Raw genomic sequence first — 121,896 nt, 5'->3', positions numbered from 1 at the left:
TAGCACTTGGAGATGAACAGCCAGCAGTGATGGAAGTTAGGAGTGAGTAGTCAGCAGTAATGGAGGTTAGAGGATAATAATTAGCAGTGTTGGAGGTTTGCAGTATTAGCACAAGTGGACAACGGAATCTCTGTTATCACTCCTTTGCTCTAAAAATTCAATATTATTTTGGGCATCTGAGAGCTGATCCTTTACAAGTTTACACTCCTTTACTGCAAATTCTCACAAACTATCTACATCAATACAAATTTCACTAATATGTTATTGAACGCTCATGTTTCTCATAAAATCAAGCAAACCTGCCATCATTACTATTAAGTACCTCCTCCTTCGATGACTGTATTTTAGTATTACATGGTGTACAACTTTGCTTCTACCGTTTTTTCCCCAAGATTTGAGGCTTTAATGAAACAAATTGGTTACACATGTATCATTCAAAGTATTTTCCATTGCTGGCCACTACTTTCTCCATCTTTCGGGCAGTGTAGGAATACTGTGTCAAAAAAATTGTTCACCTGTTGAAGCGATCCACGAATTGATTCAGTTTGTGACTTCTTCACGAGACCGGAAGTGCTGGTCAGTCAGGTCATGCGCCATTGTTTAGACATGTGATAGAGGGAGCAATGTCTGGAGAATATGGTGGGTGGGGTAGGACTTCCCATTTTAATGGTTCCAAGTACATTTTGACCTCATTTGCAATGTGGGGTCGAGTGGTGGTGTGCTGCAAAATCACTTTATCATACCTCTCACTGTATTGCAGCCATTTGTCTTTCAATGGTCTGCCCAAATGCATTAATTGCATTCAATAACGAGCACCTGTGATTGTTTCATTCGGTTTTAACACCTCATAGTACACAATGCCGAGCTGGTCCCACCAAATGCAGAGCATGATCTTGGAATATTCGGTTTGGCCATCGACGTGGAAGCATGACCGGGATATCCCAATGATTTTTTGCATTTAGGGTTATTGTAATGAACCCATTTTTTGTCCCCAGTCACAATGCGATGCAGAAATCCCTTCCGTTTTTGCCTCTGAAGCAACTGTTCACAAATACACAAATGCCATTCAAGGTCTCTTGGTTTCAGCTCTCATGGGATACTAAGTTCCTTCTTTCTGAATCATGCTCATAGCCTTGAGGCATTTTGAAATGGTTTGCTATGTCACTGCCGCTAATCGTGCCAATTCTGCTTGAGTTTGACGCGAGCCTTCACTCAGCAGTGTCTCAAATTCTGCATCTTCGAAAACATTCTCTCTTCCACCACTATGCCGTTCTTGAAGCATTTAAACCACTCACGACATGTTATTTCACTAATAGCATCCTTACCATATGTACCTGAGAACATTCAATGAGACTCAGCCACTGTTTTCTTCATATTGAAACAAAATGGTAACACTTTCTGCAAATGACGAGAAATAGGCTCATAAACTGACATTTTCAATCAAGAACAACTTTATGATGGACACAAATTGACTAATGTGTGAGTGAGGTTACGTTGACCAAGGTCCAAGTTAACTGCCTGACGTCTGCGATTTGTTTCTTTCAACCACTACTTACCATTGTCGCCACCTATCAGCAAACGGCGGAAGCAAAGTTGTACACCTTGTAATATCTTTAAACTAATTTTGTATCTTATTATTTTCTTCATTAAGAGTTTGTATCTGCTTAGTAAATTCATCAAATTTTTCCAAAATTATATCTAAATTCATTTCTCCCAGTGTGATCATCTTTCTTGTGATCACAGGCATAAATAAATAATCCATTTCTTATCACAACAGGCTTATCGTTTATATTTATGTATTTCATTTTAAAAGTAATTGTATTCAACACTTCTCTTACTGTATCACTCACAACACATACAACTTTTTAAATTAATCGCAAGCACAGCTCACCATTAACTTTATAGTGCATGCTGCCGATGGACTGCATGTCAACTGCTAGTTGTTCACAGCTGCACACTGCTGATAAGTTGCATGTGATCTGCAATCTGTGGATAACTGTGTGCTGCCAACGAACTGTGTGTACGCTGCAATGAGTCGACACCTGCATATGTGCTGCAATCTTTTGATGACCACTTGTGGATTTGATTCAGTTTGACATCTATACAGTATATAATGTCTTGTCATTTTATTCCTGTAGCTCTTGGCAACTCATTTTCTCCTTGGTGCTTTTTAACAAATTTTCTTGAGATTTGGCTTTTTTGTTATACTTTATTTGCCTTTTATCTGTTAAGTTCCTCACGTGAAGAGTCAGGTTGGCTTGAGCTGGGTGTAGTTCATTACACGCACACATATCAAAAAAAATTTCCATCACCTCGGTTGCGAGAGTTCAGGAAGCTGTACAGAAAATTGGAATAGAAATCATCACAAACATCATTTCCATCCTTTTTATTGTTCTTGAAAACTACACATTGCATGTTGTACCATCATACATGTCGTTATCCTGAAGGAAGTCTTTCACAAGATGTACACAATGGGGGTGCGAATCGTCGTCCATGAAAACAAATGCCTCGCCAATATGCTGCTGATATGGTTGCACAATTGGTCAGTGGATGGCATTCACAGCTGTTATGGCACCTTCCATGACCACCAGCGGCGTACGTTGGCCCCACATAATGCCACCCCAAAACAGCAGGGAACCTCCATCTCGCTGCACTTGTTGGACAGTGTGTCTAAGGCGTTCAGCCTGACCGGGTTGCCTCCAAACATGTCTCCGACGATTGACTGGTGAAGGCACATGCGACACTCATGCAACGTGACGCCAATCCTGAGTGGTCCATTCAGCATGTTGTTGAGCCCATTTGTACTGTACTTCATGGTGTCGTGGTTGCAAAGATGGACCACACCATGGATGTTGGGAGTGAAGTTGTGCATCATGCAGCCTATTGCGCACAGTTTGAGTTGTAACAAAACATCCTGTGGCTGCATGAAAAGCATTTATTCAACATGGTGACACTGCTGTCAGGGTTCCTCCAAGCCATAATCCATAGGCAGCGGTCATCCACTGCCCTTGGGCGGCCTAAGCGAGGCATGTCATTGACAGTTCCTGTTTCTCTGCATCTCCTCCATGTCCAAGCAACATCACTTTGGTTCACTCCGAGACATCGTCTGGACACGTCCCTTGTTGAGAGCCCTTCCTGGCACAAAGTAACAATGCGGACACTATCGAACCGCAGTACTGACTGTCTAGGCATTGTTGAACTACAGACAACAAGAGCTGTGTACCTCCTTCCTGGTGGAATGACTGGAACTGATCGGCTGTTGGACCCCCTCCATCTAATAGACACTGCTCATGCATAGTTGTTTACATCTTTGGGCGGGTTTAGTGACATCTCTCAACAATCAAAGGGACTGTGTCTGTGATACAACATCCACAGTCAATGTCTATCTTCAGGAGTTCTGGAAACCAGGAGATGCGAAACTTTTTTTGATGTGTGTACTTACCTCTTGCACCAAATACATAAAAAAGTTGCCATCTGAACACTCCTTTCATATGCAATGAATGTTGCTTACTAAATATTCGGTCACTGTTAGGTATTATTAATCAGGGTCCAGCTAGTCTGTGCCCTGAATCTGTGTGCCTTCTTCCTCCAAGTTCGCTCAGACTTTGCTTCCTTACAGGCTGCAGATGAAGCTGCTTAAAATTAATATTTCATTATCATTCGCTCCTCCACATAAATAAGAAGCTAGATTCAATTCACCATCTTAAATTATCTTCAAAATTACAACTTGACATGATAAATGAGGACAGCTACTCTCACTTGTATACTGCCTCTCTGTACTATGTATATGACAGATTTGATATTCTGTTGGTAATTAACAATTACAATACATTTATCATATTTGCATTTTGCATTATTAGACGTCATGGAGCTCTTTCTTCCACACCACTCACTCCATCGTACTCCTGTTCCCATCTCAGCAGGTAGGGTTGTCTAACTGCTACCCACTTCTGTACATTCACTGCATCATTAGCTCTGGTATCAGCATCTACAATTTAAAACTCCTCCCAACAGTGGGATGCTCACCACCTATTGACTAATATATGTATTTAAGGACACGATACCTCTCATTCGCGGAATGGGATGTATCACTACAAGGTGGACTATGGACAGGGAGCTATAAGGCAGCTGGAAAAAGGATAGGGTGTGAGGAAGAAGGTTGAAGAGGGACAGTGTGTAATAAAGCTGATGAAAGAGTAGTTAGAAAAACAGATGAGGGAAAGTTTATTAGGGGAAGGATTTAAATTTTTCCTGAATATTTTGATGAAATCATGGCCAACAGCTACTAGCAACTAAGAACAGGGTACATAAATTATCTAAATTCATTGCAGTCATGTAATTTGAGTCTGTTGAATATATAGGCTGTTGCTTGTAACACAGAGTTGCTTAGTGACAGCTGCAGAGGCAGTGTGGTTAAGATTCTTGCTGTTATCGAGTTTGAATACTGTGAGAGCATGCAGAATGCGAAGTAGTCAGGTTCATTGTATGCACAGCTAATATGGCAAAAACTAGTACAACCTACAGTGCATCTATGCAGGGTAGTGATGACCTTGTGCTGATCTCTGAATTAATTGAAGCATTCACCAGTTCAACATCTGAGGGATCGATTGGGACAGGGGCCACATTCTACAGCCCTTCCAGCTGAAATTGTTGTACTGGCCATTAGAAGTGGAGGAATTAGTTAGTCGTCATTGGTTGGTTGTTTAGTTAGTTAGTTAGTTAGTTAGTTAGTTAAATGATCCATGGTTTATTTTGTAAGATAAATCATAATGATGTGGAACAAGTAATTTTACATTCACATCACATATTAATTTGTACAGACAGTTGCATTCTGACCATTTCTAAGTTTTTTTTATTATTATTACAAAAAGAAAAAAGAAATACAAATGTGAGTTAGTAGCTCCTACCCACCACCCTTTACACATTACATTAATAGAAATTCTTCTATGGAATAGGAGTTGTCAAGGAGAAACTTTCTCACTTTGTGTTTGAATTTTACTTTTCTGTCTGTCAGACATTTTATATTACTGGGTATGCGATCAAAAACTTTTGTTGCAGTATTGTGCACCCATTCTTGTGCTAAAGACAACCTTAGTGAGGAGCAATGAATGTTATTGTTCCTTCTGGTATTGTAATTATGTACATCATTGTTCCTTTTGAACTGTAGTGGATTGCTTACAACAAACTTCATGACGTAATAAATATATTGTGAAGCAGTAGTCAGAATGTCCAACTCCTTACAGAGGTCTACAAGTTGATCATGGGTGGGCACCACATATTATTCTCACAGCATGTCTTTGTGCAACGAAGACTTTCTTTCTTAAAGATGGGATGCTTCGTTGCAGGTAGGCACAACAAAAAGACTCTCATAATTAAAACTTTCTGTGATTAAAGCACACACACACACACACACACACACACACACACACACACACACACACACACACACACAGGACTGCAGTCTCAGGCAACTAAACCACACTGCTAGCAGCAGCACCAGTGCATGATGGGAGTGGCAACTGGGTGGGGGTAAGGAGGATGCTGGGGCGGAGAGGGGGAGGGCGAGGGATAGTATGGTGGGGATGGCGGACAATGAAGTGCTGCAGCTTAGACGAAGGGCAGTAGAGAGGTGGGAAAAGGGGGGGAGGGGGGGGGAGGAGTAGCGGGGGAAAAGGAGAGAAATAAAACGACAGGGTGTGGTGGTGGAATAACGGCTGTGTAGTGTTGGAATGGGAACAGGGAAGGGGCTGTACGGGTAAGAACAGTGACTAACAAAGGTTGAGGCTAGGGTGGTTATGGGAATGTAGGACGTATTGCAGGAAAAGTTCCTACCTGTGCAATTCAGAAAAGCTGGTGTTGGTGGGAAGGATCCATATGGCACAAGCTTCATTGAACTGAAGGATATAATGTTTGGCAGCATGTTCAGCAACAGGCTGGTCCACTTGTTTTTTGGCCACAGTTTGTTGGTGGCCATTCATCCAAACAGACAGCTTGTTGGTTGTCATGGCTTCATAGAATGAAGTATAGTGGTTGCAGCTTAGCTTGTAGACCACATGACTGGTTTCATGGGTAGTCCTGCCTTTGATGGGATAGGTGATGTTAGTGACCGGACTGAAGTAGGTGCTGGTGGGAGGATGTATGGGACAGTCTTGCATCTAGGTCTCAAAGGAATATGAGCCATGAGGTAAGGTGTTCAGAGTAGGGGTTGTGTTGGGATGCACGAGTATATTGTGTTGGTTCAGTGGACGGCAGAGTACCACTGTGGGAGGGGTAGGAAGGATAGTGAGCAGGACATTTCTCATTTCAGGGCACAACGAGAGGTACTACAAATCCTGGAGGAGAATGTAATTCCATTGTTACAGTCCTGGGCGGTCCTCCACCATTCACCGAACCTACACAATATACTTGTCCATCCTTACACAACCCCTGCACTCAATCCCTTACCTCGTGGCTCATACCCCTGTAGTAGACCTAGTAGCAAGACCTGTCCCATATATCCTCCCACCAACATCTACTTCAATCCTGTCACTAACATCACCCATCCCATCAAAGGCAGGCCTACCTGTGAAACCAGTCATGTGGTCTACAAGCTAACTTGTAACCACTGTGCTGCACTTTATGAAGACATGATAACCAACAAGCTGTCTGTCCGCACAAATGGCCACCGACTAACTGTGGCCATGAATCAAGTGGACCACCCTGTTGCTGAACATGCTGCCAAACATGATATCCTTTATTTCAATGACTGCTTCACAGCCTGTTCCATATGGATCCTTCCCACCAACACCAGCTTTCCTGAATTGCACAGGTGGTAACTTTCCCTGCAATACTTCCTATGTTCTCATAACCCACCTGGCCTCAACCTCCGTTAGTCACTGTCCTTACCCATACAGCCCCTTCCCTGTTCCCATTCCAGCACTACACAGCCGTCATTCCACCACCACACCCTGTCTTTTTACTTCTCTCCTTTTCTGCTACTTCCCCCCTCCCGCCCACCTCTCCCCTGCCTACGTCTAACCTGCAGCACTTCACTGTCTGCCACCTCCACCATACTATCCCTTCCCCTCCCCACCCCAGCCCCTCCTCCTTACCTCCACATTGTTCACAGTGTGGTTTCAGTTGCCTGAGACTACAGTCGTATGTGTGACTTGCATTTACGTGTGTGTGTGTGTGTGTGTGTGTGGGGGGGGGGGGGGGGGGGGGGTGCGCCTTTTGTCGACAAAGGTGTTGATTGCTGAAAGCTTTAATTGTGAGAGTCTTTTTTGTTGTGCCTATCTGTGACACAGCATCTCCTTCTCATAATATTGCCACATTCCACTCTGGATTTTCCATTTTTTGGTTTATTGAAGATGAGCTACCCCAGAACATTATTCCATATAACATTATTGAATGAAAATATGCTAAATACATCAGCTCACTGATTTCTCTCTCCCCAAGATTTGCAATGGTTCTAAGCACAAATGTGACTGAACTAAGCTGTTTCTGGAATTGCGAAATGTGATTTTTCCCAATTCAAATTATCATCAATATGGAACCCAAAAATGTTGAAGTTTCCAGCCATTTATTATTTCCTTACCATGTGTTCACTTATCACTGGTGTATTACCCATAGAAGTGCAGAAATGAATATGTTGTGTCTTTTAAAATTGAGGGTGAGACCATTCACAGAAAACCAGTCAATACTACTTTTAAGAACTTTGTTCACCATTTCTGATGTTTCTTTACAATTGCTTGGATTGATTACAATACCAGTATCATCTGCAAAAAGAACTAATTCTGCTTGTTTTATATTAAATGGAAGATCATTTACATATATATGAGGAACAGTAGTGGACCTAAGACTGAACCTTCGGGAACCCCATACGTGATTTCTTCCCAGTTCGATTTATGTCCCTCCGGATGACATATGGTGGGTGTAATATGCAATGCAACACATATTTCTTATTATGAGTGAAAATTAGGATGAACTACACTCTTTAACTATAATTGTGATTGTCTACCTTCCTTACCAATCTTGTTAATTTTATGTGCTTTTAAGTTATTACACATTAAATAGAAAGTACATGACTTCCAAAGTGTGTATTACTTTTATGGTCAATAGTTCCTACAACCTTCAATAGGACCAGAAGTCTTCAATAAACAAAAAGTCGAAGTGTAATGAAACATTCATACAATGTGGCCTGGTGTAGATATAAAAGATGTGATACGTTTACATTGTGTTATTTTCATAATAATTTTAGGGAAGCAATCATTAATTTAAAAGCTACAAGAGTCAGCTGAAGATTACAATTCATTTAGCACAAACAACCACATCTTAGATCTTAAACATGACACATGGTTATTGAATCAAATCTTTGATTTTCTATCTGAAATTTTTATTCCGTAACTGGAAACACATAAAAAAATCTTGGCAAGTTAAGTACTGTTCTCATGTTTATTAAAATAATTAATTACAAAAAGACAATAATATGTAGCATATCAACAATATATGTGTACTTTGTAAGTGTTTAATTATGCAGACTATACATTTCACCTCATATATTGCCTAACAATAGTGACAAATATTCAGTTTAAGTACACAAGAAAAATATTCTTATTAACAAAGGTGTCTAAATGACTGAACATGTATGGGATGTTCTCATTTACTCTCAAATTGTGCACAAAAGTTTTGCCATAATCACCAAACACGTGAAGAAACAACCGTAACTTATATGATGCGCTCTGAACTCGTGCTACTTCCTTTAATGTGCCATTTCTTTTAACTCCTCCATACTAGTGTTGCAAGCCAGATTAAACAATAAGAAAAATAAAAATAAATTATTTTTAAAATTCAATAGTTATTAAAACAGCAAGTAACAAAAAAAAATTTTAAATAGGAAAAAAAATTGTGTGAAATGTGGAAAAATGAAAGCAAATGATTGAAAATTTGTACAAATGTGCCTCTAAGCAATGTAAAAATAGGTCACCTACTGGTTCCTGCATGTAAAGAAATGTAAGGATAGTAGATGCAACATTTCACGGATCAAAAAATTTAACAATAGTATTAATAACAGCCTAGAGAGCTCACACCTAAAAGCTACTGCAAAAATCTTAATGGGCATTAAACATTTTGAGAAGAAGACTTTCTGTGCATAGTTTGTACCAAGCAGATGAGATGTCCAGTCTACAGTAGTCTATGGTGATGTCATGTTAGAGGTACTTTCATGCGAACAAAAATACTAACCTTCTAAAAAACATAGTAAATATTTTCTTGTATATACTGTCACCTTTTATCAGATAACTGAAAACTAATGTGAATTCGCTGATTTCAAACAACAGTGCCTGAAACACTTGGCAATTTTGTCAGCAGTATGCTTTTACAAAGGTTATCTGATCAATTAACTTTGTATTCTGTCTCTTCATACATATCTTCTCCAAGCTTCTCACATTTCCCGCTGCATGCTGGTAACATATCTATTTTGTGGAGGTGCCTGGTGACCAGGTGGACCAGCTTGGCTGTACAATAGACGATTACTTTGTGCCTGCGTAACATACACACTCTGAAAAATAAATAAATAAAAACTCAGTATACAGAATATTATCTTTTGTGTAAACTACTCATTTGTCTACTTAAAATTACAGGACCTGCTGAACGTGACTAAAGTCTAATGAGTACAGAATAAGAATATGGACTGCAGGTAAACTGAAGAAAGACGAAAGTAATGAAGCACAGCAGAAACGAGATTAGCAATAAACATAACATCAAAATTGATGAACAAGAAGTATATGGAGTGAAGGAATTCTGTGAACTTGGTAGCAAAATAACACGAGAGATGAAGCAAGGGTGACATCAAAAATAGGTTAGTATAGGCTAATATGGCACTACTGACCAAAAGAAGTCTACTAGTATTAACAGCAGCCTTAAATTGAGGAACAAATGGAAATATGGAATAAAGTGCAGCACTGCATTCAAAATGTTCACTGTGTTTTTTGGTGGCTCTATGCTAATGTGTAAGACCAGAGTTTACAAGTGGTATAAATGTTTCAAAGAGGATCAAGATGATGTTGAAGATGACAACCACCCTGCCCTAGCACATCAATTATTGATGACAATGTGGAATAAATAAAGAAAATGCTTCTGGAAAATTGTCAAAACACCATCAGAGAGGTTGCTGATGAAATCGGCATATCCTTTGACTGATGTCAAGCAATTTTCTTGCATTTGGGCAAGATATGTGTCGCACAAAAGTTTGTTCAAAAGTTGTTGAATTTCCACCAAAAATAACATCATGCAGATATGACTGAGGAATTGCTGAACTAAGTCAGCAATGATCCAGAGCTTCCAAAGAAGGCTGTAACTGGTGACAAAACATGGGTACACAGGTATGATGTAGAAACCGATGCTCATTCATCCCAATGGAAACTGCCTGAAGAGCCAAGGCCAAAAATAAATTCAACAAGTTACATCACATGTGAAGGTTCTTCTCACTGTTTTCTTCAATTACAATGGGACAGTGCATCATGAGTGCCTGACTTACGGTTGCACAGTCAATAAGGGATACTAACTGGAAGTTATATGCCATTTGCGTGAAGCAATCTGATGAAAACCACCAGGATTTTTCCAAAATCACTTGCGGAAATTGCATCACGATAACAGTCCCGCTCACACCTCAATGCTTGTTCGTGATTTTTTGGTGAGAAATGAAACTGTTATGTTGTCTCAGTTACTGTATCCAACAGACTTAGTCCTCTGGAACTTCTTTCTATTCCCAAGGCTGAAGTAAACCACGAAAGAAGGTCATGTTGCCACCATCAATGAGATGAAAACCAAATCACTGAAGGAGCTGAACATCATAACTAAAAGTGAGTTCCATAATTGCTTCCAAGACTGGAAAAAGTTGAGGTACAAGTGTATTACATCTGTGGAGATGACTTTGAAGGGGTCAAATTTGATGAGTAGATAAAAATTATTTAACAAAAGCAAAAATTTCCATTACCTTTTGATCACATCTCATATCAAGAACACTGGCAAGAAGAAGAGAGAGGATAATAGGACATGTTGTTAAAACATCAGGAAACATTTTGCAAGACACAAGACACAAAGATTGGAATGCATGCAACAAATAATTGGAGATTTTGGGTATGAATGGAACTCTGGAATAAAGAGAGGTAGAGATGTACAAGAGAGGAAGTCATGACAGATCACATCAGCCAATAAGATGATTCATGGTGGGGAGACTGTTACACTGTAGAAAAATTCTTCCTACTGAAATAGAACTAGACTCAGTCTGCAATAAAATAAAAACTAACATAACATTAAAACAACTACAGACAGCAATGACTGTTAATACCAACATTATAAAAAGTGGATAACTCCTCTTCTAGTTTAAGTAAATACAGACATCTACACTTCCATAGAAACAACCAAACACACACACCTGCCGAAGCAGTGTCACACCTGGGTTATTGTTTTACCCCTTGCATTCTGGAAAATACTGGTCATAATGTTCCTAATAGATGAACTTAACTACCCGACTCATAAAATTAACACATAGCTATCATTCCTGTGACACTTTTGGTGTTAAGTGGATGCAAGTCTCATCTATAATATAAAATCACGGCACAAAATCTATTGGATCATTTTTTAAATATTTAAAATATAGCTGAGAAATTCATTATCAGGTTTGTTTTTGGTCAGTATAGAGCAAAAATGACAAGACCCTGCAAAAATCCTTTTGATAGTAAATTTTTCATTGCAGAATTTACTCATAAATATTCCAAACATTCATCAAGCAACATATTCTTGATGATTGGTCAGAAATGAATGGCACATATACTGCTGAAAAAATTATTTCCAGAGTGTATTGATTCCTCATAATATGTGAGATTATTCTCTCCTCTTTCTTAAATACAGGTTTTTACTAGGTTAAAGAAAGGTAAACCTGAATTTATATCTTTTGTAGATTTACAGAAAGCTTTTGACAATATCAACCGGAATACACTCTTCAAAATTTTGAAGAAAGAAGGGATAAAATATAGGCAGCAATAGGTTTTACGCACAATATTTTGACGACTAGTCCTGTTGTCTTCTTCAGGTGATCTGAGTAGTGTTGTTACATGTACTTGCAGCACCTAAAGAAGACAATGGGGTTGTTCATCAAAATATTGTGCACAATACAGAAATGACAACTTGTCCATATATCTGGAAAAACACATTATATTGTAACTGGTTGGTTGCTTGGCTGGTTGGCTGGATTAAAAGAGGGGGGAAACGGTCCAAACTACGAGGTCATCAGTCCCTTGTTCCGAACAAAACAATACCACAAGTTTGAGAATAAAATAAACAATTAAGGACAACAAACATGTAAATGGACATCAGGGACAAGAAAACCACAGAAACGCAAGAAGCAGGATGAAGAGATTAAAACAACAAAGCAGATTACCATGGCTGGCTAACCATGAAAGTTAAAAAAAGGAGAAGCCAGCCACTCTGCAACACATTAAAACCTCCACCCTAGAAGCACTAGGGTGCTGGACACAGACGGCCAAAGGACATGCGCCAAAACTTAGATCAAAAGATAAAACCCACCATCACAAATAAAATGTAAAACTAAATCAGCCGATGAGGCGTTGTCAGATAAAATTAGCGGCAACGAGTCCAGTAACCCACGATTTCATCACTGGGCAGTCAAAGTGGGACAGTGCACCAGAATATGGGCCACTGTCAGCCGGGCACTGCAACGACATTCAGGCGGGTCTTCAAGGCGCAGGAGGTAACTGTGGGTCACCCAAGTGTGGCCAATGTGGAGCCAGCAGAGGACAACTGATTTCCTGCGAGAGGCCCACATGGAAGACGTCCACACATTCATAGTCTCCTTAATGACACACAGTTTGTTGTGTGTACTGTTATGCCATTCTGTCTTCCAAAGCCAAAAACCCTATGGCTTAAGCCAGAACGCAGGTCAGGTCCAGAGATGCCCATCTCCAGAAGCGGTTTCCACATAGCCTGTTTGGCCAGCCTGTCGGCAAGTTCGTTGCCTGGGATGTTGACATGTCCTGGGGTCTACACAACCACCACTGAACAACGGGACTGGTCCAGGGCATAGATGGACTCCTGGACGGATGCCACCAAAGGATGGCGAGGGTAGCACTGGTCGATAGCTTGCAGGCTGCTCAATGGGCCAGTACACAAAAGAAATGATTCCCCAGGGCATGAACAGATACACTGAAGTGCACAAGAGATGGCCACCAGCTCTGCAGTGAATACACGGCAGCCACTGGGCAAGGAATGCTGTTCAAGTTGGCCTCTGTGGATGTAGGTGAAGCCAACATGACCATCAGCTATTGAGCCATCAGTGTAAACCACTTCAGAGCCCTGGAACACATCAAGAATCGAAAGGAAGTGACAGCGGAGAGTGGCAGGAGTAACTAAGTCATTAGGCTCATGCGAAAGGTCCAGACGAATCTGCGGCCTATGTGTACACCATGGAGGTGTATGCAGACAGACCCAGATGGGAGGTGGTAAAGGGAAGGACTCCGGTTCAGACACAAGCGATCGCATGCGAACCACTATCGTTAGCCCTGACCTGGGCCACCAATGCGGGAAATGAACTGCCATAAGTGGAAAAAGGAGACAGTAATTTGGATGCTCAGGAGAACTACGAATGTGGGCCGCATTATTGATTATTGGCGGGCAGTTGTACACGCCTGACTTTCAACGGAGGGACTTCGGCCTCCACCAGGACACTGGTCACCGGACTCATTCTAAAAGCTCCCATCGTTAGGCAAACACCACAGTAGTGCACTGGGTCGAGTACACGCAACGCGGAGGGCACCGTCGAACCATAAATCAGACTCCCATAGTCAAGGCAGGATTGAACAAGGGCTTTGTAGACCTGTAAGAGAGTAGAGCAATCTGCACCCCAGTTGGTATTGCCCAGGCAGTGGAGGGCATTGAGGTGCTGCCAGCACTTCCGCTTGAGCTGACAAATGTGAGGTAGCCAAGTCAATCGGGTGTCGAAAACCAATCCTAAGAATCGATATGTCTCCACCACAGTGAGTGGATCATCTTGAAGGTGAAGTTCTGGTTCCGTATGAGTGGGATGATGCCAACAGAAGTGCATGCCACATGACTTTGCGGCCGAAAACTGGAAGCCATGGCCGTGAGCCCATGACTGTGCTTTGTGGATGGCTCCCTGTAGGTGCTGCTCAGCAACACCAGTACTGGTGGAACAGTACAAAATGCAGAAGTCGTCTGCATACAGAGAAAGTGAGCCGGACGGTCCTACAGCTGCTGCTAGACTGTTAATGTCCATTAAAAATAGTGATACACTCAACACAGAGCCCTGCGGAACCCCATTCTCCTGGATATGGGGGAAACTATGGGAGGCACCAACTTGGCCTTGGAAAGTTCGGAGCAACAGGAAATTCTGGATAAAAATCAGGAGCGGGCCTCGGAGACCCCACCCATATAATGTGGCAAAGGTATGATGTTGCCAGGTGGTGTCATACGCTTTGCGCAGATCAAAAAAGATGGCAACAAGGTGTTGGCGTCTGGAAAAGGCTGTTCAGATAGCAGACTCGAGGGACACATGATTATCAGTAGTAGAGCACCCCTGGCGGAAGCTGCCCTCACATGGAGCCAGTAGGCCATGTGACTCCAGAACCCAGGCCAACCACCGACACACCATACATTCCAGCAGCTTACATACAACGTTGGTGAGGCTGATGAGCCGATAGTTATCCACATCAAGTGGGTTTTTACCCGGTTTGAGCACCGGAACGATGGTGCTCTCCCGCCATTGTGAAGGAAAGACGCCATCGCACCAGATCCGGTTGAAGATGACAAGGAGATGGTGCTTGTAGTCAGACAAGAGATGTTTAATCATCTGACTGTGGATCCGATCCGGTCCAGGAGCTGTGTCGGGGCAATGTGCAAGTGAGCTGAAGAGTTCCCACTCCATAAATGAGGCGTTATAGGGTTCACTGTGGCTTTTAGTGAATGGGAGGACTTTCCTTGCCATCCACCGTTTGAGGGTGCAAAAGGCTGGGGGGTAATTCTCCGACGCAGAGGCACAGGCATAGTGCTCAGCAAAGTGCTCAATCGCGTTTGCATTGGTACATAGCACGGCATTGATGGTAATGCCGGGTACCCAAAGAGACATCTGATCATTGACCAGACTTGGTAAGGCGACATATGGCACCCAATGGTCAACACGTACCTCTCCCAACACTCCTTTTCCTGTCGTTTTATAAGAAGGCGTATATGGGCATGGAGCTGTAGAGCTCACTGACACTCTGTACTTGCCTCGACTTCCGGTGACCACCACGGGACAGTCTTTCACCAGGGCCACCCTACAGAGCGAGGGATCTCATTTTCTGCCACAGAAATGATTGTGATAGTCACTTGCTCAACCATCACATCGATGTCACCATATGGTGGAGAGTGAACTGTGACATCAGAGGTGCAAGTTTCCCAGTTCGCCTTGTTTAAATCCCATCTGGGCAGGTGTCCGTGGGCCTGATGCCGGGGCAGTGACAGGAAGATGGGGAAGTGGTCAATACCACACAGGCCGTCAAGTGCTCTCCAGTGGATAGATGGGAGAAGTTCTGGGCTGCAAATTGATAAATCAATGGCCGAGTAACTACCTCAAGCCACACTGAAATGTGTGGCGGCCCCATAATTTAATAGGTGGAGGTTGAAATGAGACAGTAAAATCTCTGCCTCGGCCAATAAGCATGGTGTCACTCCACAAGGGGTTATTGGCGTTAAAATTTCCCAAAAGTAGGAAAGGTTTGGGGAGTTGCTCAAGCAGTGCAGCAAATACATTCAGTGGTACTGCACCATGTGGAGGAAGATATACATTGCAGACAGTTATTTTGTATTTTGTCCATATGCTGACAGCCACAGCTTCAAGATGGATTTGACGGGGCACAATTTCACTACAGACTGAGTTTAGGGCATAAACGCAAACACCACCTGACACTCGATTATAGTCGCTACGGTTCCTTTAATATCCCTTATAGTCACAGAGGGTAGGAGCCTGCATTTCTGGGAACAAGGTTTCCTGGAGGCCAATGCAGATAGCCAGGTGTAAAGCTTAACAGTTGCTGCCACCGCAAGTTCCTTGTTCTGAGGGGTCTTCTTTTTCGATTTCTCGCACTGTTCTTTGAGTTTCCCTGGGTGGTAGGACTTCATTGAATCAGTCACCAGGACTGATGATGAGCATGAAGCGCTACGACCAGCTGCTTTTGGGCTCTTCAGCCACTGGCGGGTGTCAGAAAACTGGGAAGGGAGTGACCCAATGAACCTCTTCCTGGCGAGAGGAGCCGAAGAAGCCTTACCCTTCTCTGGCTCAGAAGTGGGGACTGAAATCCCCAATGGTTGGGGGGCGGGCGGGAGGTGTTCCTCCCAAAGTAGGTGGTACGGGAGCAACAGGGACGGAAGTTCCCCTCGCCATCAAGGGGGCAGATGTAGTCTCCCAGTTATGAGAGGCAACAGGAATTCGAGGAACTGATAGGGTGAGAACTGTTCTTGTAGCGGCGTATGAGGTGGTCATAGCCACAAGATGCAGGTGCTCAAATTTTCTCTTAGCCTCAGTGTAGGTCAGTCAGTCTAGAGTCTTATATTCCGTGATTCTGTAAAATCCTGCAGTCTGGTGGGCAAGGTGAATGATGCTCTCCGCAGTTGACACAGATGGGAGGTGGGGCGCATGCAGTATTGGGATGCAATGGACATCCACAATCTCGACAGGTGAGACGAAGTACAGCAGGAAGACATGTGGCTGAACTTCCAGCACTTAAAAACACCCTCATTGGGGGAGGGATCTATGTTTTGACGTCACAGCGGTAGACAATCACCTTGACCCTCTCTGCCAATGTGTCACCTCAAAGGTCAAGATGAAGGCACCGGTGACAACCTGGTTATCCCTCGGACACCGATGGATGCACCAGACGAAATGAACACCTTGCTGCTCTAAATTGGCGAGCAGCTTGTCGTCAGACTGCAAAAGAAGGTCCCTGTGGAATATAATACCCTGGACCATATTTAAGCTCGTATGAGGCGTGATGGTAACAGAAACATCCCCCAACTTGTCGCAAGTGAGTAATGCCTGTGACTGAGCAGAGGATGCTGTTTTTATCAAAACTGACCCAGAGTACATTTTGGACAAGTCCTCCTCCTCCCCAAACTTGTCCTCGAAATGCTTCACTGCCATCCTTAGCCTGGCGTTTCTCCCATGGTGTGGCCAGGGAGGGGAATGAGTTGGGGTCATATTTCTTAGCATTAAAGTTAGACTTTGCCCGCTTAGAGACTGCTGGTGGCGGACCACCAGCAAGAAATGACGTACTATGCTTCATGGCATGTCATCCATCCTAATGCCACCCACTCCGACCAGGGGCTGTCCCTACAGGTGCCACCTAGCTGCAGCAAAGGCCACCCGGCAGGATGGCCATTGCCGGGAATCCCAATGCCCCAGGGTGACGGACATCTACTCCTTGGCATACGTGGGGAGTTAACGGCGCAGGCATCAGCAGAGCGATCCCTGTGTTGTTAGGGGACTACAACCAACAGGCTACATGGCGGCCCCACCACAAAGGACTGGCTACTGTGCCAGATATGAGGTACAAAGAAGTCCATGGTCATTGTCAGCACAGAAAGTGACACTGCGTAGTGCATGGTGGAAAATGCACCCAGGAAGGTGTCCTTGCCCAAGAGATGGAGAATGGGCAGGACTGCAATGCGACAACGAGAAAGTGGACTAAAGACCTCAATGCACGATGAACATGATGCACCATGTAAGGCGCCCCTCCCCAATTGGTTTGCTCTTTGGGAAAATTTTTAAAATTGGAGGTCAAACCCTACAGGGGACCATCACATAAAGGCCGAAACGTGTGAGATTCCTTTTAGTCACCACTTATGACAGGCAGCAATACCTCAGGCCTATTCTTACCCCTGGACCCGCAAGGGGGGGGGGGGGGGGGGAGGGTCTATTGTAATTCTGCCAGACACAACAAAGGATTTGCAAGAGCAGTTAAATGGAATGCGTAGTGTCTTGAGAAAAGGTTATAAGATGGACATAAACAAAAGAAAGGTAATTAAATGTAGCTGAAGTAAATCAGGTGATACTGAGGGAATTATAATAGGAAACGAGATACTAAAAGTAGTGGATGAGTATTGTCATTTGGGCAGTAAAATAGCTGATGAAGGCTGAAGTAGAGAGGATATAAAATGTAGACTGTCATTGGCCAGTAAAACACTTTTGAAGGAGAGAAATTTAACGGTTAGGAAGTCTTTTCTGAAGGTATATGTCTGGAGAGTAACCTTGTCTGGAAGTGAAACATGGACCATACGCAGCTCAGACAAGAATAGAATAGGAGCTTTTGAAATGTGCTGCTACAGAGGAGTGCTGAAGATTATGTGGGCAGATGAGTAAGTAATGAGGAGGTATTTAATCAAATTGCAGAAAAAGTAAATTTGTGGCAGTATAAGAAAGGGTCAGGATGATAGGACACTTCCTGGGGCATCCCAGAATCGTCACTTTGGCAATAGAGTGAATGGGGGGGGGGGGGGGGGGGGGTAAAAACTGCACAGTGAAACCTAGGTAGGAATACAGTAAGCAGGTTAAAATGGATGAAGGTTGCAATAGGTAGCCACAGATGAAGTTTGCATTGTGTAGACCAGTGTAGAGAGCTCTAAGAAACCAATTTGGACTGAAGATAACAATAACAACAACAACAACAACAACAATTACTACTACTATTACTACTACTGATTCTTTCCACTGATTTGGAATTTTCCTTTGCCCCCAGACTCACTGAAGATACCAAGGGTCATCTGGGTTGATTTTTTTGCCTCTGTGTACAAGAACTCTTCACAGAATCAGAGGTAAGCAACTGGGTTGTTGGAAATGAAGTTCATAGCATCTTGCTGGGATATTTTGGTAAAAGCTGATGTTTAGCATCCATACTTGCCATGTTCAGTGTCTGATAAGTATACATCCTAAGACTCTTTTGACTTCACTTACAAGTCATTTCACCATTCTTTCTTACACTCTGTACTCCTCCCACTCCACCTGTTTTCATCCCAATTTCCATTTTAGTTAAAAATGCGATTTCTCTAGTATCTCTCTCTTCAGCTCTTTGTTTCAGAACCAAGAACTTTTTCTTCTTTCTTCTACTTACCTTCGAGTCCAACAACTTCTGCAGTTGGCTTCGCTTCTTCTTTGACCTTGAACCATTCTAAAATGTACCTTTCACTCTGCAGCAGAATGCATACAAATTTGAAACTCCCTAATACATTAAAATTATTTGTCGAATTTTGCATTGGCCCATTCTGTTGGTGCCTGGTTACAAATGGTTTCCCCATCCATCTATGTAGAGGTTTGTAATGGATTGTTCACCACTGTTTTCTCTCTTTTAAAAAAAATCTCTTTCACTGCCTCTTGATCTCAGTTTTTATCATTTGCTTTTCTGTACAACACCTGTGCTCTATAAACAATTGTCAGATATGTCATTTCCTGACAGAACATTTGTTTCTGATTTGTCACGAATTTCTGACCTCCTGCCCACTGAGTGTACTATTGTATATCCCTGCATTTAAAAAAGGAGTTCTCGGCACTTAAATGCTGTTCTTGATACTAAGTGCACTAAAAGTTGCAAGGACTCTCAGCATTTTGCTTCAAGTTGATAGACTGTTCTCCATGTGGGACCAGAATTTCATTTGCCTCAGTCCTTAATGAACAGAACAATTCTGACACTGTTCACTTCACCTGATGTGTTCCATTCTATACGAAAAATCTCTGTAAACCATACTCTCTCTTAATTTTTTGCTTGATTTCACTTCAACACATGCTATCAATACAATTTGTTCTGGCTCTACAACTTGCCACACTTTCCAAGCTCAAGTTTTTTGATGTTCCCAATCATTTTTCTACATACATAAGTGGTCAGTGTCAGTAATGCACTCAGACTGTTAACTGACAATGCTTTTATCTGCAGGAATGTATTTTCACTGGGCAGTTGAAAGAAACTGCAGAAAACTTGGACAAATTTTTCGGTAGGTCTAATGAATAGTACTTCTCCATAGAGTCTGCTGCACTGTTAAAATATGTAGTGGTGACACTATGTAGTGATATGAAATAAAACAAATTTGTGAAATTAGTTTTAGTTGAATGAAAAAATACATTTAATGGGAGAATTATTTGGAAGTGTACTGCATCTGGAAAAAACTAATGGAAATGATACTACTTCTCCAGTATCTGGAGTCTGTACTGTGCAGAAGAATGTCTCCCCAGAAGGAAGAATCACAGAAGGCATAAAGGAAGAAGAAATTGAATTAACAAGATGTAGATGTTAAGAAACTGAAGAATAATAAGGCACCAGGAGAATATAGGATAATGGCAGAGATGTTGAAAGCAGGGGGTGCGAAACTTCAGAAAAAGATGTATAATCTCGTAAGTGAAATATCGAGAAAAGAGTAGATCCCAAAAGAGTGGTAGTGAGCTACCATTATCTCACTGCATAAAAAGACCAATAAAAGGATTTGTAGTAATTAGAGGAATTTCTCTACTAAGCGTAACATACAAAGTGCTATCATTAATAATTCTGAAAAAGCTGACGTCTTTTGCTGAAGAAACTATTGGCGAGGACCAGGCAGGTTTTGCGGGCAGGAATATCAACCACGGATCAAATTTTCTCTTTGATACAAACCTGGGAGATGTGCTAGGAACATATCACAGTATACACAGATTAAGTAATTGCTTTTTTAATTTGGTCCTGGAGAAAGTAATTCAGGAGGTGAAAAAACAAGGTAAAGGGGTGAAGCTAAATGGAAGAATGCAGCTATTGGTATATGCAGACAATATTGCACCCATAGCAGAGTCAGAGGAAGAGATGGCAGAAACTGTAGAGGATTTGAAAAAGAATGCCAGTATGACTGGATCGAGGATTAATTTGAAGAAGATTGAAACGGTAGAAGTATCCAGAGAAGCACCTAATAATGCCCCATTACAAATTGGAATATGGAATATAATTGAAGTGGAAACCTTTAAGTAGTTCATCACCTTGTTCAACAGGCATAATAACCTATAACAAGAAAATAATCAACTTACTTCAGTGTGAAACAAGTATCATCAAAAAATCTGTCAGTTAAGACTAAACTTAAAGCCTCTAATGCAGTGGTGGTACCAGTGTTGTTATATGGGACATAAATGTTAAGTACCACAACAAATATGAAGAGAACAAGCTGATCTTTGATCATGAGAAAGATCTTTGGACCAATCCGTTTAGAGAACACATGGAGACATAGAAAGAACCAGGAACTGTAGGACAATTGAACATCAAGCAGAAAATGAAAGTGCACAGAATAAGCCTGGCAGGGCACACTGCCAGGAGGACAGAAACTTATGAGAAAGCCTGCTGGAGCTCACCCAATCGGAAGAGCAAGGAAGTGATGGGAAAACTAAGTGCAGGGCCTTCAGCAGTCCGGTGTCCATGAGAAATGGGTCAAAAGTGCTCACGACCACTACCTATGGGGGAACGAAGTAAGATCGTCACATGACCTTCAGAGTCTGTGTTCGCTTATATGCGTGTATGTGCGTATCATGTAGTCTAACAGAAAATGTTAAGGGTGTCAAACACTGGGTTGCATCAGATCTACGCAGCTCAAACAAAAGTATAAAAGCAATGACCAGGGAACGTAAAATTATAATAATGGTAAAAATGTTCTTGTAAAAACTGCTTGGTAAACTTAAAGCCTGTTCATCTGCTGATACCACATTTCAATAGCAGTCAGTTAAGACACAATGAAAGATCACCTGAAAAGTATGATTTGGTTTGCAACACAGTACTCCCTTTACCTCAAATATCTAAAATAGGAGTGGCGTTCACAAGTGTTTTACAATAGCAGTTTTTGTGCACCTTATTTATTACTTAACATGAGTCGATGTACAGGGATCTCTCAATGTGCCCCCCCTCCCCAACGTCAATGCACCATTGCCACCTTCCTGGGTCACTTCATTATTGTGTCACAAAACCACTGTTTGGGGGTACTACACACCCACTCACGGATGGCTGCCTGCAATTCTTTGATGTTGCCAAATCTTTTATCCTGCAGCACGTCCTTCATGTTATCAAATGAAGCTAAATCTGTTGGAGAAATTTGAATATGGTGGGTGTAGCATAACAATGAGTCCCAGTGATGCCAACTTCGCACTGCTAGTGACAATGACCTGTCCCGTAAACAGGAGTTTCTTTACCACACAGCATAGTTAAACCGTTAAGAATATCTGTACTTCTGACTCCTTCCTTCCGCAAAAACCATGCAGGTCCCTCTTTATCCATGATAGTCACCTTCCATCTTGTCCATAGCTTTCTCTACAAAAAAAGATTGCTGTCATCGAGTAAAACTGAAGTGATATCAGGTGTTCCCCAGGGAAGCGTCCTGGGACCTCTGCTGTTCCTGATCTATATAAATGACCTGGGTGACAATCTGAGCAGTTCTCTTAGGTTGTTCGCAGATGATGCTGTAATTTACTGTCTAGCAAGGTCATCCGAAGACCAGTATCAGTTGCAAAGCGATTTAGAAAAGATTGCTGTATGGTGTGGCAGGTAGCAGTTGACGCTAAATAACAAAAAGTGTGAGGTGATCCACATGAGTTCCCAAAGAAATCCGTTGGAATTCGATTACTCGATAAATAGTACAATTCTCAAGGCTGTCAATTCAACTAAGTACCTGGGTGTTAAAATTACGAACAACTTCAGTTGGAAAGACCACATAGATAATATTGTGGGGAAGGCGAGCCAAAGGTTGCGTTTCATTGGCAGGACACTTAGAAGATGCAACAAGTCCACTAAAGAGACAGCTTACACTACACTTGTTCGTCCTCTGTTAGAATACTGCTGCGCGGTGTGGGATCCTTACCAGGTGGGATTGACAGAGGACATCGAGAGGGTGCAAAAAAGGGCAGCTCGTTTTGTATTATCACGTAATAGGGGAGAGAGTGTGGCAGATATGATACGCGAGTTGGGATGGAACTCATTAAAGCAAAGACGTTTTTCGTCACGGCGAGATCTATTTACGAAATTTCAGTCACCAACTTTCTCTTCCGAATGCGAAAATATTTTGTTGAGCCCAACCTACATAGGTAGGAATGACCATCAAAATAAAATAAGAGAAATCAGAGCTCGAACAGAAAGGTTTAGGTGTTCATTTTTCCCGCGCACTGTTCGGGAGTGGAACGGTAGAGAGATAGTATGATTGTGGTTCGATGAACCCTCTGCCAAGCACTTAAATGTGAATTGCAGAGTAATCATGTAGATGTAGAACACACAATGTTCACAACTGTCATCTAGTGTCTGCATGGTGTTCTGGAATCAGTTCACTAGGTCACTGTTCTACAAGAGGACTTGCCTGTAGTTCGAGCAGTATTAGTAAGACAACAGAACTGTAAATTATTCCAATATACCCCTTGTAATTCTGGACTTCTTCAGTGAATTGGATGGCTAACAACCCCATCGGCAGTCCCATTAGGTCCAGCTTGATCTAAATCTCAAATTGCTCTGCTGTTGCTGTCCACGGTGTGCTTCAGCAGACTCTTATTAATGACGATATGGGTTATCAGTGATTTTGGGGTGGCCATAATTGCACCATTAGAAGCTTTCACTTGATACAAGTAACAACTTTAGACTCAGCTCATAGACCGATTATAGAGCTGATCTCATGTGCTCTAAGAATCACCCTAAGCATTCTTTCCTGAACAACAGAAACTATGATTTTAACAACTGGATATCTTGCTAACCAATAAACCAGGCACAAATTATTCAGGCAATAATTTCAGATTTTTCTGAATTCATTCCTACTTCTTGGCAGAAGCAATCAACAATCTTCCTTGGCTAATATTAATTTTCCTGGCAGCTTCCCTTACTTCAGTTGAATTAGTAGCACGATTAATGGAAATCAAGAACTTTGTCTCTGACCTCTACTTATGCTCGTTATTTATATATCCTGTGCCCTCTCTTACTATCAGAAATTCCACATTTTTCTGCTCTTGGTCTATGCCTGAACATTTACAAGAGCCCACTTCCTCTGTATTCTTACAATAAATCAAAGTGTGTCATCTGCCTGAAGAACAAACAACATTCAAGTGGTTTCAGAAAACTTTGTTACAAACAGACCAGAGTTTCAGGGAACAGTTGCACTGAAATCTATAAAAAGGAGGTTTGCTTGAAGGAATTCACTCAAGTAATTCTTGAAAAGTCCCACTGCCAAAACAGTCTCTGTCTGAAAGGCAAATGAAGCTTACTGTTACTTATGTTTGTGTAAATAATATTGTTGTAACAGTATCTATGGTGAAAACAACAGGTATGTTATGATATTTATCACTGAGGAATACAGCCACACCCTTGTGAGCCTCTCACAGCTGACAGTGTCCTACTAGGAAGTTTAAAGTGGATCCCCAGCAACAACAAACAATTTAATTTTTCTTTCATTAAGAACTTTTGTTCCCTGATCCTGTTTTGAATTCACAGCAAAATGAGTCATTTCATCAATGACATCTATCAGCTCTCTCTTCATTTAGTTCTCGCACAGGTGGTATGCCTGTGACTGTTGCTTTCTGACAGATATTCACATCCTTATACTGGATCCTTTTGGATCATCAGGTAATATTAGGGCCCTCTTATCTATCACATTTTGTCATCTGGTTATTTAGTCTCCTTTTATAGCCTTCTCTGTGAAGCTTTCATAATTAGTTGTAAAGATTTCATAACCTTCTGCATGGTTGTAGTTTCTCTGGATAATGTCTGTTCAGTGGCAATTATAGTGTTTCCAATTTTGTAACTAAATTTTCACCTACTATGACTGATGCATCATTTGACAAGTATGTCTATATTGTGTAAACCACTCTGCTGTGGTTAGTAGCTAACAACAATGAAAAGCTGAATGCCTCGAAGGTGTTAAATAAAGGGACACATTTAATTTGTTTTAATTCCTATTTTTTCTCGTCCTTAGAATAAACTTCTACTTCACACCAGATGGTTATTAAGCTAATTAATGTAAACTGTTGGTAATGAACATTGTGTTCCATCACAGACGGTTCACCACATTTCAGGCAAGCTGTATATGTACTATCGTAGTTGATCCTCTTCTCATTCAGCACAGAGGACTCAGAACAAAACAAAGAACTTTGACTGCTGCAGTCAGCATTCCACTAGCGGCATATCTTATTATATCTTACAGATAAGTCATTGGCTCCCACAAAATTTCACCACTATTCAGCTGTCTGTATATACTTAATTACAAGAGTTATAAGAGTAACTGCCAGACAATAAACAAGACAGTATAGAATTACCTAATGCCAACCTCTATTTTTTCCCCATGAGCTATTACAAAATGAGAAAATGTGAAGTAACTTAGTAAAGTGAATAGAAAGTTTCAGAGTATGGAACTCCTGCTACGAATCATTTTCATAGAAAATCAACTTACATGGGATGCTGACACTCCTGGTTGATAGCTGCTGCTGGTAACATGAGAACTGTTGTGCTGAGGTTGTGCAGACACTGGCTGGGCTCTGATTGGATAGCCAGATGTAATACTTCCAGTCTTAGCACCCTACAAATTTGTTAATAAATAAATATTAGGAAAACAAATCAGAATAAATTTGGACTTGGAAAATAAATGAGATCAAATATTTCATGATGGATGATACATCACACACATTTAAAAGAAATTTTTAGGCCACCCTTTCCTGGCTCAAATTTTTCTACACTATTAATCCTTAAATTATTCCAAATAAGAGTATTTATGATGAACTGAAAAGGAAAGCTTTGTACAATTGTTATGCTGTAACTATCAATTTTGTGTGTGCACAGCTTTGTAGTTCATGGGTGAAGTCTGTGCTACATTTGGCCACTACAGGCCAATAGCCTGCTAATAGGTCAGTAGATGCATGCGCAGCCTGCTGGCTGTGCCTGCTGTTGGAACTAATAAATATATAGGCCAGAGCACTTGCCTTTGCCAGTGATTTGTGCATTCCTTTTTCTATTGTACTTGTCTTTCACATGTGTGTATTGTTCAAGCAATAAATTAAAGTTTTCTTGGGTAAGAGCACTTTTTGATGACGAGTACAGGGTTCTACTCCAGGTGTTCCACTTCAGTCATTAGTCCTTTGAGTTTAATTTCCACGAAGGCAGTGCTCAAATCTCTTCACAAGCAACAACATATACAGAAAGTTGCTATTTCCAGTTTAACGACTACACTGACACACCTAGCAGCCATGCCAACAACATGTCTGCTGCTGTTTCCTGTGAACAACGATGCAGCAGAAGACCAGGATGCTTACAAAACACCTACAGCAACATTTTCAGGCATTTGGTGTAACAGACATAAACTTGCGCAAGGCCTTTTTTTGTAGTGGAATTCACCTCGCGTGTATCAGTTGGGTCAGCTCGTCCCCTTACAAGAACCTTCAAGTCTTTCTTTCGATCAGATGTGCGAGTTACTTTCTACCTATCACTATAAGCATACAAACATTACTGCTGTTCCTGTGGAGTTTTACCACTGCCAAAGTCACACAGGGCAGGGGCTCAGCTGTCATCATCATTTTGTGACAAATGTTCATAAGGAATCCTATGCAGATAAAATGGTTCATGGTGCAATCGTACGTTTTGCTCCAAAGGCAAGTTTGAGAGTGAGATTTACAGTGTAAAAATCCTACCCTTCAGAAGTATTAACATAGCTCAGTCATTGAAGTTTCACAGGCCGCAGTCTGTCAGACAGAATCCTGGTCTGAAGTTTCAGAAATCAGTTCATCTCATCCCTTCCAGCCATCAGTCAGTTCATAAGGGAACGAAGATGCTATTGCAGCAGTCCAGCAGAGGTCTCAGCATAGTATAGGTAATGGGCCTCGCAACAACAATAGTCCATGTCACAAAAGCTACATCCCTGTGCTCCACTGCCTTATGCCCATACTGCTTCATTTAAGATGAATGGACCTTGTGTCCTAAGTGCTGGGCAATGTGTAATAGATGGCGTAATAAAGGACGCATTGTTTCTGTATTTAACTCCTTTCCTATCCTGAGCGAGGATGAAATGAAAATGGATGTGAACAGAGTGTAAATAGTGACAGTATCTCAAAGCAAGTTACACTGATGTGCATGTATTTAACAAGTAATCGAGAACCCAGGTGGAATGGGTGCAGTAGCAACATGATAAATGCTCAGACTTATGTGGACTTGGATTCACCCCCTCCGACTCGTTTCATGAAGACTGTTGAGTTATAACAAACAACAGATTTCCATTCTTGGACAGTTTTTTGTACCTGTGACTTACAAGGCTGCGATTTGTTTATTAACATTCCTAGGTGTGGACAACACTTACACTGAAAATCTATCCAGTTTGGATGCTTTTAAATTTTCCGAATAATCCTTCGGTGGTGAAGTGCACTTGGTTTCTGATCAAGTTCCATATCAACAGTTAGGTGCTCTCTGTGCCAAATTTTCCTTGTCTATTTTCTCCAGGACTGGGTTGTGCAACAGAATTTCAGGTTCATATTATTATGAAAGTCTGCCCATTCCCATTTTTTCTGGACTCGTCTGGTACTGGTAACTTGACAAGATCAAGTAAAAGCAGAATTAGATCATCTTCAATCCCTTGATGTTATGCAACCCCTTTCTTTCAGTAAATGGTCAGCACCGCTGCTGATGGACAAAATAAAACCTACCAGTAAATTATGGCTCTGCAATGATTTTTTAAAATATACTAATGCTCAGTCACAATATTATGAAAAGGAAAGTTGCTACTCACCATATAGAGCAGATGCCGAGTCGCAGATAGGTACAACAAGAAGACCGTCAGAGAATAAGATTTCGACCAACAAGGCTTTTGTTAAAAACAGACGGCGGACACACACACACACACACACACACACACACACACACACACACACACACACACGTCACACACACGACTGTAGTCTCTGGCAGCTAAAGCCACAGTTTGGCCTTGACACAGTCTCTGCTTATAAGTATGTGTATAGTTCTAAACGCCCTACTGCATATGCCTCTAAATCCTTAAATCAGCACAACAGAGTCATTCTCAGAAAGAGGTTTTGGCAATTATGTACACTCTAAAAAGATTTCATGTTTTTCTTTATGGGTCTAAGTTTCACCTGATCACTGACCACAAGCAAGTGGTGTGTCTTTCTAAACATTCAATGTCCTTGCCAGACAAAGCCACACACTGTTTACAGCTTTTATCCTGTCATGATACAATTATAAAATACATTTTAGACATATAACGCAACATGCAAATGCTGACAACTTATTGCATTTTCCGACTGGTCCAGATCCAGAGTTTGATAAAGAGGAATTACAAGAGGAATTACTTTGTTTTCATTTAGACATGGAAGGTTTTCCTATTATTCGGACTAAAATTGCATCCACAGTAGCCATGGATCCTGTTTCCAGTCATGTTGTTTCTTTTGTGCATCACGGCTGGCCGGACAAGCTTCCAGGCCACGCTTCTGATCCTTTGAGAAATTATTTTGCATTACACCATCACTTTTCTGTTTAGGAAGGAGTGCTGCTGTTAGCTACAGAGGACACCGCTCCCCAGGTTACAGCCCCTTCAGTCCTTCGGTGTGAGGTTATGCATTTATTTCATGTGGACCACCGGAGTGTGTCAACGTACAAAAGCATTAGCAGGCAGACATGTTTTTTGGATAGGCACTGATGGGGAAATAGCGCTAGCTGTTGCAACTTGCCCACAGTGTGCCACCCATCAAGTGGCTGCCCATTCTTCTTTGTCACCATGGCCAGATCCACAACAGCCTCGGGAATGCAACCATGCATATTTTTGTGGAACCCTTTTTGAATTCCTATTGGCTTGTAATCTATGCTTATTCTAAGTTTCCATATGTGGTGTGTTGTCTGTCAACTTCTGCAGTGGCAACAATTTCAAAAAATCTTTGCAATGGAAGATTTTCCGTGTATGTTAGATGCTGACAACAGCCCCTAGTTCAATCTCAGGAGTTTGAAGATTTTTGTAAAAAAAAGTGGTGTTCATGTCACAGCTCCTCCTTTCCACCCTCAATCAAATAGGGTAGCAGAACAACAAGTCCGAACATTTAAGACTCTGATCGAAAAATATGTTTTGGATGTGTCACAGGAATTATCTCTTGACCAGTTCCTCAGCTCTTAAGATTTATCCCTGTTGGAGATAAGAGACCGGCTGAATTGTTGCACGGTGATCAGCAACGGACCTTGCTATATCTGCTTTTGCCAACGCCAGGCTGTCCGTCAGCACCAGCAATGCAATACTTCCAGCCTGGCACAGCTGTTTGAGCTCGTGGGTTTGGCCGCTGGTCTAAATAGGTGCCAGTGGTAATCGAGAGCACCAGTGGTCAACACCTATGTGTGGTTTGCATGGTTGAGAGGTGGGCTTTGTGATATGTCGACCAGCTATGGGCCCACACAGGTAGCCGCGCATCAGGTGCACCTCCGCTGCCCCCATGTCCTCCATCTACTGAGTCATCTCCTACATCGCAGCCAGTGCCCTTGCCTTCCCCACTGCCATTTGCGCAACTGACTCCTCTGCTGAAGGTGTTCCCTTCAGCTGTCAGGAACCACAGCAGGACCCCGGCTCCCGCACAGTCACAGCCAATAGCTCCACCGTAACCGCCCTCATCACAGCCTGTGCGGCCTGTTCCGCCACCTTTGCCGCAACTTCCTTCCCTGGGGTTGGACGTGGAAATGGATGCTGCACCAGCTTCACCTGTCCTACCAAATGGTCTCTCACAGGGGGCGGGCACCGCAGGTCTGCACTCAAGCCACTTCTGACCCTGTGCATCAGTGGCAGTGTGTCACATGACTCAACAACCTACATGTACCACAGAAGAAATAGAAGTAAATACAGTGCTCACTTCTTCACAAGGGAAGAGGAGTGCAGTAAGCATCACTCTTAGTTCACACATGAAGTTTGTTCTACATTCTACCACTAGACGCCTCTCAGTCTTTTAATATGACAGCAGTGGCGTGCGCAGCCTGCCAGTTATGCCCCTTGTTGGAGCTAATGTATATATAAACCAGAGTGCCAGGCTCCACCAGCAACTTCTGCACTGTTTATTGTACTGCACTTGTCTTTCATGTGTGTACTGTTTGAGCAATAAATTAAAGTGTTCTTGGATTAGCACAACTTCAAACCACAAAAGGAAACTTTCACCTCTTTTGCTGTCTCAAGGTGTTGGGTAGCAGTAAGTAATTACTCTTTAAGAGGCTGTACTAAGTGTCTGTGTAAATGCTGTACAGATAAATGCCTGAGAGACCTGTTGCCACACTATGCTCACTTCTATTAATATACCATAATTAGGTTTCTCATTTTTCACATGTTTTCCACGACACTTGTGATTTTTAACAAAAGTCCTGGTGCCCCAAATTCTCTCTGGGAGCAGCGAAATGTCCCACATTTTTGTCTTACATAGTGAGATTTTTTTTTTCTTTCTGAACTGGTGACCTGTCCTGATGCAATGCTTTGTTTTCCAGAAGTTTCGGAACACTTCAATTATGCTTCATTTGCACAAACAAACTGTATTGGCTCTCAAGTTCAATATAATATAAAAATCTTTTGGAAACTTGGTGGAACTTTGACCATGTAAGCAAATGAATGTGTTTTAATTTCGGTATGTTGTACTCTTGTATGGTGGTCTAACATTTCCAGACCTTGTGGCAGTGACTTTTATAATCTCTATCTTAATATTACCAGTGTCAATCTCTGTCTTAATATTACCAGTGTCAATCATGGAAAAACATATAAATTAAACCATCAGACACCGCAAGAATCCTTAAAAAAAAAAGGACATGGTGAGAATGCTGAGTGATAGTTTATGGTGTGAAATTTAGCACTGGACACTCAGGACGCACCAACACAGTAACTCACATGGAGTCCAACAAACATTATGCTGCACTTTTGGTTAACTACTCAAGATAAAATATCGATAACTACTTAACAGTGTATGCAGTTTCAGGTACAGATAAGCAACTTCCGGTGCAAGAAGCCAAAGTTGCTTAGCACGCAGTGATGCACAACTAGGAGTTTCAAGTCCATGGGATGCACCAGACGTAATTAAACCACTGTTCAACAAGAACATCTTGTGCTTGTAGATAAAAACCAAATCAGTTATCAGAAACTTAACTGCACCATTTGTTATGGAACAAATAATGAAGTACTAAAATATGCAAAATTTACTTCAGTGATGACAGATTCTTCCTGCCACATGGACTTCAAACTGGTTCATTTAAGAATTAGGATTTATGATCCAAACAAAGGCATCGTAGTGAGAGTGCTGGAGTTAGTGAACTTTGGTGTTGAAAGTGTAAAACATCTGGCTCGGAAGCATTCGATTTTAAGAAAAAATTAGTAGCAATTTCAGCTGACAGTACAAACTGCAATTATGAAGAAATAAAAGAAAAGACAAAAACAATGTTTATTTTAAGTTGCAACAATTTAATGTTTATGCTGTACATTTCACGAGTTCGCTAAAGCAGAACACAAACAACTTTTAGGGCATTGTAAAACTATGCCATAACCTGCCTCTTCTACTAGCTTTTAGAGTTATTGATGTTTTCCAAGCATGTCCTACTTTCCTGATTCCCTCCCCCCCCCCCCCCCCCCCCCCAAAAAAAAAAAAAAATAAAATAAAATAAAATAAAAATTCGCCACTGTTTATCACTCTTCGGCTCCTTTCAAGCCAGTTACATATCTTCTCCAACAGCATTCTGTTAACTGAAAACGAAAATGTAACTATAATTGACACTGCACGCAAATTAAATATGTTGCTCAGCAACTTTGAAGGCAAACAATCCAAAAGAATTTTGATATCTGCAGCAAAACAGCAGTTACATGACTTGGAAAGTGAGACACTAGTGACATTTAATCATTTTAATGATATTACCACAGCTTTCTTTGATACCTCCATTGGATATATTTGTGAATGGTGTGAACGATTTCTAGAACTACTTTACCAATGCAGTGGATTGTGCTGGGGGGGGGGGGGGGGGGGGGGGGGTAAACTATCAGCCCCATTAGTGTTCAAGGACTGTACAGTTTTGTAAAATCTAGTGTTACAAACTTCGCCATGGATGAGGAAGAACCATTTTATTAGTACTGCTATGTAAGCAGATTTTGTGAAGGTAAACTACTTGACTGGAATATGAAATCAAATACTAGTGTCAGTGAAATTTTTATTCATTTACACAATGAGCAAGTGTATCAAACATATCACAAGCTTTGTTGAATATTTACTGGCTATTCCAGGTTCTAATGCATCCACTGCATGAGTGTTATCAACAATTAAACTTTTGCAGACAGATTAAAAAAAGTAAAAGTTTTCACAATGATTAAAAACACACACTCATTAGCCTCTCTTGTAAGGGCTTCTACAATTTAATATTTAACGAAAATAAACTTTTAAAGTAAAGAAACGCCACTAAAAAGTACACATCAAGTACCAGTAGATCGTCAAAAGAAAATGTGTGAAATTTGTGTTCGTATTTGATTCCAAATTGTATATGCAATACTGCTGTAACCTCTCATCAGTTGTACTGTAGATTATGTGAAAATAAATTATTATCAAGCCTATACTGACAGTATTCGATCATATCCTGACTTTTACTCATATAATTTTGTTCATTATTTTGAAAATGTCCTGAATTTGGTTAAAAATAATATGGGAATGATAATCTTAGGACATGCTTGTATCAACTTGCTGAATCATGCACCAACGTGTGACTTAACTTCCTATATGTTTCAGTACACTGATTGTAATAAAACTTTACACTGATGTATGAAAGTAGTAGATCACCATTCCAGTTCCAAGATAACAACTTCAATAGTTGCCAAGATTTGGAAATTTACTTAAATCTCAACCTTTTTCACAGTGCAACAAGAATATGTTCCTCACACTTTGGTATAACACCTTATTGTCAAAACACAGGCCTCAACAACAAAATCAAACAATGGAAAATTTAAGATGCAATTACAACAAATGAATTAGATTCCTGATCACCACATAGGTGGTGTTGAGAAGTAGACATGCACATTTAGAAGTACATGGGAATTTTCACTGATGAAATCATCTTGGTTATCAGCCAAGGCATCGTGTCAAGTCATTAAAATGATTCGATGAGTTTCCGACTTATCATCTTTAGGTAACCTTCCTTCCTTCCTTCCTTCATCACCCCGCAATTGCAAACTCCACTACTGAGAGCCGAATGGGAGGGCCAACTACATTTCTCTGGAAGAGATTTGTGGTAGGTTGTGGGAGGGTTCCCTGGCATGGTGAAGTGGAGTCTGGGCATCAAGTACTGGTGCTGCTGGTCTATTCCATCTGCTTTCTCTGCTGCTATTACATCAGTGCATTCCTGACTTATTTTTGCTATTGTTACAATCCATTGGAGCTCAGTTGGAAACTGATTTACTGGTCGACAAGATCATTATGCAGTCATTTTTTTATATCGTGTTCCTCTGTAATCCTGCATATGATTCATGCTCTGTGTAACAGGGTGGTGCACACCAATTTGCAATGTGCTGGATGGTAGCAGCCATAAGTGTTTAGGTACAGATCTGTGTGTTTTTTTCCTGCAGACAGAATGTCCCAGCTTGCTCTCAGGGTTGCCGCCATCATGGATAGCACAGTTTTCTTACTTGTGACATCACATCAACATGATGAGGACAAAACACATCTACAGCATTCTAGTTCAGCCCTAGTGTGGGGACACATACATGCTACCTGGCTAGAACTGGACAAAATGCCATACTGGATTTTGTATTGTCACTTCCAGTTTAAGTTCATATTTTGTGGGTTTTATATTATAACTTACGTGCTATGTATATTTGCTACTTCAAAGCAACAGCATATTGAGGATCTCTTGAAAATGTACCATTATTGGTACAATTTGTTACAATAAAATGACAGTAAATGTCGTGTTGGTGGTTACAGAATTTTCATATTTAGTTGTTTTCATATTATATCTTGCAAGTCATGAAAGTATTCATTTTCAAGGCAATGGTGCAGTGAAGATTTATCAAAAACGCATCAGTCTTGTTACAATCTGTTACTATTAAATGTCAGAATCTGGAACAGCATAAGATGAAAGATGTAACACCATTTTCCATAATTTCACCCTAGTGCAGTGGATAGAGACATGGAGTGCAAAGTGAAATGTAGATGGTTAGTTGGTTCACATTGTAATGTGGCATACCAAGAAACCCTACTAAGAATTGACTGATGCTGGGAATGACGCACATCCCAAAACACATGTTGTTAGAAGAACTAATGTTTAATAAATTATGGTTAATACTGCCATATTTAATTTCACTAGAATATGTGTTTATAATCGTCATTACACTTAAAAAGATTTGCTGCTGGATTTCAAATTCCCCTTATTTTATGTAAAATTCCAGGAAATCAGTCTGACACTAGTTCCTGAAATCACACCTTCAAATTATTTGTTATAAGAACCACAGCTGTTAATGTCAATAATCAAATTAAGATTCTGTGAACAATTTAGCAACAAAAATAATTATCCTGTGTGAAACAAGGGAGTGCAGAGATCCTCAATATGCTGTTGCTTTGAAGTAGCAAATATACATAGCACATAAGTTATAATATAAAACCCACAAAATATGAACTTAAACTGGAAATGACAAGACAAATAATTATGTAATTAAAACAAAATGTAGAAATACCTTGTCCGATTGTTTCGGATACTCAGTTTCCAAAATTTTGTATTAAAATGTGTGTTTGCAGTAATCTGTTTATATGAAAAATGTCATTACTTTTTTATGACCCAAACTGTGTATCCAAATGCTTGCAGAGTTTTACATGTTAATTATAAATTCATTTATTCAGTCATGTCAATAATGTTATAGAAAATTATCAATGTTGTCTGTGGCTCAGTCTCAGTTTTTGGCCCCTTGTTACACAGAGCACTACTTCTACAGTTGTTCAGTTTATTAGTTTATCAAAATTAATGTGTTTTATGAAGGCTTATAGCAGAATAAAAACTGTTCAAAATTTGACATACATTTTTTTTTTTAATTGGGATGCATATCTGACAACCTACATTCATGAAGAACCTAAAATTAATTTTGAACTGCTGCAATATTTTTAAACATGAAAATGGGCATAGAGAAAAGTGATATTCTGCTACAAATTATATCAGCAGTTTGTAAGACGCTTTGTGAAGCAAACGGAAGTCAACAACAAAATTAGTTTTTATCCTCAATGTTTCATAGTGTTTTGTAGCAGACACTTGCAGCATTCAATTTTTTTATTCATCTTTGTGTTTTCTACAGGACTCTGGAATTTTTTAATTAATTTAAGAATTCTGTAATATTTGATGCATATAGGAGTGCTCCCCCTTCCCCTCCCCCCCCCATCCCTCCTCGTCTGTCTGTCTGTCTATCTATCTTGGGAGACAGTTTGTTGGATTTTCTGAGCATGGCAGAGAATATGGACAATAGCTTGATTACTTTGTCACAGCCCAATTCCATTGCAGTTCAATACTATATTTACTTATTTACCCACAAAGCTTTCCTGACTGTAAGACATAAAGGGTTGCCTAGAAAGTAATGCACCACATTTGTTTTTGCTCAGCCAAAAACAATGCTATGAATGTGAAACGTTACATACATATTACACGAAGTCTCCTGAGTGAGCCTGCCAAATTCCCATCACTTCCAACAGATAGCATAGTTGCAGGACAGTTTCAAAATGGCGTCTGTGTGTGATCTGCATTACAAGCAACGTGCCATCACTGAATTTCTCACTGCAGAGAAAGAAACTGTGGGGAATATTCACAAACGTTTGTGCAAAGTCTATGGAGCATCTGCTGCCGACAGAAGTACAGGAGGGTGTGGTCATCAGAAGGCAGTTCGGCAGAGCACCATGATTTGCAGCAGTCGGAGAGGCCATCCACAGCTGTCACACCTGACATGGTGCAGCAAGCTGCTGATGTCATTGATTAAAGGATGCCATTTGTGGAAGATATTTTGAGGACGATTAGGAGGTGATTCACACAGTGAAAGACTGGCACTGCCACCAGGACAAGGACTGGTACTGACAGGATATGCACGCCCTTGTTTCACACGGGAGGAAGACCACAGAATGGGATGAAGATTATGCGGAAAAATAGGGTGTATAGATAAAACACCATTCTTTCATGTGTGTAATTCTCATTATGTTCAATAAAGAATTGTTGAAGAAAAAAATGTGGTCCATTACTTTCTGGGCCACCCTCATGTAATTGCTTCATAAGTACTGTGGTTCACTGCATGCACAATGCACACATGTACACGGATACACATGCAGGTGTGCAAAACACACACACACACACACACACACACACACACACACACACGACATACAGAAAACTTATCAGTAATATTGCACTAAATAAATAAATTTTTCATTTTATCTTCAAGAGAGCTTAAAATATTGCAGTAGAGTATTCTGTACTTTCTAATTTAAAGTCTTGTATTTCAGGTGTTCTACAAATTATGCTCCTGAATAGAAGCAGTGATGTAATAAGAAAGACCTTAGGGTTTTAATAAAAAGTGAGAATGATGAAACAATTTTTATCTTATGTACAATGCTATTTTAAAGTTGTATCCCACTACTTCTAACAGTAATTTTAAAAGCTGTTGTCTTACTGACTCAACAAGGAATTTCTCTTCATGTCTTATGCACTTTTATCAGACCTAATACGGCAATTTTATGTATGTCCATTTTCATAAACAAAATGTGTTATTTTCAAGCCAGATACAGCTGAAAACTACTGCTCGAGCACACTGCATTCACAGTTCATGATAACGGCATGTTCCATGTTATGTGCCAGCTTGTTTCTGTGTGTGCACCTACTATAATGTAAATTGTGGTAGCAGCAACAGGAGAACAGATCATTTGTTTGTTCATTGTATTGTGAGCTAAAGTAGAAGCTAATTACATATATAACTTTATCTGTGTGACTTTGTAGTTTAAACATAAATTTCTTGTGTATCTGTATAGTGTAGATTTCTATCATCTTTAGTGTTGATGGGGACTGTGAATGCAGCAATCAGATGGGAGCTGAGTTAGTGACCCTTTGTTCACAGCTCCAGACAGCGCTGGCTTCAACCAAGCAGCTTGATGAGGCTGTTGCCAGTGGGCATCACTTTCAGGGGTCGGATGTGGGTATCCAAGGGATATTCACCAGCACATCATTCCACTTGTCCCCCGATCAGTCCATTACTGTGATCAGCCTCGTTATTGCCACACTGAGGTTGACCTCTCATCTGTGCTTAAATGAGAGTTTGTTTCAGGGTGTGGTAGGTAGTGAAAGACTTTCTGAGGGACCAATTGAAATTCCTCCCTGGCTTACCTGGCAAACAGATTTCAGGCTCTACTTGTGGCTCAGAAGGATTCTGAATCAGCTACAATCATTTGTCCTTTCTTTGTGGAAGCCTCTCAGCCTACAAGGTCCGGGCATTCACAGGGGGATGGGTTATGGGTAGTTGGGAGCTCCAACGTTAGATGTGTCATGGAGCCTCTTAGTGATATGGCTGCCACAGAGGAGAAAAATATAAAGCGTGCATTCTCTGTGCATACTCAGATATGGAATGGGTCTATCCACATGCCACGAAGAGCACAGAGTGCAACCAGCTTCAGGTATTGGCTCATGGATGTTCATCACTTTGGATTGCAAGAGGTTATGTCTGGTTTGCAGCAGCTATCTGAAGTGATAAAGACAGAAAGTCTTGCTCGCAAGGTGAAGGCAGGGCTTGAAATCCATTACACACAGGAGGCAGCTACATGGGTAGCGAGTGCAGTGTGGAGTGCACTGCACGGTTGTTTAGAGTAGCTCAAAAAAGTGAAAACACAGTTTCAGTCCCATAGGCTGCAGATCAAACACAGAAGGAAGGAAGACCTAGGAATCATTGGGATTATGGTTGCAAATGGTCCTAGATGTGTTAGGTAAGAACAACATTTTCAAGTACTATTAGAAAGCACTGAAGCTGAAATCTTTACAGGTACTGAAAGCTGGCTAAAGTCAAAGATAAGTCCAGCCAAAATTTTTGCAAGGGACCTGATGGTGTTCAGAAAGGATGCATTAAATTCAATTGCGGTGGCACCTTTCATGTTGTTAGAAGTAGTTTATGTTATAGCGAAACTGCAGTAGATGGTTGATGGGAGTTAGTAGGCCTTGAGGTTATACTTAACAATTGGAATAAAAAAATAATTAGTTCTTTTGACTAACTCTCTTCATCAGATAATATAGATGCTGAAAGCTTCAACAACAAAAATTTAAAACTGGCGGAAGGCATACACAATTGGTGAAAATGATAGTAAATGCTCTCTCTGATAATTATTTTCAGCAATTAGTTCAGGTGCTCATTCACAGTGTAAATGGGTGTGATAAAGTACTAGCCCTCTTAGAGAATAATAATACTGAGCAAAAAAGGAGCACCTAGATGGATGCAGGGATTAGTGATCACAAGGTCATCATAGAAAGACTGACAACCTTAACATCTACATCCACAAAAAAACACAAAATACATATATTCAAAAAGGCACATAGAAACTCACTTGACTCCCTCCTAAGAGATAGTCTACATTCCTTTCAGACTAACTATGTAAGTTTAGATCAGATGTCGCTTAAATTCAAAGAAACAGTGTTGATGACAGTTGAGAGATTCACACCAAGTTCAATAATTAGAGACGGAACAGATCCGTCACAGTAGAAAAAGTAGGTCAGAATACTGTTGCAGAAGCAACAAAAAAAGAGTGCTGGATTTAAAAGAATGCAACACCTTCGAGATTGGTGTCTCTTACAGAACTTAAAATTTAGCATGGACATCAATGTGAGGTATACTTATAATAGTTTCCACAATTAAGCTCACTGGGTGATACAACGGTCACATTACCAACAACTGCACCACTAAAGTGGGTTTACTAAACATGCTTTCATGGAATTCATTTGTCAAAAAAGGTGGAGTAAACATTCCAGAATTTGAATCAACAACAGCTGCCAACATTAGTAACTTGGAATTAGATACATTTAGTGTAGCAAAGAAACTTAAATCATTCAATAAAGCAGTTCTTCTGGCCCAGACAGTAGACCCACTGGGTTCCTTTCAGAAAACGCTGATGAAATCGCTCCATATTTAGCACTATACAACCATTTATTATAGTGCAACCATTTATTCCCCCCATGAACCATGGACCTTGCCGTTGGTGGGGAGGCTTGCGTGCCTCAGCAATACAGATGGCCGTACCGTAGGTGCAACCACAACGGAGGGGTATTTGTTGAGAGGCCAGACAAACATGTGGTTCCTGAAGATGGGCAGCAGCCTTTTCAGTAGTTGCAGGGGCAACAGTCTGGATGATTGACTGATCTGGCCTTGTAACACTAACCAAAACGGCCTTGCTGTGCTGGTACTGCGAACAGCTGAAAGCAAGGGGAAACTACAGCCGTAATTTTTCCTGAGGACATGCAGCTTTACTGTATGATTAAATGATGATGGCGTCCTCTTGGGTAAAATATTCCGGAGGTAAAATAGTCCCCCATTCAGATCTCCGGGCGGGGACTACTCAAGAGGACGTCGTTATCAGGAGAAAGAAAACTGGCGTTCTACGGATAGGAACGTGGAATGTCAGATCCCTTAATTGGGCAGGCAGGATAGAAAATTGAAAAAGGGAAATGGATAGGTTAAAGTTAGATATAGTGGGAATTAGTGAAGTTCGGTGGCAGGAGGAACAAGACTTTTGGTCAGGTGAGTAAGGGTTATAAATACAAAATCGAATAGGGGTAATGCAGGAGTAGGTTTAATAATGAATAAAAAAATAGGAGTGCGGGTTAGCTACTACAAACAGCATAGTGAACGCATTATTGTGGCCAAGATAAACAAAAAGCCCACACCTACCACAGTAGTACAAGTTTATATGCCAACTAGCTCTGCAGATGACGAAGAAATTGATGAAATGTATGATGAGATAAAAGAAATTATTCAGATAGTGAAGGGAGACGAAAATTTAATAGTCATGGGTGACTGGAATTCGTCAGTTGGAAAAGGGAGAGAAGGAAACATAGTAGGTGAATATGGATTGGGGGGAAGAAATGAAAGAGGAAGCCGCCTTGTAGAATTTTGCACAGAGCATAACTTAATCATAGCTAACACTTGGTTCAAGAATCATAAAAGAAGGTTGTATACCTGGAAGAATCCTGGAGATACTAAAAGGTATCAGATAGATTATATAATGGTAAGACAGAGATTTAGGAACCAGGTTTTAAATTGTAAGACATTTCCAGGGGCAGATGTGGATTCTGACCACAATATATTGGTTATGAACTGCAGATTGAAACTGAAGAAACTGCAAAAAAGTGGGAATCTAAGGAGATGGGACCTGGATAAACTGAAAGAACCAGAGGTTTAGAGTGTTTCAGGGAGAGCACAAGGGAACAATTGACAGGAATGGGGGAAAGAAGTACAGTAGAAGAAGAATGGGTGGCTCTGAGGGATGAAGTAATGAAGGCAGAAGACGATCAAGTAGGTAAAAAGGCAACAGCTAATAGAAATCCTTGGGTAACAGAAGAAATATTGAATTTAATTGATGAAAGGAGAAAATATAAAGATGCAGTAAATGAAGCAGGCAAAAAGGAATACAAACGTCTCAAAAATGAGATCGACAGGAAGTGCAAAATGGCTAAGCAGGGATGGCTAGAGGACAAATGTAAGGATGTAGAGGCTTGTCTCACTAGGGGTAAGATAGATACTGCCTACAGGAAAATTAAAGAGACCTTTGGAGACAAGAGAACCACTTGTATGAATATCAAGAGCTCAGATGGCAACCCAGTTCTAAGCAAAGAAGGGAAGGCAGAAAGGTGGAAGGAGTATATAGAGTGTTTATACAATGGCGATGTACTTGAGGACAATATTATGGAAATGGAAGAGGATGTAGATGAAAATGAAATGGGAGATAAGATACTGCGTGAAGAGTTTGACAGAGCACTGAACGACCTGAGTCGAAACAAGGCCCCGGGAGTAGACAACATTCCATTAGAACTACTGATGGCCCTGGGAGAGCCAGTCATGACAAAACTCTACCATCTGGTGAGCAAGATGTATGAGACAGGCAAAATACCCTCAGACTTCAAGAAGAATATAATAATTCCAATCCCAAAGAAAGCAGGTGTTGACAGATGTGAAAATTACCAAACTATGTCACAGCTGCAAAATACTAACGCGAATTCTTTACAGACGAATGGAAAAACTAGTAGAAACGGACCTCAGGGAAGATCAGTTTGGATTCCGTAGAAATGTTGGAACACGTGAGGCAATACTAACCTTACGACTTATCTTAGAAGAACGATTAAGAAAAGGCAAACCTACGTTTCTAGCATTTGTAGACTTAGAGAAAGCTTTTGACAATGTTAACTGGAATACTCTCTTTCAAATTCTGAAGGTGGCAGGTATAAAATACAGGGAGCGAAAGGCTATTTACAATTTGTACAGAAATCAGATGGCAGTTATAAGAGTCAAGGGGCATGAAAGGGAAGCAGTGGTTGGGAAAGGAGTGAGACAGGGTTGTAGCCTCTCCCAGATGTTATTCAATCTGTATATTGAGCAAGCAGTAAAGGAAACAAAAGAAAAATTTGGAGTAGGTATTAAAATTCATGGAGAAGAAGTAAAAACTTTGAGTTTCGCCGATGACATTGTAATTCTGTCAGAGACAGCAAAGGACTTGGAAGAGCAGTTGAACAGAATGGACAGTGTCTTGAAAGGAGGATATAAGATGAACATCAACAAAAGCAAAATGAGGATAATGGAATGTAGTCAAATTAAATCGGGTGATGCTGAGGGAATTAGATTAGGAAATGAGATACTTGAAGTAGTAAAGGAGTTTTGCTATTTGGGGAGCAAAATAACTGATGATGGTCGAAGTAGAGGGGATATAAAATGTAGACTGGCAATGGCAAGGAAATTGTTTCTGAAGAAGAGAAATTTGTTAACATCGAGTATAGATTTAAGTGTCAGGAAGTCGTTTCTGAAAGTATTTGTATGGAGTGTAGCCATGTATGGAAGTGAAACATGGACGATAACTAGTTTCAACAAGAAGAGAATAGAAGCTTTCGAAATGTGGTGCTACAGAAGAATACTGAAGATAAGGTGGGTAGATCACGTAACTAATGAGGAGGTATTGAATAGGACTGGGGAGAAGAGAAGTTTGTGGCACAACTTGACTAGAAGAAGGGATCGGTTGGTAGGACATGTTCTGAGGCATCAAGGGATCACAAATTTAGCATTGGAGGGCAGCATGGAGGCTAAAAATCGTAGAGGGAGACCAAGAGATGAATACACTAAGCAGATTCAGAAGGATGTAGGTTGCAGTAGGTACTGGGAGATGAAGAAGCTTGCACAGGATAGAGTAGCATGGAGAGCTGCATCAAACCAGTCTCAGGACTGAAGACCACAACAACAACAACCATTTATTCAATGAAAGATCCAGACATAAGGACTGGAAAATTGCACACATCACACCAATACAAAAGAAAAGAAATAAAAGTAATATGCTGAATTATGAACCCATAAAACTGACATCAATTGCAGCAGGATTCTGGAACACATACTTTGTTCAAACATCATGAAATATCGTGAAGAAAATGATCTACTGACACATAGTCAGCAGAGATCAGAAAATATTTTTCTTGTGAACACTCACATGAAGAAATGAGAGTACGGATCTCAAGCTGATTCCATATTTCTAAATTTCCAGAAGACTTTTCATACAATTTCTCATAAGAGACTTTTAAGCAAATTGCATGTCTGTGGAGTATTGTCGTGATAGTGCAACTTAATTCATGCTTTCCTGTCAGAAAGGTTTATAGTTCATAGTAATTGATGGAAAACCATCATGTGAAACAGAAGTGATATCTGGCAATCCCCAAGAAATTGTAATATGCCTTCTGCTGTTCCTAAGCTATATAAATGATTTAGGTGACAGTCTGAGCAGCCCTCTTAGATTGTTTGCAGATTATTTACCATCTAGTAAAGTCATCAGAAGATCAAAACCAACCGCAAAATGATTTATCCAAGAAAATTGGCAGCTGTCTCTAAACAATAAAAAGTGTGTGATCCTCCACACGAGTATGAAAAAGAATACTTTAAATTTCAATATTCTGAGAACGAAAGTTGCTAGTCACCACATAGCGGAGATGCTGAGTCGCAGATAGGCACGAATTTAACTAAGTTACACAAATTTAAAGGCTGTCAATTCAGTTAAAAAACTAGGGATTACAAGATGAAAAACTTAATTTGGAACCATCACACTGAAAATGTTGTAGAGAAGGTGAAACAAAGACTGTATTTTATTGGCAAAACAGAAGCTACAACACCTCTTCTAAAGGACCACCTACACTAATCTTGTCCATTCTATTCTGTAGTACTGCTGAGCAATATGCGATTCTTACCATATAGTACTGATGAAAGACACTGAAGAAGTTCTACGAGGGGCAGATCATTCCATATTATCAGAAAGAGGGTGAAGAGTGTCACAGATACGATATGAGAGCTGAAGTGAAAACCATTAAAACAAGGGTATTGTTTGTTGCAGTGAGGTTACCAAATTTCCACTCAGAATGTGAAGATACTTTGTTACCTCCCACCTATAGAGAGAGAAATGACAATTACAATAAAATATGAAAAATCTGAACTTTGTTTTTCCCAAGTGATATTCATCATTAGAACAAAAGAGAAATAGACTGAAAGTGGTTTGATGAATCCTCTGCCAAACATACTTAAGTGTGAATTGCAAGGCAGTCACACAGATGTAACTATGTGATCACAAATATCCGTACACCCTCAAAAACATATGTTTTTCATATTAGGTGCATTGTGCTACAACCTACTGCCAGGTACTCCATATCAGCAACCTCAGTAGTCATTAGACATCATGAGAGAGCATAATGGGTCACTCCGCGGAACTCATGGACTTCAAACTTGGTCAGGTGGTTGAGTGTCGTATGTGTCATATCTCTGTACGCAAGATTTCCACACTTCTGAACATCCCTAGGTTCACTGTTTCCAATGTGACAGTGAAATGGAAATGTGAAGGGACACATACAGTACAAAAGCATACAGGCCGACCTCATCTGTTGACTGACAGAGACCGCCGATAGTTGAAGGGGGTCGTAATGTGTAATAGGCAGATATCTATACAATCACACAGGAATTCCAAACTGCATCAGGATCCACTACAAGTACTATGACAGCTAGGCGGGAAGTGAAACAACTTGGATTTCATGGTCAAGCAGCTGCTCCTAAGCAACACATCACACCGGTAAATGCCAAACGACGCCTCGCTTGGTGTAATGAGTGTAAACGTTGCATGATTGAACAGTGGAAAAACGTTGTATGGAGTGACTAATCATGGTACACAATGTGGTGATTCAATGGCAGGGTGTGGGTATGGCAAATGCCCAGTGAACATCATCTGCCAGCATGTGTAGTGCCAACAGTAAAATTCAGAGGCGGTGGTGTTATGGTGTGTTTGTGTTTTTCATGAAGGGGGCTTGCATCCCTTGTTGTTTTGCGAGGCACTGTCACAGCACAGGCCTACATTGATGTTCTGAGCAACTTTTTGCTTCCCACTGTTGAAGAGCAATTCGGGGATGGCGACTGCATCTTTCAACACAATCAAGCACCTGTTCATAATGCACAGCCTGTGGCAGACTGGTTACACGACAACAACATCCCTGTAATGGACTGGCCTGCAAAGAATCCTGACCTGAATCCTATAGAACACCTTTGGGATGTTTTGGAAAGCTGACTTCATGTCAGGCCTCACCGACCGACATCGATACCTCTCCTCAGTGCAGCACTCAGTGAAGAATGGGCTGCCATTCCCCAAGAAACCTTCCAGCACCTGAGTGAATGTATGCCTGTGACAGTGGAAGCTGTCATCAAGGCTAAGGGTGGGCCAACACCATACTGAATTCCAGCATTACCGATAGAGGCCACCAAAAACTTTTAAGTCATTTTCAGCCAGGTGTCCAGATACTTTTGATCACATAGTGTAGATGGAGATCCCATATGAGGATGGCTTCACCTAAATAGGGAATACTTCAAGGAAACTGCTCTCACAACAGCATGCCTGAAACTGAATCAATAAGTGTACTACACATTCCTGATCTGCCCACATGGTGAAGAATCCCAACAGGAATTCCTGTGCCACCTGTAACAGCATATATAATGTCACGTTCAACATGCAGGTGGAAGAAAATCGATACCTACTATTTCTGGATACTCTAATATAGAATTTCCAGATGACACACTTGGAAATTCCCTCTACAAGATGAAAACACACATGGACATGTACCTGAATGTCAATAGCTGCCACCATCCCGCATAACACAAGTCAATGCTTACTATCCTGGTACACAGTGAGTGAGCCATATGCAATAAGAAAAGTTTGTTTATCAAGTTACAGCATCTGTGTGAGACCTTTAGCAAAAATGGATACTCAGAGAGACAACTAAGAGCATGGGAAAAAAAGAAGATCCAGAAGAAAGAACCAAGCACCTGGAGTTCCATCCATACACAGCCAAAATTGCAAGGATAATGGAGGAATGAAACGGTTAAAAATCAAGAATATTCTTGCCTTGATCAAAGACCAACTAAAGCTACAGGCACCAAGCGTCCACAGCATCAGTTGCGAATGTGACATTCAGTACATCAGCCAGATGCAGCATTGCATTTCGCAGCAATGTTCGGAGGACGTGAGAATATGTCTTGGTCAGACCAATATGTCTATAGTGGAAGATCACAGAATCAACAGAGGACACACATTTCTTTATCAATGGACAAATGTAATGTGCTGCATTAGCAAGTTCTGGAATTCAATCATCAAAGAACAGTACAACTAAGACTGGTGGTGATCTTGTCAACTGGCACAGCAGTTTCCAACTGAGCTCAGCATGGAATGTAGCAGTAGCAAAAATAAATCGTGCATACTCTGATGTGAGAGCAGCAGAGAAAGTGGGTGGAATAGACAGACTGTGCCAGTACTCAATGACCAGACCCTCCTTCATCCCACTGGGGAGCTTTCCCACCAAATGTCGCAAGTCTCTTCCACACTGGCTGGCCCACCCATTGGACTATTGGTAGAGAAGTATGTGGTCCAACAGCCATACAGGAACAAACTGGACATGAACCTGACACTTCGTCTGAAGATGATGAGCAGAAAACTAATCAGAACATTGTGTTTATACAATGCCACGATTTGGCTGATAACCTGAGAAGACTTTTCCATTTAAAAGAAGAATGCCAATTAGAAGCCCGCCTCTGTCAAAATACCAGCGTGGCCAGATGGCCAGTTTCAGTGCGGGTCTTGTAGTGGCAGAGGTCACGTAGGCACCCTGCAACATACTGTCGAAATGTCTCAAAATGTTGGTACCTCCTCAGTGTACTGCCTGTAGGTGCCGATCCACTGTATGACGTAAGTGCTAAAATTGCATGTCCTGGTGAGCACATGGAATTCGGCAACAGGCTCTGGCTCAATACCACATCACTACACTGGTGTGGGAGCACAGAAGGGCAGAGAGACAGGTGGAGGAGAGGGAGCACCAAAAGTAAGAGGTGTTACAGAAACAAAGGATTTGTTGTAGTCAGAGTTCTCAACTGTGCAATTCAGAAACACTGGAGTTGATAAGTAGTCCATACGGCACAGGGTGTGAAGCAGTCATTGAAGTCAACCATGCAGTAATTGCTTGGCAGGCTCACATAGAATGCCACACAGAGATTGCAGCTATGTTGGTAGGCCACATAGCTGCTTTCACAGAAGATGTGGCCTTTATGGGCTAGAAATACCTATAACAGGACAAGGAGTTGGGAACAGGGGCGGAATAGGGACATACAAGGATGATGTGTAGGTTCTGTGACTGGTCGATTGTCACTATGGGATGAGTAGGGAGGGCAGTGGGGAGGATATTTCTCATTTCAGGGCACGAAGAACAGTAGTCAAAATCCTGGCAAAGAACATGATTCAGTTTTTCCAGTCCTGGGTGGTACTGATTCATGAGGAGGACATTTCTACGTGGCCATGCAGTGGGTATGCGAGGGGTAGTAGATGACTGGGGAGACAAGTTTCAGGAGATTTGGTTCTGTACAAGATGTGCTTGAGGCCAGAAACACTATGAAATCGAAGGATTGTTGTAAGGACAATTGTCATCAGAACTATAAAGAGTAAGTTTTCAAGCTTTTTATGGAGAAGGGTTTGGGAGTCCTTCAGTACCCCATAAGAATCTTGTAGGACTAATTTGTCCAGGTTCCCTTCATCCCATTCCATCACACTAACAGAAGAGTTCAACTGCAACACTGCCAGGCTTTCCACTGCATGCCATTCTCCTTTTTGCTGATCAGCACCCTTTCCAGCACACAGACACCATAAGTAATTTTGAGCAACGACCAAATGAATGGAATGAGGGCAGAAAAGTAGAAACACATACATCACATAAAATTTCAATTACAGTCAGTCTTGTTCATTTAAGCTGATTTATTTATTAAATACACATACCTGGCTGGTTTTCAAAACGCAATAAAACAAAAACCAGAGAGACAGAATAAAGGACTGTACTTGTGACTTTTCCTATCAGTATTTCTAAATACAGTTGGAGAACAAGGAAAGAAGGGCATGGGACAGTCAGGCACAAAGATCTGTAACACAATCCCAGACTCGATGAAGGTGCAGAGGATATTCAAAGACAAAGACAAGTGAAACCCCTACTTTACATTTTTGTTTGATCCTGAATGAAAAAATGTAAAATTGAGGAAAATGTAGGATTGAAAAAATGTTAAAACCCCTAAAATACAAGCAGAAGCAAATGTAATTGGCATATATGATTAAATACTGTAAACCATTCCAATATATTGTATAAAATCCATATAAGTGAAGGAAATTAAATGTACATTATGATTTTTATATAATAATTTTTTGTAATGAATTTCTTCAGTTCTTAAAAAATCACAGATGTGTAACAGTAGTTAAAACTAACCAGAAAATTGAAATTGGCATCTGGGTACAAGATAATCAAGCTCTTTCCAACATGCAACAACCACAAATTATAAGCCACAACAAGCATTTTTGAGAGATCTTTCCTCTGTACTTTTCTTTGATCATTGTGCTGAGTGGTCAAAGTAGAGCATTCTGCAGTATTGTCAGCACATGCCATTTGCACTTAGAACTTGTCACTTGCTGTAGTGTAAACATAGCAGGTTTTGTGAAAGCACATATACGTGGACAAGTTTCCCTTCACATGTTGTACTTATTCATACCAATGTACATGAAATAAATTTAAGCCTGTTTCTCTGTCCCAGCAATCCACTACATTCATAACAATCTGTCTGCCATCACAATGCATTAAACACAATTGATGACAGCAACAAAGATGAATAGGTCATTGCACAACTGTTCACTGAACAGGTCCTGTTAATTGTTGGTGCTGCACTTAGCAAATGAAGTAGCCTACATTGGCTGCAGCCAGTATAGGCACTATACCTTCCAGATTCTGTTGACAGGCTCTGAGCACAACTACTGTAAGTAAAATTAATGCACAGTAGTGAAGGGTGTATGCAGTATAACTACATAAATTAAACCTAAGGGGAAGCTGCAATCACTCCATTTGCTATACACTGATCGTATCAGCCACACTTTGGAAGAAGCCACCATGTATGTTTGCTGTTTATCATTCTATATGCTAGAAGTCACTGCATTAGCGTGACGTCATCACGTTATACAGCTATTGGCTGCAGGTGCAAAACAAACATCCAAATGTTGTAATCCAGCAGCTTTCATCATATTTCACAATTTTCAGTTTATTTCACCATGTAGGCTATAAATTCTTGCTACTTTTGAGGTGTACATAAAATGAAAGAACCCTCAAAACTTCATGTTTTAACCCATTAGTGCCGTGCGTTGCCATATGGCAATGTTTGTATCACTTTTTTAAAATCGTTGATTCCATGACATCAACCCAGCGAGAGTGTTGGCAGCACTGGATTCTGTTCCGCAAGACTGTAAAGATCACTACAATGCAACAGTTTTAACAATACATTTAAATTCTGCGGTGTAAGCAGTGTTGGAAGTCGTCATTTGCTGAATGACGAAGAAAAATGGAGTATAAGTTCAAGTAAGTAAGTTTTACACAGTAACTTACAATATATAATTTGATTTTTTAGTATGGTTGTGCTTTAAATACTCAAATATATATTCTTTGGAGGTTACTGCTTGCTGTGAAATAAATTACATTCATTTAGGCCGTATGAACATCGGTGTTGCCATATGGCAATGCTAGGTGCTTGTACTCAGTGAAAGGATGAATTTTCTCTTTCTTGTTTTAGAAGAGGTTTCTCGCTTGCTGAGGCGTTGGAGATTCTTTATAATGACGATATTGAAGGTGATGTGTTTGTTGAGCCCCCAGATCCGAATAGAGAAGAATGATGGATTATTGTATGTGCGGTGGCTGGGCAACTCAGTTGTCACAATGATCTCTTCTTCATGTGGTGCACAAGAAGTTGGCCAAGTCAAGAGATTCTCGCAACTAAAAAAGCGAAATAATATGATTCCCAGACCAAAACTGGTAGCCAAATATAATACACATATGGGAGACACTGAGCAGATGGATCAGAATCTAGCGTGCTATCGCATTGCAATAAGAAGCAAGAAATGGTACTGGTATCTCTTTACATGAATGTTAGATGTCGCCATAGAAAACAGTTGGATTTTGTATAATAAAGTAAGAAACCAAACTATTTCTCAACTTGATTTCAAGAGAGAAGTAGCAACAGTGTACTTGCAAAGACACCAAGCTTTACCAAAAGGAGCCGGGAGACCATCTGCATCAAGGGCATGTTCCGACAGCTGCATATCAGATTCAATTAGGTTTGATAAGACTGACCACCTCGTCCAGCACACAGAAGGAAAGAAGAAGAAAAGGTGTGCACACAAGGACTGTAAATCTATTGTGAGAACAATGTGTTCAAAGTGTAATGTGGGATTGTGTACTGACTGTTTTATTCCATTTCATGTAAAATAATGCTGAGTTCAAGGTTTGTCTTTTGATTATGAATTGTACTGTGTTATAAAGTATCAGTTGTATGATGAAGACTGAATAATAAATTTGCACCAAACTTGCATATGTAATCTTATTTCAATAACCAACTTATTTCAGTTGAAGTTGTAATCCATATAAATTTAGGTAGTGAAAGCACCAAGCGTTGCCATATGGCAACATCAAATATCTCACTAATGGCGGTAATGACTTTCGTCGAAACAACTCTGTTGTGTAATTTATGCCTTTTACAGACATAATAATGCAATTTTTTTTTAATCATGAAAAAATTAATTCCGGCGCTAATGGACTAAGGCAAAATTTGTGGCAGTAGAGTGATGGGAAATGGCTCAGTTACCTTGTACATGGCTAGCATAGGTGACAATCTTTTCAATTAACGTGCTGTACAGTATTAATAGTGCCAAAACCAACTTTGCTTCCTAATACATCTTTTATATGATATAAAATGTTGAAATTTCTTTCTTGTTTGTCTATGAATTTGCAATTTGGTTATGTCGGTCCATGTTGGTGAAATTGCTACATAAGAGCAGAACAACTAAATTCTCACACAAACTATGATTTATAGCTTCTGTGCCTGTTTGTACTGTATAATCCAGTACTTTAGGAATTTCACATTGACAGTCCTGTTCTCCTGTTGCAGCCACAATCTAGCAGTAGCTGCATCAAATCTGTGCAGTGAAGCTAAACATTGCAAGCTGTAGTAGACAAAAAGTTCTAGCCTCATGCATAACTTTATTCCTAGATATGTTTAATCATGTAATTGCTGAATTGTGCAACTTCATACATAATTTGTCAAAAAAAGGTCACTGAAGTAACTTTACATTAAGCCAAAGATCGAAACATTAAGAAGTTGAGATGCACCTTTGTCTTATCATCATGTTTATTTTACCATTATCATCTTTGGAATCAGTAATGTACTTGAAAATGGGCTTATAACCCAAAACCAAGGTTGTGCAGTAATCGTAATAAAATTTATGAAACAATGCAAAAAAACAGTGTTTGTTTAGTTGCAAGTTGTGTTGGCAACACTGATCGTGGGTTACATCAGTATCTCCTCACTCACGTCTCCCTTTCCACAATGGCCTAAAATATTCCCTTTACTCTGACATAACCTGCGATGTGAACTGTCTGCCTTTTGTGCCTCTTAATTTCTTCAATCACATCGAATGTCAGTAGGAATAAAACAGTACGAAAGCAAGCAAAAATCAGGATCACTGTGCAAGAACTTGAATCGTGGTCCTCCTGAACATCAGTCAAGTGTGTTAATCACTGCACCACCTCACTAAGTAAGTCATTTGCAATTCTTTCTGTTAACAGTGGAGAGGTGGGTGTGTTGATGTAGATCTTGTTTGATAAGCAGGACCATCTCAACACCGCAATGAATAGTAAGTGTTGTGCAACTGGCAAACAGCTTCATTTATATGGATGTAAGTTCGTACCTGTAAAGTGTATGACTTTTATAGTTGCAGTAAAAGTGTCAGAAATATTAACCGAGCAACTTCACACAAATCAGACAAGCTATTCAACTGATTTATTTCTTAATACTGTACTCTCACACTTATAACTGAGTGCAGACATATCCCACTATGTTCTCTTGGAAAAATTATTGTGATGTCAGTTGACAATACATATGTCTGTGCAGTAGCCACCAGACAGATCATGAGAGGCGCACATCGGCACAGCACATCACGGACGGTAGTTGCCGTAAGTAGAGTCCCGTCCACCAGAGGGCATGCGAGAATTCGGAAGCGACCTCTGCCAGCGTAACTACAACAACAACAACAACAACAACAACAACAACAACTCAGGCAGCACGGGCCGTGCCCTGTCAGTCAACATCGGGCCTGCCTAGGACACAGTCCCAGTCTATGCCAAGTGAAGTGCTACGTAAACATGAACAGTGTTACTACACAATTGGCGACGAGTAGGGTCGTTCTTTTGCGTGTTGCGTCGTCGGTCCGGTTTCGCAGCTTCTCCATGGCATGGAGGATTTAGTACGGGTTTTGGTTGAGCAGCAGACGGAGCTCACGGCCACCATGAAACAAGTGCTTCCAGCATTGCTCTCCACGCAGTCTGCTCCAGCGCCGTTCCCTCCTCCCTTTCCCCCGTATGACGAGACGGCGGAGGATTGGGACGCATATGAACATCGCCTTCGGCAGCATTTCCAGGCGTTTCACGTTGCCGATGCAGAGGTATGTCGTGCTCTCTTCTTGTCTTGGATATCTCCCTCACTGTATCAAGTTTTGTGGCAACTACCGTTCGTGATGCGCCGTGCCGATGTGCGCCTCCCGCGATCTGTCTGGTGGCTACTGCAGTCTGCCTTGCAAATGATTTTGCATATGTATAACTGTTATGTGCATGACTATCACAAATGGCTTGTGCATCTAGTGTTGCGTTTGTGTCATTAAGGATGACAACAGAAATAACATGAAGGGAGAGGATGACAGGAGTGTCAACAATTACCTTACCCTTTCAAATATTGCAAAGGGGCCCCACATTAGTTCACAAGTCTTAACTCTACGGGAGGCTTTGGGGAAGTCTGGGATTTAGCCCAAACTATGTGCTGACACTTTGGTCTTCAGAAATCATATGACACCATATCCCTGATCACCAGGTAAATTCTTGTGATGAAATTTTTTTTTTTCCACCAGCAACCCTCAAACTGAACAATACTGTAATAGGAAAAGATAGGTAGCTACTTACCATAAAGAAGACATGTTAAGTTACAGACAGGCACGATTAAAAGACACTTCCACAATGCTTTTGGCCACTGCCTTCATCAGCAAAAGAGAAACACACACCATTCATTAACACAAGCAAGCACGCCTCATGCACCCATGACTGCTAACTCCTCTAAGGTCAGAAAAGCCTGAGTTGCCAGAGTTGGCAGTCACGCAGCATGTGTGAGGTGTGCTTGCTTGTTTGTATGAATGGTGCCCGATTCTCTGTTTCTCTTCTTCTAACGAAGACTGTGGCCAAAAGCTTTGTGTAAGTGTCTTTTAATTGTGCCTGTCTGCAAGCAACTTAATGTGTCTTCTTAATGGCAAGTGGCAATCTATCTTTCCCTAGATAGTTGATATTCCTATGTGGAGTTTCCATTGTTCAATACTGCAATAGCATAAGAACCTTGGCTACAAAGGTGAGTGTATTCCTTCATATAAATCAGTCAATTTAATGGTATACAGCATGTACTACACAACTATGATCTAGTAAACCTGTTTTCAAAACCTTTTGGGATAGAAATATGTAATTCATAAACATTATTAGCAAAGGACAATAATGAGTCGTCATACATTATCAAATTATTATTTCTCACCTGTGGTGGCTGCTGTATAGGAATAGCACCACCATGTATTGGAACATGTGTTGCTGGTCTGATGGATGGCACCTGGTAATATTTGTCAGCAGCCTCCTGTGCAGTCTGAAAAGCTGCTGCCCCTTTCTGAGAACTATGCTCCATTGCTTGGTGCAATGGTGCCATGTATGCTGTTGGAAATTACAACATAATCAGAAAATCTGCAATCAAATTTATTTAGTATATGAAATCATGGCTCTGTTGAACTTGAAAGACATAACAATGCAAGGTCTCTCTATGGACATTATTGAAATTTACATTATATCATTTAGTCCAAGAAATCTTAGCAGGCAATGTGACCAGTTACAGCCCACGTGCTGTTGGCTGTCTTTAGGTCTCCAATGTGGCCTACGTTGTTTATAGTTCAGAATAATGTCCAGTATGCAATTTGGAGTGTTACACTGGAGGTATCTCCAACAATCTAGTGACACTATATTCCAACAAGTTTACCATTTTACACCAACTCTTCAACACACTACATCACATAATACTTCTTCCATAGCTTGCCTATTTGCAGAACAAATCATTAAATGGATACATGTAGGAATCACATACTCGACAGCTATTCAGTCTAATTTCCACCAAGATACAATAGCAATTAAAAATGAAGTCATATGGCAGAAGTTTGGCAAAAATACTTCAAAAAATGAAACCGACACCTTTAAGTCAATTTTATGCTGAACAGATGGGCTAATAGTTTCAAAAAATACAGATCCTTTGGCAGTGATTTGGTCAGTTTAATTCAGAACTTCAATAGCTTACTTGAATCACTGTTAGTTACAGAAAGCGTAAATATCATCCATTTCATATCATTTCTCCAATGTGTTGCAATGTTTTTGTGCAGCAGAACCCTTTGTGAAAGAATTCTGGTCAACATCTTAGTCTTTCTAAACCAGTCTTCCACTTTTAATTTACTGTATCTAACACTAATTTGTTGCTATCATTTCTCTCATGTAACTTTTTTACATGTAACATTTTTACCTCTTCAGTATAACTTCCACTGGAACATGGTTAATAAAGTAAGTCACAGTCATTATCAAAACACTTAGCCCTTACCCTGGCACAATTTTACTACAGGCATCCAGTCTCCCTTGCCTTGAATATTTTCTGGTTGAAGTTTTTTTATATTAATTGCTACACCAACAACAATAACTTTAAAAAATATGTAGCACAGTTACTAGTAATGATACTCATTTTAATTCATTCCTTTTTCCCTACTGAGAGGGAAATTTAAATTTGCCCTGTGGAGGTTTCCAACTCCAACAAAATAAACAGTGAATGGTCTTATGACTTCAGCAAACAAGCAACATAATATATGTTGAAGATTGTTATGAGAAAGTCTCACATGTACCTCCCTGCAGCAAACTGTCGGCAAAAGAAGAAGATTACAAGAAAGTTTAATGAAATAAATAAGTAATTACAATAATAATACTGAGATTAAAAATTGTAAGAAATTGTAACAAGCAAAAACTTCTTTACTAAGAATGTGTAACAATAATAAATAAAACTGGAAATCCATAACTGTTGGATCAGTCGTACAGGGACTCTTTTAAAGAATCTTCCCATCAGAAAGTAACCTAGTCTACAAGACTTCAAACAAAAAGTCCATAACAATATCTAATGATATATTACAGAAACCACAGACCATCAGTCTCTTAACAAAATAACTCATACAGAAGAAAATTAAACTACAGTTTATAACAAAACTTCAGAAACAATGCTACTACTTTATCAGATTGTATGACTACAATTTAAATATGAAATAGCAATTTCCACAGTCCATAAATTATAGTGGTATAAACGTGCAATATACTTTATTTTGTCTCCCAAAGCATGCTCTCTACCAGATCCTTATCACGAAAAATTCAAAGTTAACTTCCATAGACTTGTGGTTTCCTGTTTCATCTCCTAATAATCGTGTATTTTCACAAGTTACGTTCTCTAATGTTTTAAAATGTATTTGTTATTTACAGCTACTTGTTTTGATACCATTGCCTGAATGACTATTTCCTTAACACAGAGGATTTAACAAACACCCAACAGAAAAAAATTCTGTCCTATACTTGTAAATATAGCTCCCTTGTACTTAACACCCTGCTTGTCTTCAATGAGATCAAAGATTTAGCAAAGCATTTTCTACATTTCCTCATTATTTTGTCTTGTTTTGCCTGCGTATTTTCTGACAGTATGGAATCTCATACGAAATTCTGTCCCTGAAATAAAGACACTGCAAAAGCAATCATACCTTGGCTATGTGGTGCCACACTGGTACGTGGTTGTCCAAGATAGATGCTGTGCTGTTGCTGAGGCTGTTTTCCCTCGTCACGTGGTGGGGCTGCTGGCTGCGGATACTGTGAAGTGTAAGTATACACAGTCTGTCCACTGCCAGGAGATGGAGCATAGCTGACTGTCGTCACCGCAGGAGGGTAGAAAGGCTGAGAGTTGGCATACTGTGTTCCCTCTGCAGACATGGAGTGATCAGCAGTCAGCTACAGCACTCCAATATCTTCTATTTTAACTGGGAACTGGGACTGTTTCCTAGGGTCTTATTTGAACTTTTTTGAAACCAAAGGGACCTATGTAAAAGTTTTCAATATATGGGCATCTTGTATGTATTATTTAGTAGCATAAACAATCATCGACACACAGAAAACACTACTTACAATACAAATCTAGAAAAACATAGCAACTGAATTTGTTATTTAGAAAGTCCAAACAAGAAGGAATGATATTACATATGGCAAAAACATACCAATAAGAGTGTACTCAACTAGTACAGTTACATTTAGTCAACTGACAGCACATATAACAGCACCTCTTATTGTGATCCATCAGAAACCACACTTTCTCTCAAAGGTGTTAATGTGAAGAACAAGGAAAGAAAGACCACACATATAGCATGCAGAAAGTGAAGCTACAAAGATGCAAGATCAAGGTGTAAATGCACATATACCTGTGCAGGTTCCCAAGTCACAAGATAGATGCATAAACACTCAAGAAAAATCAATATGTTTTAGACTCAATTTCTCATACTTATATGAAACTAATATGACTGGGGCATTAGTAGGAAGCACGTTGTCACTGTGGCACAAGACATTGCACACCTAATAGACATGTGCGTATAAAGTCTGGTTTGTTGGCACACTGTTTGGTTTTGTCACTGCCTAACCAAAACGACTGAAATTAATGCAAAATTGAGTATCTGTGCCTCAACTATAGAGAGAGGCCATATGGTCAAAAGAAATTGAGGGTGCTATACTATCTTACTCTAACCTCAATCTGCATGTAATTTTAATATCTGAACACAACTTTTACAAACAGTATTATATTACACCAAAACCTACAGTATTTTCTTCCAGCAACTGTTAATGTACAGACTTTGTTACTTTTAAACCAGAGCCACTCTGGCCAGAAAGCCATCTTGCACACAACATCTGTTTATACCCACATCATCATGTGGCAGAGCTATGGAGCACTTAAGCTTATAACAAATACTACTAGCACAACATTAACTGACATAAGTGGTGTATTACTGAACATCTACATAACACATACGTATTCTGTTTCTACATTTTCAGTATTTCTTACAATATAATTATAATCATCATCATCATTATTACTAATATGAACCATATTGTGCTTCGCACAAACTGATTCCGAGTGATGCACCAGCAAATAGGGAACAGAAAATTTTGCCTGGGCTGTGTTTCGAAGTCCAACGGCCCATAAATAAAAACAGGAGCTACTTTCCTTCTGGTTGCACTACTTTTATGTGTGTGTAAACTTCAAGCAGCACTGCCTATATGGACAAGTCCCTAACAACCAAGACACCTCACAGCAAATGTATCACATATGACCACATGCCTTACATAAATACTGAACCAACAATGTTGACCAGCCATTTTGGTCACTCTCAACACTGGTCCTGTTTGCCTCCAAACAATGTTCTGTGATATCTCTCACAAGCTGCTCTCGTGTAGTTCTGATTTGATCACGTGACTGAGGTTCTATTGCACTGTGTTGGTAATGAATTTTGACTGCAGCTTTGGACTAATTGGTAGTGACTAACTGGTAGTGTTTAATACTTACTTTGCCTTGTCTTCTCATCACTGTTAATGATGTGCATTTTAGTGTGGCTGTGACACTTAATAGAGTGCTGTGTTTCCCTGATAAAAAATAGCTTTTCGTGGATATTTGAGAAACGGAAGAAAAGCAATCTGCTGCATGGAGGTGGTGAGTATAAGATGTTAATATTATGAAAAGGGTAGATTGCTGAATCAGGATAGGCACAACAAAAAGATTCACACAATTACAGCTTTTGGCCATTAAGGCCTTTGTCAGCAATAGAATCTTTTTGTTGTGCCTTTTGCGACTCAGCATCTCCGCTATATGGTGAGTAGCAACTTTCCTTCTCTAATATTGTTACAGTCCATCCTAGATTTTCCATTGTATGAAAGGGCAGATTGCTACTTCACCATACAGCGGAGATCTTGAGTTGCCAACAGGCACAGTGAAATTAGCAGTCATTTTGTTGTGCCTGTCTGCGACTCAACATCTCTGCTACATGGTAGTAGCAAACTATCCTTTTCATAATATTGTCATTATTCCATCCTGGATTTTCCATTTTTTGAGTATAAAATGTGAAGGGCAATGCTGAGAATAACAGAATAGTTCAATGCAATGTTCTTTCTTGTCATTTACCATCACCAATGCAGTGAGCTGAACTGTGTGCAGTGTGTCATAGCCATTAGCATTGCACACTGGGGTGCTGCGGGTCACCAGTTCAAACCTGACATCATCCCTCAATCAGACTGGATAATACTAGCAATAAGGTAGTCAATGCAGACTTTTATCCATCAATTCCCAATTGTCTACTTTGGGAACCTCATCAAGAGGTTAATTCCAATTTGGAGGTATGGTGCTGCTGCAGGTGTAACTGGTACCAGATGCCCTGGAAGCAACTGGGATCACATGCTTCCATTGCTGACATTCCCTACACTTGCTCACATAGTGTTTAACAGATTGTTGGATAGAGATACCTGTATCTGATTCTGTCTAGAGTTTTCACGAATCACAGATGATCAGATGGCTTAGCATCATGGAAAAAATTCATGATAGCTTATCACAGATGACCTGAGATGATGAAGAACCATTTCCCTCCCATCTGTCCTACACTGTGTGAACTTTAAGCCAAAATAATTTGAAAATTGTTGCACTATTGCGATAAAATGAATTTTTTGTGATGAAATAAACAGGATTTTAAGTGCTTTGGCAGAGAGAAACAAAGGAGATACTGAAGCACACCAGGCTGCATCTTCAGAGCTAACCTTCTGCTTACACAGGCACAAAACCGAGCAAGTCTATGTCCATTCTTGTTGTTGAGTATGATAAGGTTGGACTGTATCAATGGAAATGGAAATGGACATGGAAATGAGCATTTGGAGTCATTGGCCGGGAGGGGCCCTTGCGGGGCAGCAGGTCCGGTTGCCGTGGTGCAGGTCTTATTACATTCGACACCACATTGGACACAATGTGTGATGGATGGGGATGAAATGATGATGAAGACAACACAACACCCAGTCCCTGAGTGGAGAAAATTCTCTGACACAGCTGGGAATCGAACCCAGGCCCATACGACGGCAATCTGTCATGCTGACCACTCAGCTATCAGGGTGGACACTGTATCAATGATGACATGACAATGATTCTATTACATGTACTAAAAAACAGACCTCCACAGGGTGAATGTTACGAAGGGATATAAACTTCTGAATACAGTCAAAAAGATACTTTCCAAGCTACCAGGAAACACTGACACTGTAAAATGGCCGCAGGAGATGAAACACACTAAAGCACAATCAGGCACAATTAAGCCACTGTGAGTGATTTAGCTTTCATGTTCAAATGCATGTGGCTATCTTCCCAATATAAAGACTTGTTGACAGAGCAACAGACAACCTCTTGGGAAGGAATTTAAGAATTTTGACCACATTGCTAGTTGAGAAACTGTAGAAAGTTTCATAGACGAGCTATCTGGGTTAAATTTTTATTTTTTTCCATTCTTTTGCTGACATCAATGATTATTTTATTTCTGAGTGTGATGTACAGAAATGTGATACACAACATCTGATAAATCCAATGCAAATGACCAAAATATTTTCATTTTCAATATTACCCTTAAAAACCATAAAATATGGCCAAAGTATTGAACAAAAGCCAAACAGGAAGTTGTTGGAAAATAAAATAAAAAATGAGGAAACTCAGCACTGAAATCTGCAAATAATAATACTGAAATTGGCCATAAACGAAACGATTTCTTCTGTACTTTCTCCCACTAACTGCTTATAAATACACTGAGGACTGTTATTTGTATTTTTCATTCCTGGTACACCATCATTTATCCAGAGTGTCTTGAGGTTTACTGAAGGTTTTACTGTAATATAAATATGTTAAAGGAAAGTTCTGGTAGACTACAAACAAATTATTGATGAAAGTACAACTTACCAAATAGTAAGAGTCATTGACAAGCATATAAACAAGACTGAAAACATCACTAGCTTTTGGACAAATCCTTTTTCAAACTAGAGTGCTGGTAGAATTAAATAATTTAGGAGAAAAGTAACAGCTCAACATGTAGTACAGTTGTCGAGTTACCAACAGGCAATTATAAGATAAAAAACACAGGTTACTCACCACATGAGTTTACGTTGACAACAGAACATTTTGAGTGACGTGTACAACATGCACTTCACGTCAGTTCTTACAACAGGTGTTATAGCAGCATTCTGTTTATTGGCCTGTTGGTTTGCAAGATTCACGTGATTGGCAAGTTGAAAAAAATTTATGACTGTTATTTGGTAATGATAAAAAGCTTAAAAAAGGGACCATTAATAACTTGATGATTAAGAAGAATGTTCTTATCACCGTGAAAGGAACTAAGGAAAATTCAGTCACTTATTTATATTTACTGAAAGATTGTTTTGCAAAATATCTTGATGCATCTGGTGTCTTGTAATAACTTCAGCAAGAAAGTTTCTTGTCTGAGGTAAGCAAGGGTAGCATACTATTTGTAGTCCCTCTCCCTTTACAAAACTGATATTGCCCTGCTCAATGCAATTTGTAAGAAAAAGAAGAACTGTATGCTGTATGTATCTGAATCACAACCAAAAACACTCTATTGTGTTATTAATAAAGGAAAGAAATTCTAGGTATGTGTTTCTAACCATTTTACGATTCAGATAAATAACTTCTGCCCAAATAATTAAGTATTTTTTAGTCTGTATGACACATTTTGGCTTCTGCCTTCATTGGACACTAAAAATGAAACAAAAACAAATAACGAGATATGACGGTAATTTTTTTTATTTTTTTAAAGAATCAAAATATGACAGACACAAAAAAAAACCTTGTGGAACAAAAAAATCCTTAAGCAGTTCAGATGTAACTTATTTATTTGAATTCCAGTATCTGACATAACAGCACAGACACGTGAACAAAACATTTTTGTAGCTCAGATGGGACTTTGGACAGAACCTCTCAGGGGGAGGCAAATAAGATTCGCTTCCAAAAATAAATAAAATCTTAATTATCAGTAAAATATTTTAGAGGGTTATACAGGCCAACAACATGCTATAATCAACAAGTGCATTAAGCAGTTAGGGAGGGTTTATTTCTGTTAGCCATATCACATCTACCCTCATGTAACATTTTTAGTCAGTTTTCCACAGCCCATAAGGTTGGCAGGTCTTACAGCTTATTTCCAAAATAGTACCACCATATACAAAATTTACAGAAATAAAACATCAAAAGTACCCAAGACCAAAGATCCACTACAGACAGCATATTCAAGTGTACGATCTATCTATAATTACAGGTTTCCTTATTCACGTTTGACTTCCTTGCGATTTTCACCTCACAATCATAAAATAACGGTATTGCATGATAACTACTGGACTTTTATCATGAATAACACTATCAGTGAGGATACTCAATGTTATTAATGTGAGTTAAATTCCGATAATTGCTCACAGTGCATGTTATGGCAGAACTGGAAAATTAGGAATAAACAGGACAGGAATAGGCTACAACTGCAGCATATAAACCATATGTTTCAATTGGAAATTTAGCATAATGCTGACTGCAGATGACATGGATAAAAACTTAAAAATTCCACACACACAATCTCAAATACTGCATTATAATAAAAATTTCATAAGCTTAAACACAAAAAAAAAAGTTCAATGATTTCTGTACTTACTATTCCACAAAACAGCACGAACATACTCATGTCCCCTACGGCCATCATCTACTTCTGCAAAAACAAGATAATTTATATTTAAAATGTGAATGGCAACAAGCAAGAAAAAGAAGACAGCTATGTAATGAAAACTTATATGCTTTGTTCCCAACAGTTATTCTAAAATCATTTTACCTTGTTTGAAAAAGAGTCAGCTGGCAATGACCTAGATGATAATAATGTAGGAAAAGACAGTTTGCTACAATAAACAAGACACATCAAGTTGCAGTCAGGCACAGTTAAAAAGACACTCACATACAGTTTTCAGTCACAGCCTTTGTCAGTAAAACACACACACACACACACACACACACACACACACACACAAAAGCAAGCACGCCTCATGCACACAAGACCGCTGTCTCCAGCATCTTGGGCTGAAATGCCTGAGATGCTGGAGTTGGCAGTCATGTTTGCATGAGGTGTGTGTGTGTGTGTGTGTGTGTGTGTGTGTGTGTGTGTGTGTGTTTGTGTGTGTGTGTGTGTGTGTGTGTGTGTGTGTGTGTGTGTGTGTGTGTTTGTTTTACTGACAAAGGCTCTGGCCAAAAGCTATATGTGAGTATGTGAGTATCTTTTAATTGTGCCTGTCTGCAACTTGACGTATCTTCTTTACGGTAAGTATCAATCTGTCTTTTCCTGCATTGTTGATATTCCTATCTGGAGTTTCCAATGTTTGACTAGATTTAAATAAGAGTTTAAAAACTGGAATACAGGTAGAACCTCATATCATTTAGATACACATACAAAATATTTTCAATCTAATTAAGGCTGATGTAACTGCCTAACACACTCTTCTACTTTTAACTGTGTATCTATACAAATATATATAACATCTTTAAAAATTTTCCGAACTAAAATTGAAAAAAATAATACATACAAAAGTCACACGATAACCTACACAAAACACATTAATTCATTAAATATATCAGTAACGTTCACACACCCCAATCTATTTATTTATTAACAGCTATGAAACAAACAGAGGAACTAAGGGATTTAAAAAAGGGACAGAAGATGACAATCAATTATGCAGTTCTTTCAAGACAAAACCCGGAAATACATGGAGAGCAATGTGTATAAATTGGATTCCACCTGTCTTTGCATACACCACAGTATGACAGAATTTGTGACAATAGATGAACACCATGTAGCCCCCTCTCGTGGATCTAAAGAAGATATGCGGAACAAAAAGGGAAGGCCAAAGGAATGACTATCGGTATGCAGCAGAGACAAAAGAAAAATGACACAAAGCTTCAAGAAACTTGACTAATAACAGTTGGGATTTCATATCTGGAGAATACAGAACGTGATTCAGTGATGAATTATTGTGTCACCCATTTACACCAAGTTTAACTGTGTCACAGTTGTCCAGTGAATCAGATATCAAATGAGAAGTTAGTTTGGAAATGTGTAGTCACTTATTAAATACACTGCATTAAATTTTGGAATAATTATTTTTGAAAATTTGCACTTATCATCTGTGTAGGCTCAAAATATTTTAATGTGTTATAAGTTTCTAACCATACTGGTAAACACAAAAGGACTCTGCATTTTCTGCTTGCCATCCAGGTCCACTCAATTTCCTTTGCCATAGCACACTGTGTTTCCATTTGCTAAATGCTACTTTCCAGTTATATGTTCTGAAAAATGAGCAGAGTATTTTGCTTTTAAATGCAGTGGTGATTATACAGTGCGCGATCCTTCCATTTCATGTTTTGGAAACAGCACTGATTAGACGGAAGTCAGAATGTTTGCTTTTTGTGACCTGTGTGATTATAGTGTACAATGTAGGTGTAGAATATATATTTGTCTGTATTACAGAAAGAGATTTTTCAATAGCCTTTATGGTGCACTACATCAGTGCAAACAGAAGTGAAATTGCCTTGCAAATTCACATCTCCAATTCTCTGAGACTCAAGTATAAAGTTTCGTTGCTGACTTCCTCCCTTGGTTTCCAACATCCCCCTCTTAGTTTATTTGCACCTATCAAGTCAGCTGTGTTATGTTTCGTAGACAGTAAGCAAACATTCTTCCACTTAAAGCAGAGAATACTTTGTTCCCCATTTACTGAGCTGCTTCAAAATATCAACATGCATTGTTTTTCTATCATGTCATACAGTTTCTGCTACATTCACTGATTTGTTAATTATTTTTCTGACTAGTCTGGATAACAGCACCAATTAGCTTAAAATAGTGTATGGTCTCTGTCACAAAAACAGTTCACGCATGTTTAGCACTGCATAATTGCTTACAGTCAGACTGCTACCATCTAAATTTTTACATATGAGGTGTGATCGAAAAGTACAGTTTTTTTTTTAATTTTGAGGGGTTTATACCTCCGATTTCCAATTTTTTTTATTTTGTTGGTACATATGCTCATGAAGTGAGTCCGCAATTTCAGCTATATATTTGTTTGTTTGTTTATTGTTGACAGTCGAAAAGGTTAACATGTTTTAGAGTGCTTGGCAAATTTTTAGTTTTGAAAAAGATGGATAAAAGAAACTGCATTAAATTTTGATTGAAAATGGAATAAAGTGCAGTACTGCATTCGAAATGTTGACTCTGGCTTTTGGGAAATCTACTATGAGTAAGACAAGAGTTTACGAGTGGTATAAATGTTTCAAAGAGAGTTGAGAAGATGCTGAAGACAATGACTGCCCTGGATACCCTGGCACATCAATTACTAAAGGCATTGCGGAAGTAGGAAAGAAAATGGTTCTGGAAAATCGCCAAATCACCATCAGAGGGTTTGCTGGTGATGTCTGTATATCCTTTAGAACATGCCAAGCAATTTTTTCAGATGTTTTGGGCATGAAACATGTAGGAGCAAAGTCTGTTTCAAAATTCTTGAATTTTGACCAAAAACAACATTGCATAGACATCACTCAGGAACCGCTAAGTGAAATCAGCAATGATCTAGAACGTCACAAGAAGGTTATGACAGGTGTTGAAAAACAGGTATACAGGTGTGACAACAAAACCAAAGCCCAATCATCTCAACAAAATCTGCCTGAAGAGCTAAGACAGAAAAAAATTCGACAAGTTTGATCACATTTGAAGGTTCTTCTCACTTTTTTCTTCAATTGCAATGGGTTAGTGCCCTATGGCTGTACAGTCAATAAAGAAGTTATGCGCCACTTGCATGCAGCAGTCTGAAGAAAACAACCAGAACTGTCGCAAAACCTCTTGTGGAAATTGCAACACAATAATGCTCCCACTCACACTTTGTAGCATTTGCCTGCTTGATTTCCTTGTTTTTTTATCCTCAGTGTCAACGTACTGCAATGCTACACTGGCTGAAAAATGGGTTGTGGAAGTACAACACTGACTACTTTCAATAATGTAGCCGACATGTGCACATTTGCGTTTCACAGTACTTTACTTTCACTTTTCACCCCCCACCCCCCCCCCCCCCCCTCCACCCAAATAACACACACTTATATGGCCAGTGCACTATTGTTTAACTTTCAATAAGCCTCATAAATAGGTTGCAAGCAAACATCCACATACTGCTACAATAGTTTCCTGTTGAACATCTACCAGCAGTAAAAGCCTAACCACATAGTCCACATTTCTTGAAGAATAAAAACTATGTATGGAAACAGACACTGTCATTGTTTTAACACACAGCCTAATTGTGTTACACTTATTTCACAGTAGATGCATTGTTGTTGATCTAAACAATACAGGTTTCTCGTCTGAAACTCAGTCATGGACTGGCTGTCTCGGGACTAAAAATGTAGCCCTTATATATCATCACAATAATAGCTACTGAAACTACACATTGTTTGAAGTTAAATTTACAAAAATTACAATTAAAACTTATTCACTAAATTAACTGAATATATCTTCCTTCTACAACAACAGTTAAGCCGAATTTTTTGTTTTTGGGCCGAATTTTTTGTTTAAATCCTGAAATCAACAAATATGTTGTTCTATCAAGAACTGACTGAAATTCTGCTAAAAGTTAACAAATATTGTTACACAAACAATACTTTTGGAAAAACTGTTAATTACTTTGGAGTTAAAGAAGGGCTGACTTTGCTAACATGTTTTCGAACAGAGCCAAATAAATACTTAAAGAATGCTAGTGTTTAACCTTCCAAACATTTATAATTATAGAATTTATATATGAACTATGGACCTAGCCGTTGATGGGGAGGCTTGCGTGCCTCAGCAATACAGATGGCCGTACCACAGGTGCAACCACAACAGGGGGGTATCTGTTGAGAGGCCAGACAAACGTGTGGTTCCTGAAGATGGGCAGCAGCCTTTTCAGTAGTTGCAGGGGCAACAGTCTGGATGATTGACTGATCTGGCCTTGTAACACTAACCAAAATGGCCTTGCTGTGCTGGTACTGCGAACAGCTGAAAGCAAGGGGAAACTACAGCCGTAATTTTTCCCGGGCATGCAGCTTTATTGTATGGTTAAATGATGAATGCATCCTCTTGGGTAAAATATTCCAGAGGTAAAATTGTACCCCATTCGGATCTCCAGACGGGGACTACTCAAGAGGACATCGTTATCAGGAGAAAGAAAACTGGCATCCTACGGATCGGAGTGTGGAATGTCAGATCCCTTAATTGGGCAGGTAGATTAGAAAATTTAAAAAGGGAAATGGATAGGTTAAAGTTAGATATAGTGGGCCTTAGTGAAGTTTGGTGGCAGGAGGAAGACTTTTGGTCAGGTGAATACACGGTTATAAATACAAAATCAAATAGGGGTAATGCAGGAGTAGGTTTAATAATGAATAAAAAAACAGGAGTGCGAGTAAACTACTACAAACAGCTTAGTGAACGCATTACTGTGGCCAAGATAAACAAAAAGCCCACACCTACCACAGTAGTACAAGTTTATATGCCAACTAGCTCTGCAGATGATGAAGAAATTGATGAAATGTATGATGAGATAAGAGAAATTATTCAGATAGTGAAGGGAGATGAAAATTTAATAGTCATGGGTGACTGGAATTCGATAGTAGGAAAAGGAAGAGAAGGAAACATAGTAGGTGAATATGGAATGGGAGTAAGGAATGAAAGAGGAAGCCGCCTGGCAGAATTATGCACAGAGCGTAACTTAATCATAGCTAACACTTGGTTCAAGAATCATGAAAGAAGGTTGTATACATGGAAAAAGCCCGTAGATACTAGAAGGTATCAGATAAATTATATAATGGTAAGACAGAGATTTAGGTACCAGGTTTTAAATTGTAAGACATTTCCAGGGACAGATGTGGACTCTGACCACAATCTATTGGTTATGAACTGTAGATTAAAACTGAAGAAACAGCAAAAAGGTGGGAATTTAAGGAGATGGGACCTGGATAAACTGACTAAACCAGAGGTTGTACAGAGTTTCAGGGAGAGCATAAGGGAACAATTGACATGAATGGGGGAAAGAAATACAGTAGAAGAAGAATGGGTAGCTTTGAGGGATGAAGTAGTGACGGCAGCAGAGGATCAAGTAGGTAAAAAGACGAGGTCTAGTAGAAATCCTTGGGTAACAGAAGAAATATTGAATTTAATTGATGAAAGGAGAAAATACAAAAATGCAGTAAATGAAGCAGGCAAAAAGGAATACAAACGTCTCAAAAATGAGATCGACAGGACTTGCAAAATGGCTAAGCAGGGATGGCTAGAGAACAAATGTAAGGATGTAGAGGCATATCTCACTAGGGGTAAGATAGATACTGCCTACAGGAAAATTAAAGAGACCTTTGGAGAACCATTTGTATGAATATCAAGAGCTCAGATGGAAACCCAGTTCTAAGCAAAGAAGGGAAGCAGATAGGTGGAAGGAGTATATAGAGGGTCTATACAAGGGCGATGAACTTGAGGACAATATTGTGGAAATGGAAGCGGTTGTAGATGAAGATGAAATGGGAGATATTATACTGCATGAAGAGTTTTACAGAGCACTGAAAGACCAAAGTTGAAACAAGGCCCCGGGAGTAGATAACATTCCATTAGAACTACTGACAGCCTTTGGAGAGCCAGTCCTGACAAAACTCTACCATCTGGTGAGGAAGATGTGTGAGACAGGCAAAATACCCTAAGACTTCAAGAAGAATATAATAATTCCAATCCCAAAGAAAGCAGGTGTTGACAGATGTGAAAATTACCAAACTATCAGTTTAATAAGTCACAGCTGCAAAATACTAACGCGAATTCATTACAGACGAATAGAAAAACTGGTAGAAGCCGACCTTGCAATACTGACCCTATGACTTATCTTAAAAGATAGATTAAGGAAAGGCAAACCTACGTTTCTAGCATTTGTAGACTTAGAGAAAGCTTTTGACAATGCTGACAGGAATACTCTTTCAAATTATGAAGGTGGCAGGGGTGAAATACAGGGAGCGAAAGGCCATTTACAATTTGTACAGAAACCAGATGGCAGTTATAAGAGTCGAGGGACATGAAAGGGAAGCAGTGGTTGGGAAGGGAGTGAGACAGCGTTATAGCCTCTCCCCTAAGTTATTCAATCTGTATATTGAGCAAGCAGTAAAGGCAACACAAGGAAAGTTAGGAGTAGGTATTAAAATCCATGGAGAAGAAATAAAAACTTTGAGGTTCACCAATGACATTGTAATTCTGTCATAGACAGCAAAGGACTTCGAAGAGCAGCTGAACGGAATGGACAGTGTCCTGAAAGGAGGATATAAGATGGACATCAACAAAGCAAAACTAGGATAATGGAATGTAGTTCAATTAAGTCGGATGATGCTGAGGGAATTAGATTAGGAAATGAGACACTTAAAGTAGTAAAGGAGTTTTGCTATTTGGGGAGCAAAAAACTGTGATGGTCAAGTAGAGAGGATATAAAATGTAGACTGGCAATGGCAAGGAAAGCGTTTCTGAAGATGAGAAATTTGTTAACATCGAGTATAGATTTAAGTGTCAGGAAGTCGTTTCTGAAAGTATTTGTATGGAGTGTAGCCATGTTTGGAAGTGAAACGTGGACGACAAATAGTTTAGACAAGAAGAGAATAGAAGCTTTTGAAATGTGGTGCTACAGAAGAATGCTGAAGATTAGATGGGTAGATCACATAACTAATGGGGAGGTATTGAATAGAATTGGAGAGAAGAGGAGTTTGTGGCACAACTTGACTAGAAGAAGGGATTGGTTGGTAGGACATGTTCTGAGGCATCAAGGGATCATCAATTTAGTATTGGAGGGCAGCGTGGAGGGTAAAAGTTGCAGAGGGAGACCAAGAGATGAATACACTAAGCAGATTCAGAAGGATGTGGGTTGCAGTAGGTACTGGAAGATAAAGCAGCTTGCAGAGTATAGAGTAGCATGGAGAGCTGCACCAAACCAGTCTCAGGACTGAAGACAACAACAACAACAACAACAATTTGTTTATAAATCAACAATAGAATGTTAGTTAAGAAACAATTACTCATTTCACCTATAACAAAAGCATTAACTAGTAATAGTAAAAATAAATTAGAAAATCAAGTACATACATAAAACTCAGTACAAAACTAGATCTGGTGTTATATTCTTTAAAACAGAGGGCTAACCTTTCTATTTTATGAAAATTTGGATTATACTCACATTTGTTAATGGCAATTAATTCAAAAATGAAAAAATGAATTTAAGGAGGCAGATGGCGAAACAAGAGGGGAAGTAAAAATATCCCAGCTTGCTTCATCCCAAACTCAGTCGGAGACGGGTAATTTGATGGTAAGGCCATTGGGATGGGGGGGGGAATTCTATGAGCCTAGCAACAATGCAGGAACAGTATGTGGGACTGGTTCTGGCCAGGGATAAAGAAACTGTCCTGTATTGATGCAGGTGGAAGGAACAAGGATACCAGGTGGTGGAAAAAATGCAAAAAATTATGTAAATAAATTATGTGATTTATGTCTGAAAAAATTGGCAGAAATACACCCAAATACATGGGGAAAATCACAAGAAGAATGAAATGGATGCAAAAGGAAGGAACAAGATGAAATCTGAGACAGTCAACGATAGCGAAAGGTGAAAAGTCACTAAAATTGGCGTGAAATCACAATGAGAACAAAGTCAGGGCTACCTCTGAAACCAGTCATGTGATCTACAAGCCAAGCTGCTACCACTGTGCTGCATTCTATGTGCTGTCCCACATGAACAGCCACTGACAAACTGTGGCTAAGAAACAACTGAACCAACCTGTTGCAGAGCACTCTGCCTAAAATGACATATTTCATTCCAATACTGCTTTACAGCCTGTGCCATATGGATCCTTCCCACCAATCCCCAACTTTTCTTAACTGTATAGATGGGAACTTTCCCAGCATTATATCCTACATTCCCATGGCCCTGCTCGCATCAACCTTTGTTAGTCATTGTCCTCACCCATCTGACCCCTCCCCTGTTCCCATTCCAGCACTACACAGCCCTCATTCCACCATGGCACCCAGTCTTTTTACGTCTCCCCTTTCCTGCCCCCCCCCCCCCTCTCCCCTGTCTGCGGTCTAACCTCCTGATCCCGACTGCACAGAGCTGCCCTACCTTCTCTCCACGTCGTCCCTGTGTGCTCCCCAGCAGCACTTACTGCCCCCACCCTTACCCACGTCCCTCTCCCTCCCCATCCTAGCCTCCTCCTTACCCCCCAGTCACAACTCCCATCATGCACTGATGCTGCTGCTCGCAGAGTGGTTTGAGTTGCCAGAGACTGCAATTGTGTCTGTGTGAGTTGCATTTGCATTTGCGTGTGCTTGTGTGTGTGAATTGCGTTTTTGTGTGTGTGTGTGTGTGTGTTTTTTCAACGAAGGCCTTGCTGGCTGAAAGCTTATTTGCGACAGTCTTTTTGTTGTGCCTATCTGCGACTCACCATGTCCACTATATGAGTAGCAACTTTCCTTCCATAATATCCTGGATTTTCCATTGTTTGTTTTATACCAAACCTAACTTGTTTTAATACGTTGCACTGCATGTATCTCAGTTGTTCCCTACATTTCATAAGACTTTCTTCAAACTTAAGTTTCTGGTCTGGCAAATTAAGTTGTAGAAAGATTTCAGGGAAAGTTATAATAATAGTTGTGGTTACCTTCAGTTCATCTCAAGAATTGCTTTGTGTAGTGAGTGAAATGTAAACACCGTTAAACCAAGTGAGCTTTTCCTTGTTCATTACCTTTTCAAAGACTGACGTTCTCAAGCATCTGTTCTTCAGTTGAAGAGGAATCCTACTTTTTCTCACCAGCGAAATCAAAATCACTACAGCCCGCGTGAACTTTTAGTCTCTCCCCCCCCCCCTCCCCCCTCACACACACACACACACACACACACACACACACACACACACACACACACACACACAAATCTACATACTGTGAAACCCCTATTTTACATATCCGTGCAGTCCAGACTTAAAAACTGCAAAACAGGAAAACGCAGAATCGAGGAAAGCATTAACACCCCAAAACATGCACAAAACATATATAATTGGCATATATGATTAAAAATCATAATCCTCACCAACACATTGTATACAACCTGTACTGGTGAAGGAAATTAAATGTACAATACAATGTTTACACAACAGTGAGAGGTCAAAAAGTCACAGATATGTAACAGCAAGTAAAAACTCGTAATAAAATTGAAATTGGTATCTGGGTACAAGGCAATCGAGCTATTTTCTGACATGCTATGACTACAAATTGCACTTCAAAACACATGTTTTTGAGACATATTTCCTTTGTAATCACCCATAAAAAAGCAAAACTGATGAACATGGTGGAAACTGTGAAGTACACTGAAAGGCATCAGAATCTAACATGTAGGGGTGTGTGTTTTCCTTCAGTAGCCTATGGCAGTTTAATTGGGCTGAAAGGCGCATATACACTAACCTTGAAAGATGTTTTTGAAATATATTTCCTGCTACTTAATGTGGACACCATTTGGAAACATCTTTTGAAACACGGAAACATCTATCTGTACCAGAGTAGGTACAGATCAAAAGAAACAATGTTTCAGGCCAGCTACCACAACACTGCACAGCACAAGTGTATATGTGTATGTCGCATTGTGCCAACTGTTGTGTAGAGTTGTTATGTGTTTTGTTCTCTCTTGCTGTATTAAGATTTTCTGAAAACAAGATGCTCTGCGGAAAACTGCTGCTACATTTGATAGAATACTGACTGTAGAAAAGAAAATAACATTGTATGAGGTAGCTTACTTCAAATGTGAACTTAATACTCAAGGCTCTAGAATGAACCTCCTGTTGATAAAAGAATTAGACTAATTGCCTGTTTGATTGTAATTACTTTCATGAAACTTTTTTAAAAAAAAGATGATAGCCTATCTGCCAGAAATTCAAAATCGTTAGATAATGTCCAAATGAAATTATGGAAACTTTAGCTGTCTTTCATATTCAGTTCCCTAATGTACCAAGTTTTTCACCCTAGTTTTTCTATAGTATGTTTTGGCTCGATAAAGACAATGACTGTATGCAAACCAGTAAATCCGATTTTGTCGGCCATTACCAAATACTATAAAAACTCTCCATCAAAATAATACTCTATCATAGTTTTAAAACCAATTATGAAAGTCTTTGATAAATGCAACCTTATTCTGCAAAATCACAAAACATTGAGAGGTGCTTATGGCTTTTAGGTCACAAGTCATGATAAATCAATAAAAAAAGAATGAATGTCATTGACATCTTTCATTTTGTTTGCATGAACCTTTGAGTATTAATAATGCAGCATCACATATTACAGTTTTCACGCCTCTAGGCATGATGTGATAGATAATATGAAAGCAATACAATAAATAGCACTGCAGACGACATGTATACCCTGAGACATGTTTAATGCCACTGGGGACAGAAACAGATACAAGAAACAAAGTTTGAAACAGATGTAGGAAAAAAAAATTCCAACAAAAACATGTTTCCAGTGCCAGTGTGGATGCGGCTTCACACTACTTTTTGCAGTGATGACTTCACTAGTGCTCTTTTAACTAATAACTTTTGCAAGTGCTTGTGAATGAACCCTGCGTGAACCATCTGCATTTCGATTGTTCATTTCCTTCATGGTGTGTGACGTGTGCACAGTATACTGTTTCAAAGCAATGGTGCACTGAAACTATATCACAAGTACGTCATACTTATCATAGAATGTCAATTAATAAAGCACCAATGATGTACAGCTTCAAGAGATTTTATGATAACTAATGCACAACATAAAATTCAGATGAATAAGCAGTAGCATAAAGGATAACATCACAGTTAGTTCAGTTCAAGGTTATAAGTTCACAAACAGAAGTGTGAGAATTTACTTTTTCAACTTCATACTGTAACTACATTCTAGAATATTGTTATAATTGTAATACAATGTGTTCTGCAATATTCAATGTTGTTAAACATTCCTGTCTGGTTACAGAACAAATGGTGAATTAAACATTTGCCTGTTTATTTTTGAATGTGTGGTGACTTCCGAGTTTGTGGTTGGGCAGAAACCTAAGAGGACAGACTACATTTCTGAGAGTGAAAATAGTAGCGATAAAATTCATATTGTTTCTTATTACAAATACTTTGCTGTTTATTTCTGAATATGTGGCAATTTCCAAGTGTGTGGTATGGTAGAAACCTAAGAGGACACCTTAAATTTCTGCAAGTGAAATGATGAGCAATAACAATATGAAAAGGAAAGTTGCTACTCACTATATAGAGGAAACGCTGAGTTGTAGATGGATTGGGTGCCATAGTGGAATGATGGCTGTGTAGTGCTGGAATGGGAACAGGAAAGGGATCAAATGGGTGAGGACAATAACTAAGGTTGAGACCAGCAGGGCCACGGGAATGTGGGACATATTATAGAGAAAGTTCCCACCTGTGCAGTGAATAAAAGCTGGTGTTGGTGGTAAGGATTCATATGGTACAGGCTGTGAAGCAGTCATTGAAATGAAGGATGTCGTGTTGGACAGTCTGCAAAGTGACAGGTTGGTCACAGTTTGTCGATGACCATTCATATGGACAGCCAGCTTGTTGGTTGCCATGCCCACATGGAATGCAACACAGTGGTAGCAGCTTAGCTTGTAGATCACATGATTGGTTTCACAGGTAACCCTTCCTTTGATGGGATAGGTGATGTTTGTGACTGGACTGGAGTAGGTGGTGGTGGGAGGATGTATGGGACAGGTCTTGCATCTAGGTCTATTACAGGGGTATGAGCCATGAGCTAAGGGACTGGGAACAGGGGTTGTGTAGGGGTGGACAAGTATATTGTGTACGTTTGGTGGACAATGAAATACCACTGTGGGAAGGGTGGGAAGGACAGAGGGTAGGACATTTCTAATTTCAGGGCACGACGAGAGGTAGTCAAAACCCTGGCGGAGAATGTAATTCATTTGCTGGATTTTGCATTGTTTGATGAGCAATAACATTCATGTTCTTCCTTGTCACAAACATTTTGCATTGTGTAGCCACAAACATATTCCCCTAAAGAGTTCTTGCTACAACCGAGATTCTCCTGTCACTAACACATCCAGAAACAACAACTTGGCACCACAGTGATAAAAAATTTGATAGTGTCGCTCCTCGTCACCCTCAGAGCACCAATACGTCATGAGTTCTTGCAAAAAGTAGTGTGAAATGTACTCGACCCACCATTATTGTGAGGTGAAGCTATACTTTGCATGTTGTCTTGGCAATGCCAATCATGGATTACATCAGCATTTCCTCTCTCATGTCTCCTACTCTGCAACAGCCTAATATATTCCCTTAGCTCTGCCGCCACCCACAGTGCAAACTCTCAGTCTTTTGTGTCACTTATAACTTGTTCAGTCACATCAAACACCAATAGGAAGAAAATGGGACGAAGTCAAGTGAGATGTCGAATAAGAACATAGAATCGAGTAATCCCTTCTAAGGAGAAATGGAAGAAGAGGGAATTTTTAGGATTGATCTTATGAGTTAGTTTTTCAAAGGGGCTCCCTCCCCCACTCTCTCTCTCTCTCTCTCTCTCTCTCACACACACACACACACACACACACACACACACACACACACACACACACACACCTATCTATACAAACAGTCCACTTCTTGTTCCTTTTTCAGGTCTTTTAGTTATTTCCAAGCCTACAGATTTGTCTCATCAGTAATTTTATGCCACAAACACTACATATACCCTAAAGCTACAGAAAATTCAGAACTTTATTTGAATCACATTTTTCAGCTATTCTTGGTGAGGCGACGCTGAATTCTTAAACAGGAATACTCTACCACTGTTATCCCTTCCACTGACTAATTTTAATTTTTAGTTCACTTTTAGCATGTTTTCCTGATACTAGGAAACCACCATCACTTGCTCAACTTCACCCACCGTTTGCATTACTGATACAATAATCACAGTCTTTCTTGGTCAAGCAGCTTACGGGAATGCAGCCAACTGACGTCTTTGACAGTGTTGGTATTTCAACACGTAGATGATTAGTGCCATGGGAATGTTCTGCAACAGCAGATTTGCCCAACTGCTGGAACTGTACGAGACCCTTATGCTTAATACACTGGTCTTCTATGATACTGATGATCTGACCGATGTTATGACATGCCACAACAAAGGGATGCAGTAGACACCCGCATTATACAAACCACGATCATCCTTCAAAGAGCCTAAAAGAATATTACCTTGGACAGTGGATGAAAAACACACTTCACACTGTGTTTTGGCAGGATACAACAATACTGTTGAAAATGTTACCTGTGTAACGCAGAAAGACCATAGCCTTAGGTGCACCTCATTATTTTCTTCATTCACTCAATTCACTGTTGATCAATAGTGCAATATTTGTCTGGTCTGTCTTTCACGATAACCCTTCAGATGTAAGGAGACGTGACGATGGGCTAACTCAGATGACAAACTTCCCACGTCTGAAGTAACGGTGGCCGTATGAACCAAAGTACAAAGTACAGCTTCACGCTGAGCCAGGTAGTGATAACTATTAGCCTGAAGATACCACCCAATAACCTTCCTGCTGACCAACACATAAGGGAAGGAAGGTCAGCCACCCTATTCCACCTCCATCATGAAGCAAACATTCAGATGGACTTATTTCAGACTGTACTGTCCCCAGTAGAAATATTAGAGAAACTTGAAAGTGATATTTGGAAAAAAAACAACCATTTAATATAGGATTATACGTGAACATTAACCGCTCAGACGATGTGTAATTTTCTCTCATGGACATCATTATTATTATTATTATTGTCTTTCCTTTCTCAGACCTTAGGTCTGGTTCGGAATGAAAGTGACGCGGACCTTGATCAAGCGTCACTTCCTTTTAACTGTACGGTATATGTTACATTGCGTTTAGGAACTTTCGGGTAATTGAACATGTATCAATAATTACGGATTTCTGAAGTTGTATATATAAGTTTGGATGTAGCTGTATTGCATTGATGTACTGGTGGATATTGTGTGGTATGACTCCTGTAGTTGAAAGTATAATTGGTATAATGTCAACTTTATCCTGATGCCACATGTCCTTGACTTCCTCAGCCAGTTGGATGTATTTTTCAATTTTTTCTCCTGTTTTCTTCTGTATATTTGCTGTATTGGGTATGGATATTTCAATTAGTTGTGTTAATTTCTTCTTTTTATTGGTGAGTATGATGTCAGGTTTGTTATGTGGCGTTGTTTTATCTGTTATAATGGTTCTGTTCCAGTATAATTTGTATTCATCATTCTCCAGTACATTTTGTGGTGTATACTTGTATGTAGGAACATGTTGTTTTAAAAGTTTATGTTGTAAGGCAAGCTGTTGATGTATTATTTTTGCGACGTTGTCATGTCTTCTGGGGTATTCTGTATTTGCTAGTATTGTACATCCGCTTGTGATGTGATCTACTGTTTCTATTTGTTGTTTGCAAAGTCTGCATTTATCTGTTGTGGTATTGGGATCTTTAATAATATGCTTGCTGTAATATCTGGTGTTTATTGTTTGATCCTGTATTGCAATCATGAATCCTTCTGTCTCACTGTATATATTGCCTTTTCTTAGCCATGTGTTGGATGCGTCTTGATCGATGTGTGGCTGTGTTAGATGATACGTGTGCTTGCCATGTAGTGTTTTCTTTTTCCAATTTACTTTCTTCGTGTCTGTTGATGTTATGTGATCTAAAGGGTTGTAGAGGTGGTTATGAAATTGTAGTGGTGTAGCCGATGTATTTATGTGGGTGATTGCTTTATGTATTTTGCTAGTTTCTGCTCGTTCTAGAAAGAATTTTCGTAAATTGTCTACCTGTCCATAATGTAGGTTTTTTATGTCGATAAATCCCCTTCCTACTTCCTTTCTGCTTAATGTGAATCTTTCTGTTGCTGAATGTATGTGATGTATTCTATATTTGTGGCATTGTGATCGTGTAAGTGTATTGAGTGCTTCTAGGTCTGTGTTACTCCATTTCACTACTCCAAATGAGTAGGTCAATATTGGTATAGCATAGGTATTTATAGCTTTTGTCTTGTTTCTTGCTGTCAATTCTGTTTTCAGTATTTTTGTTAGTCTTTGTCTATATTTTTCTTTTAGCTCTTCCTTAATATTTCTATCATCTATTCCTATTTTTTGTCTGTATCCTAGATATTTATAGGCATCTGTTTTTTCCATCGCTTCTATGCAGTCGCTGTGGTTATCCAATATGTAATCTTCTTGTTTAGTGTGTTTTCCCTTGACTATGCTATTTTTCTTACATTTGTCTGTTCCAAAAGCCATATTTATATCATTGCTAAATACTTCTGTTATCTTTAGTAATTGGTTGAGTTGTTGATTTGTTGCTGCCAGTAGTTTTAGATCATCCATGTATAGCAAATGTGTGATTTTGTGTGGGTATGTTCCAGTAATATTGTAACTATAATTTGTATTATTTAGCATGTTGGATAGTGGGTTCAGAGCAAGGCAGAACCAGAAAGGACTTAATGAATCTCCTTGGTATATTCCACGCTTAATCTGTATTGGCTGTGATGTGATATTATTTGAATTTGTTTGGATATTAAGTGTGGTTTTCCAGTTTTTCATTACTATGTTTAGGAACTGTATCAATTTAGGATCTGCTTTATATATTTCCAATATTTGTAGTAACCATGAGTGGGGTACACTATCAAAAGCTTTTTGGTAATCGATGTATGCGTAGTGTAGCGACCTTTGTTTAGTTTTAGCTTGGTATGTCGCCTCTGCATCTATTATCAGTTGCTCTTTACATCCTCGTGCTCCTTTGCAACAGCCTTTTTGTTCTTCATTTATTATTTTGTTCTGTGTTGTATGTGTCACTAGTTTCTGTTTAATGACTGAAGTTAATATTTTGTATATTGTTGGTAGGCATGTTATAGGGCGATATTTAGCTGGGTTCGCTGTGTCTGCTTGATCTTTAGGTTTCAGATAAGTTATTCCATGTGTAAATGTATCGGGGAATGTGTATGGGTCTGCAATGTAACTGTTAAATAATTTAGTTAGATGTGAATGTGTTGAGGTGAACTTCTTTAACCAGAAATTTGCTATTTTATCATTTCCAGGGGCTTTCCAATTGCGAGTAGAATTAATTGCTTGGGTGACTTCATGTTGCAAAATTGTCACTTCAGGCATTTGTGGTATCATCTTGTATGTGTCTGTTTCTGCTTGTATCCACCGTGCATGCCTGTTATGTTGTACCGGGTTTGACCATATGTTGCTCCAGAAGTGTTCCATGTCTGTTATGTTTGGTGGATTGTTTATTTCAATGTGTGTGTTATCTATTGTCTGGTAAAATTTCTTTTGGTTTGTGTTGAATGTTTGGTTTTGTTTCCTTCTATTTTCACTTTTTTTGTATCTTCTGAGTCGTTTGGCGAATGCTTGTAATTTCTGCTTCTTTTCGTCTAATTGCTTCTGTCGCTTCTTGTTGTGAGCTTTTACCTAACCTTTTTCGTTTTTTTTCCGAGATTTCATTTCTTATAAATTGTGTTAGCTGTCCGATGTCTTTTCTCAGTTTTTCTATTTTGATCTGTAGCCTGTGTTGCCATGCTGGTTTTGTGGGTTTCTTCTGTGTGTTGGTTGGTTCTGATCTCTGCCTAGTGTGTATATTTAGTGTAGTGAGTGCTCCTATATATACCAGTAGTTGTAACTCTTCCATAGTTGTGTTTTCATTTATTTTGTTGTGTATGATTGTGTTGATAGTTATAATGATTATAATAATAATAATAATAATAATAATAATAATTATTATTATTATTATTATTATTATTATTATTATCATCATCATCATCATATAAAATTCTGTGCATCATTTTCAAGTGCAAAGAATAAAAAAGATTCACTCTGACAATAATGGACCATGTAGGTGGAAAAGGAACCATCTTTTGTCATCTTTTATCCATTATCACTCTCTCTTTTCTTCGATGCGAGTAGTCAGACATCTTAGCGAGTACTGTTGAATGTAAGAATTATTGTACTTGGAACCAGGTAATATATTAGTTTCATGCTATTATTCACTTTTAATTGTAAGAGTTGAGCCCTATCTCATGTCCACTTCCTTTGAATATCAGTAATTCAAGATATTTTCAGCGCAACAATTGCAGCCTCCGTAGGAGCCACAGCTGCCATTACGTGGCAATTTTAAATTAGGAAATTAGCGGAAGCAAATTATTTGCCCGCTTCAGTTATGATACACATTTTTTTCCACAGCTGCCAGCTGCTGCAACAAAAGACATAGCTTTAAGATTTTTATTTTCAGTTTAACAGCCAAGATCCGGAGCCACAACTCAGACTACAATGCATCACAAAAGAAAATGGTAAGAAATTATTCTCTCGCACTTGTGTGGGCAAACACAAACAACAATCAGAGATCTCACGGTTGAGCTGAAACGTTTAGCTGAGGCAAGAACCTAAAAAAGTTTATTTCATTTTTTCAACTTATATGTAATGTGTTACAAGATCAGTGTGTCTTACAATAATTAATGTGATTAATGATTTTGCTAAGGATTAGCTTTCACTGAACAAACCGTCTCACAAAAATCAGTTTAATTCAAATCAAAGAAAAAAATCAAAATTAAACTAATAACCAAATTAGCAACCAATTATGAGAAAAGCCCACCACATAATAATGACATTCATATAAAAAGAAAGAGAAAACTATTTTATGTTATCATAAATCACACAAGATGATGTTCTAAAAACAAAAATTTTAAATTCTCGCTTCTATTAGCCCAAACAAGAAAAGTATTGTCTAAATATTTTTAAAAAATTATGCTGGTTTCAACGCTCCGGACTCTAGGGAATATTCTGCAAAATCTTCTGTAAACAGTTTGGCAATAATAGGTGACAAAGGGCTCATCCCACTCCTCTTGTTGGAATATCAGCTGCACTCTTGTAAAGTTGTTTGAACATTTATTTGCAGTGAGAAACTCAAGTTTCACTGTCTTTCTTGTAAGCCCTTAGAGAAATGTTAGTAATATCATCTGGAAGGTCACTACATTTACAAGGGATGTCTTAAAACCCAGTTCATGAGATTTGTAACTGCCTCTTCTTCATGAAAGTCATTTCACGACCATAGGATGAATTTCAAACAACCATATCTATTATACACGGTGTGTGAGAACAATAATGAGACTGAGACCACTGCATATGATCTGGTAATGCTTTGTTGTTCTACCTGTGTAGCAGACCTGTGTGTTCAACTCTTCCAGATGCTCAGACCAATTTTCAGCTCTGTAAAGTCACCACATGATTTTGAGAGTGCCATCTGTGAAGTTCTGTTTTTGTTGTGTGTTAGAAAAATGGAACAACAGAATTTAGAATTACATTACACTGTCAAGTTTTACGTTAAACTTATGGAATCCAAGAGTGTGAGACAAATCTCTATCAGGGAGCCCTCAACTTCAAAAACCAACAAAAACGTTGAATGTGTGCATGCTCTTCTGAGATAAGACCGATGTTTAACAATAAAGATCATAAGTGATCTGTTAAACACTTTTCACTGTACATCAAATTTTCACTGAACATTTGCACATGTGAAAGATTTGTGTCAAAATAGTGCCAAAAAATCTCAAAACTGAGCAGGACAATCAAAGAAACGTGTGCACTGATCATCTTCAGAGGATTACCAATGGCCATGAATGGTTCAGTCGTGTGATCACAGGTGACGAATTCTGGATTTTTGAGTATGATCCTTAGACAAAGTGGGAGAGTGGGGAGTGGTATACTGAGGTATCTCCTCAACCAAACAAAGTTCAAATGAGCAAATCATAGATCAAAACAATGCTAATTTGCTTTTTTGATGGTGGAGGTATTGTGCATAAAGAATTAGTTTCTCCAGAACAAGGTCCACACCTGGTGATCTAGTGGCTAGCGTTGCTGCCTCTGGATCATGGGGTCCCAGGTTCGATTCCCGGTCGAGTTGGGGATTTTCGCTGCCCAGGGACTGGATGTTTGTGTTGTCCTCATCATTTCATCATCATCATCATCATCATTCATGAAAGTGGCTAGATTGGATTGTGTAAAAATTGGACTGTGTAAAAATTGGGACTTTGTATGGCCACTGATGACCGTGCAGTTGAGCACCCCACAAACCGATCATAATCATCATCATTATCTCCAGAACGAATTTCGACCAATGTTTTACAAAGATTTTCTTGAAAGGCTCAAGAAAAGGGTGAATCGAGTCAGACTGGACATTTCAGGCCACTTCCATCATGGAATTTTTGATCTCTAAAAGATATTCCTGCTGTTTCAGAAATCCCTGTTCCCTTAATCTGAGTTCTTGTGACACTCTTCTTTTCCAAAAATTGTAAAATGTCTTAAAAGAACATCAGTTTGGGACTCTGGAGACATTCAGAAGAACGTGGCTGACACTTTAAAGTCCATACCAAATGAAGCTTTTCAGTGCTGCTACCAAGACTGGTAACAATGATTCTACTGGTTTATAGTTGCCAAAAGAAACTACTTTGAAGGGGACAATATTGTTTTTTGAAAAAAATAAAATAAAAACTCTGGTTGATAAAAAATCACTCTCATTACTTTTCTCACACACTTCATAGAGAGATGGTCCAAAGTGAAAATTCTCAAAGTTCCCTCAGAGACCGTGATACCCAGAAAAAATAGACTGATTTACTATAATACTCAAGACTTGAAATATCATACTACAGAATGACATTTAGAGGCACATTTCTTAAAGCACACACTCATAGTTGATTCTTCAGCTTTCTTCATGGACACATGAAACTATTTTGTCAAACAGCTCACAGTTAAGACCACTTGCTCACAGATGGCAATTTTAAAGTGAGAAACTGTATGACTCATATTGCAGAAATTAATAATACAATAAAAAATATCAAACAGAGCAACAATTAGTTCAGCAATCAGTACATTTACTAAGGAATACAAAAACTGAAGATACACAATGAACAATATTTAAAAACCAATTAACTTGCTATTCTGACTAGACGAACAAAGTATGGGAATTTACCAGCTGTCATTTAATCTGTTAACACTAGATAGATAAATTTATTACTTTTTCTTTATTTGCATGTAATTTCAATTCAGAATATTAATTTCTGTAGATGGTGTCTTAAATATCAACAATAGTATGAAAAGGATAGATTGCTACTCACCATAGAGATGACAAGTTGAGTTGCAGACAGGCACAATAAAAAGACTGTTACACATTGAGCTTTCGGCCAAAGCTTTCTTTAGAAAAGAACCACACACACACACACACACACACACACACACACACACACACACACACACACAAGCAGGCACACCTCACGCACAAGACTGCTACCTCCGGCCACTGCACACACAATGCCATTCTGGCTGCAGTAGTAGCTTTCGTATATTCATGTATGTGTGTGTGTGTGTGTGTGTGTGTGTGTGTGTGTGTGTGTGTGTTTGCTTTTCTTTTCTGAAGAAGGCTTTGACCAAAAGCTCAATGTGTAATGATCTTTTCAATGTGCCTGTCTGTAACTACAGAAAGCTATCCTTTTCACAATATTATTGATACTCCAACCAGGACTTTCCATTGTTTGATGTATTAAATAGTATAGCTTACTGCATGGTAATTTTATTATTAAAAAAAAAATCAAAATTTATTGGCTTACTTTGCTGGGAATATGCAGGAACTGTTCCTGGTTTGTACCCATACCCCTGATGGTAGTTTGAAGGTGGTGGAGAAGGTGTGCGAGTTCTTTTTAAAGCACCCTGAAATTTAAAAAAAAATAATTTTGTCAATTTTAAAATTATTTACTTTTTTTAAGTAAAAGCAGCCGCAGAAAAATTAAACAGAAGGATACAGATGAGGAACATTGGGAAAGGTATTTTTCAGGTACCTTCTGAAACATAACCAACAATATTTAAAAACGAATTAACTCGCTAGTCTGTCAGCCGAAGGAACCCTAGGGTCAACAAAACTTGTAAATTTATCGGGTACTTCACTCCTAAGTTATTTATATTCATGCAGAACTATCCATTATGAAATTTATAAATGTAGCGTGATGTCTGAGGGCTCCACAACTACTTTTAGTATACTGAAGCAACACAGAGATCATCGAGTTCATTTTTACAGTTCTGTACCTCAATCAGTAAAAATGGAACCCATAGGATCACTTTGTTGTCCCTCTATTAAGACTCCTTTCTCTCAGGAACTGGTATAGATATCAAGTTGAAATTTACATTAAATACTATGGCCTATGGCCCCTTCATAGTGTAAAAATTTACAATTCTAAGTCAATGCAATCAAAAGATACAGCTATTTATGTCATGTATTTTGATACTAGCAATCTCATCGAAACCTATAGATGGACTATCTGCATACATAATTAAGTTTGTACACTAACCTCAGAGCACCAAATCCTACTCACCTTCACCCAGCTTTTTATGATTATCCTGATTACCAGTTCTCACCTGTGTTACAGGTCATCCTCATATCCAAAAATTAGTTACCATGAAGAACAGCTCATCAGCAGTGAGAAGATTCAGTTAAAATGAAGGAAATGGTCATTTTCTTGATGGAGATTTTGAGAAAGACAGTCCTTCAAAGAATGCACTTTTATTCTGTTAACATTACTGATGAGATAGTGAAGACATTCATCCAAATCCTCTTATTTTTAGCAATGAAGTGCTACCAATGGATTACACACTGCATTACCATATCACCATGTATAGAAGATTTTAAACCTCTGATACTGACCAACTATAGATTCAGCTCCATCAATTGGACATGACAGTACTGAATATTAGCTAAAGGAATATTTTTTGTCCTACAGAATACTCTTCCACTTTCCTGCATACAGATAAGTCTTCCATGTCAGTGGCCAAAGTTCTGCCAAATACCAGTTTCTCTAAAACTTGATTTCAATTAATGGACAGGAAGGTACATGTACACTTAAGATGATATTTTGTAGCACTCAGGTTTATATAAACAACTACATACAGAGTTGTGCATAGAACTTCCACCCAGCCAGGTCACCAGTTAGGTGCAGACTGACATTCTTAACACAGGTAGTCCACCACAGTGTCTGAAAAATCCCCGTATTTATGTTGCCAGTTCCTCATGCAGGAAGTATGTCATGCTGGAACCACCACAGCACCCCTCCCCAGGAAGGAAACCAACTATAACTTATTTTATGAAATCGTCCTTGGATCCAGTTAGAATAGCACTCTTTGTCTGTATCATATCTTCACAGTTGTGTCGTATTCTCTTGATGGCTGACATGATGCTCCACTTGTGTCTGGGTGTTCAGTGACCACCAGCCAAGTTGGTCATATGGTTGATGGTTCCAGGTATGAAAATTACCGCAATTCAGTGACACCTTCAGCATTCAGGTATGTTGGTTCACATTGATCGTGAGCCATTTTATCTGGCTATTAAAATGCTTAGGTCCTGTACTGAATACTTCAATACTGGATCAGGTCTTGAATCAGACAGAACAACACTATTTGCTGTATACTGGTTTCTTCACTGTAAGTTTTCACACTCACTTGTCAGCGTACAAAACCTACAAATTACGTAATAAACATCGGGGTACTGTCTTTGACATCTATAATAATATAATTGTATAATCTTCAGTTTATATTCTCACAAGTTAATAAAGAAAAGACACGTTTCTAACAAACTGTAATTACAGATATGTGCTGCATGTAAATATCTAAAAAACAGATTGAGAAGCAATTTAACTGCAGATAATACTGATTTACTTTGATAACTGCCACAGCTTGTGTGAGAAATTAATAGCACTACAAACAATAACAGTATACAAATTGATATATAATCTGATGAATCATTTAGCTTCAAAATTAACACATTTATAAAATGTCATCACCTTTCGATAATTCATCTCTCTTTGGAAAGCTTAGAGGCCGGCACTTCATACTATGTTAAACTTGTCATGTTGGGCTGTAATTCAAATACTAACCCTCCACCATTTGCACCACTGTGTTTTGTAGAGCACCTGGCTTGTTTTAACTATCCACCACTTATGGTCACCTTTCTGGATTATTGGCATCAAGTATTCCTTGCAACAACACACTTTTTGCCACCTGCCCCTCTCCACCCATCATAAACAATTTATTTAGTACATGCCTGGCTGTTGTATGAGAAAAAATGCACGACCACTCTCGTTCTGATTGTTTTCGGACGTGTTTATTTTCACCCTCAAGAAGTTTTTTTACACAATGTTAAGTACAATTCTTTTTGTTTTTCTTATTTTTAATGTTAGTGAGTGGAATAGTGCACGTCAGATTGTTTTTCATTAGGTGTGCTGTCAAAACTTGAGGATATTCCTTGAAATTTGCAAGAATTGGAAGAAGAAGAGAATGAAACAAAAGTTCAAAATCAACCAACTCAAAATTTTGAGTGAAATGATTACAATTTGAGTAAGGAAAAAATAACAAATGCTGACAATGATTCTGAAACTGAAGTTGAAGGTAGTGATGGAAACGAATCTGAAACACAGGCTGAAAATTTTTATGTTGAGAAGGGTAAAGTTACAAAATGGTGAAAATTTAATTTATTGAAATCTCAAAAAATAAGGGGAAAAAATAAAGGAAAAAATACAGTAAAAATTTTACCTGGTACAAAAAGAATAGTAAGAGACTGTATCTCCAACTGATACATTTTCAAAAATGTTTTGATTTAAACATGATTCATGAAATTTAAGACACATTAATTCAAAAATTGAAAAATTATGCCCAGTGTACATGCAACCCCAAACTTGCACTGATCTAACCCGAGAAGAATTATCGGCCATTATAAGTATCCTTATTCAAATCTGCCTGAAAAAAATACCAATGGTAAATGTGGAAGAGTTGTGGACAAAGGATGACACTGGAATGACACATCTAAGAGTGGCCATGCTTTCTTTCAGGTTTTATTATTTTTGAGGAGCATTGATTTCATGATAGCCCAACCTGGCAAGAAAGATGGAAGCTTGAGATACTTGCTTCCATAAGACATATTTTTGACAGGTATGTCCACAATTTAAAGAAAATCTTACAGCATGAGTAAACTTGTGACTGTTAGCGAAATGGGGAAAGGGGGGGGGGGGGGGGGGTCATGGCCTAAAGTTTATTTTGGATAATAATCGCCATGCAACCATTTAAAACAGAAATTCTTCTCACATTTTTGACATAACAGCACAGATAAAGATTGCAGCAAAATAAGATTTATAAATAAAACAAAATTCAAGCAAAATACTAATAAAAATATTGACTGTAATAACATGCATGAAAATATAAAGTAACAAAAAGGAAGAAATTAAACTGAAGTAAATACATTAAAAAATTTAAAATTACAAAGATTCCAAATGAAGAAAGAATCAAATCCAGTACAAAAAATGAGAGCAAATAAAAAAAAATTAATATAACGATTCAAATGAGGCAGCCCAGGATTAAAAGCAAAAAATTATATTTAAACCAAGTAACTGAATAAAAATAATGATCACAGTCATTTTGATACAGATGTAAAAATGAAAGGAAAGAACACTTGGTAGGATTCAAACCCAGAACCTCCAGCATATCAGTGATTAACTTAAGTGCTGCACTACAGCACTGCCTATATGTTTGTTAGTGCTAATTTCAAGGCTCTAGTCAATCATAAGAAATATAAAATTTTGTGCATTATTTGCAAACGAGGGCCCAATAGGGTGATTGGCTGCAGTGTACGATACCTGGGACCCTGACCCACACTACCACATAGGAAGTTTCAAAAAGTTGATCCTAGCTGAGGGAACCTCTCCTTGTCAGTTGTGCTGAAAGAAACTACTAAGTACTTGAAACAGAACTTATCTCTGAATGAGCGGCGGCTTACACTGGTCTGTAGACGAAGTAAACACGCGGATGTAAGCACACACACATGCATTTCAAGTAGTTTGTATCTCTCAGAATGCACAAACTGTGTTATAACAAAATACCACAGTGCTCTTAGTAACAATAACAAAGAAATGGTTTGAATGATATAGGCAAAATGATTAATAAAAAATAACAGGAGTGCTCTGAACAATGAGAGGCAGTCGATGACATCACATAAAAGATTTCTTTCCTAGCCAAACATTGACTTTATCTGTCTGCACCTTAGCTGAACGGTCAGCGAATCTGACTACTATGCACAGGATCTGGGATCGATTCACAGCTGCATCGGAGATTTTCTCCACTCAAGGCCTGGGTGTTGTGTTGTCGTCGTCATCGTCAACACCACCACTCAAGTCACCCAAAGTGGTGTTAACTGAAAAGACTTAAAACTCAACGGCCAAATTTCCCCAAGTGGGGACTCCCAGCCATCAATGCCATACAATCATTTCATTGGTTTTATCCTTGTCACCCAGATCCAAGCACCCTCTTGCCTAGCCACAGCAGTTTTAATTAACAGCAACCTCATAATGTGCTCCAGCAATAACGATGATCCAGAATAAATAACATACTGGTTACAAAAACTTACATTAATGGCCTTATATTTTATAAAACACTGTATCTACAGTTTTTCTTTGTCTAGAGGTACAACAAATTAAAGCGAATTGACTTACAACACCTCTGCTCACTTAATATTGCAATTATAATGAACTGATGACTAGAAACATATATATTTCTCAACACTTTTTGTGGGGACCTCTTCAAGGACCTTAGTGTTCTCACACTGACAACTCAGTAAGTTTACTCATAATTGTATTTATGGCTAATGATAAAACTAACCACAGGTAAACTATAGTGTACACAATTAAAACATATGGTATAAAAAATTACCACATGGCTTTGATCATTGGGTGACATCCAGAACTCATTACTACATACTCGTGGAAAAAAAAATTTAGCAAGTTGCTCAGAGACATATGGCTACAAAATTACCCGCAAGTCTTATATAGGCATGTTACATTTATAATTTTCTACTCTTTTGTCAAATATAGACTGCTCTGATTATTATGCGGTAACTTGAAATTGTGTACTGAGCGGCAACTGTTTTGTACTTGGATCCTAAACTCTTATTTAACTTGGCACACACAACTGACACAGAATATATTCTGTTACAAAACGAGGCGAAAACTTCCACCTCAGCAACAGTCTTGAAGCTATAAGCCATACTCTTCAATATACACATTCTCCCCTAATGCTGGTCCAACAGTGTCACAGCAGAGCCTTTGTATGCATTGGAAAGGATACGAAGAGGCTCTTGATATATTGAAGTTTACAGTCAATCCAGGGGGGTGCTCTGATTGTGTAAATAGTAATGCACTACCAATGAAAAGTGGTTATCTGTGATTGAGTATCGGAACACATAATTTAATAACAATCTTTTCTCGCTGCTCAAGGTTATGATGCAGTACTAGGTAATAGCTACTAAAACAGCAGCTCAAATGCATACCTATAAAAGCAGCATCTTTTTACAAAGTTGCATCATTTCCTTCAAGTTAAAAAATACTTATAAAACTTTTTGGATAAATGTCTCACAGAATTAAATCATTGATGTATGAATATTAGTTGGTCTCTGCTGTCATATTTTTTCCTGAAAATTCTTCTCTGTACCACAATTATTGAAACATAATTACTTATGGCAAGAAAATGAATGTCTGCAATACGTCGTCGTGGATTTTGCAGCTAAATAGTAATAAAAAAACTCTCTCTGTATGCACAACATCCTCCAAAATATTCTAAGATGATTCTATTCCTACCATATAAGCGATATCAGTGAAATAACTATGGCAGCAGCTTGAACTAACAACTGTAAACAGCAGATGTGCATGCAACCAGTCATAGTCAAGTACTATGTGTGCAATAGTTGTGTGTCACCAATCACAGTGGAGAAAAATCCCTAAATCAAGTGTTCCAGACATTCTCCACAATCTACAGGAAGAGAAAACTGTGCATGCAAAACCTGCCCTGCCTTCACTTTTGAACAAAATCAAAGGCACATGGACACATGCCATGACTTGATTGAAATGCGACATGCAGACAACTCTTTTTCCGGAAAAAAATCATCACTAGTGACAAGACTTAGTGTTATCAACACCAAGCTACCACAAAACAACAAAGTGCAGAAATTCACTTGAAGGGTCAACCAAGGCCAATGTGGCAAGCAAATTGAACAGTATCCCAAAGAGAGATTTTTGTGACCATTTCACATGGGCGTATGAATATTATATATGTGTTTTACTCAAGTGGGGGGAGATTGTAGAACGTATGGAGTGCTGAAACCACAATCTTAAAGTTTCTCTAGTTTTTATGAACCCAGTCTCAAACTTTCTGGATTGCAGTGTACCTCACATCTCTTACATGTAAAAAGGAGAAAGAAGAAAGAAGAAAGGTAACAAACATGACAATTTCTGTTACCGCAGGCAAAAGTGTATGCTGTCCATGTGGTGGAGCAACTTTGTAGATCGGTGCACGGCCTGCCAGAGGGATGTTTTGTTGCAGAAATATTTGTGGATGGCCTCCTAAAGCCATTGCCGGATATGCATGCATACTCATCATGTCACTGTAAAATCAAGAACAAAGGACGAAATTTAAGTTACATGGAGATAACTATAAAAAAAACAATGTGAAATTTAACATAAATATACGTTACGTGTAAATGATGAACGCAACTGAAATTTATTCACAGTCTCTTCAAATTCACCATAATGGTTTCATGTGTGTAAAACCTGGCGTAGCTATGAAACAATGAAAAGTCCAGGATGGAATAACAACAATGTGGAAAGGATGGACTGCTTACTCACCATACAGAGGAGGCGTTGAGCCACAGACTTGCACAATGAGAAAGACTGCTGAAATATTAAAGCTTTCAGGTATAAAAGTCCTCTCCCTGCAGTAGAAAACACATACAAACAAACACACACACACACACAAACAAACTCTCTCACACACACAACCACAGTTTCTGGCAGCTGGGATCAGCTAACTTTCTTACAGACTTTATGTTGCGCCTTTCTGCGACTTAGCATCTCCGCTATACGCTATATGATGAGTAGCAACTATCCTTTTCATTATATTATTGCATTCCATTCTGGACTTTCTGTAGTGTTGTTATTCCTGAGAAGCTATGCCTACTTCAGTCTTTCATACTACTTTCTCCATCTGAGTTTGGATTCACACGCTGATTTGGGAACAATGAAGTATAATTCAGGGAGCACAGAAGATGAAAGAAATCATTAACCAGTGCTGGAAAGATACCGCCTCGCAAAAAAATTTGCTTCCAAGGTGACTTCTTTTCTTCAATGTCATCAAAGAACTGTTGTTCAATATCAAGAGCCTAATATCTGTAATTAGAATCAAATCCAATCTTTTTGCTGTGAGTAAAAACCCAGGTCCACATTTGTGATTTCCAACAGTGTGGCTGCTAAGTCGGATGATTGTTCGTTTCAGGTCAAGGAAGATTACAATGTGTATAAATCCAAACTTGTTAGTGACAAGTCTATTAAAACTACTAACTTTCACAGATCTTGAATCTACTGTCTGAAAAAAAGTGAGACAGATGTAGCAAACAATGAAATGCACCAAAATGTTTCTTCAACCTGGCACAACTGCAGTGATATTCATATTTTAGTCATTGAGTAAAGCTTAATCAAGTTGTGACATAGCAAACAATTACAATTGATAAAATATTCCAGACTATTATGCTGTGGTCGAAGGGATTTCACTTTAAAACTGATGCTTCATCCCCATTTGCAGAGGACATTCGCAAGGGGGATCATAGCTTTGCTGAATGTCCAATTCACACCTCGGCTCACTACTGACTGCAGAAAAGTTCCGCTTCCGCAAGCTTCCGTGCAATGGCGTGATGTCACATGTTCTGAATACACAAGCACAATTGGCCCATATCAACTGACATTGTTCGCTGTTACTATCATCCCATCGTGGAAGACTGGTACACATCATCTTCAGCACTGGAATCCAAATTTCCTCAGTTTCATGCCTCCTCCTTCCTACTGAAATTCCTGGGGTGTTTCACATTCTCTAAGGCCTCTCTGTATAGCTTTTCGTGGTATCCACTTGTGGCTACCAATACTTGAGACCTAACAAAACGAATCTGGTGGTCTCCTGTCTGTAAAGCATATTGCGCAACAGTTAATCTGGCAATCTCACCTCTTCTGCAATTGCATTTGTGCACTTAGGGTTGTTTTTTGACAGTTCTTTTTGTAGTACCCACGCACACTTCGCCACTAAACATGTGACATCAAACCACTGCGTGGAAGTAGAATTTTGCTGTACTCAGTAGTGAGCCGAGGTGTGAATCTGACATTCCACAAAGCTACAATGTATTCAAAACAGGTGATGTCACGCCACTGTGTGGAAGCTCTCAGAAGTGGAATTTTGCTGTAGTCAGTAGCAAGCTGGGGTGTGAATCAGACCTTCAACAAAGCTATGTACAGTCCCCCTTGATAATGTCCTCCGCAGATGGGGACAAAACATCGGGTTTTAAAGTGAAATCCCTTTGACTGCGGCATAATAGCCTGGAATATTTTATTAATTGTAACAACTCCAGCTGTGAAAGTTTACATTTTACAAATATCAAACACAGTCGACAAAAGTTTGTGATTTAAGCTAGATAAGATATAACCATATAAAAAACTTTTCCACAGTTCATTGACATATTAAAATACTAATAAGTATTACTGTAAACAGTTTCAGACTTTATATCATAACTAAAATTTAAAAACTGTTAATACCAAAATTAATATTATACCAGAAAAGCCTGGTTATAATTCAAATAATTGTATGAACAGGCAATCATTCAACACAGAACGTAAATGTTGGACGGTAAGCTGGCATGCAGACAAAAGTTGAACACTTTCGTCCAGCTTTCAAAATTGTATCCAAATCATGTCAAGAGAAAAATCTGTACAGTTTTTCTTCTTCAGCTCAGACAACTAGACAATATATTATCCCCCCCCCCCACACACACACACACACCAATAAATAAATAAATAAAAATTTTGACTACTCTCTTAAACGGCCATATCATTATGTAAGATGAGAGTATTTGTAACTAACATGACATCTTTTGTTTGAAATAAAATGGAAGAACCATCAGGTCCCTATATCATCAAACATTTAAAAAAATCATGTCTTACTACTTATTTATTTTAGAGAGATGTTACACATTGATAAAAAAAAGTGAGTCACCTAGATTCTTTGACTAGCTGTCTTCGGCGATCGTCTTCATTCAGTACTTTCTTCAGCTGCAGAAAAAGTTGGTGCTTCTCATCTTTAAGTTGAGCGAGTCGAGTCTCAAGTTGTGATATCTGTTCACGTGTTTCACCCAAAGTCATAACATCTTGTTTCTGTTGCCTTTCACGCTCTTTTCTTTGTCTTTCCACTTCAGCATCTGCTTCTTGTTCTAAGAAATTGTTTTTTTGTCATCAGACATAATAGCACAGCTACAGTTTTCACATACACCTGGTACAAGCAATGTTGGTATTGTTACAGAGTATTTTATAGATGACACAAAGTTAAAGAAGGGAAAAATCACATTTTTCAACAATACTGGTTGAAGGTAACAATTGTCAATCCATAGTTACATCAAGAATATTCATGAATGGGGCCATCCATCTCAAAATATTAACCACTTGTTTTTAAAATAATAATTCACTTCCAATTTTCAGGTTCAGTAAAAGGAGCAAGACACAAACACGTAATACAAAATTTCATTTCCATGCCCGGTCAGCTTATGTGGGGGTCTAGCTCTGAACTGAGTAAGAGCTAGGCATAACTCTGCATACGACACTGGGATGGGGGCCCTTAACCCCAACATGGTGCGTCCCAATGGCTGATAGGGGAATTCCTGTAGATATGCAGGACAGGTGTGAATAAGGCATAGCCAAATAAGCATCCGCAGATCAACCGACGGAATGAGGAAAATGGTCAACGGTCATGAAGGCAGAAGAGGGGGAAACCCCAACAGCAGAGAGGGTGTATGAACTGACTTAAATCCACTCTGCATCTGACTTGCAACAAGCGGCAAAGTGGTCACCATCTGATCACCAGAGGTGCAGCTGGAAATGTATGTCCTGGAACTATACACTCCAGTCCTATGAAACTGGACTACGGTCCAAAAATTGTGATGATCAAGTACTATGAAGTGTGACAGGAAACAAATTTGCACCCATAGGTGGTAACCAATCCACTGCTGCCATCAACAGCACAACCAGACTATTAGATTCTGGGGAGTGTGGCTTGACACACATACAGAGGGAGTTGGAGACCTCTGGCCAACTTTGCCCAAATACCAAAACATTTTTCGGCTCATTAAATATATATTCTCTCTTATGGATAGGGAAGTTGTATGAACTAGAGAAAATCCTTAATGAACAAAAATTGGAAATACTGGCACTCCAAGAAACAAGACTGACAGATGAAAACGCAATGGATTTCGGGAGTTACAGACTTTTCAAAAGCAAAACAGACAAACAGATTCTCAAAAATACACCACATTTAGGAGTTGCTTTTGCAGTCAAAAAGAGCATACTCAACTCGGTAACTCACATGAAGCCTGTAAATAATAGACCAATAACAATCACCCTAAAGTGTGCAAACAAAACATACACACTGATCAATGTACACATGCCTATCAATGACCACAATAAAACAAATCATGCAAAGGTAGACAAATCATGGAAAACAATAGAAGAAATTGTATCCAAATTTCCACAAAACCATGTAAAAATCTTACTAGGTGATTTCAATGTGCAGCCAGGCAAAGAAAGAAAATACAGGAAAATAATAGGAAACTTCCCAGCACATAAATGGACTAATCGAAATGAATAGAGGTTGGTCAAATTCTGTGGCATATTCAACCTTAAAATCACGTTAACGTATTTCAAGAAGAAACTAATCAAAACAAAGGACATGGAGATCACCCAACTCACTCATTGGTGAATTCAAAATTGACCTGTAGCAATTTCCTATCCAAACCACAAAGAAATCATGAATATTCAAGCAAGAAAGGGTGCAAATGTAGACTCAGACCATTACCTAACAAGAATCAAACTATAGTTAAAACCTCAGAGGTTCACAAAAAGGAAGTCACTAATCCCAAAATTTGACACTAGCCAGATCCAACCATCTTTCACAGAAGAATTAGAGAAAAAGCCCTCTGACAATTGGAAGAAACTCAGAAGAAAACTAATCAAAACCGCACAAACACAGATACCTCCACAAAAAAGAAAAAAAACACCCTTGGTAGAACGAAGAATGTGAACAAGCAATCCAATCTCAACAGAAAGCATACAGTAATTGGAACAGCAGAAAGACTAAGAAGAATTACAAAACATTCTCAGCAGTGAGGAAAGAGACAGCCCAATTAATCAGAAAGACCAAAAGGAAATTCGAAAAGGACCAGCTACTTGAAATCGAGAAAGACTTTGAAAGAAACAACATGCGAAATTTTTACAAGAATTTCAAAACAAAACTCACAGGATATCCGCTGCAAAATTTTTGCTTCAAGGAAGGAAATGGGCAATTTGCACTGAACAGTCACGAAAATTGCAAAGAACTCTCAAGATATTTTGAAAAACTGCTGAACTGCCCAGAAACAACACAAAGATTTCTGCCTCAGGAACCTGAATCCACAAACCCAAACTCACCATCACCGGATGTAGAGGAAATCATCAAACAGATCAAACATCTTAAAAACAATAAAGCTGCAGGTGAAGATGTAATCATAGTGGAAATCCTCAAATCAGCAGGTCCAAATACTATAAAAGAAATCACCAAAATAATACAAGACATTTGGCAAACAGAATGAATTCCAGACGACTGGAAAAATGTATTAATTCATCCTCTACATAAGAAAGGAGATAGATCAGATGTAAGCAATTATAGGGGAATCTCATTGATATCAGTAGCTTACAAAATTCCATCCCAGTGTCCTCTCAATAGAGCACAACAGCAACTAGAACCAAAAATTAGAGAATATGAGGCAGGATTCAAACAAGGTCATTCATACCCAGAGCAAACTCTGAACTTAAAACTAATCTTAAGACATCAGAGAACAAGTGGCAAAGATGTAGTTTGCACATTTGTTGACTTTAAAAAAGCCTACGATTCAGTTGATCATCAATCATTATTCCAAATATTAAAAGAATAGGGTTTAGATCTGAAAACACTTGCAATCCTACAACAGACATTGATAGACACAAAATCTGAAGTCAAATTTATGGGGGAAATCTCAACCTTTTCTGATCAAAACAGGAGTAAGACAAGGAGATGGTCTCTCTCCACTACTGTTAAACTGCATCCTTGAGAAGGTGATACAAGAATGGCACAAACTGAAATCAGTCCTCAAGATTGACCATCTAATTACTCTCGGTAGAGGAAAATGAACAGTAAATTGCTTAGCATTTGCAGACGATCTAGCCATCTTAACTCACGATGTTTCAACAGCCAAAAACCAGATTTGAACTCCTGAAAGAAACTGTGGAAAAAGTCGGCCTGCAAGTATCTTTTGAAACAACAGAATATATGACTTGCAACAAACAAGCACCAAAATTCATGGAGACAAAATATGGCAAAATTAAACTAGTCCCACAATTTCAATATCACGGCGAAACGATTCAGGAAAATGGAATATAAACGAAAGCCAACGAAGTCAGATGCCAAAAGATGGACACTGCTTACAGACTCACTCAAAATATCTACAATAAGAAATGTGTCTCCAAGCACACAAAACCATGACATTACAATACCGTCATAAAACCAGAATGCCTGTAGGGATCAGAGACACTAATATTAAACAGGAAAACAGACATAGAAAACATTCAGAAAATGGAACGGAAGATCATAAGAAAAATGTTAGGGCCAAAACTTGTAGATGAACAGTATCAGCACAGAAGCAAACAGGAAATCAAATAATACTCTAATATTCACAGTGACATTAGAAACACAGATTAAGATTCTATGGACACATCAAAAGAATGAATCCGGACAGACTTACAAAGCAAGTAGTCGAATTCTACGATAACAGGAGTAAATCTAAAACCGGCCCAATGAAATGGATTGGCAAAATCAAAACAGATCTGAAACTAGCAGGAATTACACCAGAGGATATCCGAAACAGGGAAATCTTCAGATCCAAAATTCACAAGTGGAAAGTTGACCAAGAAGAGAAACCAAAGAAGGAGGCTAGTACAGCATGGTGTCAAGAAAGAAAAGAAGCCCACAACAAAAGAATAAAAGAAGTATGGACAGAAAAGAAAGGCAAATGCATGCCACTAACAAAATTTCATTTGTGATTCTTCAGTTTCTCCCAGCATATTTGTTGCTCGAACAGTCCACGGATATACTGCCGGTTCATGGTGTCCAACGGGCACAATATTTCGGTGATCAGACATGTCGCCATCGTTAGGTGTGCTGACGAACTGAGTTAACCGAAATATTGTGCCCGTTGGACACTATGAACCGGCAGTATACCTGTGGACTGTTCGAGCAAAATTTCATTTGTCAATGCAGCTCACAGAAGAAAATATTGTTGGTAATCAAGACAGTTCAAAAATAGGCAATAAAATTTGAAAGAGTGCAAAGTCGTAGTGGAACACTGCGGATTAACATCCCATAATCTTTATTCTTCTACATAGGTTATCACTCCAAAATGTTTATTCTCGTGAAGGAAACAGCTTAAAATGGCATATCCTTTTCTAAGAAGAGCGGGGACCAAAGGACTTGCTTATTGGTTCTTTTTTTAATTTATTTCTTCTTTCTAACTACTTTTGTCACCTCAACTATGTGTAAGAGCAGTGATTATCAGTTTTTTCATATCACTACATTCTTAAAACTAGCTTGATATTTTCAACAATTTTTGTATGACTTCCCTTGCATTAAGTACAATCTCATTCCAGTGGTGTTATGCCTTCGGTATTCTCATACACATTCGTGCAACAAAAGGATAACACTAAGTTTAAAAATTACCTACATGTTCATTGTTGCTCTTTCAAGAAAGACCCACATTAACAATGTTCCAGTCCAAGCAATATTTGCAAGTTTTGACCATCATCAGTGGCAAAAGATGTTTGCACTGTAGTGCTCCTCTCATTATTAAGCTGCTATCCGTCATGGGCTTTGAACAGTAGCACTCCTGTGAGATCATTAAAGATTTCAAAACTGCTAAAAGGCTGCAACAAGTTTTGGTTGATTAAATTTAGTATTTTTGGATTTTCCTTCCATGACCATGGTATTTTGTTGATTCAATGAATTCAGGTATAAAAGAAACTGACTTAATTATGAAAGTGAATCCAAGCAACCAAAAACAGTTTTTACCAAAAGAAATGCACTAGATGTTGAAAGAGTTATTGGTAGAGAATGCACCTACCAACACAACTGGTGTATTTTGGGTTGTACTGATAGGCATGTCTCAGATGTTATATACGAAAATCATTATGTCAAATCAGTCACTACAGACAACACTGGGTCATGCAAAACCAAAAGACTAAGCATTTTGAGCTTTGTTAGTGAGTGGTTAATGGATTTAGTTCCAGTGGGTTACAACAAATATTCAAAATTCTAATTGGTATTGAAGAAATGTGGTTACAGTAATTTTATTTTATCCAAAAACAAAAAGGGACCTTTTTGGTGTCAGACTCTCACAACAAAAGTTAAGGAAGAACATAGGTAAAAGGGTGCTTGGCATTTTCTTCACAACTAGTGGACACATTGCTCCATTACGCACTTTAAGGTATAAATGTAACCACAGATGGATATACTGCAGTACCCCTATGTAAGCAGTCCATGAGAATAAAATGAATAAGATCTTATTTAACATCATTACTGATCTCCTAACAGGACAGCAAATACACAGGTATGTCTTGAAAGGTTGTGAGACCACAAGACTTCCATATTCACCTAACAGCCCAGACCTCACTTATGACATCATCAGAAGGACATTAAACCCTAATTTCCTTCATATCCCATGCCAAGTGATTTCTTTCACTTTCCGAGGATGACAGAAACCATACACCTACACCTTTTTATTCCCTAGGATTGTGTGTGAATGCATATGAACCACTCCTTGGTAAATTTCCCAAGGAAGTATCTGATGGGAGTCTATGATAAGTGGTTTTGGACAGTGTAAACAATGTTCAACTTTAAAAAGAAGAATTATAATTTCCAGTACTTTAACAGATTTTTCTGCATAGCAGTCATGTATGCCCAAACTCTTTTTTTTTAATCTATCTGTAAAGTAATACCTGCATGTCCTTTATTTTTTATCTATATTACTAGCTTTTTTACTCAGTGTTATTCTTGCAGCATTCCAAACTTTGCACCACTTAGGCTTTTGAAAAATGAGAATCAAATACATATCTACTCACTACAGTCATCATTATTTACTACAGTACCAGACTACTCTCTTTCAAATTCTAAAGGTGGCAGGGGTAAAACACAGGGAGCGAAAGGCTATTTACAATTTGTACAGAAACCAGATGGCAGCTATAAGAGTCGAGGGGCACGAAAGGGAAACAGTGGTTGGGAAGGGAGTGAGACAGGGTTGTAGCCTCTCCCCGATGTTATTCAATCTGTATATTGAGCAAGCAGGAAAGGAAACAAAAGAAAAATTTGGAGTAGGTATTAAAATCCATGGAGAATAAATAAAAACTTTGAGGTTCACCAATGACATTGTAATTCTGTCAGAGACAGCAAAGGACTTGGAAGAGCAGTTGAATGGAATGGACATTGTCTTGAAAGGAGGATATAAGATGAACACGAACAAAAGCAAAATGAGGATAATGGAATGTAGTTGAATTAAGTTGGGTGATGCTGAGGGAATTAGATTAGCAAATGAGACACTTAAAAGTAGTAAAGGAGTTCTGCTATCTGGGGAGCAAAATAAGTGATGATGGTCGAAGTAGAGAGGATATAAAATGTAGACTGGCAATGGCAAGGAATGCGTTTCTGAAGAAGGGAAATTTGTTAACATTGAGTATTGGATTAAGTGTCAGGAAGTCGTTTCTGAAAGTATTTGTATGGAGTGTAGCCATGTTTGGAAGTGAAACGTGGACGACAAGTAGTTTAGACAAGAAGAGAATAGAAGCTTTTGAAATGTGGTGCTACAGAAGAATGCTGAAGATTAGATGGGTAGATCACGTAACTAATGAGGAGGTATTGAATAGAATTGGGGAGAAGAGGAGTTCGTGGCACAACTTGATAAGAAGAAGGGACCGGCTGGTAGATCATGTTCTGAGGCATCAAGGGATCACAAATTTAGCATTGGAGGGCAGTGTGGAGGGTAAAAATCATAGAGAGAGACCAAGAGATGAATACACTAAGCAGATTCAGTAGGATGTAGGTTGCAGTAAGTACTGGGAGATGATGAAGCTTGCACAGGATAGAGTAGCATGGAGAGCTGCATCAAACCAGTCTCAGGACTGAAGACCACAACAACAACAACAACAACAACAACAACAGAATATAAAAAAGCCCGAAATAGAGATAAGTCGTTCACAAACTAACAGCTCCAAAGGAACCGTTTACCTAGATGAATGGAAGGAGCAAGGAACGTTTTCTAAGGAACGGTCTTTCATAGTTCACTTTGGTCGCAGCTTGCTACTTATAGTTCCTGGGAACGAGAAACGGTTGGTCTCATTACCAAAGCGCCACTTCGGCCAGTCTCATTCCAGCCTCAGTCCCATTCCCATCTTTGTCTTGGTCTCCCTTGGCTGCAGTTCCACTGCCGACTGTGACCAGTTAGTTCAGTGTAGAGTTGTCATTCACTTCGTTCGCTGCACACACCCTTTCTAGATCTGTTTCAAACCTTTCTTGAACTCTGGACTTCTGGTTCTTTTCATGTTTTATTCAGCACCCACGGCCAGTAATTAAAATGTATTTTATAATTACATAAATTACATAAAAATTACATTGTATGTAATACATACATCTTTTTAGGTAACAAAAGTGCATATCAGCTTACTTTGTTATTTCGATAAACAGTAGAAGACATATAAAAAGGTAAGTTTTTTGTTATTAAGCATGCAAAGGAAGTCGGTACGGCATACACGAGTGGTCATTTTCCGTCTTTCTTTGATTCACGGTGTGTTCATTGTTATGGAAGGCAGGCCGACTTATAACCGAATGAAGCCCACGCTCCATAATCTGGTCTCATATTTTGTAAAGAGAATACCATAACTTCTAGAATATTATTTCAGTGGTACAGGGTAGAGCACGAAAATTCAGCCAAGTACTAGACTGCTCACTGTCACCCACCGATTGTCATCTACTTGTTTGAAGTAGTTGTTTGCATTAGTTTATGTGTTATTTATTTACTGCCTAATTTTTACATGTTAACATATTCTGCTCCTAGCAGTCAACAAATTGTGTGCAATTGGCGAACAGTCTGTACTCGGGGTCGGTTTTACATACAGCAGCTTACATTATTTCACTGCGGTCAGCCACATAACGCTATAGTTGGCTAAATGACAGGTTTTTCAGAATCACGGAAATTACTTCTACAAGTGTGTGTGTTCTGTAATGAATTTTGTTCCCCAGCTGTAACTTTCCAACTGGCTTGTCTTCAATTAAGCATCTGTTCCACTTCAAATAGAAAAATGTTTAAAATAATCTAATGTTTGCCATTCAGAGCAATGGTCTGGGTCACTGGATAGTTCCCATTCTCTGAATGGAGCATTATATGGCTCCAGGTGGCAGGTAGTAAAAGATAAGTGTGTTCACTATGCCCACTGTTAAATGAGCCGAAAGAGTGGGGTGTTAGTTCTCAAATGCAGATGTGCACGCATAATTCTCAGCAAAATGTTCGGCAACGGTACCCTCTTAGGAAATATCTGGTACACCTGCAGGAGACCGGAAACCGTAGAGGTTTCTGATCTTTGCCCATACCTGTACGTAATCCAATGGTGGAAACTACTTCCAGGATTCTTGCTTTTGTCATTTTATGAGGCAGCAGACATGGGCACAGAGCCATTTACAGGTAACGAGGTGCTCCAGTCAAGGGTGCTGCTTATAGCATTGGAGAGCCCGCCTACAATCTCTAATAGCTGCAGCGATCTCTGGGTCCACCAGGGTATCATCTTTTGATGAGGGGATCCTGAGGCACATGGGATGGCATGGTTGGCAGCCGAAAGAATAGCTGTCGTCGTACACAGAAGAGCCAAAATAATTGGTACACCTGCCTAATATCGTTTAGGGCCCCCGCGAGCAAGCAAAAATGCCGCGACATGACGTGGCATGAAATGGACTAATGTCTGAAGTAGTGCTGGAGGGCATTGTCACCATGAATTCTGCAGGGCTGTCCATAAATCTGTAAGACTACAAAGGGGCGGAGACCTCTTCTGAACAGCACGCTACAAGGCATCCCAGATATGCTCAATAATGTTCATGTTTGGGGAGTTTGGTGGCCAGTGTAAGTGTTTAAAACTCAGAAGAGAGTTCCTGGAGCCACTTTGCAGCCATTCTAGACATGTGGGATGTCACATTGTTCTGCTGGAACTGTCCAAGTATGTCTGAATGCACAATGGACATGAATGGATGCATGTTATCAGACAGGATGCTTATGTACGTGTCATATGTCAGAGTCATATCAAGACATATCAGGGGTCCCATATCACTCCAACTGCACATACCCCACATCATTACAGTGCCTCCACCAGCTTCAACAATCCCCTGTTGACATGCAGGGTCCATGGATTCATGAGGTTGTCTCCATACTTTTAACATCCATCCACTCGATACAGTCTGAAACGAGACTCATTCGATCAGGCAACCTGTTTCCAGTCATCAACAGTCTAATATCAGTGTTGACAGGCTCAGGCGAGGCGTAAAGCTTTGTGTCATGCAGTCGTCAAGGGTACATGAGTGGGACTTCAGCTCCAAAAGCCCATATCGATGATGTATCGTTGAATGATTCGTATGCTGACACTTGCTGGTGTACTAGCATTTAAAGCTGCAGTAATTTACAGAAGGGTTGCATTTCTGCCGTGCTGAACGATTATCTTGAGTCATCATTGGTCCCGTCCTTGCAGGATCTTTTAATGGCCGCAGCAATGTCGGAGATTTGATGTTTTACCAGATTCCTGATATTCATGGTACACTCGTGCCATGGTTGTACAGGAAAATACCCACTTCATCGCTACCTCGAGGATGCTATGTCCCATGCACAGACTATAACACCATGTTCAAACTCACTTAAATCTTGATAACTTTCCATTGCAGCAGCAGTAACCAATCTAACAACTGTGCCAGACATTTGTCGTCTTATGTAGGTGTTACAAACCGCAGCACCGTATTCTGCCTGTTTACAAATCTCTGTATTTGAATATGCATGCCTATATCCATTTCTTTGAGGCTCCAGTGCATGTCGAACAGCTACATTGATACTGCCTTGCACTGGGGAGATAAGGATGGCAGCAGAGGTGAACCCATCCCAGTCAGCATTAAGAAGAATCCATTTGGGTGGGTGTACAGGGAAGCACGGCTGAGGGAAGGACAGGAAGATCGGGAAGTGGTCACTAGCATGCGATCATTGTAGACCCTCCCATGGATAGATGGTACAAGATCAGGGCTGCAAAAGGAGAAGTCAATGGCTGAATAAGTTCCTTAAGCCACAATAATGTGTGTGGCGGCATCATCGTTCAGAAGACAAAGATCGAGCCCTGCCAATAAAGTTTTAATTTCTTTACCTCTGGCAGTGATCACTGTACCACGCCACAAAGGATTGTGGACATTGAAGTCACCCAAAACTAGGAAAGGTGGGGGGAGCTGAGAGAGTAATGCAGACAGAACATCAGGAGGGAGATAACATTACAGATGGTAAAATCCTGATGTGCCCTTACCTACCTGAAGCACATACCTACAAACTCCACACATACATACACGGCACACATACAAACTCCACCCAATACCCTCTTACAGTTTGTTTGATTCTTAAAATAACCTCAGTAGCCATGAAGAGCAGGGGTTCGAGTTGCCGGAAACTATGTTTCCTGGATGGCAATACAGAATGCAAGGTAAGTGCTTAAAAGCTGCCATAGCTCAGCCAGATGGTGGAAAAATCCATAAAAATTCCACTGGAGGTTCAGACTTTCTGAATAATGTGGGGGCATGAAGTGACGAGGGGCAGGCAGGTTGTCACCAGGGTAATGTGTTGCCACCGCTTAAGATGTCAGGAGATAAATGACATAGGTTCTGCGGCAATTGCCTGGGGAGACCTGGTGTCTCAGGGACCACTGGGATCTCCACCTTGGACACAGAAGGATTAAATGCAGAGTCTGTTGGTACCTTAGAGGATTTTTTTGACCTCCTTATAAGGAGGACAACTGGGAAGGTTTCCTTGAATTGGATTCTGTGACAGGGATAGAATGATAATTCCAACAGCCAGCAGCCTGTGGTGCCTTCAGGCACAGGCTAGTGCCTCGCTGTGGATCAGCAGGAACCATGGAAGGAAGAGTCTTGAGAGATCTCTTCCTAGCTAGAAAAACTGGAGGAGGATGAGACACCTCCAGAAGGGGGTGAGGAGAGAACCGCTCTTCATTTTAGAGGTGGCTGTAGCTTCCTCATATTTGTCTTCAATGTGGTGACAAAAAGTAAAGGCTTTGTGGCCAAAAAGGTGTCCCCGTTGGTCCTGGTACAGACCAGGTATTGGTAGGGGGGATTTTGCTCCTTGTCATCTAGTCCTTTATTTCTTCCATGGCATGGCCAGGGGAGGGAACTCATTGGGATTGTACTTTGTTGCATCATAAGACGCTTTTCCATCCAAAGAGACTGCTGGGGCCATGTGGCCACCAGCGGGAGAAAGTTTAAGTCACTTCATGTGCAAACTACCTGCCACAACACCATCCACTCTGAACTGGGTCTCTTCCCATGGGCACCACCCAGCCACAGAAATGGCTACCTGGCCAGTAATCTGCTACTGGGAGTCCCCTTGCCCCAGTCATGATAGGCACATACTCCATGGCATACATGAGGAGTGTGCAGTGCAGGCACCAACAGTGCGACCCCTGCATGGTCAGGGGGCTACCACTGTGTAAGTACATGTTGATCCCATCCCCCCCCCCCCCTCACACACACACACACACACACACACACACACACACACACACACACACACACACACACAATGGGATGGCTACCATGCTATATTTTGGGTATACTACGACAACAGGAAGGAAGGGTGCCTGGGTGGAAGAGCACACAGGTGGAGCATTCACTACAGTGGGCGAACTTCCCTGCACAACATGTAAAATTTGGAAAATGTGACAGGTTGAATCTAATAACAGGGACCATATAATCGTTTATGGAAAGTGAAGATAGCACCAGGAGTGAAACTGGAAATCAAGACCAAAATCATGAACCAAGTCCAGGCAGGGCCTGCACCAAAAGGATCATCCATCAGAAAATCAGCAGAGGTATGAGACAGTCGAAGCGTAGGTTTGCAGACAGAAAGAGGAAGTAGTGCCGCAAAGGCTGGGGCCCTATGGTCACCAAAAAAAGGTGAGCCTGGGGGAGGGGGGGCACAGCCTGGTTGGGTGCTCAGTTGACAGAGCCATTTTGCAATCAGTGCATACTTTCCTTTGTATGACAATTTTCTACATTAATCATTTAATTTCTCTAACATGTACTCCTTCCTTGGTTATTACTTCCCTTAGGTGCATTAGGTATATGCTTCATTTTGTTACACTGCTTGTGTCACCCTCCTTTTTAATTCTCTCTTCTTTGTTATATAATGTATTTAATTGCCTACACCATTATATTAATTGACTGGCACAATGGCTTGTGGTCTTTCTCTCGCCACAATGTGTCACAAGATTTGACAGTTCCTGTGGCAGTTACGTTCCCCTGGTCGGTACTTCTAGGCAGCATTCCGACAGCTATGACAACAGAGACCACGGATTACTTACTCCAGGCTTATGTTTTATTTGTTTGGCTTCGTATTATTATTTATTTTATCACTTTTTTTTACTGTATATACACTGATCAGCCAGAACATTATGACCACTGACCCACTATGGGTATAAAGCCATTCAGGTGATAGCAGCATCACATGTCAAGGAATGACTGCTAGTCAGATAAACACAATGGTGCATGTAGTATCAGTGATTGTGCTGTCTGTGTGTAGAATGAGGAAGGGACATGATCTATATGAGTTTGACTGAGGGCAGATTGTGATGGTCCAGAGGCTTGTCAACAGCATTTCAAAAACTGCATGACTTGTCGATTTTTCGATGAGTGCTGTGGTGAGTGTCTTCAACACATGGTCAAATCAAATCCACATATCGTTGGGCGGGCAGCCCTCATTACAGATGTTCAACATCACAGGTTGGGCAGGCTGGTAAAACAATGCCAAACTGGGACGGAACTAACATCAGACTAATGCTAGGCAGATTACAAGTGTGTCTGAACACACAGTTCACTGAATACTCCTAACGCTGGGCCTCTACAGCCAATAACCCATACATTGCCAATGTCAACACCATGACATTGGCAACTACAACTGAAATGGGCACATGCCTACTGACACTGGATATTGGTGCCGTGGCAAAGAATTGCATGGTCTGATCAATCCTGACACCTTATTCATCAGGCCAATGGAAAGGTGCAAATCCGTCATCTTCCAAGTCCATACACCCCCATAGTGATCACATTTCCTAACGGCAGTGGTGTTTTTCAGCAAGATAATGCACCATGTCACAAGGTGATGGAATGGTTCAAGGAACACAGTGATGAGTTCCAATTGATGTACTGCCCCCCCCCCCCCCCCCAACTTTCCAGATTTGAACCCAACTGAACACATCTGGGATGTGATTGAAAATGGTGTCACAGATCATCACTCACCCTCTCCGGAATTAATGGGAATTACGTGACTTGTGTGTGCAGATGTGGTGCCACCTCCCTCCAGCATCCTAACAAGGTCTCATTGCTTCCATGCCACGACACATCGCTGCTGCTATCCGTGCCAAAGGTGGCCATACTGGCTATTGGGTAGGTGGTCATAATTTTCTGGCTGATCAGTGTTTATATCTGTCAAATATGCACACAGTAGCAACATCTGATGAGTTTGCGTCACAAAAATGTTTTTTCTTTCACAACTGTAGCCTAGTTTACTGTGAGCAAAAACGCCATTCACATTATGATTTTTCCGGCATTGCGGCCTGGTTTAGAGTATATTATTACACGTGTTAGATGATGCCAAGCTAGTCTTGTTTATACCTTTTGATGATTCCACTTTGGCTTAATTGTATTAGGATAATGTAAGGTTTCTTCTGTTTGGTATGATTTATCACTTTTTATGCTCATCTTTTGATACATACATGAAATTATTAACTTTTCATTATTTTATAATGTTTTCTGACAGATACGAAGATAGTCATTGTGGACCGAAACTGCTAGTTTTATGACAATTTATTTGTGACCTTAATTAACTAAATAAAGAGAAATTTATCTCAACTGGCTCACCTTTCATTTTTGCTATCTGAAAAACTCTTCAACGTTAAAAAGTAGTAAAAAACGCAATTTGATGTTCATTTTGGAACCAAGCATTCTGATGCTCTCCAAGAGTTGCTGAACAGTTTTGGTATAATTCTGTGCTCAGGTTATTATCAAAATAATCTTTGACAATGTTTCTGAATACCAACCAAATATTCTTTTCAAATTCTGTCATTGTTCTGATGAAATGTTCATTTTTAACGAGCTGCTGAAACTGTGGGCCATCAAACACAATGGCCTTTATCTTTCCATGACAGGCTAAGAAAAGCCAAAATGAGATACTTGAAACAATCTCTTTCAATTGATAAAGCTTTAAAAAACATTTCATGAAACCCAGTTTTATATGCAGAGGTGGAAATACAATGTTGTTGTTCTCAACAAGTGGCTGATGTAGAATGTTTGGATCACCAGGTTTCAGGTCAGTTCTTGGTGGTCAATTTGACTGCAACCAATGCTTTTCACAAACTCTGCTGTCCCACATACACAAATAACAGAGATACATCGTGTAATTATGTTGCTGGCCAAGAAGGAAGCAAACCATTTTAACGTCAACGTAGCTGATCCAGTGGTGCAATCGATATTGCAACAAATTGTTGATAATTCTCATATTCTTCACATAAACAAACTGGATGGCCTTTAGGGACAGCAAATAAATTTCCATTATGGAGTATGACACACTTTAAGCTCCGTTCTGAGCTATCAATGAACACTCAGCATTCAATTGTGCTATGGGCTGAAATTTCCCAACTGTTCCATTAAACCATGAATGTTATGGCAACCACTGCTTTGAAAGTATTGCACCTCAGCTCCTTTTTCAAAAAAGCTTTCCTCAAGCAGTAGTGATGCTAACAGTACTGAAGGTTTTTTGAATAGTCCTGTATTTCATGCCAAACCAATAAACTCATGCTGCTCTAATTCCCTACAAACAGAATCACTGTCACTGGGGTCACTCTGATCTTCTCCCAACTGATATTCCTGTATTTCCAAAGAGGACAATCCTTTGAAAACTAGCACTGGGATTTCAGCTGAATGAGGCACTGGGCATGTACCTGACGGTCACGTGTTCCCTTCATCAACATCCGTAAACTCTCAACACACTGACTGCACACTTTGTGAGGGGTCTATGGTTTATCTTGATCGCCAATTTTCACTTTCAAGTAGGCAAAATAAGGTTGCCAGACAAATGTACTGGGTGTTTTTTTTTTTTTTTTTTTTTTTACTGAGAATCATAAAACTGCCACATATATAACGGAATGAATTGGGGCCATTTAAGTACTTATGACATAAGCTCCCTGAGGAAGACTTAAGGAAAGGTTTCTGTCCATATATAATAAAAACTGAACACTGCTAACCTTGTATCAAACAAGAATTTGGTCTCTATGTTGGAATGCACTATCAGAGTGAAACAAATCATCTCACTACAGTGTCACAAGCATAAGTGAACTGGTCTAGAGAATATGAACCTCTCACTAGTCAATTATGGCCTCATTCACCCCTCCCATCACCAGTCAGAGGTTTATGGCAGCCAATAGGAAAGCAAAACTGCTGACTGTGCTCCACACTTAATCCAGCACAGAGTATTCATATTTACATAAGGTGCATGGGAAAAAAACTTTACCTGGTAGAAGAAAACTAACTAGTTTTGAAATCAGCACGACTACTTAACTCCAAAAACCAAACTCAACATAAATTATGTTACAAATTTTTCCCTAGTGTTATCTGCAATTAGTTACATTTTAATGCCACAAGAAGCTACAGATGTGAACATCCACCACAGCCATACAGAGCTTGCTTCAATAAAGCTAAAATATTGTCACATCTAATTCATTACTGCAGCAGTTCTGGTCATAGCACAACTACCATATTGGACAGACAAATGAAAATAATTAATTCTTGACAGTTTTGACATTGTCTTCCAAACTAATAAAAGCCAGACTTCACTTCAAAAAGCTTTCTCACCTTCTCATAAACTACCTCATCCATGGTGTTTCCCTTCCTGTCCCTCTGCAATTGTGCCACACCATTAACCACCACTGCTCACCTACAAACCAAGCTCGGCCAACCTCTTTTACATCCCACGGCCTTCACCACAGCCTCCCAGACCAGTGATGCCAATTACATTATACTGAATAGATTGGTACACTGAATTGTATAACAATTTAATGCCCTACTCTAAATGCAATGGGGTAAAGTTCTGGGGGATATGAGTCATTTACATTAGTCTTTTAATGGTACTATTAGGTATCTAATAGACATTTAAAGACAAAGAAGGAATGGAATATCTGTTTCCATTAGGTACTGTTAACATAATTAAATAAATAATTAACATTATTCAGAAGCTGACACATTGCATAGAGTTGGAACTAGGGTCAGTACACGAACATTTTTCCAAGCAAGTGACTTATCATTTGGCACCCTCCCTCTCCCCTTCCCCCTTGCCCATTTTGACCCATGCCAGTTTTTGCAAGTAGGCCTAATTCTGATACACAGTGCATACAGTGTATGTGGTTTGAGTATATGGATGCTCAACAGTGATGTTACCAGCACCCTTGCACTAATTAGAAGAAACAAATGTGGATAAAATTTCTAAAATTGTTGCCTGCAAAACGACACACTTGCACTCACTCCCACCTCACTTGTGGCGATCCATACAATCACTCCATCTCACATGCCTTAAGACAATGGAGGTAGGGTGAACGGTACTATACCAGGGATTAAAACATATATAAAGTGACAGAGGATCTAAAACAATGGCACAGGGAAATGTGAGCAGCTGACCACTTACCAAAAAATATGGGGGAGCCAGTCACCCTGTTAACACATTAAGAGTATCTCTCTAAAATCTTAGGACATATACTGGACAATTCACAGAACTTTAAAACTTTGACCATATCCATTTCAAAATCAATTAAAATACAGGACACAGTTGTCCATAGATCAACTACTGCCATCTGGTCCAGAAATAAAACACAATCTAATAAAATGCAGCACACAGTGATCTGTAAGCCACAAGCACCACATATTGGCGGGGCCCTCTCACTGGAGCAAGAAGCTGTGTGCCACAGGACTGTGGCCTATACTAAGATGAGTATGGAGGCTCTCCTCCCATCTATGTGGCTGGAAGGAAATACAGCACAGATGCATTTGTGTGCTTTACTACACGGAGCTTATTGTCTGTCACTTTCAGTTATTCATCCTCCCATCGATGCATGACCACGTATCTCTACAGTGAGGCAACAGATAGCATGCACGGGTATGGCACACCGAACTAACTGAGGATCATGACCCATCTCCTTGGCTGCCACATCCGCCCTTTCATTCCCCACAATACTTATGTGCTCTGGCACTGAGCAGAGAGACTCCTCCTTCCTCAACCTTTGTAGATGCAGGAGGACGTCCTGAATATTCTGAATAACTTCATCTTCTGGGTACAAGTCTTGGCAAGAGAGATAAGCACTCAGAGAATCTGAACAGACAAGGAATTTGGCACTCGAAACATGTCTCATCTGCTTCAGCGCCTCAGATACCTCATCTAATCCAACGCTGTACACAGTAAAGCCTTGAGGCAGTTGACTCCTGAGCATATGATCAGAGAAAACAACAGAGCAACCAACAGAGCCCCCCTGCTTATACCTATCAATAAATACAGCTTACGAGTTGTGGTGCTTATTTAAGAAGACAGATAATAATGTATTACAAACATACGCCAGAGTGCAGTCACTCCCATACTGCATTAAATCTAAAATTACTCTGGCCTCTGTGTAACCAGGGTGGTAGTTGGTTAAAACCCCAGATTTGAGCATGTATGTGCCCCACAGCAAGGAACTTCAGCACATACTTCATATGGATCCCAAATGGTCTCGTTGCCCAAGGATGACTGGTAAAGATGCATTCCATGGCCAGATGGGCAACAGTATGGTATAACGGGGAAGTGGGAGAGCGAAAAACTGAAACGCCTGATGCACCATGAGAGGCTGCTGCCAGGAGATAAGTGGCACTTCGCCAGCTTCAGCACACAGACTGCGCATGGGGCTGATCCTGTAAGTTCCTGTGGCCAGCCTGATTTCCTCATGGTGTACAGTGTCAAGCCACGATTACATGAAAGCCTCATAAAACTGGAGCAGAATGGCCTCTCCACTCCCGAGGACCTGTGCCTAAGACACTTCAAAATGTTCAGAGCCTTCAGGTGAAGTAACCATGAAATTTTGGAGTAAAAATTAAATGTTCACTCCTTCTGGGATCTTGCCTTCAGAGCATTCAGGTGTAGTCACCAAGAAATTTTGGAGTAAAAAATGAGGCCCAATGAAACAGTCTTTAAAAGGGAGAGTGGTGTTCCACATACGCAATTCAGGTAAATTAAAAATATGATGAGAATGATTAAAGTGAACACACACACATACCATGAGAATAAAAAGGAAAAGCCAGCCACTCTGCAACCCATTAAAACATCCACCCTAAAAGCATTAGAGTGGAGACCACAAAGGGACAAAGGACATACGCTAAAACTTATATAGAATGATAAAACCTGTCACGTATAAAATGTAAAACTAAATTAGCCGATGAGGCCTTGTCAGCTAAAATTAATGGCAACGAGTCCGGTAACTGAAGAGTCCATTGCAGGGCAGCCAAAGAAGGACAGCTTGCCAAGATATTGGCCACTGTCAGCCGGGCGCCGCACCGACACTGAGGTGGGTCATCACAGCACAGGAGGTGGCCACGTATCACCCAAGCATGGTCAATGCAGAGCCATTAGTATACCACAGAGTCCCTGCAAGAGGCCCACATGGATGACTGCCACACATACAAAGTCTCCTTAATGACACACTTCATTGTGCACGCTATAGTTATGCCATTTCATCTCCAAAATCCGCAACACCTTGTGGCATAGTACTGAACGCAGGTCAGTTGCAGAGAAGCCGATCTCCATAAGCTGTTACCATGTAGCCTGGTTGGCCAGCCTGTCGGCAAGTTCATTGCCTGGGATTCCAACGTGACCTGGGGTCCAGACGAACACCACTGAACGACTGGACCATTCCAAGGCATAGATGGACTCCTGGATGGTCGCTACCAAAGGATGATGAGGGTAGCACTGGTCGATAGCTTGTAGGCTGCTCAAGGAGTCAGTACACAGAAGAAATGACTCCCCAAGGCATGAACGTATTTGATCAAGAGTATGAGATATAGCCACCAGCTCAGCAGTGAAAACACTGCAGCCATCGGGCAAGAAATGCCGTTCAATATGTCCTCCATGGACACACACGAAGCCAACGTGACCATCAGCCATCGAGCCGTCAGTGTAAACCACTTTGTGGCCTCAGAACAAGTCAAGAATCAAGAGGAAATGGCAGCGGAGAGCCGCGGGGTTAACTGAGTCCTTAGGGTCACGTGAAAGGTCCAGCCGAAACCACAACCTAGGTGCACACCATGGAGATATACGTGAATGGACCTGAGGTAAAGGTGGTAAAGGCAAGGACGCCAGTTCAGAACGAAGGGATCGGACACAAACTGCAATTGGAAGCCCTGACCTGCGCCGTCGATGCGGGAGATGAACCGCCGTGGGTGGGAGAAGGAGACAGTGATCAGGATGTGCAGAACTACGAATGTGTGCAATGTAAATGCCCAGCCGTTGTGCACACCTAACCTGCAATGGAGGGACTCCGGCCTCCACAAGGACGCTGGTCACCGGACTCGTCCTAAAAGCTCCTGTCGCTAGGCGAACGCCACAGTGGTGCACTGGGTCACATAAACACAACGTTGAGGGTGCCACCAAACCTTAAACCAGACTCCCATAGTCAAGGCGGGATTGAACAAGTGCTCTGTAGAGCTGCAGCAGCGTAGAGCAATCTGCACCCCAATTGGTGTTGCTCAGGCAGCGGAGGGCATTGAGGTGCTGCCTGCACTTCTGCTTAAGCTGACGAAGGTGAGGAAGCCAGTCTTAAGAATCGATATGTTTCCACCATAGTGAGAGGATTGCCATTAAGGTAAAGTTCGGGATCTCGATGAACGGTACGATGCCAACAGAAGTGCATAACACACGACTTTGCGGCCGAAAACTGGAAACCGTGGGCTAGAGCCCATGACTGCACCTTGTGGATGGCTCCCTGTAGGTGCCGCTCAGCAATGCCAATACTGATGAAGCAGTACGAAATGCAGAAGTCGTCTGCATACAGAGAAGGTGAGACGGACGGTCCTATTGCTGCTGGATCATTAATGCCCACTAAAAATAGAGTGTCACTCAATACAAAACCCTGCGCGACCCCATTCTCCTGGATATGGGGGGAACTATGGGAGGCACCAACTTGGACACGGAAAGTACAAAGCGATAGGAAATTTTGGATAACAATCGGGAGTGGGTCTCGGAGACCCCACTTGTATAATGTGGTAAGGATATGGTGTCACCAGGTCATGTCATACACTTTCTGTAAATAAAAAAAAGACGGCAACCAAGAGTTGGCATCTGGAAAAGGCAGTTTGGATGGCAGACTCGAGGGACACAAGATCATCAGTGGTACAGCGACCCTGGCGGAAGCTGCCCTGACATGGAGCCAGTAGGCCATGTGACTCCAGAACCTAACCCAACCGCCGACAACACACCATACGTTCCAGCTGCTTACAAACAATGTTGGTGAGGCTCATGGGGCCAACAGCTATCCACATCAAGTGGGTTTGTATCAGGTTTGAGCATCGGAATGATGGTACTCTCCTGCCATTGCGATGGAAAGACGCCATCACACCAGATCCAGTTGAAGATGATGAGGAGATGCTGCTTGCAGTCAAATGAGAGATGTTTAATCATCTGACTGTGGATCCGGTGTGGCCCAGGAACTGTGTCGCGGCGATGTGCAAGGGCACCGAGGAGCTCAAACTCTGTAAATGGGGCATTATAGGATTCACTGAGGCGTGCAGTGAATGAAAGAACTTTCCCTTCCAGTCGCCGTCTTAATAATGCAAAAGGCTGGGGGGTAATCCTCTGATGCAGAGGCTGGAGCATAATGCTCGGCAATCGTGTTTGTGTCGGTAGATAATGTGCCATTTATGTTAACACTGGGAACACCTGTTGGGGTCTGGTACCGGAAAACACTTTGATCTTTGTCCAGACTTGCGAAGGTGACGTATGGCACCCAATGGTCAAGGCATCTCTCTCCCAACACTCCTGCTTACATCGTCTGATACGTTGGCAAACGTGGGCGCGCAGCCGTTTAAAGGCTACGAGGTGCTCCAGGGAAGGGCACCGCTTATGCCGCTGTGGGCTCACTGACACTCCTTAATCGCTTCAGCGACTTCCAGCAACCACCAAGGGACTGCCTTTGCCAGGGCCAGTCTAAAGAGTGAGGGATCATGTTTTCTGCCACAGAAATGATTGTTGTAGTCACTTGCTCAACCATCACATCGATGTTACCATGTGGGGGAGATTCAACGGTGACAGCAGAGGTGAAAGTTTCCCAGTCCGCCTTGTTTAAGGCTCACCTGGAGCAGTGTCCGTGGGCCTGACGCCAGGGCAGTGACAGGAAGATTGGGAAGTGATCACTAACACACAGGTCATCATGTGCTCTCCAGTGGGTAGATGAGAGAAGTCCTGGGCTGCAAACTGATAAATCAATGGCCAAGTAACTACCATGAGCCACACTGAAATGTGTGGTAGCCCCAGCATTTAAGAGGCAAAGATCAAACTGAGACAGTAAAGTTTCAACATCTCTGCCTCGGCCAATAAGCATGGTTTCACCCCACAAGGTGTTATGGACGTTAAAATCTCCCGAAAGTAATAAAGGTTTAGGGAGTTGATCAATCAGTGCAGTTAATACATTCAAGAGTACTGCACCATCTGCAGGAAGATATACATTGCAGACAATTATTTCCTGTGTCGTCCTTATTCTGACAGCCACAGCTTCAAGAGGGATTTGAAGGGGCACAGGTTCACTACAGACCAAGTTTAGGACATAAACACAAGCTCCACCTGACACTCTATTATAGTTGCTACGGTTCCCATAGTATCCCTTATAGCAGCTGAGGTAAGGGGTTTGCATTTCCGGGAACCAGGTTTCCTGGAGGGCAATGCAGAAAGCAGGTGTAAAGCTTAACAGTTGCCATAGCTCAGCCAGGCGGTGGAAAAAACCGCCGCAACTCCACTGGAGGATGACAACATCGTGAGACTGGGAAGGCATGGAACATTCAAGCCACCGACTTATTGCATGAGCAGTATATATCCCTGCAGAGCTTGTAGGTAGTGGTTGTGTGGGTGCTACTGCAATTCGCTTGGTCTTGGGGACCTTCTTTTTGGATTTCTCTCACTGCTCCTAGAGTTACCCTGGATGAGAGGACTTCACTGATTCAGTCTCTGCGACTGAGGATGAGTGTGAAGCCCTAGGAGCAGCTGCTTTTGGGCTCTTCAGCCACTGGCAGGTGTCATCTTTCCCACTAGCAGAAACCTGGGAATGTAGTGACCCAAAAGACCCCTTCCTAGTAAGAGGAGCCGAAGAAGACTTATGCTTCTCCAGCTCAGAAGTGAGAACTGATATCCCCGATGGTTGGGTGGGGGGGGGGGGGGGGGGGGGGGGTTGCTCCTAAACTAGGTGGTGCGGGAGCAACAGGGAGGGAAGTGCCCACCACCATGAAGGGGGGAGGGGTAGTCTTCTGGTTCTGAAAGCGACAGATATGCGAGGAACTGATGGGGGCAACAAATGTTCTCGTAGCAGCGGCTTAAGAGGTGGTCATAGCCACAGGATGTACGTGCTCAAATTTCCTTTTAGCCTCAGTGTGGGCCAGTCAGTCCAGGATCTTATATTCCATGATTTTCCTCTCTTTCTGTAAAACCCTGCAGTCTGGCGAGCATGGTGAATGATGCTCTCCACAGTTGACACAGATGGGAGCCGGGGCATATGGAGTACTGGGATGTGATGGACATCCACAATCTCGACATGTGATGCTGGAAGTACAGCGGGAAGACATATGGCTGAACTTCCCACACTTAAAGCACCACATCGGGAGAGGGGTATATGGCTTGACATCACAGCGGTAGGCCTCACCTTGACCTTCTCCGGTAATGTGACACCCTCGAAAGCCAAGATAAAAGCACTGGTGGCAACCTGATTATCCCTTGGACCCCGATGGACGCACCGGACAATTCGAGCACCTCGCCGCTCTAAATTGGCAAGCAGCTCATCGTCAGACTGCAAAAGAAGGTCCCTGTGAAATATAATACCCTGGACCATATTTAAGCTCTTATGGGGCGTGATGGTAACAGAAACATCCCCCAACTTGTCACAAGTGAGTAATGCCTGTGACTGAGCAGAGGATGCTGTTTTTATCAAAACTGACCCAGAGCACATTTTGGACAAGTCCTCCTCCTCCCCAAACTTGTCCTCAAAATGCTTCACAGCCATCCCTCCCCCCCTCTCCCAGAAGTCTTAGCTGTGGTAATAAGACTAATCTGTAGCATAGCCTGAGATCTAGGCAGGCTGAAATGTCATAATTCAGTTGAGTGTTCACAAATCCACTGAATATGAGTACCAAATAAATTTTGTGGTAACACATTGACCTGTAGTGTGACTTAGTGTTTATATTCACCCCATAATTAAATACACTTCGCCATTTTAATGCACTTTCCATCATAAAAACTAAAACTATAAGGTAAATTCAGAAAACATGTATTGGTTAATGTACAAGTCTCTGGTGAGGATTTTAAGGTATCTTATGTACATTTATTGTGCATAAACAACAACAAAAATGTGGAGGCGAAAAAGCACTATGTAACTTTTACTAAAAATTTAAATGTTAGGAATTGTTTTCTGAGTGCTTGTGTATGGATTATTGTTTTGTAAAGAAGTGAAATGTGGATGGTAACCAGTGCAGATAAGAAGGGATTGGAGCTTTTGAAATGTAGTACTATAGAAGAAAGCTGCAGATTTGATGAATAGATCAAATCATTAATGAGGTAAAGAACTGAATTTGGGAAAAAAGTAATTTGTAGCATAGCTTGACAAAAAGAAACTCACCATAAAGGAATTTTCAGTTTGGTAATGAAAGTAAGTGTTGTAGGTAAAAGCAGTTGTAACTATGCAAATATAAATAGGTTTGCACACTTCTGACTGGAGGCAGCAGCAGCCTTTGTAATTTTTTATTGAACGGAATTACTGTATCCCAGAGTTTAACATTTCTGTGGCTTGGGCAATACATAGCATTAGAGCCATCAGACAGTTAGCAGTATACATGAGCATGACCGGATAGTAATATTTCTACAGATAATAAACAAGTGATATCTTTACAAAAATAAGGTATCTACTATTACAAGACTGCTCCACAGGTTAACAAGGCTCTACATAAATCTACGCCTTCAGCAGGTACTGAGTTATTTGAAGTCATATTCCGAAGAGCATTCTACTTTGTTTGCTGTTGTTTCATTAAAACTGTGTTAACTCTATCATCAAGAAGTTACCTCTTGTTTAATAGGCCTACGAATGTACCAACTCTTCCATTTACATAAAAAAAATTCTTCCCAAAGCATTTCATGCAAATTTGGAATATTTCAGTACGGTAATCCTTCACAGTACACGTGTGGTAACAATAACTCAATAAATTCTGTCAGGTGTGTTTATCATCGTAAAACTAACTGGCTTCCAAGCAGCTGTTTGCGTTAGGAATACACGACTTACTGTGAGGGGTTAAATGCACAGACGTAACTTAACGAAGTAGTGGGGACAGGGTGTGGCGTCTATTGAACGTGCTCAGCAAACGTAACGAAAAAATACCTTGTTTCTTTCTCTGCCTCTCTCGAATTATATGCGCCTTAAGCGCTTCCCACATATCTTCCTTTTCCTTTTTCGGACGACCCACCACAACTGCAGGCATTGTGATTACAGTAATGTCAATGGAAACTCAGATTAAAATTACACCTGCTCACTTAACATTACAGAATTTCTTATACGTCGATTGCGCTCATTATACATTCATTGCACACTTCTCTTAAATTTTCCATAGTCAACACGTCTGCTACAACACTTTCCGTCATATTAACAGGGCTGAATGATGAATGTCAACATATCGATAGGACTTGCTTTTCGATAACTCTGTTCAATCGACTTTAGCTTTTGACAAGAAGAAATGTCCACACTCCAATGTCAACCGGCAACCGCAGGCCTGCTGCCACCAACTGCAGGCCTGCTGCCACCCCTTTCTTACTTCACTCTTCCCTCAAATTTAACGACGCATCCGTTTCCTCAGATACAACTGTTCACTTTGTAGCTTTACGACAGCGATTAACGATTTCCGAAATTCGGTTTTGATCTTCCGGGAGATGTGTCGAATGCAAACCGAGTTAGAGAAGTTTACAACATGTTTTAAGCCATGTCTCCATCGTTTCTGGGAAGTGCAAACTACCGCTGATCAATCGATGTTTGCAACATATTTCGAAACACGAAAAAAGTTATCTGTGGCAACGTCGGTTCAAATTAAAGGAAACCTTGTTTCCATTTCATTTTATTATCTTCCTGTATATCATTTACATGATATAGGAATTGTCACAAATATAATTAACATGCGAAGTACATGTAATACGAACATAATAACAGAATATCACTTATATAGTTATTTTCAATGCATTTTTGAGAGTACAACTTTGTCAATAGAATGTACATAAATGTCAAGACAATAACTTTACACACATTCAAAGTACTCACCTATGTCATAGAAATTTTTGCTTAAAAGGTAATTTTTAAGCTCAGTCTTAAATTTTACTTCACCTTTTATTTTCTTCATGTACACTGGCAGAACATTGTAAAGCTTCATTCCAAAATAACTTACATGCTTTAGGGTTTGTGTTATCCTCACTCTTTCTACATGTAAATTTTTACATTTGAGAATATTATAATTGTGGTAGTCTTCATTGGCATGTAAATTGTTCAGACTGCTTTTAAACATATACAGTGATGCTATTGTATTTGTAATTGTCTGAAGAGGGACTTACTTGAGTTCTTGGAGAATTGTGTGCTATAATTCGAATAGTTCTTTTATGTACTTTGAAGATATCTATTAAGTGTGATTTAGTTCTGTTGGAATTGTGTGAACAATATATTTCGTGTGTGACGGCGCAAAGTGCACTGTGTAAAATAGACCTCTTTGGCATTGTCTAACACTCTTTGTGTGCGCTAACTATTCTATTGTGTTCGCTGTAAATTTTTTTGTTCTTGAATGTGCAAATATAGTTATTAGTAAAATGTCCTTTTTTTCTCCTTAATACTTATTCATCTGCGCAAATTCCAATAGGTTATGGGCCCAGGCTGCATTTGGAATAAGTATATCAATAAAATAGTAGGTAGAAAGTATTGGAAAAGTTCCAATTTACGTGAAGTGCGAGTTATCCTTACAAGACGATCGCAATTTTTTTCCGCATTATTTTTCGGTGTTCTTTACGGCAATAAAAAGCAAGTTACCGTTAAGAATGAGTGCGGCACAAATTCCACAGATTGAAAGACTTGTAGGTCGCGAAAACTATGCAACCTGGAAGTTCGCAGTAGAAGCGTATTTACGTTTAGAGGACCTATGGGACGTGGTAGATGGGACAATGAAATCCACAGATCAGAATTATTCAAATAAGGATAGGAAAGCAAAAATTGATATTACTGATTGATTCGGTGAATTATGTTCACGTTGAGAAAGCTGCTGCAGCGAAAGTTGTCTGGAACAATTTACGAAGTGCATTCGAGGATGGTGGTCTTATGAGAAAAGTAGGATTATTACGCGAGTTAATTACCACTCGTCTGGATAAATGTAATAGTGTAGACGAATGCGTTAACAAAATAACAACCACGTTGAACCGACTGAGAAACATCAGATTTGAGATCGCTGACGAATGGATAGGAACATTGCTGTTGGCAGGACTGCCCAAAAGGTATGCACCTATGATTATGGGACTTGAAAACTCGGGTATACCAATCACAGGCGACAGTGTTAAGGTGAAAATCCTGCAGGACGTAAAGAGTGCTCCAAGCTGTTGTACATTGGAGAAGGAAGGTGCGTCTGCTCTCTACTCAAAAAACAAAAAGGAGAAACCGGTGAGGTGCTATAAATGTCAGAAGATGGGACATATTGCGTCTCAATGCAAAGTGAAACTAAGCCCAAGATCAGACACTCAGCAAAAGAGGTATGTTACTGATAGCCCAGAGAGAAGGACCAATAACAAAGGTAAGGCACTCTCATGTTTTTATTCTTTTGGTGGAATTAGTAATCGTGATATGGAATGGATTTTAGACTCAGGTGCATCTGTGCATATTGTTAAAGATAAATCACTTCTTTATGACATCAAACATAAGACTCATATGGGAATATCTACTGTTGATGGCAACAAGCTCCAGTGTCACCTGGCTGGGAAACTAGATCTACATGTAAGTGTAAATGGTGAATCAGATATGGTTACAGCACACAATGTTCATTATGTGAAAAATGTGGCAACTAACGTGCTGTCTGTAGGGGAAATTGTCAAGAAAGGAAATACAGTCACTTTTGACATGCAGGGTGCAAGAGTAATCAGTGAAAGTGGTGAAGTTATAGCTACAGCAAGTAACGAAAGGGGTATTTTTAAGTTGGATACCATTGACAGTAAACATAAAAATGTTAGTGATTCAGTATATTCAGCAGAAGGTTTTTTATGGCACTGGAGGCTTGGACACCTAAAGAGAAAGAGTATGTCTATAATTAAGGATATGGTAAAAGGGAATACAGAATTTTAGTGTGTCCAAGGATCCTTGTGAGACATTTATAAAGGGAAAACAACAAGGTTACCCTTCAAGACTAGTAAGAGTAAATCCACAGAAGTCTTACAGTTAATCCACACAGATGTATGTGGCCCGATGGAGTGTGAATCCATAGGTGGGAGTAATTATTTTCTTACGTTTATTGATGATTACTCACGATATATTCATGTTTATTTTCTTAGTTCTAAAGACCAAGTGAGAGATATCTTTGAGGAATATTGCAATATGGTTGAAAGGTGGACGGGAAAGAAGATCAAGATCATCAGGTCTGATAATGGGAGAAAATACATTAACCATAAATTGAAGAAACTTCTGGCAGAAAAGGGAATCAGGCATCAAACTACCATAAGGTACAGCCCATCTCAAAATGGGGTTGCTGAGAGGGCTAATAGGACCATTGTTGAGAAAGCAAGGAGCATGATGACTGACACTGAATTATCCAAAGATTTTTGGGCAGAAACAGTGTCAACAGCAGTATATTTGAACAAAAGATCACTTACAAAAGCATTAAAGAATAGAACCCCTTATGAGATATGGATAGGAAAGAAACCTGATCTAAGCAATATAAGGGTTTTTGGGTGTGATGCAATGGCACATATTCCAAAACAACTAAGAGGAAAATGGGATCCGAAAGCTAAAAAGTATATTTTTGTAGGCTATTGTGATGACTCAAAGGGCTACTGATTAATGGATCTATTGACTAAAAAGATTGTCACAAGTAGAGATGTAATATTCTTTGAAAACAGAAAGGACTTAAAAGAGAGCAAAACCACTAAGTCAACTGCACCTAGTTCAGAAGGTGAAACCTTGTGTGAGGAAATAGAAAGTGAAGAAGAGGAAGACGACAGCCAAGGACAAATGGATACAATTTATGATGACAGTGAGTTAGAGGATGAAAAAAATGAAGAAAACAATTTAAGGCGTTCTTCTCGTGTACCAAAACCGAAGGAATATCCGGATTTTGAGATGTATACAGCACAGTCTTTTAATGATGAGCCAAGAACAGTAGAAGAAGCAATGAGTGGCCCAAACTCTCAAGAATGGAAAGAAGCGATGAAGAGAAAATTAGAATCTTTATATCAGAACGAAACCTTTGAATGAGTAGATATGCCAGGAGATAGGAAACCACTGCAAGCAAGATGGGTATTCAATTTGAAGAACCCTGAAAGCTCATCACCAAAATACAAAGCAAGACTTGTAGTAAAAGGATATTCACAAAAACAAGGAGTAGATTAGGAAGAATCTTTTTCACCTGTAGTCAAGTATGCATCACTGAGATATCTTTTAGCCTTGGCAGTAAAACGAAATTTAATAATTCATCATATGGATGTTAAAACGGCATATTTAAATGGGAAATTGGAGGAGGAGATATATGTCATTCCACCAAGGGCAGCCATAAAAACCAGATCAGAAAGTAAAAAGATTTGGCGTTTGAGAATAAGTATTTATGGACTTAAACAAAGTGGACGTTGCTGGAATCGATGTCTACATGAACCTCTAATAAA

At 39.9% G+C, this 121,896-nt stretch overlaps 1 protein-coding gene across 1 annotated transcript; it reads right to left on the bottom strand.

Annotated features, from left to right (window-relative positions):
• Nucleotides 1-8,409: 8,409 nt before the first annotated feature.
• On the bottom strand, nt 8,410-117,699 carry LOC124545132 (G protein pathway suppressor 2). The gene is made up of 9 exons (XM_047123958.1): nt 117,392-117,699; nt 92,352-92,565; nt 89,559-89,703; nt 82,844-82,943; nt 61,748-61,801; nt 55,736-55,951; nt 53,452-53,621; nt 25,462-25,587; nt 8,410-9,538 (listed from the first exon to the last, which is right to left on the bottom strand). The coding sequence occupies exons 1-9, from the start codon at nt 117,489-117,491 to the stop codon at nt 9,422-9,424; spliced, it is 1,242 nt and encodes a 413-aa protein (XP_046979914.1). The 5' UTR covers nt 117,492-117,699; the 3' UTR covers nt 8,410-9,421.
• Nucleotides 117,700-121,896: the final 4,197 nt, after the last annotated feature.

This window comes from Schistocerca americana, chromosome 8 (genome assembly GCF_021461395.2).
Source record: "Schistocerca americana isolate TAMUIC-IGC-003095 chromosome 8, iqSchAmer2.1, whole genome shotgun sequence".
NCBI classification, from domain to species: Eukaryota; Metazoa; Arthropoda; class Insecta; order Orthoptera; family Acrididae; genus Schistocerca; species Schistocerca americana.
Note: the sequence above shows the minus strand (reverse complement) of the source record. Positions and strands in the feature narration are given on the sequence as shown.

Bases quoted from the DNA above. Each gene is read 5' to 3' on its own strand.
- LOC124545132 (XM_047123958.1), bottom strand. From the start codon at position 117,491: ATGCCTGCAGTTGTGGTGGGTCGTCCGAAAAAGGAAAAGGAAGATATG. The intron at 61,802-82,843 runs GTAAGCCAATAA...TTGTTTTTGCAG, and splicing joins TCCTGCATATTCCCAGCAAA to AAGTAGATGATGGCCGTAGG. The intron at 53,622-55,735 runs GTATGATTGCTT...AATTTCCAACAG, and splicing joins TGTGGCACCACATAGCCAAG to CATACATGGCACCATTGCAC.